Source organism: Stegostoma tigrinum, chromosome 26, assembly GCF_030684315.1.
Source record: "Stegostoma tigrinum isolate sSteTig4 chromosome 26, sSteTig4.hap1, whole genome shotgun sequence".
Classification (NCBI taxonomy): Eukaryota; Metazoa; Chordata; class Chondrichthyes; order Orectolobiformes; family Stegostomatidae; genus Stegostoma; species Stegostoma tigrinum.
The window spans coordinates 7,908,033-8,052,211 of record NC_081379.1 but is presented as its reverse complement, the minus strand read 5'-3'; the positions used below and the strand labels follow the sequence as shown (position 1 = coordinate 8,052,211).

The window sequence follows — 144,179 nt, the reverse complement described above, 5'->3', positions numbered from 1 at the left end:
ACGTTGTGAGCAGCGAATGCAGTAGACTAGATTCTGGGAAGTGCAGGTGAAGTGTTGCTTCACCTGGAAGGTATGCTTGGGCCCTTGGATACTGGGGAGGGAGGAGGTAAATGGGCAGGTGTTGTGTAACACTAACTGTACATTTGATACAGCATTAAACAAGAAATTATTCAAGCTTATAACAAATTTATTGAAATAGTTGCAGGGCAATTTAGTGTTTATATAGATTAAATCGATCAAATTTGCAATAAGGGTCTGGTAAATGGGTTTTTAAAATACTTTTGAATAGTTGCCTGGAGTAATTTGTTGTGGAACCTGCCAGGAATTATCTATTTGATGACTGGTGTTGTGCAATGTGGCAGGTTTAATCAATATTGTCATAGTCAAAGATTCGCGTGAAAATAATGTTAGTGATGCAATTGAATTCTACATCACATTTCAAAACAACATGCTCCAACAAGAGATAATGGGAACTGCAGATGCTGGAGAATCCAAGATAATAAAGTGAGAAGCTGGATGAACACAGCAGGCCAAGCAGCATCTCAGGAGCACAAAAGCTGACATTTCGGGCCTAGACCCTTCATCAGAGAGGGGGATGGGGTGAGGGTTCTGGAACAATTAGGGAGAGAGGGGGAGGGGACCGAACATGGAGAGAAAAGAAGATAGGTGGAGAGGAGAGTATATAGGTGGGGAGGTAGGGAGGGGTTAGGTCAGTGCGGGGAAGACAGACAAGTCAAGGAGGCAGGATGAGGTTAGTAGGTAGGAAATGGAGGTGTGCCTTGGGGTGGGAGGAAGGGATGGGTGAGAGGAAGAACAGGTTAGGGATGCAGAGACAGGTTGGACTGGTTTTGGGATGCAGTGGGTGGAGGGGAAGAGCTGGGCTGGTTGTGTGGTGCAGTGGGGGGAGGGGACAAACTGGGCTGGTTTTGGGATGCGGTGGGGGAAGGGGAGATTTTGAAGCTGGTGAAGTCCACATTGATACCATTGAGCTGCAGGGATCCCAAGCGGAATATGAGTTGCTGTCCCTGCAACCTTTGGGTGGCATCATTGTGGCAGTGCAGGAGGCCCATGATGGACATGTCATCTAAAGAATGGGAGGGGGAGTGGAAATGGTTTGCGACTGGGAGGCGCAGTTGTTTATTGCGAACCGAAAGACGTGTTCTGCAAAGCAGTCCCCAAGCCTCCGCTTGGTTTCCCCAATGTAGAGGAAGCCACACCGGGTACAATGGATACAGTATACCACATTGGCAGATGTGCAGGTGAACCTCTGCTTAATATGGAAAGTCATCTTGGGGCCTGGGATAGGGGTGAGGGAGGAGGTGTGGGGGCAAGTATAGCATTTCCTGCGGTGGCAGGGGAAGGTGCCGGGTGTGGTGGGGTTGGAGGGCAGCGTGGAGCGAACAAGGGAGTCACGGAGAGAGTGGTCTCTCCGGAAAGCAGACAAGGGTGGGGATGGAAAAATGTCTTGGGTGGTGGGATCGGATTGTAGATGGCGGAAGTGTCGGAGGATGATGCGTTGTATCCGGAGGTTGGTGGGGTGGTGTGTGAGAACGAGGGGGATCCTCTTGGGGTGGTTGTGGCGGGGGAGGGGTGTGAGGGATGTGTTGCGGGAAATGCAGGAGAAGCGGTCAAGGGCGTTCTCGATCACTGTGGGGGAAAGTTGCGGTCCTTGAAGAACTTGGACATCTGGGATGTGCTGGAGTGGAATGCCTCATCGTGGGAGCAGATGCAGCGGAGGCGGAGGAATTGGGAATAGGGGATGGAATTTTTGCAGGAGGGTGGGTGGGAGGAGGTGTATTCTAGGTAGCTGTGGGAGTCAGTGCTCCAATCGGAAGCAAGTTTCTTAAACTTCAACAGAGCCAATTACATGAAGCAAAAACTGGTGAAGGTGGAACATGTAATTAGATTAAAGGACTGTGGCAGTACTGTGCCTTTAAGAGATGTGTTCTGTCCTGTCTTCCTTGCATAGGGGTTGTTGCCACAGTGTGTGAAAACGTCTCTTTCAGACAGGGAACTGGTAAACAGCTTTTGAGTATTCCCTGGGTGTTTTTTGTCACGTAACGAACCATGAGTGAGCAGGGTCAGGGCTCACACATATCCAGGAAGCCTTAGTTTTGCTTTCAGTTAGCTGAGAAGGTTTTTGCAGGCTTCTGGAACTGAAGGCTTGAGTTCTCAGCTGCTAGAGTGAAGTCTTAGGCAGCCAGGCTTCCTCTTAAAAATCAATTGGGGCAGATTGTTTCTTCCTTTCTGATTGGACAGAGGCAGTGAGATAATATCTCATTTGCCGATTTGCATTTTTTTTACAAAAGTGCTCATCTGTGGGATGCTACCTATACTGGATCAGTTGATGACTAGTGCTTAAAAAATACATTATCTTGTTAAGTATTTCGGTAGAGTAAAGTTACATCATTTTTGTTACATTTTAACTGTATTATAAAAATAAGTGTGTTTTGATTAAAACTTAGTAATGGATTATCAACTCATACCTGGAACACAATGTCTTTCACATGCCTTGTAAAAATATTAAAAAAATTAAGGTCTAGGCTTTCTCCAGAGGGATATGGTTTGGATCATAACAAGAGTATAGCAGTAAATAAACAGTGGAAAACCTTTAATGAACTCATTCCTCAAAAATACATTCGATTACATTTTTGTTTTTCAAGGAGAAACATCTTTCTCATCATTTACTAAGGAGGTTGAGGATGGTTTTAGGTTAAAAAAAGAGCTGTAGTGATTGTAACGAGGTCAGCCAGGGTGTCCTCATGAAATATGAGTTCCCTGTTTGGGGTTGTTAATCTGTTCCAGTCAGGGAGCCCTGGCTGACAGATAAGAACAGGGGAGTCAGACATCATGTTCACTCTGAGAGCTGGCTCTGAGGGAGCTGAATCAGTGTCAAGTACTCTCCACATGTGATTAAAGGGTGATTTGGTGACAGGATACTGGCCTCTGTAGAGTTATTTCAAAAGCCTTGTAATGTTCCAGAGAGTTGAAGTAAGACTGAGGATTATAACAGAATTAGAAATTGGAAAGGGCTAACAATCAGTAAATGAAAGGGAAAAAAAAGATTGTAAATGAATACATATTTCAAGTGTGTAAAAAAGGTGACTGTGCAGGCTCGAAGGGCCGAATGGCCTACTTCTGCTCCTCCACCTTATTATGGTGTTATTATAGTATTTCTGTTAAGTATTAGTGACAGTAACCTTTCCACTGCAGACTGACACCTGTATGTGTAGCAGCAACTAGAAGTAGAATAGTGCGTATGTTACAGAAGGGATATTGGACAGTGTCTCATTAACAATGGATCACTGATGAGCGGTTATCAAAAAATGAAAAGTATATTGAAGGTTGAGCGAGACAGAGTGTTCATCAGTAAGGGAACCAAGGGTTATGGCGAAAAAGCAGGAAAGACGAGCTAAGGATTATCAAATCAACCATGAATAGCGGAGCAGACTCAGCGGGCTGAATGGCCTACATCTGCTCTTAATTCTTATTGTGGCCTCAGTCAGGCAGTTGTTAAAGTAAACTTTTTTTTTGATGGAATCACTACAGTGTGGAAGCAGGCCATTCAGCCCATTGAATCCACACCAACCTTCCCACCCAACCTATACTCCTACCCTGCATTTCCCAAGGCTGATCCACCAAACCTGGACATCTTTGGACTGTGGGAGGAAATCCATGCTGGCCATGAGTAGAACATGCAAACTCCACACATATAGTTGCTGGAGGGTGGAATCAAACCTGGGTCTCTGTTATTGTGAGGTAGCAGTGCTGCCCACTGAGCTACGGTGCCACCCCTAGCAGCAGACCATCAGAAACTATAATGGGGGATGAAGAAGTGGTAGAGGCAATGAACGAAGATTTTATGTCTGTCTTTGGAGTAGAAGGCACAAGTTACACATCGGGACTAACAAAGTAAGGAATTTAAGGTGATTAATATCAACAAAGAAAATGTTCTAGAGAAACTCAAGGAGCTAAAGGCTGACCAATCTCCAGGACTTGATGGCCATATCCTGGGGCTCAGTGTCCTTTCGGGAAGGAAATCTACCATCCTCACCCAGTCTGACTTACCTGTGACCCCAGGCCCACATCAACGTGGTTGACTCCTAACTGCCCTGTGAAATAGCTATTGCAAGTCACTGAGTATAATTGGGGACAGGCAATAAATGGTGGCCTGGCCAACTATGCTGACATCTCGCAAACAAAACGACATACAAGGAGTTATGTTATGTTCATGGACAGACTGGCTTTGACTTTCCAAAGTTTCCTAGATTTTGGATTGGTCCTGGCAGACTGGAAGTTAGCAAATGAATCACCACTGTGCAAGAAAGGAAGGAGAAGGAGAACAGGAGTTTTTGATTTTGCGATACGAATCTGGATGTCAGTGTCGGTCACTGAGCACAGAGGCAATGGATGAATGGGACTTAACGGTGTTTGGGTTACGGGGAATGCACCCTGGGAGGTTTGGCTGTGGAGAATCTTATGTAGTTTATGCTATCGCTTACTGTCTCTCTGTCACCCTCTCTTTCTCTCTGTGATGTTAAAGGATTGGAATAAACCTTCAGGGATAATCCACATGGATTCATTCTACTGTGTACAAGGTGTAGACTGGCGAAAGCAGCAAGCATTAAATATGAAAGTGCAGATTTAAAGACCAATGCAGGACGGAAGAGTGCGCCACAAAGTGTCCACTCAAAACCAGCCATCGCAATGCTGGTGATTCAGCATCAAGCTGCATGGCGTGATGGAGCCTGGGGAAGAGGGAACAATAAGATTTTGAGAGGTAATCACCAGACATGCACATTCCTGGGATGGGAAGGCACTCCCAGGTGAAATCACAGAACGATACAACACAGAGAGAGGCCTTTCACTCAGCCTGCCTGTGCTGACTGCCTTTTTTTGCATTAATTCCTAGGATATGGGTGTCAATGGCTACACGAGCATTTATTGCCTATCCACAATTTGGCTTTGAGTAAGCATTGGTGAGGAACCTTCTCGAACCACTGCAGCCTCTATGATTGATGTAGGGACTCCCGCAGTGCTGTTAGAAGGGGTTTTGAGAACGTTAACCCAGTGTCTGTGAAGGAACAGTGATTTAGTTGCACAACAGGATGGTGTGTGTCTTGGAGAGATACCTGTGGACGATAGTGCCTCTATATATCTGTTGCCACGCCCTTCAGATGGTCAGGTTCATGTATTTGGATTGTGCTGTCTGCAGTACACAGCTCTGTCAATGTGCATCAATGGTGTAGAGATTGGAGGCTGAAACTGGTAGTTTGTTTTTGGGTGCTGATGATGTACCTTTGGATATACTGAAGATACCAAAAACTGCAGTTGCTGGAGTCAGAGTCAACAGGATGAAGCTGGATGAAGGGTCTGAAGAAGGGTCCCAACCCGAAACATTGACTTTCCTGCTCCTCTGGTGCTGCCTGACCTGCTGTCTTCCTCCAGCTCCACACTGTGTTGACATGTTCTTTTGGATACTGTGTTTACTGACGTTCTTACTTACTTGGAAGAGTGAATGAACTTTTCTAATTTTACTTTATAATACTGCCATGAAATTCCACTCGGCATTTAAATACAAAATGGGGATTGTTTAGATAGAGTTATAGAATTGTACAGCACGGAAACAGACCCTTTGATCCAACTTGTTCATGCTAACTAGATATCCCAAATTAATGCAATTGGCCAGCATTTGGCCCATATCCCTCTGAACCGTTCCTATTCATATACCCATCCAGATGCCTTTTAAATGTTGTAACTGTGCCAGCCTCCACCACTTCCTCCGGCAGCTCATTCCATACACACACCACCCTCTGGATGGAAAAGTTGCCCCTCGGTCCCTTTTAAATCTTTCCCCTCTCACTTTAAACCTATGCCGTCTAGTTTTGTACTCCCCCACCCTAGGAATAGGCTATTCATCCTATTCATGCTACTCATGACTTTATAAATCTCTATTAGTCATCCCTTTATACAAATTGAAAATCAAACATAGAACATAGAACAGTACAGCACAGTACAGGCCCTTCAGCCCCCAATGTTGTGCCAACCTATTATCCTACTAAGGTCAATCTACCCAGCATACCCTACATTTTATTATCCTCCATGTGCCTATCTAAGAGTCATTTAAAAGTCTCTAAAATATCTGACCCCACTACCACTGCTGGCAGCACATTCCACACGCCCACCACTCTCTGTGTGAAGAACCTACCTCTGACATCTCCCCTATACCGTCTTCCAATCACCTTAAAATTATATCCCTCCTAATAGTCATTTCCGCCCTGGGAAGAAGTCTCTGACTATCCACTCTATATATGCCTCTCATCATCTTGTAAACCTCGATCAAGTCACCCCTCATTCTCCTTTGCTCCAATGAAAAAAGCCCTAGCTCACTCAACCTTTCCTCGTAAGACCTGCCCTCCAGTCCAGGCAACATCCTGGTAAATCTCCTCAGCATCCTCTCTAAAGACTCCACATCTTTCCTGTAATGAGGTGACTAGAACTGAACACAATATTCCAAGTGTGGTCAGAGTTTTACAGAGCTGCAGCATAACCTCGTGGCTCTTAAACTCTATTCCCCTGCCAATGAAAGCCAACACCCCACATGACTTTTTTACAACCCTATCAACTTGGGTAGCAACTTTAAGGGATCTATGGGCATGGACCCCAAGATCCCTCTGTTCCTCTACACTGCCAAAAATCCTGCCATATATGTGATTATATTTGTATAACATATATGTGGTTGCATTTGTATTGCATTATATCTTGTTTTTTGAAGTGCTTTCTAGTAATGACACTTGAAATGCAGTCAATGGTACATTAAATCTTTATTTGGCTTCGACTATTGACAAGTATTTCACAAACAAGTCGCAGATACTTTTACAATAACAAGACTCAAAGCCACTAACTGCTTTTGTGTAAAGTCAGATGAGATTGCATCTTTTGCAAAGAACCTATGTGAGAACTGAAAGAAGTGTATCCATGCTTCTAAACATAATTTAATGAAGAATAATAAATTGAAAGTGAGATTTTTTCAGGTGATTTCTTTTCTCACTCCACATCCTATAAATTCTGCTGCCAACATTCCACACTGTTTGCAATTTGATCACCTGGATCTGGATTGATTCTGTTAAAAGATTACAAAAGAGACACAAAATATTAGCTATGGGAACCCGAGTTTCAGGAGATATCATGGCACAATAATCATTAGTATTTGTATTGCATCTTTCTGTTTGCAAAACATTCCAAGGCTCTTTGCAGCTGCACAAATGGATAAAAACCAACACCAAGATGAAGATGAAGATGTTTGTATATCGCAGGAAAGCAAGGCTTGACCGAAATAATAAGCATCTTCAAGAAGGAGAGAGTGACAGAGAGGTAATGATTCATGGACAGGGAAGTCCCAAGCTCAGGGCCATGAGGACTGAGGGCATGGCTGCCAATGGTAGGATGTAGGAAGTGTAGGGATGCACCACAAGTCTGATTTGGAGAGCTGGAGGAGATTGTGGGTACAGGGAGGCATTTGTTGGTGGGTAGGGTGGGGGGGGGGGGGGGCGCTGTGAGAGACGCCATAGAGGGAAGTGAATGAGAATTTTAAAATTGAAGCATTGGTAATCAGGAGGCAGTGCAACTCAGCAAGCAGAGAAGCAATTAGCAAATAAGGATTTTGGGAAAATTACCATAGAGTCCCTACAGTGAGGAAGCAGGCCATCTGGCCTATTGAGTCTACACTAACCTTCCAAAGAGCATCCTAGCCAGACCAACGCCCTTCCCCCCCCCCCCCCCCCCCCCCCACCGCAATCCCCCATCCCTATAACTGTACATTCCCCATGGCTGATCCACATAACCTGCACATCCCTGGACACTACAGGAAATTTACTATGGCCAATCCAACTAGGCTACACATGTTCGGACTGTGGGAGGAAACCGGAGCACCCGGAGGAAAGCCAGCAGACACGGGGACAATGTGCAAACTCCACACAGACAGTTGCCCGAGGCTGGAATCAAATCTTTATCCCTGGCACAGTGAATCTGCAGTGCTAACCACAGAGCCACCATGATACCCTTATGATTAGGGCATCAAAATTTCTTAATAAATCACAATGATACACAGCTCCCTTTTACTTTGAAGTAGATCAGAATTTAAGGTATGGAAATACAGTGGCTCACAAGCTGGAAATATGCCAACTACTGGCATCTAGACAGAGTACGTAGACATAAGCATTCCCATTGCCACATGGGTTCAAGAACCAGAGGGCTAAATTGAAAGTGAACACTCCCATGCAGCCCTGCTGCACTGCTGGAGGTGTCATTTATCAGGTGAGATGATAAGCAGATTTGTTTGCACTTTCAGTTTGATGTCTAAAATTCCACCATTTTAAAGAAAAGCCAGTCCTGGTCAATGTTAGTTCCTCAACTAACATCACAGATGATCTGGTCATTATCACATTGTAGTCTGTGGGAGTTGGCAGTGCATTAACCATTTGCTGTGTTTCCCACATTACAGCAGAGAATCACTTCAATGCTTCACCAGCATATTTCTTTAGCTGTAATGCTCTTTGTTACATCCTTCATTTATAACAAGTCTATTTTAATTGGATGAAGTGGATGGAAATTTATATGTGGCTACAGAATGCAGCAGTAGGGCTTTGGTCAGCTTTCCAAAAAGACACCATCTAAGATTAAGTTTGGTGCTAATAAAGATGAAGTTTTAGGCATTGACAAAAATGTGTCTTCAACTTAGGGACTGAACGAAATAGGGGTCAGGCAGCTAAAAGCATGAAATCAGTAGCAGCCAGATAAAATCAGGCAAGTTCTAGAGGCCAGAATTTGAGCAGCACGCATACCTCAGGGAGTTGACAGAGATTTTAGAGATAGGGAGCAGGAGAGTCCATTGAAGGGATTTGAAACCATGGATGAGAATTTTAAAATCAGGGATTGCTTAATGGGGAGCAGCAGGGTTAAACTTCAAAAGGTCAAAGTGGGTCCTTGAATATTTTAAATGCTCCAAAGGCCCAAATTTCACTTCCAGTGTCATTTTTCCAAAATATAATTTTATTTTAAAAGCAATTGGATAATTTGCTTAATAAGTGGAAGTTTAAAACTTTGCTCAACATCCATGAACCTCCTCTGTGAACTTTCCAATGCAAGCACTAGAGAGAGAAAATGCTCGTTAGCACACAATAGAGGTTATTGTGGTCATACAGCTTTAGGCAACAAACACCCATCTTCCAATCAGTTCTGATCATTGTCATCAACTTGAAACATGAACTTTTTTTGTGCTCTTTACAAACGCTCCCTGACCTGCTCAGTATTTCACACTTTCTATTTCCAATAGTGCCATGAAATTGTTGCCATTAAAATTGTACTCTAAAATATTAACTAACACTCAGTTAAAATTACTCTTTCATCCTCTTGTTGGGTTTTAATTTATTTCATGATAATGCCACTTACTGTGCTAGTGTGATGGGGAATTTCAGATCAACAGATTGTCAGTACATTATCATGGAATCCTAGAATAGGATTGTTGGATCCCCACAGTGTGAAAGCAGGCTATTTGGCCCATTGAATTCACACTGATCCTTCAAAGAGCATTCCACCCAGACCCTATCAGTGTGTCCACCACAGATCCCTGGACATTATGGGCAATCTAGCACAGCCAATCCACCTAACCCGAACATCCTTAGACTGTGGGAGGAAACTGGAGCATCCAGAGGAAACCCATGCAGACAAGGGGAGAGTGTGCAAACTTCACGCAGACAGCTGCCTGAGGCTGGAATTGAACCTGGGCTCCTGGTGCTGTGAGGCTGCAGTGGTAATCACTGGGTGACTGGACCATCCCTATGATATCATTTCAGGGGCACAGACACCGATTTAGGTATCTCCCTGCACACTAACTGCTGATTGCTTTTAGCAGACTTGCTTTGGGTCCCCACATTTTGCAATTTCTTGAGAAATAAAGGCATCAACAGTAAGCAGTGAATTCTGACCAATACCGAATTCTATCCTTTTCGTATTCCATCTTCATTTTTGGGCGAAAAATACCACTGAATGTATTTTTAACCATTGACTCACCGGCTACTGATTCTGTGGCAGCACTTCCACACTCTGGTCATCATAATCTTTCTCAAAGGGGCGCAACCCCTGATGTACAAAGCAGGCGTGACCACCGCATTTAATCGCGGCAAAATTTTCAAAGGGTCTAAGCCATCAGCTCTAAATCTCAAGCAGAAACGTCGCGAAAACGAGCAAGCGATGACGTTCAGAAAGATAGGCAACCAGAAGGCGAGAAAGCAACTTGCCACGACAATAATGAGGTAGAGTGAGCTTCTCTTGTTCTCTCTCTCTGCTGAGTGTGGCTCTCTTTCCAGCTGGTACTTGGCAATCAGATACAGCTTGATGTTCAGCCCTACCATGATGATGTACGTTATTAGGTTGCAGATCAGTGAGCCGATACCACTGATTTTCATGCCAACTGCAGAGGTGACTAAGTTCTGCGTGGCAACCACTGCATAGGCGTAGATCCACAGACAGAAGATGACAATCCCAGTTTTGGCACGGGTCATTCTGAGGGCATATCGAAAGGGCGAAACGACAGCGTGGTATCGGTCAGCTTGCGCTGCCAAGGTGACCAGGTAAGAAAGCCCCATAAAGGTGGGAGCAACGTAGTAAGTCCCATTTCTTGGAGGAAATGCATCCAGTGCATCAAAAAGGCCAGAATAGTACCAGGAAATGCCTGTTCCCAGATCACTCACACAGGTACTCAACATGAACAAGAACCTGTTCTCCTTCAGGAAAAATCTCCTGATCAGCAGAGCAAGCAGGACCGATACATTGATCACCACTATGCTTGTGCCTAAACTAATGTGGAATATGAAGAGAATTGAATAACCCACACCTCCAAACTCTAAGATTAGTGCAACAGGCATTTTCCCAAGAAGGTGCTGAATAATTGCTCTCCTGGATCTTACAGTCATTCCAATCTATTTTAAATCAAACACACTACCTTAGGTCCCAATGGAATTATAATCAGTGAACTTCCCTATGTGTGAAAATCCTAGTGGACTAATTAAAGTTTAATATGTTTTAAGTACAGTCATTGAAGACAGTTGTGACCTCAGGGGCAAATTTGCTCTTTGTTTGCTAAATCTATGAATTTAAAGAAAAAGAATGAAGTTTAGAGAGGCACCCAGTATTACATCCATTCTCTTCCCTCATATTCCACAGCATTCCCAATCTCTGAGGATTATAGTTTGGGTCAATTCATCTCCAGTGGATGTATAGTGTAGCCATTGGATAGAAATAATTGTTCACCCGAACCAGGAGTTAATCGGTTTATACCCTTGTTTGGGACTTAAACACTTTGCACAGCTGGTAGTTCAAGTTGAGTTCCACTCTGTTGATTCTTTCATGAATATTAAAGATTTCATGGAAATGCCAGAGGAGAGTTTGAAGCTTTGAGAGTAGAGAAAGAATGAGGTTGGTGGTGGGAGGTGGGTCACTGAAATTGCATGATCAGACATGATCATATTGAATGCTGGTGCAGGCTTGAAGGGCCGAATGGCCTACTCCTGCTCCTTTTTTCTATCTTTCTACATTTCACCTGCAGCTGATTTCTTGAGAGCGATGCAACACTGTCACCCTGATTCCACAGCAGCTTCTGAAATGTATACATTTTGTGGACATCTTCATCCTGAAGCCCAGAGGCTGCTGTTAGTATTCTCAGCTTCACCAGGGTATGTGCTGTTGAGACATTTAGAAGAATTCATGAGAACTCTAAATCTCTTGACTTGTTGTAGCAAAACATGGAAACGTTACATCTTGTTGAATGAGGTGTATTGGTTTTTAATATTGAATTAACTTCAAATTGTCATCAAAACACCCTCCATGAGTTAATTTTTTTTATTTGTAGAATCTCAAAAGTCTCCACAATGATAAAATAAAATCCACATATCCTTTCTAACAGAATACTTCCCTGAATAAATCAATAACTCCGGGATGAAATCCATGTTATTTTGGCCAAGTGTGAGTTGCGTGAGCTTTTTGGAAATCTTTTCATCATGGGTCTTCTCATCATATCTTAGCATACTTGGATCATTAATGGCTTATAGAGTCTCTCACATCCAATTCTAGCCACACTTTACCATGCTTTGTTCCCAGAACATGATACACTGGAATTAACTTCCTGGGGTTCATCATTGACCAGAAACTCAACTGGAATCGCCCCATAAACGCAGTGGCTACAAGATCAGGTCAAGGCTAGGAATACTGTGTTGAATAACTCACTCCTGACTCCCCAAAGCCTGTCCACACTCCACTAGGAGTGTGATGGCATACTTGCCACTTGCCTGGATGGGTTCAGCTCCAGAAACCCTCAAGAAGCTTGACACTATCCAGGGCAAAGCAGCCCACTTGACTGGCACCACATCCACAAGCATCCACTCCCTCCACCACTGACGCTCAGTAGCGGCAGTGTGTCCTATCTACAAGTTGTACTGCAGAGATTCACCAAAGATCCTCAGTCAGCACCTTCCAAACCCATGACAAATTCCATTGAAGGACAAGGGCAGCAGCTGTATGGGAACACCGTCGCCTTCAAACTCCCATCCAAGCCACTCACCATCCTGATTCGGAAATATATCACCTTTCCTTCAATGTTGTTGGATCAAAATCCTGGAATTCCCTCCCTCGTGACATTGTGGGTCAACCCACAGCAGGGGGGCTGCAACAGTTCAAGAAGGCAGTTCACCACCAACTTCTCAAGGGGCAACTAGGGATGGGCAATAGATGCTTACTCGGCCAGCGATACCCACGTCCCACAAATCAGTTTTGAAAAACTAGCATGGCTTGCACCCTATTGCCTGCTTTAAAAGTTGAATGTGCATCTGGACAAACAACAGCAGTCCGGAGTTACTTATGGTCCCCACACTTTTCACCTACTTAGGTCTCCATTGTCAGCTTTTCGTTCTTCCTGACTTACCATCAATCATCTCTTTGTCTGCCTAACTGTCATTGTCTCTCTCTGGGCTCCATCTGCATCTATCTGCCCATTCCTTTTCTCCACTCATCACCAACACACGCTTCTCCACCCAGCCCTCCACACCACCATCACCACCCTCCCGTCTTCAGCATATATACTACCTTTTCCTAGCGACTATCAGTTCCTTGAAATAGTAGAGCCACTGGACTCGAAACATTAACTCTGCTTTCTGTCCAAGAATGCTGCCAAATCTGCAGAGTTTCTCCAGCACTTCCCATTCATATTCCCGATCTCCAGCATCCACTGAATTTTGCTTTTGTTTCGTGTCTGAAGAAGGATGTTGGCAATCCAGAATTGGAGTAGAACAGCAATTTCTGAGGGTGGTGGGGCTGGAGGAGTTTACAGAGATGCCAAAGGGTGGGGAGAAAGCCATGATTTGATCATAAGAATTTGTTATGTCCTTATAACATCAGGAGTGCACAGAATGAGGGGTGAGGAATGTCCTCTCCGTTCTAGTGCGAGGTTAATGTTTGAGTCTCTCTGAAGGAACAGCTCAGTTTGGCTAATCATGTAATGAGTCACAATAGTGACTGCATTACCCCGCGTACATGTGGGATACAAACAGGATGGTGATGCACTAAGTAGCATATGTTCCTGCAGCTCTGTAACTCAGCAAGGACCAGCAAAGGGAACATTATTACCAGATTTATGCCCAGCACACAGGAATGATAATGTTATTGTGAGCCACTAGACATTATTTACCAAGCACTCTACATGTAAACTAGTATCGAGTCACTTTGATATCGAGCCTCTCAAACTCATGGTAACTTCACAGCTTAATAGATTTCGAAAGAGTGTCTGCATAGCATTGTGACTACTGTGAGCCAGATGTTACCAATATCTGCTTTAAATTACTCCAGAACATTCCACCTTCCCACAACTGACACTAGGTCAAGTGATTCATTGTTGTTGAAGTCCGGTCAGACAAGTATCTTATGCTGCCTCTGGGAGTTTGTCTGCAGAATTGTCGTAATCATGCGCAGCAGAGATGTTTTCCCAGAAGAACTATGAAATGGGTCAGATTTTGCTGTCAGGAGTGAACAAACCTTGAACATGCCAGGAAAGTTCGGAATCTGCAGTGATTAGAAGGCCTTGTTACCCATTACAGAACTTGTGCACACAGATAAGCAACAGTGTTTCTCCCACAGCAATTAGTTTGAAATGCGCAGGCACCCAGTAAACATTCCTATTGCTGTACATAATGTTAATGCAACCCACCTTGGCATCTTTCCATCTCGTACCACATCCATCCCATTCCTTCACATTCTCTGGAGCCAATCTTTGATGCCACCTAGTCTTCCTCTGCCGCCCTCCACACCTCCCAAGCATTCTTCCTGCCAAACTGCTCCCCTGTCCCACCGTCCTGTTGTCTGTGCTGTCCCACCCCCTTCCTTTCCCTGGCCAATCCCCTCCCATCACGACCACCCTTGAGCGTGATAGCTGGGAAGACTGAGGAGTGTTATGTGAGGAAACATTGACCAGCCCCCGACCCAATTCATTAATGGGTCAGAAACAGCTGTGTTTAACATAAATAAAGGCAATTACAATGAAATGAGGACAGAGTTAGCTAAGTTGAACTGAGCAGATAGATTAGCAGGAATGACAGTAAGAAAGCAGTGGCAGTCATTTAAGGAAGTAATTCATGGCTGTCAGCAAAAGTATATCCCAGTACCAAGAAAAGATCCTCAGAGAGGGATAAACTAACAGTGGCTAACCAAGGATATTAAGCAGAATTTAAAGTTGAAAGAGACTGCATATAAAGAGGCAAAAGTCAGTGACAGCCCCAAAGACTGAGATAAATTCAGAATCCAGCAAAGGAGGACTAAAAAGACGGAGAAAATAAACTACAAGGGCAAACTAGCAAGAAAATCAAAACTGACAGTAAGAGCTTCTTTAAATATATAAAAAAAGAAGATAGAAGTCAAAGTGAACCTAACACTTTGGAAAATTAATCTGGAAAATGGCACAGGAGTTAAACAAATATTTTGCATAAATCTTTAAGGTCCAAACATTCCATTAAAACTGAAGAATACTGGGGAGGAGTTAAGTGCCATTACCATAATTAGAAAAGTAATTTTAAACAAACTAATGCAACTATTAAGTCGCCTGGTCCTAATGGTGTGCATCCTAGGATCCTAGAAGAGATAGCTACAGAGTTAGTGGATGCATTAGCTGCAATTTTCCATAAAATTTTTGGATTCTGGAGAATTATCAGAAGATTGGAAAACTGCTAATGTGACACCCCTATTCAAAAAAGGAAGGAGGCATAAAGCAGGTAACTCTAGGCTGATTAACCTAACATCCTTTGTTGGGAGAGTATTGGAATCAAGTATTAAGGAAGTACTGACTGAATATTTGGAAAACCACAATCTAAGCCAGCAGAATCACCATGATTTCATGAAAGGGAAATCATGTTTGACTAATATATTAAAGTTTTTCGAGGAGTATGTGGAATAAACTGTCAGAGGAAGTGGCGAACGCAGGTACAGTTATAAATTTTAAAATATTTTAGGATAAGTGCATGCATAGGAAACATTTAGGGGGATATGGGACAAATGCAGGCAAGTGGGACTAGCTTAGTTTGGGAACATGGTCAGCGTGGACTAGTTGGACCAAATATGACTCTATAACTCTGAGCCTCAGCTGGAATGGATAGAGGTGAACCAACAGACATGTTGTGTTTAGACTTCCAGAAGGCTTTCAACAAAATACCTCACAAAAGGTTATGTCATAAAATTGACGCAAAGGTGTTGGAGGTAGTGCATAGATATGGATAGCCATTCGCTCATGAGCAGGAAACAGCAAGTTGGGATAAAGGGTTCTTTTTTAGAAAGCAGGCTTAACATTTGAAGCCCAGTGATCCTTCTGCTTCTGAAGAGCTGCTGAATTTCTCCACCAATTTCTGTTATCCATCATCATTGATGTGACCAGTTGACACAATGTACTCTATTAAGGGACGGGATTAAGCTTGGTGTTCACACCACTAGATTTTAAGGAGCATCTTAATGTAAGAGAGCATGTTGATGAGAAAGAACATTTTATTGAGGTGATTCCAAAGCTTGGGGTCTGAGCCGCTGAGGGCCTGGTTGTCCATGATGGTGCCGTCTTTCTCTTTGGTCACCAGTCTATACATCTCCATTTTTGGCTCATTGTCAGATGTTGTTTAATAATACCAATGTAAAGCATGTTGGGATGTTTCACTGCACTAGTGTAATTGTAAGTTGGACTTGTTCTCAATGACTGCGTCAATGACGTTCAAAGCCAGAAGAGCGCAGAGGTTTCAGAGAGTTGTGAAGCTGGAGGCAGTTACAGAGATTTGCAAAGGTAAGGTCTCTTATCTAAGATATACTGGCATTGTAGGCTGTTCATTAGGATCATAGAATCCCTACAGTGTCAAAACAGGCCATTCAGCCCAACAAGTCCATACCACCCCTCTGAAGAGCATTCCACCCAGACCCATCCCCCTACCCTGCCCCATAACCCTGCATTTCTCATGGCTAACCTATCTAACTACACATCCCTGGACGCTACAGGCAATTTAGCAAGGCCAATCCATCTGCCTGTAGACTGTGGAAGTAAACCAGAACAAACAGTGGAAACACACGAAGACATGGGGAGAACGTGAAAACTCCACACAGGCATTTGCCTGAGGGTGGAATCAGACCTGTGTCCCTGGCACTGTGAAGCAAACAGTGCTAACTACTGAACCACCATGCCACCCCATTAGGCTGACAGCAGGTGTGGAGGGACTGTATTATGAGTAAAGGTTAAGTGGATTAGGCCTGAATATAACAGAATGATGGGTGACCTTATTGAAACATATAAGATTCTTAGGGGACTTGACAGAGTAGATGCGGAAATGTTTTTTCCCCTTGTGGGTGAGTCTAGGATCAGAGAGCATCATCTCAGAATAAGGATTTGCACATTTCAGATGGAGATGAGAAGGAATCTCTTTTCTCAGAGGTTGGTGAATGTAGAATTCTTTACCACAGAGGGCCGTCAAGGCTGGGTCATTAAATATACGGAAATATTTATAATCAGTAGGAGAATCAAAGATTATGGTGAAAAGGCAGGAATGTGGAGTTGAGGATTATCAGATTGTAATCTCATTAAATTGTGGAGTAGAGTCAATGGGCTGAATGGCCTATTTATGCTTCTACATTTTATGGCCTGATTGGGGCCATCGAAGAATTTAAAAACAAGGATGAGAATTTCAAAACAAGAATTAACATAGGTCAGGGAGGACAGGAGTGATAGAGGTGATGCTGAACAGGCTGTTATGTGAGGCAGGGTATGTTTACAGAGGGTTAAAGATAAGAGGTAAACCAGGAGGGTAATCTTGTTGTAGCTCTACATCTGCACCTTCTCTATGCTGTGCTTGTTTGTTTTGACTGTGAGCAGGATAAAACAGGGAATTTCTGTGATAGGACCAGTATCTCTAAGTCACTTCCAGGTGTATCCACAGGCTGTGAACATGGTTAAGGCTCATAAATGCCTTACAGTGCCCTCAGCCCTCACGTATGCCTCTAAGTAGCTGGTAGTCCGTACCAGTGGAAGTACCCTGGGGCATCACTTCAGCTGACAAACTGAATGAAATGACAGTATCATCACATCCATCTGGTATCAACTGGAGACTGTCACGTCTCTAGGGACACCACACAAAGGAAGAGGCAGATGATGCATACACAAGGATAATGGCTCTAATGGACGATCAACAGTAAGATTGTGACACATCCCGGGAACTCTCCAAATGTAGCTGACCCATGGCCAGCCACTTGAAAAAGACTGGGACCTTACCATGTATCATTCCGGTAGTTACAGGTGATACCTGGTCATTAATGCTGTTGTTTAAAGTGAAAACGTCTGTCACAACATTTCATCAACCAGCACCAACAGGAAGGGACACAAAGAAGACCATGCGTGTGTGAATGCACAGACTTGTCAATGATCGAGGTGAATGTAACATTGAAAAACGCGGAGGAAGTAGCAATACTGTAAACCTCTTAGGCTGAGCTGTTTTTAGTTTGCTTGACTACAGCATCTGATGTGGTGTCAACTGAACTTACTGAATAACATGTTTCCGTTAGATACGTGGCAGCTATATTCAGGAAACATCTGTGTGTTCCAGTGACAAGATGCATTCCACTTTTTCTTGAGAACATTGGGAGCTATTTAGCTTTGACTGTATTTATTGTCCATTGTGTTTCTCTCAGGTTCATTGGAAATAATTGCACAAATTTTAGCATCATGAGAATATAAAAATATTACTGCATTGTAGTCTCAGAGTTTGAATGATACCATCTTTGTCCTCTGTCATGATCACGGTTGATGGAAATGCTGAACAAGTCAGAGTCAGAGTGAGAACTGGCTTGATAGACCGTAAAATTTAATTTTGAAATTTTGTACTATGGTTGTCAGTCACCGAACATAAAGTCACGAGAGGCTGCCAATATGTGTGTACGTGTGTGGGTCCCCTTGCCTCCATCACTCACATTCATACCCTCCAATCCCTGACCACTGAACAAATCAGAAGACTCAATTCTCAGTGGTTTGACTGGTGTAAAGAATCCATGTCACCTTCACCCTCCCCGATGCAATGTAGCATCTATGGTTTAGCTTCCAGCTCACAATCGCTGAGGTCAAGCTGCTTGAACATCAAACACTTTATTGCAGATGTGTATACCCTGGATTATAATGTATCCAGGAACGCCACATGCTGCAGCCTTGACACATCACCTGAACTGCCACCCTTAAAGAGTTTGAGCTATTTAATTATATTATTCACTTATTTGTGTTGCATTTTATATATTTCACTAACTTTACCATCAATTTGTACACTTTGTTAAAATTCAAGAATAGAAAATACCTTAACTGCTTACTGTTATATAACAACAACCGAATCCAAACAGGTCTAGTGTGCTTAGGTCCATGTCTGACTGCCTGCCTCAGACTCTTCACCTTATCCACTCTCCTATTCTAAAGGTGCTGACATGGTGCCAAGCACAGGTACTCCTCTGCCAATTCACTGAAGGAACATCTGCATTCTCAAGTCTTAGCAATGCATCCCAGCAGAATGCGTGACATTGGGATTGGTCAGCTTGGTGAAACCTGATTTTGTGCTCCCAGTGAGCATGCCATAGGCAATGAAGGGAAATACAAATCTTGCCTGACTTTTTTCCCCCCTTATCCTAAGGAGAGTGAAATCCACTGTTTTGTTCACTGTTTGGGAACAGCTAACTCAGCACGGATTAGAGACGGCAAATGAGGACATTGTAGAAATGGGCTCTCCCCAAACCAAGACATCGTCAAAGAATGGTGATTATTGGCGAAACCACTACCATTTACGTCACAGTGCATACAAGAGTCACTGTGCTTCTAAGATGCTGCTTGGCCCTGCTGTGTTCATCCAGCTCCACACTTTGTTATCTCGGATTCTCCAGCATCTGCAGTTCCTACTACCTCTGAAACCAAGAACTTGCACGTTACAAACTATGGGAAGATTTTGATCTGAAAATCCTCTTTATGACTTAAGGCAGGGGAAAAAATATTTTAAAATCTTTAAAGCAACAACTGTATGGGCATTGTATGGCCATGCTAACTCACCACACTGTATAAGCTGCTGTTCATGATGATGGTTGCTATCACCATGTACTTTACATGATCTACTCAATCTAGTGTGGTCAAAGAAAACCACATTCTGATCTAACTCGAAGAGTCTCTTGGAGTTAACAAGGTTTAGTTTATTGCACATTAGAACTAGTTAAAGGTTACATTGATAAGATAACCATCATTACAATACCACATATTAGGTCTCACTCCCTTGAGATTCTAACATACTCTGCTGACAAGTTTGCATATCATCATAATGGACTCTTCTAATTGCATTATTCACTCTTTCACACCCATAAACAGCATGTCTGAGTCTGATCACTGTGATGACCAATAACTATGTTCCTCTGTGCCCATGCCAGTATTAAAAGAAAATGAAGAAAGACTTGCATCCATATAGTGAGACTATATTCTCACTGAAGTCTGAAAGTGCTTTCCAGACTATTAAGTACTTTTGAAATGTCATCACCATTATATTGCAGGAAACTTGGCAGCCAATCCGTGAACATCAAAGCTCCCCAAACAGCAATGAGATAATGAGAAGCTAATCTGTTTTTGTAATGTTGGTGAAGGGATAAACATTAGCTCTGAGACTAGGGATAACACAATTGCTCATTTCCAAAATAGTGCCATGGGATCTTTCACATCCCAAGCAGGCAGATTTGGCCTCAGTCTAAAATCTCATGTGAGAAACAACACCTCTGACACTGCAGTATTCCAGTAACATTGCACTGGAGTGTCAGGATTGATTTTTGTGTGCAAATCCTGGGGTAGAAATTGAAGCCAGAATGTTATGGCTCAGAACAAACAGCGGTACCATCTGAATCATGGCCAACATCGATGATTGTATCATTCTTGCTGACAATATTCCAACTTGCAAAAACAACCCTGTTGTCAACCAGTGTCAATAGGTGTGCACAAGCTCCACCTCAGACAGACCTGAAATGTTTCTATCCCTGCACAATATGTGTGTTGTTGTGTGAGAGTGTGATTAATGTACATATCATGCTGTAGGTCCAGCACATAACAACATCAGTTATGCCATTATATCGTTTCTAAGAACTTAGCATCAGTACTGCTGATTAGGCACTGACTTGAAATTCAACTATTTCTTTACAATTGTTGGAAAATGTTCATAGTACCGACAATGACCATTTTAAAAAAACATGTACCTGCCAAAATAAAGATTGGCAGCGACAGTCCCCGAATGTCTTTGAAATAAAAGTTTTAGTGTAACAGTTTTTATGCTCCAGGAGTATTCTCATTTCCAAAAATTAAAAGGACTACAAGAAAAAAAATCTACACAAAGTCTCTGACATTGCTGGAAGGATGCAGGAATTCAAAGCTTTTCATCTTGCACTCTACAGATCCAAGCCACATGAAATGGACGTGACAAAAGAAATTCTAATTTATGCAGCATGAAAAGAGAGTTTTGACTGGTCAGGCCATCATTTGGCAATAGATCTACAGCAGGAGTAGCTAACTATCTCACTTAGTTCTCAGACAAGGTAGAAAGATTATGGTTGCTCAGGGTGATGCATGGGAACACAACAAAGATTGACAGTCTCTAAGAATCTGTTTCTTTCAATGACAGTGGTACAACATTTCTACGAATTCCCCTTGTCCATATAAAATAGGGTCCTGTGTATTTTTAGAGATGACACAGTGTGGAGCTGGAGGACCACAGCAGGCCAGGCAGCATCAGAAGAGCAGGAAAGCTGACATTTTGGTTCGGGGCCGTTTCTGAAGAAGGGTCCCGAACCGAAACGTCAGCTTTCCTGCTCCTCTGATGCTGCTTGACCTCCTGTGTTCCTCCATCTCCACACTGTGTTATCTCTAACTCCAGCATCTGCAGTTTTTGCTATCTCCAGTGTACTGTTATAACCTTCCAGCAAATAGAAGCACTATGTGACTGAAATTATTTTCCAATATAATTCTTAGCATAGTCAGCACAAATTGGTAAACTCTGAAAGATAAAAAGGAAAGAAAAACCCACATTCTCAGTGTTGGACCCCCTAATGGCCCTCTCGGGCCAGCATTTAAAGTGGCTGTATTTCTAGCAACTCATGATGCCAGTGCATAAGTGTTCAATAGTCCAAGAAACTAGTTGAAGCTCACCAGTCAACTCTTAACCAGTCAATTGATACATGACAGTTCACGTTTTCTCATGTAGGGGTTTAAATAACAGCCAATATGCCTGGCCACACACTTGGTCAGAAAAATGGAAAATCACTAATAACCAGCCAGATTACTTTCTTCTGTTCTGGAATGGCTCCATGAACTTGTTAAATACACAGTTTGTGAGTTTTAAATCAAATCTGTCTCCCCATTCTCACCATCTGCTCCTAAACAGATTGTGATTTAATTTCATTCCCCTTTTTGAATAGTGAAGGGAAGTGGGTGTTGCCCCACTCCCTTTGCTTGTGGACTCTGACTCTGTAAGGTCCATGTCACTATGAAGCAAAAGCTAAAGTGTCACACAAAGGGGGATGAGATAGAATATATCAGAACACAGGTGGATTTACAAACATACAAGGAAGGGTCAGATTAGAAGGGATAAGGAGATAATTCAATTAGCAACAACTTTGATTATGCAATAGCAGCCTACCCACACATTGATCTGTATGAGATACCATTTTGAGGACAATGTCAAGAAAAATTCTGGGAAACACCATCAGACAGTAATTAGGGATACAGAGGGCAGAGGGACATAGTGGGAATGTCACCTGACTAGTCATCCAAAATCCAAGCATTGGTTTGAATCCTACCATAAGGAACACAAGAACATAAGAACTAGGAGCAGGAGTAGGCATCCGGCCCTTTGAGGCTAACTCGCCATTTAGTAAGATTATGGCTGATCTTTTTGAGACTCAGCTCCACTTACCCGCTCACTCACCATAACCCTTAATTCCTTTACTGTTCAAAAATTTATCCATCCTTGCCTTAAACACATTCAGTGAGGTAGCTTCAACCACTTCACCGCGCAGGGAATTCCACAGATTCACAACGCTTTGGGTGAAGAAGTTCCTGCTGATCTCAGTCCTACATCTGCTTCCCTTTGTTTTGAGGCAATGCCCTCTAGTCTTAGTGTCACCTGCTAGCGGAAACAACCTCGCTGCCTCCACCTTATCTATTCCCTTCATAATCTTATATGCTTCTTTAAGATCTCCCCTCATTCTTCTGAATTCCAATGAATATAATTCCAGCCTACTCAGTCACTTCTCATAATCCAACCATCTCAACTATCATGGCAGATGGTGAAACTTGAATCTCTGCATTTGTTGGTCACATGCCATGCCTCCCAACCCTCACCCCACCACTACAACCACTTGAAGAATCTTAAGTTTCAGCAAAGTCTCCCCTCATTCTTCTAAACTCCAAAGAATACAGAGCCCAATCTACTCAACTTCTCCTCAAAAGTTAATCGCTCCGCACCAGTAATCAACCTAGTGAACCCTCTCTGAATTGCCTCCAATGTCACTATATCTTTCCATAGATAAAGGAACAAAAACTATTTTCGATATTACAGCTGTGGTCTGACTAGATAGGTCTGACTTCCCTATTCATTACTTGATTTATTTTGAAATAAAGTTCAACAGCCTATTTTGCCCTCCCTATTGCCCACTGAACTTGTATGCCAGCTACTTGTGATTCATGTACAAGGACCCAAATACTCACAGGGTCATAGTCATAGTCATAGAATCATACAGCAAAGACACAGACCCGTCAGCCCAATGCATCCATGCTGAATATAACCCCAAACAATACTCATCCCACCTGCCTGCCCCTGGCCTTCATCCCTCCAAACCTTTCCTATTCATGTATTTGTCTTTCAAATGTTGTGCCTGTGCTTGCATCCACCACTTCCTCAGTAAGTTTATTCCACACGCAAACCCTCTCTGTGTAAAAAAAAAGTCCCTCAAATCCTTTTTAAATCTCTTTCCTCTTGGTGTTGCAATTTTCTGCAGCCTTTCACCATTTAATAACAATCAGTTTTTCTATTCTTCCTGCCAAATGGCACATTTTCCCATACTGCCAATTTATTGCCCAATCATTTTAACCTACCTATATTCTATTGCAGATTTTATGTATCATCCTCACAACTAGCATTCCCACCTACTTTGGTGTCATCTGCCAGCTTGGCAATAATACATTCTCTTCCCACATCCAAGACATTAATGTGTATTGTAAATAATTGTGGTCCTGCCGTAATCCTTGAGGTACTCTACTAGTTGCAGATTGCCATACTATACATGCTCCATTTATCCAAACTCTCTGCCTTCTTTAAGTGAGCCAATCCTCTACTCGTGCTAACAAACAACCCTGAAAACCATTGGCACTTAACACTGAACACACGTTGTCTTATCAAATGTCTTTTTAAATTCTAAATACATTTACTGGTTCCCCTTTATCTATCCTGTTTGTTACGCTCCAATACACTGTAGTGAATTTGTTAGGCATGATTTCCCCTTCATGAATTCATGCTGATTATTCTTGGTTTTATCGTGTATTTCTAACTGCTCTGCTTTTACATCCTTTACAGTGGATATTTTCCCAATGTCAGATGTTAATCTAACTGCTCTATTTTTGTTTCCTTCCCTTTTTAAAAAGACAGTTTTTCAATCCTTTGGGACTTCTTCCAAATCTTATAAATCTCAGAGGATCGCTACTAGTGGATCCACTATCTCCATTGTTCATTCCTAATTTCCTTCACTCAATCATGGATGTTAATGTATTCAGTTGATTTGTCCCGAAGGTCAGGAAATCCCTCTTCCATCTCTTTTCGTATGGCCTGTGAAGCAGGCCTCTTTGACTGCGATTTGTGTGGTTTCATTTCTTTGTTTTGTTTGATTTCCCTCCTGTGAAATGCCTTAGAATGTTTTACCACATCGAAGGTGATATACTAAGTCAATTTTTTGTTACATTTATAGATCGTGTTTCTAAGATACAACAGGTACTAGGTATATTGAAGGATCTGACGATGGAATTTGAAGGCAAGGTGGAGATGACCCTGTGAATACAGGAGGACAAGTCCTTCCATGAGATGTGCTGCTTAAATGGGAATGCAACCAAGCAACATTGACAACATAGAAACAGGCATGGAGAAAGGCAGCAGGGGAGAGTAGAGTGACTGGTCATACTAAAGTTAACAGAGAGGGCAAGGAAACCTTACATGTCCATGTTTTATGTCCACCGATGGTTTGTGTGTGCACCAAGGAATAATAATGCACCGTGGTCACAGGTAGGGCTTTACTGGTGGGTTCAGCCATAATGTCTCAATACTGTGAGCAGGATAGAAGCCAGACAAAAGGCATTCAAATGATCAGGAGATAAGCTGGGTCTTAGCTGAAAATGTAAATTTAAATATTGCATCAGCTTCATGATGCTATGACTGCAATTGTCATGCGTCAACTTCTGAAACAGACGAAACAGAGTTTTGGGGAATCATTAAACGTAATAATTAGGGGAGGATTCCAAATCGACACATAGGAGGTGATGATGTGTTTCTTTGTTTATGTTGCCTTTATTGAAAAGAAGCTTTCAATGTACTGGAAATGGTCTCCACATTCTAGCATTAATCAATTCAGGTGTTGTGCTACGAACATTGATTGCAAGAGATATTTATTGGATATTTAGCGAAAACCTCATTTCTCACATTTATGAAGAAGGAGTCGAGAATGACCTGATACAAAAACAGAAAGCATTGGAAAAGCACAGCAGGTCTGGCAGCATCTATGGAGAGAAATCTGAGTCTAATATTTCGGGTCCATTGAACTTAATTAGAATTGATGGTAGCTAGGAAAATATTGGTTTTTGTACAGAAGATAGGGTGGTGGGAGGGGGTAAGAAGTAAACAATATGTGGGGATAGAGCCCAAAGAAAGAGAATGACATTTGGACACATAAAGGATTGGATAATGATCTGGGTAGAGGGGTGAATAGCTATTAATGGAGATGGTTAGTAGCTAACAATGGGTTGTGAGTAATAGCAGACCATGTGATAACAAGGCCAGGGGTGTAGGGTTCGGGATAAGGACATGGGAGGGGGTCAAGTCGTAAAGTTGTTGAACTCGAAATTGAGTACAGAAGGCTGTAGACTTCTCAAATGGAAAATGAGACATTGTTCTTCCAACTTATGCTGAGCTTTGCTGGAACATAGCAGCAATCCTAAGACAGAGATGTTGGCCATGGAACCAGGTGGTGTGTTGAAGTGGCAGGCAACTGATACATAGTTCTGAGTGACCACAAACACACACAAGCATTGTCTGTATACTGAAGCTCAGTCAATGAAACCGGAGTGATTTTGCTGTTAGATCGAAGAAGATGCATGTTGAACAGTTTTCCTTCTGTTCTGTAAACTGCACATTCAAAGTGGGAGAAATGGGGCAGGGAATGATCGAACTGAAAAGGTCCATGTGTGTCCAGAGCCAGGGGTTGCAGTATGAGGGCTCGGGGTAGATGACTTAGGAAAGAGATGTGGAGACGTTTCTTCACCGAAAGAGTGGTGAGCCTGTGGAATTCATTATTACAGGAAGTGGTTGTTTCCAAAACATCGAATGTATTCAAACGGTGACTAGATATAGCACTTAGGGTGAATGGGATCAAAGGACATGGTGAGGATGCGGGATAGGGCTATTGAGTTGGATGATCAGCCATGGAGCAGGCTTGAAGGGCTGAATAGCCTCCTCCTGCTCGTCCCTTCTTTGTTTCTATGTCAAGGGCATAATTGATTATTTGACAGAGTGACAAAGTTGTTCAGCAAAGACATGCGAAAACAGGGCAAATAAAAGCACAATGGATCCGGAGGAGTTGAAAGTGGTGACAGCGGAATAGCAGACTGGGTGGGAAGTGTGCAAAACCAGAGAGGGAGGGGAAGAACAACAGATAACCCTGGAACAGGAGCTGCTTTTGATTAGTAAAGCAGGAGGTGTGAGAATAATGTTACAGGGGAGGGATTTTCAACATGAGAGTCAGTAGGGAGAGAGGTTCTTGATTCCAAAATAGCTAAGGTGCAGAGGGGAGTTTAGAATCAATTTGAATTTACAAATTGTTCTGTTTGGAGTCAACACTATTATCAGGGGTCTGATGAAAGGTCACTGGACCCAAAACATTGACTCTGCATTCTGTCTACAGATGCTGCCAGACCTGTTGAGTTTCTCCAGCAATTTCTGGTTTTTGTGTCCAGATTTCCAGCATCTGTAGGTCTTTGTTTTATTTTATTGTCTTTATGATGCCTGATTCTCTCATTACAGCCCCTAACATACTACTCAAACTCACCCTGAAGGCTCGCAGGTTGTTTCTCAGAGGGGAGTAAGTGACTGAAGGAGTTCTTCATGCACACAAGACAGTCAAAGACTGTTGAACTTTTAAATTCTTTATTTTTCTAGTCGATATTAAAAAGGACTTCAATCTTTAGTATTACCTTTTGTCTTCATTTTTCCACTTATTCTATGAAGATCTGTAATGTTTAAGTTTCTAAATTTGGTGCAAAGTAGGAAAAGAAACCTTTGTACCTATGATGTGTCTGCGTGTGGTGACAGACACTTTTCACTGCACTCCTGTACTTGACTAAACGTCACAATAAAATCTAAAGTCTTCAAATATAGGACAATTGTTCATTCACTCTGCCTTTTGGCCATGCGTCTACCCCCCAGGTAACCTCATGCCAAACCGATCAGGCACACCTCCTCTCGCAGTGCCTCTGATGTGAAGCCGTGTATTCATGCCTGCTGCCTGACAGAAACGTGCTGTTTGAAATTGTAAAATTATTGTACTTTTTTCTTGCCCCTCCCACGGGAGGGAGAAATGAATATTGTAACACTGTGCCTAGCTACTAGCATGTTAACCAGATTGCGGCAGTATCTGAACCTTTTGGCGGCTTTTTGGCTTACTTCTTGTTGTACATTCACGGGGCCCAAAGCTAACCTCACGTTATCTCCTTACCTCCCCCCACCACCATTCGACTTCCCAGATGGACGGCTAAGTGTTCCCAACACATTCTGCTTTTTTCGAAAAAGTGCTGTTGCAATGTGGATGAGCTGCAGTTGCTAGGAAAGCCACAAGGTGTCAGGGAATTCGTGCGCTGAGATAAAGTGGCCTTTTTTTTGGGGGGGGGGTTTAGGATGTGTATTAGTTACGTTGCATTTGAGGGCTATTGGTTTAAATAAAACGAGTGAAACATGCCTCCTCGGATCTGCTTCAGAGCATTCAGTCGCTGCACAGTTCTGGGGAATCATTGCTAATACTAAACTGGGGAGAAATGTGTTGAATAGTTTGATCAGCAATATGACTCCACTCTCCCAAGAGCTGACGTTGCAGTTTGACACAGCTTCTTTCTTTCAACTTCGGGGAGCCTTAGTCCTTTGGCATCAGGGCACAAAATGCTTGTCACTTTAATTCATCTATGGGTGCTCCTCAGGACTCAGAGTGCCACCTTGCTCCCCTGAATGAGATGGGGGCATTTTCACCCGGAACACAAGCACGCGTGTTTTACAACAGGGACAGATTAAACTGTCGAAAATCTCTCGTCAATTCCACGAGGCAAGTAACGATTTTTACCACCAAAAAAGTGTTGCACAATATAAAAAGGGGTCAATGACTCATCCCAAATATGGTGTGAGATTGCTGCTGACGACGAGTAACAGATAGTGGCCTTAGCCATACATATTAGCCGGAGATACACATAGAGCCCAGCCAACCAATCGTAGCAATGGATGGGCGGGAGGGGGTGGGTCTTCAATGATTTCATTTCCGATGGGAACATCTGTGAGCTTATCTTTTGTTTGTTACCGTAAGCACTTCAATAGCCTTTCTGCACAATTACTCCCACCTCCCCCTCCCCGACCACCTTCTCAACGTTGTTGCTGTATACAACAACCCTTTAGCAAATTAAGCAGGAGAGCCAAGCTCGCAACGCCTCGACTTATTTGATTTCTTTTTTTAAAATTGTATCAGTGTGTGAGAACGCCAAACACTTTCCTCCCCCAAACAGCCTGTGGCACGGGATTGTCAAACGAAAAAAAATAAAATGCAGGTTATGGCATGAATGGCACATTGCAGCTGCCTTGCCCTTGGGAAGTGAAGTTCTTCTATGAGCAGAACTGAATAAAATTAGTAAGAGGGTGCTGAATGTGGGGGGGAAAGAAGCCTACACGTTTATAATTTACAAAAAAGAACTGTCGTCTCCGTCCTCAATCCCCGGGAATACAAAGTAACGATAACAACCCCAAATTTGATACGAAGTAGCAATATTCCTAGGCGGTAACAATGTTGATCAATTGAGGAAAGTTGCTACATTTGCAGCTCAGGGTGTCAGCGTTCTACGTTGTACAACCGGCACAGGCGTTCCTCTCTCTCTCTCTCTCTCCGTCTCTTTCTGCTTCCCACCTCCCTGTGTGTGTGTGTGTGTTACTCCTTCTCCCTCTTTTTTTCGCTCTTGGCTTCTATTCAAATATTGGGTCAGGGGTGAGATACCAACGTCACTAGCTAGCAAGATGGCGGTGGAAAGACTGTGAGATGAGACCTGGTGTGGTACACTGAAAACCTGGCGGATGTCTCAAGGTATCCTTTCCAACTTTACTCTCTCTCTCTCTGGTGCGGGCTGCTGTTTTCTGCCCTGTTTGCGGCGGGGTCGGGGTGTAGGCTGTTGGGTGGGCGAGGGTTTGCTTCGCTCTTTAAATTGGTGCCAGTATCTCTTCTGTTGTACCTACTCCTGAAGCCCGTAATACCAGCTTGGCAAGCTGTGGTCATCATGTCCTCGGTTTTTTTTTGCTAACCCTGTTGTTGAACGAAAGAGAATTTCCACTCAACCCCCCCCCCCCACCCTTTCATTTTCCCCTTTTCCCCTCCCCACCGACCGAGACACATTCCATTCCCCTTCTTCCCCCTCCTCGTTTTTCTCTGCATGATTGAAAATCGATCAAATGCAGCTGAAAATTTGGAGATTAGTCATTTTCTGACTGAAACAATGTGTCTTTTTAAAATAAAATCTGTGACGGACAATTTGCCTGAGTGGGCTCGAGCTGCCGTGAGCGCCATCGTCCAAAGCAAGTATTGATCAGGAAGAGCTTCAAGTGTAAACTTTACTTGCTTCGTATGTTTTCCATCGCCTGTTTCCATTCTGTCCATACAGATTTTTTAATGTACTTTTTTTTAGCGTGAAGTACACTTTTTAAAAAAAAATCTCCAATAGGCAGCGGTGGTTTTTAGTATAAAACGAAACATTCTCTACACCGAACATTTGCAGTCGAATGCTTACATTGTTCCTTTTTTTTGGGATGTATATAAATTGCTCAATTCAGAGAAATCGTCTTCTTTTCGTCCCGTCCCTACCTCCCTTCTCCCTCCCCCCGCCCGCCGCTTTTGAGTTGTCTTGTGTAGCGCACGCATTACATCGCTAGGGGAGTACAATGCCAATCAGGAGGTAAAATTATTAAATTCAATTATCTCCCAGTCAGTTTAACCCTGGTTTCTTGGCTAAAGGGCAGCTTGTGTATAATACCTTGATGCAGATTACTTGCTTAATCAGATCTTTGGCCAAAGTGTCTCGGTAATATGGGTGCTTCTTTAACCTTGTGGGACGTGAAACTAATATAGTTTCAATAGTAAGATTTAATTTCCCACAGAAGTAACAACAGTAAATCATCCTCCAACTACTCTTTCATATTGTCTAGACTGGTGTTTCTTTGCTTCCTTTTTGCAAATTTTTTTATCCCTTTTTAGAAGTGTCTCGGTGTAGAAGTGTATGACCATAAATATCAATATTCAATACTGCAAAATCAGCTTTATAGCTGTGAGGGGAACTCAGAACTTTGGGTTAATGTATAATGGTGTGAACTTGGAGAGTAGCTGTTGAAAATAAGAAAATCTACTGAGACTGCCTTTCAAAACTAATGTTTCTATGAGACTGGGGAGATGAACATTTGTATGTGTTTGTTAAAACTAAAGCAGACCACTTAACAGTTTGTATTTAATGAAAAATAGTTTTAAATTCCAAACTGAAGTTTTATTACAATCACATCAAATGCATTAAATGTAAACTGTAGTGTGAGATAACTGAAACAAAAACCAATGTAAATGATTTTGATGAAGCACCATTTCAGCCCTATATTCTAATATTATTTCAGTTCTCAAATCACTTCATTGCTTCATTCCCTTTAAGGGTATACAACTAAGCTTTTTGCCCTTCTGTTATCTTAGATCTCGTAACGGAGTGTACATTAGACCACTTTCTCCTGGGAAATAAATGTGGAAACTCTTGTTTAGTTTTGAATTTATAAATTGAGGTTGAGCACACTTGTGTTTTTTTTGTTGGCTGAATAACTTGAATTAAAAGTTAAACTTTGTGTTTTGGAACTATGAATCAAGAGGTGTCTGTGATGACTTTTTATTGAAGGGTCACTAATTGGTTCTACTACATGTTGTCCTGTGTGCAGTGCTACAGACGTGATCAATCAATCAATCAATTCATAAATAAAAACAAGAATTTAATAATAAACCCTGAACACGGGCCATTTCAAAAAAAAACAAATTGGAATTTTCACTTCAGAGGGTTTTTTAAAAATACATACTGCTGGAATAAGATGCACCTTGTATACGACTGTGCACATTCAGAAATTTGTTGGTGTTTTTTTTGATTGAATAATTCAGTGGATTGCTACATGGAGTATTGACTTCTGCTCCGTGCTGAGTTTCATCTACTGTAACGTGTCTTGTGGGAAAACCCATTAAAGTTACATTGTTGTCAGTGTGTCTTTTGCAGGGGAATGACAACAAAATAGTTGAAAGCTTTTCTAAAAGTCAAATCAAGAAAGGTTTTTTTTTAAAAAATGTTTGAAAGTTATCATCTGATTTTGATTGTCGCAATATGAGGCATCACTAAAAGCTGACTGGCTTTAAAACATTTCTGCAAACGTTAAATTGAAGGAGGAGTATACGTATGTGTTTGTGCATATTGGCAAGTTCTTCTACTTGCAAGACTGTTCAGTTTTTCGTTCAGTGCAACAGATTTAAGAGTAGCAGAGGGAACAGCATTTTAAGATGTTTCTTTTGTGCTACCTGTGCTTGTTAATGTGTTTTTCTAAGCAATATAACTTTCCCATTGTTGCTGGCTGGTTGCTGATTATTAATGAGAATTGCAAGGGAGTAACCTAGCTAATTTGCCACTTATGTTTCTTTTCAAATTGTCTGCCATTCCCTCTGAATCTAACATTAAAGCATGTTTCTGAGATTAAACTGACTAGGCACTTTGTGTACTAATATTATTAATGAACATACTTTCAAAAATACTCATGAACAGCAAGCAGATTTGTATTTACAAGCAATAGACTTTTTGTTTAAAAGTGGCTAATGTTTTTTTTGTTGGAGTGATGTGCAAATAACTATTTTTGCTGTGAATGGGCAGTTTTCTCAATTCGAACCAGATAGCTTTCATTTTGTTGGATTGCACTATTCTGAACTAAATATAAAAAGGTGAAATTGGAACTGAAGGAGACTGGACATGCTTGGTACATTTGCAGCAAGTGGAAAGAGTGGTTAATGTTTTGGATGTTTGGAACATTGGCCTAACCCCTTTTCCTGTCAGCCCATTGAACCTGTTCCATCATTCAGTTTGGCCTTGGTCTTTCTGTACACAATTCCATTGACCTGCTTTTATTCCACATCCCTTGTAAAGATCATCTGACAAAAATCCATTGATCTTATTTTTGAAAAGTTCACTTTGACCTCTGCAGATTCTGGATTTCCAGTATTCTGTATGTGGAAAATGCTTCAGAATTTCACTCCCAGACACACAAAATCTTTAACATCCCTCTTCCTTTATCTGCCCCCCCCCCCCCCCACAAGCCATTAAATCCCAATGTCACATCAAACACCTAAATTGGATCAACAATCTACACCACTATACACTTGCACAGTCCAAGCTTCTAACCAAGGACTTGCCAAATTTGGGGTCACGAGATCTGAGCAAATAGTGGCTGCCATAGAGCTGTAATAAGGATGCAACAGGATTGTTCTCCTGCTCCAACTGGCCATAGACCTCCGAGGTCTCACCTCAAAATGGGATCACAGTGGGAAAAAGTTTGGGAAGCATTATTCTAACCTGCAAGAGATCATTTCAAGTGAATGCAACTTGTCCTCATAAAGTAATCTTTTAAGCCCTGGTATGATTGTAGTTAATCTGTGCTGCATCCCCATTCTAAGACTACTGTTCTTGAGGAAAAGTGCTGGGTACTGACCACTAACCTATCTTTTTATCTCTTCAGATGCCAACTCGTGAACCATTTTAAAAAAAAATTGACCAAAATGTCAGAAGAAAATAAGATATTGCTTGATGATTCCACAAAATTCCCCAGTCTGTCTCTCCAGCCAGCTCCTAAATGGAGTTTACAAGCTGACCTCTTTAAGCAGCTGCACATAAACTGAACCGATCATAATGCCCAGTAAACTTCTGTAATCTCATGCAGAATGGGAAATTCCCTCCATATCCATTTCTAAAATTACAGTGGCAGTCATTCATTTTATTACACCCTGCCTGCTAGCTATGCGGACGGATTACTTTTAACTGTATACTTATAAAAGGGTTGTGGAAACAAATTTAGTAATACTGCAAATGAAGTACTGTACCTGGGGAGAGAAGTTAGAAAGCTGTTAGGAAAGAACGGAGGAGTGGATCAACTTGGATACCTCTTTCAAAGAATTAGCTATGGTAGGATAGGCCACATGGTCGTGAAGGCCAACAGAGGGCTGTAGGCTGGTCTCGCATTGGGGTGGGGTTGGGGGGTGGGGTGACTGATGATGAGGTTAACCTGAGGGTCACTAAGCCTCAGGTGAGAGGGTGGAGCCTTCGTGGTGACAGTAGCTGGTACAGAAGTCGAATCTGTGGTGTATGCATCACTGACACCCGTAACGGTCAGAAAATTCTGTAAGCAGCAGTGCTGCTCACTTGGATTCCACATGGAAAGAACTGTAAAACACAGCTGCTTTATTAAATAAAATTGACTTCTGATCCATGTATCCCAGTAAGCAATGAAAGTGCCATTTTATTTTTGATGATAGCACTTTACAGGAATGACCATTGCCTTTCAACGTTTGTGAACTTAATACCGAGTTGGCAGAGCTTTAGGTTTTCATTTGCACAGATGCAAACTGAACTCCGGTGTCTCTATTTTGAATGTGCCACACTTGGCGGCGGGGGGGGAAATGCAGATTCCATTGAGGCCTGGAACTAACCAGTGTATGTGTATCTCTTTCTTATTGCGATCCAAAAGGGGCTGCAGTTTCTCAAAGAGACTGATATCTTAGCAGGGAGATTTGCTCATTCTGGTAAGGGAGACTTTATTCTGATAGAGAAGGCGAGTGGTGGAATTCTAAGCTGGAATGAAGGATTGACAGAGTAGGTTCTGAATTTAAGGAGAGCACACCAATTAGATAAAAAAGACAAGATGGAGTCAGAGCATGTTGTAACTCTGAAGAACTAAACTGCATTTATTTCAATGCAAGGCGTCTTACAGGTAAGGATGATGAACCTGGGTAAGTTTAGGAACGTGAGAATGGGGTGTCATGGGTATTACACAAACTTGGCTGAGAGATGGACAAGACTGGCAGCTCAATGTTCGCAGTTTTAGACGCTTTTTAGGAAGGATAGAAAAAGAGACAAGCGAGGAGGAGGTGTGGCAGTTTTTTTTTCAAGGAATATATTACTGCTGTAGCTAGGAAAGATATTTCTGAAAAATCATCCAGTGAAAATATGAGTGAGAAATTACGCATAAGGAAGGAAAGGTTTGCGATTGAATTATAGGCCCCCTCCAATAGTAAGAGAGAAACTGAGAAACAAATGTTTAGGGAAATCTCAGATATATGTAAGCATAGTAAGGTTGTAATAATGAGGGAATTTTAATTTTCCAAATATTGACGAGGACTACAGGAGTGTTAAAGGTTTGGATGGTGAAGAATTTGTCAAACATGCTCAAGAAAATTTGTTTGCTCAAGAAGTTGATGCTCCTTCTAGGAAAGGAGCAAACCTAGACCACCTTTTGGGCAATAAGACAGGGCAGGTGACTGAAGTAAAAATGGGGGAAAGCTTTGTATCTAGTGATTATAATTCTGTTAGTTTCAAATTGGTCATAGAAGAGGATAAGCCTTTCATAAAAGTTAAAGCTTTTAATTGGAGAAAGGCAAATGTTAATAGTATGAAACAGGAACTTTCAAAAGTTGATTGGAGTGGATTGTTCTCAAGTAAAAAATCATCTGAAAAGTTGGAGGTGTTCAAGAGTGTGATGATGAGGGTTCAGAGGCATTATGTTCCTGTTAGAGTGAAGGGTAAGGCTGGTAAGATTAAGGAACAACGGATAAATAAAAATGTTGAGGTTCTAGTCAACAATAAGAGAATTTTTTTTAGATATAGACAACTTGGCTCAATTAAATCTCTTAAACAATATAAAGAGTGTAGGGACATTCTTCAGAGAGAAATCAAGAAGACAAAGAGGAATACGAGATAGCCTTATCTACCAATGCTAAGGATAATCAAAAAGATTCTATAGATACATGAAGAGCGATAGAGTAACTAGAGAGAGTGTAGAGCCCCTTAAAGATCAAGGAGGTCACTTTTGTGTGAAACCCCAGGAGATGGGAGCAATACTAAACGAATATTTCGAGTCACTTTTTACTGTGGAGAAAGAAATGGAGTCTAAAAAAGTAAAGGAAAAAACTTTGTTTTAAAAACAGTTCACACTCCAGAAGAGGAGGTTCAAGAGGTCTTAGAGTTTATAATGGTAGATAAATCTCTGGGGCCTAATCTAATGTATCCCAGAATGTTGTGGGAAGTAAGGGAGGAAATTACAAGGCTCTTCTAGATAATGCATATATTTCTGCTACTGGGTGAGGTGCCTGACGACTGGAGGGTGGCTAATGTTGTACATTTGTTTAAGAAAGGTTGTAAGAAGAAACCAGGGAGCTATAGACCTATGAGTCTGACTTCGGTTGTGGGTAAATTGTTGGAGGTGATTATAAAAGATAGGATTTATGGATATTTAGAGAGGCAGAAATTGTTTAGGGATAGTCAGTACTGGAGCATAGGAAGTTGAGAGGTGATTCAACTTACAAAACATTGAGGTATAGATAGTTAATGGCAGTTGTCTTTTCCCTAAATTGGGAAATTTCAAGACTAAGGGCCACATTTTTAAGGTGAGAGGAGAGAGATATTAAAAAAGATGCGAGCAGCAAATATTTTACACGCAGGGTGGTTCGCGTGTGGAATGAACTTCCTGAGGAAGTGGTGGATGTGGGTACAATTACAATGTTTAAAAGACATTTGGATGGATATGTGAATGGGAAATGTTTGGAGGGATATGGGCCCGGAGCAGACAGGTGGGACTAGTTTAGTTTGAATATAGAACACAGCACAGTACAGGCCCTTTGGCCTATGATGTTGTGCTGAACTGTTATCCTAAACCTAAGGCCTATCTAACCTCCACCCCTACCTTATAATGTCATCTATATGCCTATCTTATAGCCGCTTAAATGTACCTAATGAGGCAGACTCCATTACCCTCTCCGGCAATGCATTCCATGCCCCTACCACTCTGAATAAAGAACCTACCTCTGACATCTCCCCCATATCTACCTCCACGGATGATGTTCAGCATGGACTAGTTGGATTGAAGAGTCATACAGCACAGAAACTGACCCTGTGACTCTAGATATTGCATCCAAATATTGGACTTAGAACTGAACACAGGGCACACTGCTTCATGATGAGATGGATGATTTCCTTATGTGTACAAATTTACTGTTGTCATCCAGTGATTTATTATTTCATTTAGTTTAATGGGGAAGGAAGTGCAGTTGAATACTGTCAATATGCCCATGATTTCTGAAGCTTGTTTACGGGAGACCTGTGTGTAAATTACATCAGCTAAGTGAAGGGATGGAAGAGGGAAACTGACTTCTGTTCTTAAAAAAAAAAGTTTCACTATTAATATTTATTGTCAATGTGAGCAGTGGTTCAAAGGTAAGTTACTTTATTTTATTTTATCTGAAAAATCCTGAGAGATATGACAAGATGCTACAAAAAAGTATCTCTCTTAGACCCCACCACGATGCATGTCAGGTTTTTCTTGTAGAACAGCACTGATGAATCTGCCTAAATTTTGCCAAATCAGCCATAACAACAGTTGATTTTAGACAACATGCCCAAGGTTTTATCTCTTAGGATGATACACATGGGGAGCTATTCAGCCCATCAGTTCTGTCAAAGATGTATCTAGTTACTTTCATACAAATACACTTCTTTTACTGAAGAGATGGTGGTGCAGTAGTAACCTCATGACCTGTCAATATGCAGCCCAGGTTCTGAGGAAGCTGGTTCAGATCTCACAATGGCAGAATCTAAATATGACTGATGGAGTTGAAAACTATTTTCGTGACCATGAAACTGTCAACTGTCCTAAAAGCTCACCTGGTTCATTAGGGAAGGAAGCCTATTGTCTTTATGTGGTCTGACCTTTTATTTCTTTATTCATTAACGGGATGGGGACATCGCTGACGAGGCAGCATTTATTACCCATTCCTAATTGTTCAGAGGGCAGTGAAGAGTCAGCCTCATTGCTATGGGTCTGGAGTCACTCATAGGTCAGACCAGGTAAGGATGGCTGTTTCCTTCTGTAATGGACAGTAGTGCATCAGGTGAATTTTTCTGACATTTGACAATGGATTCCTGGTCATCATTAGATTCTTAATTCCAGATATTTTATTGAATATAAATCCCAACATCGCCGTGGCGGGATCACCTGCAAACGACTCCAGAGGCACAGCAATGTGAATAACTCTGAACAGCCCTCTGAAATGGTCCAGCAAGCCACTGAGTATAAAGGCAGTTAGTGGTGGACAACAATGCTGGTTTTGCCAGTTTCACCTGATGGAACACAGTTTTTTTTAAAAACTGTCTTCAGGTTATTATCCAACACCCAGTAATGAAATTGGGTTTGACTGATTAGCTCCTTTAGCAAAACGTTTGCCTGTGTTCCCTGTCCTAGCAGAAATCTGCAGTGTGGTGACTCTGGTAAAGTGGCCCCTGTCCCTTTGAGGGTCTGTTCATTCAGAACAGAAGAGCAGATGAGATTTTGAGGGACTTGAAAGAAAAAAAATGATCTGTGTTGCCGTTGAGCCTGTCCGGATTTCAGTATGTCCCAGTATGTTTTATGGACAATAAAGTACTTCTGAATTTTATTTGCTCCTGTCGTGTAGGAAACACAGCATCTGGATTACATGCAGTTGTGTTTCCATGACCAGCGATGAGGTAAAGTATAATGGTGATCTGCTTTTGTGACATGGATTGAATGATGTACGTTAGTTAGTTGCCCTCCAAGAGCACCCTTACTCTTCAGAATAATGTTGGATTTTTAAAACCCATCCGAGAAAGAGCAAATGGAGCATTACTTTAACATTTGATCCAGATACAGGATTGAGATTATTTATCATTTCCTGTAATATTAAAAATATGTCTTCTCCTATTAGTAATAGGATATGATCCACTGATATCCCCTAGTTGTGAATCATCCCAGCTCCGTTGTTTTACTGTTTAAGTGAAGAATCATAGTAAGTGGGAATAATTAAACTTTTAAAAGTGGCTTGCACCCAAACAGCAGCTCTTCGCCATTATATTAACATAAGTTTCTTTGTTTAAATTTTTTTTTCCTGTACTTACACTTAACCAGTGCCTCTCTGCTCTGTGTTTTATGGTTTTATTTTTTGAAAACTGATCCACTAGGTGTCATTTGGGTGGGACCTCCATAGATTCTGTTTGCGAGTATTGCTTGTCTCGAATTGATGCACATCTGAAATTGAATTTGTACACAAATTGGAATCAACTAACTCATATTTCTTTCTCCTCCTGACCCATAACAGGACAATGTCCTGAATGAGATAGCAGGAAGTGATGTGCCTGACCAATTGTCTAATTTGACTGTACCTACGTTGTTACTTCCTGTTACCAAAACTTTTTAGAGTGGACAAATGTGTCTAATTTCTTATGAAAGTTTTAGTGTACTGTACTCTCCAATGGGATAGATTGGCCGGTGATTGGTACATTTGAATGGTGTAGGATTTGATACAGCTGGCAATCTGCTAGTTTATCCTAGCTGAAGGGGGCTGAAAGCTAAGGTGCGTTGAAACGGGTGACCGTGTGTAAGAGACTTGTTTAAATTTTATTTGGTCGAGGGACCATGGGCATTGCTGGTGGGCCAGCATTTATTGCGCATCCCTAGGGTCCTTTTGAGACAGTGGTAATGAGTTGCTGCCTGGCAACATTGCAGAATTAGTCTTGCAAACCTGCAGCGGTGTTTCCATGACAAGAATATACTTTCGTCAGTAAGGTGGACATCTGTGTGGCTGTTTTATGTTGCTATTGCTCCAGAGTTCCTGGGAAGCATCAATCTTTATAAAGCAATCCATGGTGAAAGCATTACTTAATTTCATGTCATTATGGATTTTATTTACATTTAATCTTAATGTATTGTATAGCACTGCTCAATACATCATGAGTTACCTTAATTGGATAGAAATGTAAGAGTACATTTTCTAGTTTACAATGGCATAAATATGGATTTAGATTACAATAACTTATTACATTAAAGGTGCTGTATAAGTCTGGGGTCCCAATGTTGTTTACAGGAAATTATAAAATCAAGTATGATGGCAAGCTGTACAAGGAGATTTTGGGTCAGGTAAGCCAAAGCTTGGTCAAAAAGATAGGTTCTAGGGAATGACTGGAAGGACCACAAAATGGTGTGGTGGAGGGGTTTAAGGTGGAAATTCCAAACCTTAGACTCTTAAGAAAATGAAGACAGCCATCAGCAGTGGAACAGTTAAAATGAGAGACACTCAAAAACTGCAGGAAATGTTTTCTCTAATTTCCAGCAGCCCTATTTTGGGAGTTTATTTTTCTTGGTTTTCCCCCAGTTTGCAAGCTGTGTGCTTTCTTGTGTGGTATTTGAGATAACTAACAAAGTATTTATTTTCTAAGATAAAGGGGGCCTAAAATTCTCACTTGTCTGTCTAGAATTTAATCCTGAGAAGCACAGGTAATAGATTTACAAGTTAGAGGTAGTAGGAACTGCAGATGCTGCAGAACCTGAGATTACAAGGTGTAGAGCTGGATGAACACAGGCCGAGCAGGAAAGCTGAGGTTTCAGGCCTAGGCAAGTTACTCTGTTTTGTCTGCTTCTCTCTAAGATGCTTCTCTTTGGTAAAATGGTGGGAACAGGGTATGAAATTGGCCAAATTGGGCTGCTACATAAATCCAAGATCAGAAATACCATTACTCTGGGTAGATGAGATAGCAGAACATGGCGAAAGCAAGGTAATGCCTTCATTTCTGTATGACCATCACTGTTCGCATTTTGTGGCATGGTTTTAGTCCATCTAAATGCACAGTGCATCTTTTGTGTCAGCATTGAACAATCTTAATATTTCACTAGCCATTGGTGTAAGTTTCTGTGGCGACAACAAAGTTGTCAAATGCAACATAAAGTCCATGGATATGGTTGAAGCTGGACCAGGATTGTGTTAATAATATTTGAAAGGCATACATCATTAGATTCAAGAATATTGAACTACTAATCACTCTCTCTTCTCCAATGTAATGCTTTTTCTGTGGCTGCAAAAATGCCTTGAAGTCATTAAACATGGAGCACGTGCTGCTGAACTTGAGCATTACAGTTCTCACTAACGTTAGATGGCTTTGTTCACGGACATGGACTATGAAGAAACAAATGCATCACTCCTATCCCAATAAATAATTGATGTTGCCACTGGAGAAAGAGGCCTTTGTGGTTCTACCACTGCAGCTTCAGCTTAATATATACAGTGGCTATCATCTGTCTGTTTAAAAACAACTAGCTGTTTTCATGAACTGGATCTGAACGAAGGAAAAAAATTAAAATTGACCCAGAGGCACTTCGGTAATTAAATGTGTTTTTTTGACAGCGGGTTAGAAATAAGGCTGGCGGTTGTGGTCAAACGTTGCCTACACCCCATCCCCTTTAGTTAGAGATCCGATTAGACCTAACTCTTTTATTTATAAAGTAAAGTGTGAAGTCATTGCTTTGCAGTAACCTGTAAATTGGTGAGGGTGTATTCACGGAGATGGCAGGTAATGAACGATTGAAGGAATGCTTTACTTCTTTTGCAACATTGCACTGACTTGCAGCAGTTCTGCACTTCTGAAAAATAGCAGTATTCAGATTAGAATTGTCCCAAAACCACATCAATTGATTGGTTTTTAAGACTGATTCCTTTGTGAATCTGCAAGTAGTTGGAGCCAAGGGCCCTTTCAAAAAGAATGAGAGCAATAGCATCAAATTTCTTAGAATTTGTTTGTGTGATTTACATTACAGTTATTTTCTATATGGCCCCAGGTAAAATGCTTTTAAAATACTGTAATAATTATCAGTTGGTAAATAACAGTTTCCATGCATCAGGCAAAAATAGTTTTCAGGTTATTATAATGAGCTATTTCCTTATCGTTTGAGTTTTCTAGCGAGTTTTGAGAAGATTTGTAGCTCAGGTTGAGGTTCTGGATGTGAGTTTGCTCGCTGAGCTGCAAGGTTAGTTTTCAGACGTTTTGTCACCATTCTAGGTAACATCATCAGTGAGCCTCCGAAGCGCTGGTGTTATGTCCCGCTTTCTATTTATTGAGTTTTCCTTTTGAGAATGTTGGACTTCCAAGTGGGAAAGCCAATTGGGCTCACATGCTGATTCTCAGCAATGTTTCTTGACCACACGATATTTGACAGTTTGATTATGAGCTACTTGAATCCAACCTACTTGGCACATGATGCTTTTTTTTATAATTGCTGCATATGTGAGTTCCGAGCTGTCAAAAATACCTGAGCTACAATATGCCAGCAAGCATATTTTGTGGGAGGGGAAAATCGTGACTTGATGGCAAGACTACACAAGTATGTAGCTGCTTGCGCTGTTCCATCGTACTATCGTTGCTTGAAGGTGGAGGCGGCAGGTTCAGTTCAAAGGCCACATCAAACTTGCGCTACATTCAGAACATGGCAATGCAAGTTAAAGAGCAGCCTCTTTGTAATTGTACTTTCAGTGAAGTGTGAAAACGTTGATGTGGAACAGTTCAGGCATTAGGTTGTTCATAGATATGCTTGAGATGTTAATCCTTTCATAATTTAGAAAGAGGCTTTGTACACTGAAAGATTTTCTTTTTAAAAAAAAGTGAAGTGCATTAGGCTGTAATTAAAGAAACACTGTGCAGATTTGGGCATTTAAACCAGAGGATGATTCATCAGGATCATGTCTGGGATGGAAACCTGTACTTGAGGAAATATTTGAGGTATTGGGCTTTTTTATTCCTGCTTCCAGAAAATTCAAAGAACACATTTACTATATTCTGTTGTTAAATTTAAAGATCTTCTGATAAGAAATAACAGGGAAAGGCTGTATCCCCTGGTTGGGTTTGCCCTTCCCAGCAGCTGATAGCTACTCTTGGCAAGTCACCACAGCGCAAGGCAGCATAAAAGCACCTTTTCAAACTAATACTGACTGCATGAGATTAGGAGAATTGTCTTTTCACAAGAGGGTAGTTGGAACGTGGCCTGCTTTGTCACAGAGATTGGTGGCATTTGCGACAGCAACCTCTTGTCATAGAAAGATTTGAATAACATAATAAAAAGTCAATAAATATCTGAAACACAAGCAAGCTTCAGTAAGTTTTAATCATTGTCATTGTAGAATGTGTTCATACAGCCCCTTCTAACATAATACAGTACCCCAAGAGGCTTTGCAGGTGCCAGTCCACATAAGAAAATATTAAGACAGGTGACTGAAAGCCAGATCAAAGAGCATCTTTTATACAGTATCTTTAAAAAGGAAATTGATTTGGTGAAGAGTAGTGTCTGAACGTTTGAAGGCACAGTCACCCTTGGTTGAAAGAATGATGTGATCAACCAACATCAATGCCTACTGGTTCTTTCTCTTCATGACCGTTGTTCAGAAACACAACATCCGTTTCCGAACGCACAGTGGCAATGTCTGGCTGTGCATCTCCCCACTAGCAATGAAATGTTGAACTAAGGCCCCATCTGCCCTTCGGGTTAAGGGATCTTCCACTTTCACCTATTTCATTGGGGAGAAGGGGATTTTTTGTGCGGTGTTCTGGGCTTATTTTAAGGCCATAAGATACAGGGACAGAATTAGGCATTTCGCCTGTTGAGCCTGTTCTGCCATTTGATCAAGGCTGATATCTATCTCAACCTCGTTCTCCTACCTTCTCCCTGTAACCTTTGGACCCCTTACTAATCAAAAACTTGTCTTAAATATACTTAGTGACTTGGCCTCCACAGCCTTCTGGAACAATAATTTCCACAGATTCACCACCTTCTGGCTGATGAAATTCTTCCTCCTCTGAGTTCTAAAGGCTTGTCCCTTCACTGTGAGGCTGTGCCCTCAGGCCGTAGTCATTTACTTGGAGAAACATCTTCTTCATGTCCACTCTCTCTCTCCAGGCCTCTGAGTATTCTGTCCATTTCAATGAGATTTCCCCTCTTTCCCCCAACCACTCATCCTTCTAAACTCCATTGCGTACAGACCCAGTGTTTTCAACCACTCCTCATGATAAGTCCTTTATTCCCAGGATCGTTCTTGTAAACCTCCTCCAACACCAGCACGTACTTCCTTATGTCAGTCCTCAAAATTGCTCACAATATTCCAAATACAGTCTGACCAGACCCTTCTGCAGCCTTATCCGTGCCTCCTTGCTCTTGTATTCTAGCCCTCTTGAAATGAATGCTGACAATGCATTTGCTGTCCTGACTGTCAACTGAACCTTCATGTTAGCCTTAAGAAAATCCTCATCTAGGGCTCTCAATTCCTTTCAGATTTCCAAACCTTTCTCCATTTATAAAATTGCTTGTGCAATTCCTCCTACCAAAGTGCATAACCTCACACTTTGCCATGTTATATTCCATCTACCACTTTGCTTATTCTCCTACTCGTTTCATTTACCTGTCCCGCCTTCTACCTTCATGTCAACTGCACACTTAACAATAATACCCTCTGTTCCTTCATTCAGATCGTGAATGTATAATGTGAAAAGTTGTGCTCTTAACACTGACCACTGCAGAACTCCACTAGTCACTGGTTGCCATTCTGAAAAATACCGTTTTATCCACACTCTGTCTTGTGCCAGTAAACCAATCCTCTAGCCATGCCCTTAACACCGTGAGTTCTTATTTAGTAGCCTCCTGTGCAGCACCTTGTCAAAGACCTTCTGGAAACCCAAAACAATCACATCGACTGGCTCTCCTTCGTCTAATACGCTCATTATCTCATCAAAGAATTCTAACAGAGTTGTCAGATATGACCTTCCCTTGACAAAGCCCTACTTTACCATCCACTTCCGAATACTTCACAACTTCATCCTTAATAATGGATTCTTAAAATCTTATCAATGTATTTATTCCTCGATCAACATCTTCAGAACAGATTAACCTGCGCCACACAATTTCCAGGCAACGACTTTCTCCAGCATGGTAGAATCTAGCCACTGAATACGAATGATCAACATTCTGAGGTTACCGTTGTTAAGAAAGTGGACTGGACTGTCTCTATAAATACTGTGACTTGAAGAGCAGGTCCTAGGCTAGGAATTTTTCAGTGGGTAACTTGCCTCTAGTCTCCCCAGTTCCTGTCTGTCATCTTGAAAGCAGAAGCCAGGAATACAAGGGAATATTCTCCATTTATCTCCGAATGTAACTTCAGTAACACTCAAGTAGCTCAATACTATTCAGAACAAATCAGCCTACTTGATTGGTGCCATGTCCACTGCCTTCAACATACATCTATTCCTTTCACCACCAATGCAGTATGGCAGCAAGATGCACATGATGACTCTTCCAAACCCAGGACCTCTGCTCCTAGCTTTCAAGATGGCAGTTCATGCATGGGACCACTACTTGATGCGAGTTCCCTTTCAAAGTACGCACCATCCTGTTTTGGAACTCAGCTTGGTAAAAATCCTGGAAATTGCTACCCAGCAGCAATGTGGATGACCTTGTATCTCAAGGACTGGCAGTTCAAGGGGGCAGCTCATCATTATCACCTTGGGGGCAATTTCGGATGGGCTTTAATAGAGATCTTCACTCGAGATACCTACATCCCATGAGCAAATAATATATTTTTAAAAAATCATCAAGTCATCATTGCTTTGTTACATCAGAGCTTGGTGTTTGCAAATTGACTGCACTGTTTCCTCCATTTCTCAAGATTGTCAAAGGTGCTATAAAAATGTAAGATTTTCACAAGAAGCTGGTATAGATAGTGCAGTGAATAATCTCCTCCTGTGCTGTGAACTCCCTGTGATTTTAGATTGTATTATCTTGATACTAACACTTGTTAAAAAGGCTGAATATATCCGGCTGACTTTGGACATTGTTCATCTCTGTCTCATAAAATTTTGTTCTACATCCGTGTCTCATTTGATCCCTTTAAGACTTTCCAGTCTATCTTTGTGCATGTATTTTGCATGCTTTTGAGTCTGTGTATTTTAGGAAATTAACTGCAGCTTTCATTTAGCACAGCATTATGCACCTTTTTATTTTAGCAACAGGCTTTGCTCGCATATTTCAAAACAAACATTATCAAGGGTGAGGTGTCATGGAAAGGATAAATGCAATTACTAGATAGTGTTTCCTTACACCGTACTTATTCTACTGTATCTGAAATGTTGAGCAATTGTCTTACTTTAAAGATTTTAAAATAACTTCAGTCAAAAGAGAAAAATGTTACACATATCGGTTTATTTGGTATTGCGTACCTTTTAGTCAGAACTAGCCTGTGAAATTCATGACCGTGTTGCTGTGGTTGAGGCAAATAACAGATACTTTTAAGGGGAAGTTAGATGAATACATGAGCAGGGGGGAAGGAAGGGCAGGTTTTATGACTGTTTACTTTATCGTGCACAGACAGGCTTATGGAGTGTGAACACCAGAGAGGATCCATTGATTGAAATGGTTGTATTTTGTTTTGTGAATATTGTATATGCTTGTGTTTTGAATACTAATTTCATCCTCAGTGAAAGGAAAAAATCAAGATTCAAAATGATATTAGCAAGTAGAAAGTAAGCAAAAGAGGCTTTACTGGAAAACGGTTGGCAGTAAATAGGAGCTGCCACGTCTTTGAAAAGGTGTGGGGTTGCTTGGTAATTGGGAAAGAGTCGGGGTGGTGGAAGACTATCAAAAGTCTGTGCCCATGAGATCGGTTTGTCAGTGGGGTCTGGAGACATGTAGCTTATTAGAAGGTGATGAGTGGATACATCTGATAGACCAGCTGGCAGGTAAACACAGGGCGTCTGTCCTCCCATCATCAGATGCATTAGTAGCTCTTCTGAAGGGGCTAACTAACTAATGCTGCCTCACACCATTCTCACTACCCTTTCCACCTTCTAAAGTCGGCAATGCCTGGGCAATAAACATAATATTGCCACTTTGCCCACATCCTGAGAAGTAAAAGGTTAAGCTGTTGTGAGAATTTGCAGTGGAATTTCCCTGTCTTGTTGCTACTCCAGTGTGGAGACCCAGCATTCTAGCAGTTTGTTTAAACGCTGCTTTGTAACCCACACAGATTTTGTAGTTTGCTAAAATCTACATGCAGTCTTTTAATTCGGGTCCAGCAGAAGTCGAGGTTTCAGTGTTTGGTCTGTATTGAACTTATTAAATGTATCAGGGCAGTCTCTTCTCAGCTTCACTGCTGTTTTCTTGAGCTCATTTTGAATTTCTCCTGTTAACTTCAGCTCCTGGTGAAAGTGGGTCAATGAACTTGCTACCAGCCTACATATTTAACAGTGGCAGGTACTGGCTGTTGGTTCGTGGATGTCAGCCACCCAGAGTGAGAACTGCAAAATGTGCAAAATCTTTCAGTCAATTTATACTGCAAAACAAGATCCCACTAACCACATAGTGAGTCTGTTGGACCCCTCGTTGTCTGTGCTGGCTGTTCATTTGAGTGTGTTATCCAAGAGTCTGTGCGCGAGCAGGAATCCAGCAGCTCCATGCCGAATCTCTGATGTAGGAGTCCATCATTGCTGCTGTCCAGCTCCATTGCCACCGAGCTTTTGTTGCACTTGATCTGAAGCTGGAGTGCTTTGATCAAAGGCAGAAAGCTGTAATTGGATAGGAATGGTGGAGACCTGCTGATTTCTGTTCTTCCACTTACCCCCTCTCTGCTTCTACTCTAGTACAAAGTGAACAATACTGGGTGTTACTACGGAGGGCAAAAATGCAGGGTGGTGAGAGTAGAGAGATGAGCTCACTTGTTTTTATTCATTTGTACTATGTGGGCATCACTGGCTGGCCAGCATCTATTGCACGTTCCCAGTTGCCCCTGAAGGGGCATTTTGTTGACTGGCACAATTGGTCAGTTTGCACAGCCATTTCCGAGGATCATTGAGAATTGTGTGGATCTGGAGTCGTGTGTAGGCCACACCAGGTGAGGATGGCAGATTTCATTCCCTGGAAGACATTGGTGAACCAGTTTGATTCTCAGAAAACCCAATGGTTTAATGGTCGTCAGTATATTCTTAATTCTGGATATTTTATTGAATTCAAATTCCACCATCTGCCGTGAAGGGATTTGAGTCCTGAACCCCAGAACATAAGCTGCGTTTCTGGAATATTAGTCTTGCGATAATACCACTAGGCCCTCACCTCTAGAGAGGTCCACATTATCCCCTCCCCTCAAGCCACAAAGAATATTTTGTCTTCATTCACTCCCAGGACATGGGTGTCATTGGCAAGACCTGTATTTATTGCATCACATAATACCTGAGAATGTGATGGTGAGCTGTATACTGAAGCTGTCATATTAAGGCCAGTGTCGGGGTTTCTCGTGCAGCCCAGTCTCTGGTTGACCCTTTTTCAAAGGCGGGTTATTAGTGAGCCATGTGGTGTGGATGTATGCACAGAGCAGAGGCCAGAAAGGGCACGGGTGGCAGGTTTCCTACCCTGAAGGATACATGAGTAAGACAGATGGATTTTTACAACAATGTAGTCATTTCATGTCACCATTACTGAGATGTGCTTTTCATTTCAGATTTGTTAATAACATTTTGAAATTCCCCAGTTGCTTGGTAGCTTTATCCAATGAGTAACAAACCATTATATCTGAAGGGTGCAGGATGCAGAAAATTATATTTTTTCCTATTAATTTCTATCAATTTTGAATGATTACACACTAGCACTTGTATTGACAGCTTGATAATAAAATAGGCTGTACTTTGGAGAGAAGGTCTATTTCTGAACTTGAAACATGCTTCAAGTCTGTTCAGAACGTGGAATGCAGCTCCACAAGTGTTTCTTGCCCTTGAGCTTCTAAATTCAGTCAGGCATCAGAAGGAGGGAAGAAAGGCAGGGTTGAAATCCAATCATATACCCCTGGCAAATAGTCAGTGAGTGACACTGACAAAAGGTTTGAACTGAAGGAGAAACAGTGGTGGATATTTGCATAGCACCTTGGAACCACATAGCTGAGAAAGCAGTGAGCCTCTGTAACAAAGAGGTGAGCGCAGATGACACAAAGCCCAGTTGTAAAGCTGTCGAAAGTAGAGGTGACACTGAAGCATTTTGGGAGGTGATCGTACAGATCACAGCCCAGTTGTATGTAAACAATGGGTTTGATGTGTATGGTTATTCCTCGGGCGAGGCAAGTAAGTTTTTAGAATTTTTTATTGTTGGAGGATTGTGAGGCACGGGAGATTAGCGGGAATGGGATTCAAGTGCGAAAGTGGTCCCGAGCAATATGTTTCAAGTAGAAAGCAGAATCCTAAGGATGGAAATGGATGCTGTTAAGTTATTGGGGGAGTGAAGGGGAAATATAATTGCTTTAAGCAATTACTGTTTACACAGTTCTTCTCGATTGAACTTCTGTTGAGACTTTTCACACTTTGCTCTGAGGAATATCCACATTTTGAAGTGAATTTTGGTTACTTGGGAAGGGTGAATTCACGGAAAACCAGAATTAAGTAATGGTGTCTGTTATTAAACCTATGGCGTTGCTCCCTACGGTACACGATTACTACAAATGAAGCTATACTATCGGAACTTATCCTAATGTGGCTTTATAATGTCAGAAGAAGAATAATTTCATAGCAATTATTTGTACTGGTATAGTATTTATAATGATGAATGAATTCATTGCCACAGAAGGCTCTGGAGGCCAGGTCATTGATTATATTTAAAACAGGTTCTTGATTTGTCAAGGGGATTAAAGGTTACCGGGAGAAAGCAGGAGAAAGGGGTTAAATTTCTTAGCCGTGATTGAATAGCAGAGCAGATTTGATGGGCTGAATGGCCTAATTTCTGCTCCTGTGTCTTGTGGTGTTATGACTATGGTTTGATGAGAAGTAGGATACAGGCAGCAGAGTTTTGGTTGAGCTCAAATTTACAAAGTCAAATGCCTCATCATGTCTAAATGGTGTAAGCTTCATGTTCTAGTCTAATAACCTAGGTCTGAAATGTCAGCTTTCCTGCTCCTCTGCTGCTTGGCCTGCTGTGTTCATCCAGCTCCACACCTTGTTATCTCAGATTCTCCAGCATCTGCAGTTCCTACTATCTCCTGAACCTATTTTGAGAACCCACTTTGCAATGACTTCTTTCCTTAAGTTCCATCCTGAAATTCCCCACCCTAATTCCAACAACTCACTTGCAAGTCCAGGTATGTGGAAGCCAAATTTGTTTTCTAAGGAATTAATGTAAGACTAAAGTTCATTTTATATAATGCCTCTTATTACCTCAATTTTTGCAAGTATAGATGCTGAAGCTGCTACAGCATAAACTAAGTTTAACAGTCCTCACTGTTGTAATGTTGGAATTTGGAGCAGCCAGTTTGCTGACAAGAAGTGCTTGCAAATAGTTAATGATCAGATGATCTGTTTTATAAATGATGGTTGAAGGATAAATATCGACTAAGACACTGTGGAGAATCCACCTGCAAAACTCCTATTATTCTGCTAAGAAGTAAGGCTAAAGTGCTGTAAGTTGATTTTAGGAGATCCCAAGATATTAATCAAAGGGAGGAAGTTCTCATGATTAGCAATCTTTTCTTGACCATTAGACAGTTTGCAGATCTACAGTGTGCATTTGTAATTGACATGAATTGCACTGTGTACCAAAGTGTACAAATTACTCAACTTTGCAGAAAGGTGCACTTTGAAGATGATTATTTTGGCAATTGTATACATCATTGTGGCTTCAAATAGTCTAATACCGCTGCATCACCTGGCTATCCAGCTAATGCGTGAATGCGTGGGAGTTGACATCTCACCAGCCCTGTGGTCATTCTTTCCTGTAACACTTCGCAGCATGATGTTTAGCTATTTAGCCCAGCAGTTTTCTGTTGTTCTCAACATTCCTTGTCACGATATCTATCATTGTTTCTTTCATTCCTGACCTTCTGCAGCGTGCTCCAGCAAATGTCTTGCATGCTTCCGCTTGTCACCTCTGCTGTCAACCATCAGCCATGAATATTGCAGGAGCTTTAGTACACATGGCCCACACAATAACAGCTTCCGCTGATGTAGCGCTTCGAGCATACTACAGCCCCATTGAGCTTTGCAGAGGCAATTATCAAATGAGATTTGAAATTGAATCATATAAGGAAATTTTAGGACAAGTGACTAATAATTTGGTCAAAAAGTTACGTCCTAAGGAGCTTCTTAAAGCATGAGAGCAGAGAGATGGTAGGCTTACAGAGAATATCAGGGATTTGGGCCTCATCACTGGCAAGACAGCTACCAAAGATAGAACAGTGATAATCGGGAATGAGTAAGATGCCAGGCTTGAAGTCATGTAGACACTTTGAAGGCCACATTTGTGCAGATTGGCTTAGCCACTGTGACCACAGCACCGTATCTGGTTTTAGATGAACACACTGTAGTCATTTCAAAAACAATGCACAGACTGGCACGAAGATGGATACATGCTGAGATACTGGTATAACTAAAGTTAATTTCCCAACCACACTTAACTGGAGGCATTTGCTCTGGCTAGTTGAACTATAATCTGTTGCTAAGATTCCAAATGTTACTTACCTATATGTGTATATTTAATATCACCTCAGCAAGTACATAATGTAATCTGGCAGTTACTGTACTTTTTTTTTGCAAAAGCGAAAGTCTGTCTTCAAAACATTTAAATAGCTCAGTCAGCTGGACAACTGGCATGTGATGCAGAGTGATGCCAACAGCTTGGGTACAATTCTTGCACTTGTTGGATTACCATTTTCTCAACCTCAGGTTTAAACCTACCATCGGCTGTATCTCTCTCGCTGTACTCCCTTGCTCCCCACCTTGCTCTCTACTAAGAGAGTAGACTTTTTTTTAAAAAGGCTTTCACAGGATGTGGGTGTTATTGGCTGGGCCAGCATTTATTGCCCTGAAGACAGTTCAGAGTCAACCACATTGCTGGGGGTATGGAGTCCCATGTAGGCCAGACCAGGAAAGGATGGCAGTTCCTTGAAAGAATATTAATGAACGAGATGGGTTTTTCCTGACAATAGACATCGTGAGATTCTTAATTTTGGAATTTTCTTGAATTCAAGTTCTACCATCAACCATGGTGCGATTCGGACCCATGTGCCTATTATATTACCTGGAGCATTAATAGTCTAGTGATAACAGGATGAGGCCATTGCTTACTCATAGTCCTCTGGAATTGTGGCGATTTACCTTAGTGATTTGGAACTGCCAAAACCCAACCTGCATTTGAAACTTCACAAAACAATTTTCGACATGCAAAATTCCTGAATGTAAATAATCGTCCAGTTGAAGTCTTGTTTCAGTGCAGTCTCTATTCATGCACTTGCTTAAGCCTAATGGCATTAGAAATGACCACAGCGTTGCATCTAATAAAAGCTGCATATTCTTGCAAACCAACAACAGTCAACTGGATTGCAGTTTACAGGTTATCAAATTTTGACTGATAATGCTTCAGTGAAGTATTTTTGCTAAAAATGTTCAAAAAATACAAGTTGTTGTGTATATTGAGTGCCTCACAAAGTTGAATATACTTTGACTTTCCTGTGTTTCTCACTAAAGAAGCATAAACCTTTTCTTGTGCCTTGAGTTAAAGATGAGTAACAAAACCACTTCTCGGTGAACCAAAAAACCACAGAGATATGAAATCTAACCTATTAGAGCTCTGACTTGCAGACAGGTAGAATGTGGCATCAAACAGTGACTTGCTGATGAACCCTTGATGAAACGAGAACTGCTAAACCTTTCCATCAGAATATGCAGGCTATTTTTCAGCACTCCTGCACCTTGGAATCATTGCATTATACTTTTTGATATTTCCATTGGGGCTTTGTTGTCATGCTAGAATTAGCTTATTTTCATTGTTCACATTGTCATCAGATGTTCTTTCTCAGAGCTCCTGCAGAGTTGTGCCCCTATTTCCTCACAGACTTGAACGAGACAGATTCTTGGGGTAGAATGAATGACATATGAAGAGAGACTAGACCGGATAGAATTGGGTTCACTGGAGTTAGAAGAATGAGGAGAAGTGGATCTCCTAGAAATAAATAAAATTCTAACAGGACTAGACGAAGTAAACACAGGAAGAATGTACCTGATGGTCAGACACTGCAGATCCAGGGGTTGCAGTTTAAGGATATGGGATAGGCCATTTAGGACTGAGATGAGAAGAAATTTCTTCATTCAGAGATTGGTAAACCTGTGTAATTTTCAGCAGCAAAAAGTGATTGAGGCCAAACCATTGAATATTTCCAACAGGAAATTGAATCTAATTCTTAGGGCTGAAGGGAATGGGGAGAAAGTGGGAACAGAATACTGAGTGGGATGATCAGCCATGAACATATTGAATGGTAGAGCAATTTTGAAGGGCCGAATGGCCTACTCCAGCTCCTATTTTCTATGGAACCTCGGTACCACAAGAGGTGGCTCTTTGTCCTTCTGCCAGTGTTTGAATTAGTATTGGTTAGTTCCAGTCCTCTGCTATTTCTCTATAGCCCTGTGGACCTTCCCTTTGTCAATATATCATCCTTGGTTTTGAAACAAAAATTTCCACTTTTTTGTCTCTACTAACAATTAACTGCTGCAGTGCTAAAGATTTTTCTTTTAGGTTATGTTTTGCCTCAACAGTAAAGCATGTCTCTGATTATCCTGTGCCTTCCTGTTTTCACTGAAGGAAACCTTGCTAACTTTTCCTTGTATTGTGTGCAACTTCTGTCAACATTTAGTCCCTTGTTCTCCTGTGCTGTGGCTGCCCTGTAGATTGGAGACTGTGAAGATTGTTCGCTAATTCGAAGGTTATCCAGGAACCCTTGTATCATAATGCTGGTGAAAGCTCTCCAAAGGAGTCCTGGTTGTTTAATTGCCACTTGTGCTGTATACATTTCACAGGTAGCAAGAAATGGATGGGTATTGTATCAAATATGAGAGTCAGCAGTGACTTCTGTGGCGGTAGATACTTGTGTTGTGACATTCAACAGTTAAATTTATCACAGAGTCCAGAATTAACAACCAGTGACCTTGTAATTCAAATACAACTTGCATTTTTTTTTGGTCACCTTCAATAAAGCACCCCAGAGAACTTCATGGGAGTGGTACCAAATAATATTGAATGCTGAGCAGCACAAACAGCTGTTACAGAGATTGAGCAGAAAGCTACTTTTCAAGGAGCATCTGAAAGGTGGAAAGAAATCTTTAGGAAAGGAGTTCAAGCTCTCGTAAGGTAGACACGCCGCAACCATTGGTGGAGCAATGATTACTGGAGATATGCAAGGGCCCAGAGTTGGAAGTGTGCAGATATCTTGGAGGGTTGTAGGGTGGCAAGAAGATCAAGCTTTAAAGAGAATTTGAAAATATCAGTTCTTACTATCTCTGAGAATTTAAAGATCCCACATCAAACGTGTCTACATGTGCTGGCTGGGGTCAATACACGAAGTCGGACTTTACAAAAGCGATGCAAACACATTTGTAGTTACTTAGAGCAGTCTGGTGTTCATTTTGTTCAAACCTTGCTGTGAAATTAACCTTCTGAATGACAGCAAGCTTTCCAGTTTCTTCTCTCAATTGAGATCGTAGGCGGCATTTGAGGCAGATATATCAATAAGTCGGATAAATGTAATACAGGGAGGGCAAGTCTGGTTGGTTTTGTGTGTTGCAATAACGCGTTACAGTTCACTCCGAATCCAATATGCTGTGGCAGTGTGCACGTGTTGCCTACATGTTGTAGTCTGGAGCTCTGAATAGCGATGGTGGAGGCTCCCACTTTCCTGATCAGACAGATAATGGAACAAAGATAATAAAATGTGAGGCTGGATGAACACAGCAGGCCAAGCAGCATCTCAGGAGCACAAAAGCTGACGTTTCGGGCCTAGACCCTTCATCAGAGAGGGGGATGGGGTGAGGGTTCTGGAATAAATAGGGAGAGAGGGGGAGGTGGACCGAAGATGGAGAGAAAAGAAGATAGGTGGAGAGGAGAGTATAGGTGGGGAGGTAGGGAGAGGATAGGTCAGTCCATGGAAGACGGACAGGTCGAGGAGGTGGGATGAGGTTAGTAGGTAGATGGGGGTGCGGCTTGGGGTGGGAGGAAGGGATGGGTGAGAGGAAGAACAGGTTAGGGAGGCAGAGACAGGTTGGACTGGTTTTGGGATGCAGTGGGTGGAGGGGAAGAGCTGGGCTGGTTTAGGGATGCGGTGGGGGAAGGGGAGATTTTGAAACTGGTGAAGTCCACATTGATACCATATGGCTGCAGGGTTCCCAGGCGGAATATGAGTTGCTGTTCCTGCAACCTTCGGGTGGCATCATTGTGGCACTGCAGGAGGCCCATGATGGACATGTCTTCTAAAGAATGGGAGGGGGAGTGGAAATGGTTTGCGACTGGGAGGTGCAGTTGTTTGTTGCGAACTGAGCGGAGGTGTTCTGCAAAGCGGTCCCCAAGCCTCCGCTTGGTTTCCCCAATGTAGAGGAAGCCACACCGGGTACAGTGGATGCAGTATACCACATTGGCAGATGTGCAGGTGAACCTCTGCTTAATGTGGAATGTCATCTTGGGGCCTGGGATAGGGGTGAGGGAGGAGGTGTGGGGGCCAGTGTAGCATTTCCTGTGGTTGCAGGGGAAGGTGCTGGGTGTGGTGGGGTTGGAGGGCAGTGTGGAGCGAACAAGGGAGTCACGGAGAGAGCGGTCTCTCTGGAAAGCAGACAGGGGTGGGGATGAAAAAATGTCTTGGGTGGTGGGGTCGGATTGTAAATGGCGGAAGTGTCGGAGGACATCTACAATCCGACCATACAACGCATCATCCTCCGACACATCCGCCATTTACAATCCGACCCCACCACCCAAGACATTTTTTCATCCCCACCCCTGTCTGCTTTCCAGAGAGACCGCTCTCTCCGTGACTCCCTTGTTCGCTCCACACTGCCCTCCAACCCCACCACACCCAGCACCTTCCCCTGCAACCACAGGAAATGCTACACTGGCCCCCACACCTCCTCCCTCACCCCTATCCCAGGCCCCAAGATGACATTCCACATTAAGCAGAGGTTCACCTGCACATCTGCAAATGTGGTATACTGCATCCACTGTACCCGGTGTGGCTTCCTCTACATTGGGAAAACCAAGCGGAGGCTTGGGGACCGCTTTGCAGAACACCTCCGCTCAGTTCGCAACAAACAACTGCACCTCCCAGTCGCAAACCATTTCCACTCCCCCTCCCATTCTTTAGAAGACATGTCCATCATGGGCCTCCTGCAGTGCCACAATGATGCCACCCGAAGGTTGCAGGAACAGCAACTCATATTCCGCTTGGGAACCCTGCAGCCTAATGGTATCAATGTGGACTTCACCAGTTTCAAAATCTCCCCTTCCCCCACCGCATCCCTAAACCAGCCCAGCTCTTCCCCTCCACCCACTGCATCCCAAAACCAGTCCAACCTGTCTCTGCCTCCCTAACCTGTTCTTCCTCTCACCCATCCCTTCCTCCCACCCCAAGCCGCACCCCCATCTACCTACTAACCTCATCCCACCTCCTCGACCTGTCCGTCTTCCCTGGACTGACCTATCCTCTCCCTACCTCCCCACCTATACTCTCCTCTCCACCTATCTTCTTTTCTCTCCATCTTCGGTCCACCTCCCCCTCTCTCCCTATTTATTCCAGAACCCTCACCCCATCCCCCTCTCTGATGAAGGGTCTAGGCCCGAAACGTCAGCTTTTGTGCTCCTGAGATGCTGCTTGGCCTGCTGTGTTCATCCAGCCTCACATTTTATTATCTTGGATTCTCCAGCATCTGCAGTTCCCATTATCTCAGATAATGGAACAAATCTTGTTTTGTCCTTGCCACTAGCCATTGAAAAGTATTGAAAAGATTTGCAGATTGATGCTCAACCAGATTAAGAACACACCTTCCCTTGGCCCTTTAAGTCTTATTTGGTGACTTAAAATGTAGAATAATCTACGTGCATGACAGGGGAGTCAGAGAGGAATTAAAACCAACTCTGACAAATAATTCACAACATGATGAGTTATTTTAAAAATCTAATTAAATCAGGGAACGGCACATACTATAGAAAAGCTAGTCAGCTCTCAACCTTTGAAATCTCCTGGAATATAAACTTTTAAAGTTATGAGTGAAAAGAGGGGCACATTGCCTGGCTTCTCTCTTCCCCAATATTTAATGTGTCTGTGAGATCAGAACTATAAACAGCATTTATTATTTTGTTTATTTATCAGTACAGTTACTATGAATAGTAAAGCTACATCAATGTGAGTATAAAATCAGTCAATTCGTAATTAAAGATTTTGACTTAGTTTTCTGTTTGTACACGTTACTTTGAATAAGTTTCAGAATTTTTTTTACATTTCTTATTTTACTTGGCTAGCCTAGGGGCAAGTTTTAGATACCTACTGCAAAAATAATTTGCATTTATATATTGCCTTCAATGCAGCAAAACAATCCAATTCCCTACGTGAAAGTATGACCCATCAAAGTTTGACATAAAACTGCAAAGGAGGTTTTAGGACAGTTGACCTAATGCTCAGCCAAGGAAGAGTTCTTAGGAAAACTTTAGAGAAGTGGAGAGGGCAAGGGAGTAATTCCAGAGCTTATGGTCTAGACACCCATTGGTGAGATGATTAAGATAGGCGAAGTTGGAATTGCCATGACCACAGGCCCAGAGGCCTGGGAGACTGTAAGGATGAGGGTTATCACAATCAATAGGTTGTTGTAATGCCACTGACAGGAATTATGTGCCTGTCAAATCTAAATGCAGGGAACATGAACTACATGTCCACAGGTGTTTAAAATGGAAGTTCTTTTGAAGGCTCAGTCATCAGATCACAGTCTCATGGTCCATTCTGGTCAGCAAGACCCAGGCTTAGCTCCTCATTCTAGCACTGTTATTCATCTCATTCAGCTGCTGAAGGTGGTCATGCTTCATTGTCCTCTCTGTTCCTGCATTTATTTTCAGATGGAAAAGGTACTGGAAAACATTCAGCTAGTCTGGCAATATTTGTGGACCGATTGAGAGCAACTAAGGTGGTGACATACAGCAGAATTCCAGCATCTGCTGTCATTATTGATACATAAAGCTCAATTCCCTGACCAGGAATTGAAGCTGGGCCGTGGCAGTGAAAGTGCCAAATCCTAACACTAGATCATCACAACAGGCAGGTATTCGGGCTGCTGTGTTCATACAACTTCTCTGCAAATACAATTCAACTAATCTAACTTCTTTTAGCCTTTTTCCTCCCAATTCTGATTTCTTTTTCTATTCAGTTAGTTGTACATGTTCATTTTTGTTGCAAGCCACAATTGCATCTGCCTTCAGCATAGGTGGTGCATTTCAGATCCTAACCACTGTTTTTTGTACACAGTTTTCCTTCCTGTTGAATTTTTTTTGGATTCATTTTTGCTTTTCACTTTTTAAATTGGTGTCCTTGGCTTTCAATCCTTTCTCCAGTATGAACAGTTTGTCTTGCTATGGTGCTCCCTCGCCCTCTTCCCCCCTCCCTCGCCCTCTTCCCCCTCCCTCGCCCTCTTCCCCCCTCCCTCGCCCTCTTCCCCCTCCCTCGCCCTCTTCCCCCTCCCTCGCCCTCTTCCCCCTCCCTCGCCCTCTTCCCCCTCCCTCGCCCTCTTCCCCCTCCCTCGCCCTCTTCCCCCTCCCTCGCCCTCTTCCCCCTCCCTCGCCCTCTTCCCCCTCCCTCGCCCTCTTCCCCCTCCCTCGCCCTCTTCCCCCTCCCTCGCCCTCTTCCCCCTCCCTCGCCCTCTTCCCCCTCCCTCGCCCTCTTCCCCCTCCCTCGCCCTCTTCCCCCATCTAGTGCGCGTGCTCACTACATCATGCTGTCTCCCGTCTTCCTATCTAGTCTCGAGTGTTTTCTGCATTCTAATGCTTTCATATCCTTCACAAATGTTGTTCTCTAATAACTCCTTGTTGGTATCATGCTCTGATTAATAATACCCCTGAGAAATGCCTTAGAATGTTTTGTTACATGAAAATTTCTACATAAATACAAATTGTTATTATTAAGTGTTTTTGCAGTCTATCACCGCAAGTTCCCATACATAGCAAATTGATAATGACCAAATGTCTTCAGTGATATTTGTTGAGATCTCAATGTTGACTGGAATACCAAGTGGAATGTCTGGCCTTGACTTTGAATGTTGGTAGTGAGTCCTTTTACACCCATTCATGAAGATGAACAGAGTCTTGGTGCAATACCTCGTCCAAACGATGACCACCTCTTGCAGTGCAGAACTGTGCAAGGGAATTGACTTCAGTTCTTGTGCTAAGATACTGACAACGGAACCATGTCTGCCACGTGGACTGAATGGACTATTTCTGTGTAACACGGTCCAGCATTGCAGTTATTTCTAAATGGCCAGATGAGTGCGGTGCAGAGAGCTCTTGAGTGACCTGCAGGTTCGAGTGAGTCAAGAAGAGTAAGACTGAGTAATCAGGATGAAGAGGCTAAAGGTAAATTTGACCTAGCCTCAGAGGACTATAGGGCGGATCTCTCACTGGGAACAGAGAGCGAGGAGAACTGAGGGTCGTCATATCTCGGGTGAGGGACAAATGTAGTAACCTCACTCAGTGTGAGAATTGAACCCCCACTGATGGCATCACAAACCAGCCATCCAGCCAAGTGAGCTAGCCAACTGCTATGAAGCAGAAATCTCAGTCACAGATATTTTCTAATCAGAGATAGTAAGCACCCGAAACATCAGCTTTCCTGCTCCTCCGCCGCTTGGCCTGCCGTGTTCATCCAGCTCCACACCTTGTTGTCTCGTATTTTCTAATCAGCCTGATGCAGAGATGTAATTATCTTTTCCTCTGTAGCAGATGAGAATTGAGCCTGGGTCTCCCAACTGAGGAGTAGGGACCCTATTGCGATATCTGGTCATTGTAGATGGCTTTGGATCAAAAGGTCTGTTTCTGTGCTGTATGACTCCGACTGCCGCTGCATCACAAGAAAATCTGTGGTGTAATCATAATTTATGTGTTCAACAATTGGCTTCTTCAGTCAGTCAACAGAGCAGATTTGACATGTAGTTCCCAAAATGGCATTGCTTAGATCGTGAAGCTATGGTGACCACTAGCCCGAGATCGCAGCACATTGCAGTTATTAAAGATTGGGAGTCTACTACCTGGTACTATGCAGATTCTTTCGTGTATGCCCTTGTGCAGTTGTCCATATTTGGATAAAGTGGCAGTGTGAAACATCAGTTCCTGAATACTGCATTTTATTTCCACGGCCGGTCGACTTCAGTGGACTTGACAGATAGTTAGTTAATTAGTGAAGGATAGTTTTGCTGCGGGCCTCATCAATTATGCTTTTTTTTGTATGTACTTAACTGTTGCGCTGAAACTGGTAAAATTAAATTCCAAAGCTTGTATTTAACACACATTGTCGAAGTGTATTACAGTGTTGGCCGTTGCAGTGTCTCAATCCGTAGGCCCATGCCGGGAAAAGAGTTCTACTTGCTCCTCCCTCGGATGTCACAAGCAGTTAGATGTATCGATTTACTGAGGCTCAGTCACTGTTTGTGTGTTGGAAGAGGCAGGAGCCATTTTGTCTACAGCCTCAGAGTTCCTCTGGATCTTTGCTTTGCTTTCTATTTGCTGTTGGTTGAGTGAAAATTGTAGATTTGGGGCCATGGCAGAATTTCCAATCCTATCTATTGAGTCATGCCAGGGGTTCTTTTCGATATTCGCTTGCCCCTCCCCATACGCAATTTGGTGTGTTATCCCCAGAAATTCACCAAGATTGCATCTGAATTTGCGTTTCAAGTCCTGAAGTGGATTGACTCATGACCACCCGGCGTTTCACACGCAAGAGACTTCAGCTGACATTTTCCAATATTTGACCAACTTTTCACCACCACCCTGCACTTCAAAATACTCATTTCCTGTTTCTGCCTGGAACTTGCTGACCCTGTCTGGTCCAGTTGGTCGCGTATTTGCTGCTCAGTCAGAAGTTTCGAGATTGAGTTCTGTTCCAGAGTTTGGAGTATGGCATGTAGAGTACCACTCCCAGAGTCACACTGGGACAGTGCTGCTAAACTGGCACGTGCAGTGTTGCCTTTAAAACCTAGCTGTCCCATAGAAATTTTTTGTTGGTATTTGTTCCCTATTTGTTTTTTATAAAAAAAAGCAATGTCGCACAAAGTGTAGAACAAGTCATGTGATCTTCTTTTCAGTTTGCTGAGTGAATATGGGAACTTTGGTCAGAGAATTGGCCTCTTTTGAGTAAGGTTATGCTGAGTCCCAATCTGCTCCCTCCAATGGACCTGAATGTTGTTCTGAAATTATTTTTGAAAATGAATATCTATGCTGTTATCTACAGTGTCTTAGTCAATGTCTTTGTCAACGTTTTTATTTAGAAAAAAACCTGATTATCATCACATGATAACAAAGTGTGAAGCTGGATGAACACAGCAGGGCAAGCAGCATCTCAGGAGCCCAAAACCTGACGTTTCTGGCCTAGACCCTTCACGTCAACTTTTGTGCTCCTGAGATGCTGCTTGGCCTGCTGTGTTCATCCAGCTTCACACTTTGTTATCTTGTATTCTCCAGCATCTGCAGTTCCCGTTATCACTGATTATCATCACTGTTTGTTTGTGGGAAATTCATAAAGGGTTTTTTTCTGAAGGGTCACTGGACCTGAAACATTAACTCTGCTTTCACTCCACAGATGCCACCAAACCTGCTGAGTTTTCCCAGTAGTTTCTGATTTTTGTGTACGTTGCTGCTGTGTGTCCTGCAGATAAAAGCACCATAGTTCCAGAGGGCACCTCATAGAGAGAGATGACCAACGAGTTTAACCCGAGGGTCACTATGCCTCCTCAGGGGAGTGGCGAGATAGAGAAAAGCAGAACCTCCATGGTAACTTCACCTAGCGCGGGAGTTGAACCTGCGCTGTTTAGTGTCACTCTGCATCACAAACCAGCTGTCCAGCCAACTGACCCCCATATGTCACCTACATTACAACAATGACCACATTTCAGAAGTGTTTCATTGGTTGTAGAAAATACAAAGGGCAGAGGTAGGCTGTATGCCATTCCCCCCACAACCCCTATCCCATCCCTACCAGCCTAATCCATCTTTTGATAAGATTGTGACTGTAGCTTCAAATTAATATTCCCATGTACCCTGATAATATTTCACCCTCTTTCTTACTTACTTACCAAGATTTTATTCACTTCTACCTTAGAAGTATTCAAAAATTCTGCTTCACTCACCTTTTCAGGAAGAGTTTCAAAGACAGAGAGCAAACAATTTCACCTCACTTCTGCCTTAACTGAGTGACCCCTAAAGTTTAAACAGTAAAGCTTAATTCTAGATTCTCCCATTCTTCCTCTTCCATATCTACCTTGTTAGGACCCCTTAGCATTTTACATTTCATGCTTGTCTTCTTTGCTTACTCTGACAAACTCCAACAAATACAAGCTTAAGCTGTCTGCCTCTTCCTCGTAAAGCATCCCACCCATTTTCAGGTATTAAACTGGTAAATCTTCTCTAAATTACTTCCAATGCCTTTACATCTTGCCTTAAATAAAGTGACCAGTGCTCTACAAGTGCAGTCTCACGAACGCCCTGTATAACTGAAGCATATCCTCTCCTCTCTTGTATTCCGTTCCTCTTGTGATAAATGATAGCATTCCATTGGCTTCCTTAATTACTTGTATTTACATAATCAACCTTTTCAAATAACGCACTAGGACACCCAGATCCCTTTGCATCTCAGAACTCTGCAGTCTTTCACCATTTGGATAATAAGCTTTTTTTTTAAAAAACAGATTGCCAAGTTATGTTCCATGTTACAGATAGCAAGAACGGCAGAAGCTGGAGTCAGAAATAAGGGTGGAGCTGGGGGAACACAGCAGGCCAGGCAGCTTCAGAGGAGCTGGAAAGTTGACATTTCAGGTTGGGACCCTTCTTCAGAAATGTCTCTGAAGAATGGTCCTGACCCAAAATGTCAACTATTCTGTTCCTCCAGTGTTGCTAGCCCGCTGTGTTCCTCCCGTTCCACCCTGTGTTGTTTCAAGTTCCGTGTTACATCCTTGCCCACTCACTTAAACTATCTGCTTCTTTTAGTAGACCTCATTTTGTCCTCTTCACAACTTACTTTCCCACCTAGTTTTGTGTCATCAGTAAATTTGGCAACCATATCTTTTGGCCAAGTCGTTTGATATAAACAATAAACGCTTGAGGTGAAAGCACATGTTAAATCTTGCCAACCTGGAAAACACCCACTTGTGCCTACTGTCTGCTTCCTGTTAGCAAGCCAGTATTCTATCCCTGGCAATAAACCAATTCTGTGCCATTAACTTTGATTTTCTGTAATAGATTTCGTGGCATTTTATCAAATGCCTTCTGGAAAACTCTTGGGGATGTACTGAAATCAGGAAAAGCATGACACACTTTGAAGTATTAGTGAAAACCCAGGAGCTATTTGTAATGTAATTTTATCATTTTTTTAAAGAATTATATAATTTATTGTTGTACATTACTGCAGTCTTTTGCAAGTTTGGGACACTTGGCATGGATTCCAGCACTTTGCTCCAGCCTTCTCTCTAATAAGGATATGTCATTCTCAGTGCGATTATTAAGTACAGGAAAAGTATTGAACCTTGCAAAGGAGATCAAGTAAGTCCACGGTCATCACCTACGCTCCCAAGTCACACTGAAGGATGTAACAAAAGTCCAGTCCCCTGTGTGTGCTTTTGAGGAGCCTTTGACTTGTCACAGCTGAAAAAGATCACGAAGACTAGAAGTGTAAATGTGATGCAGTGCAATTGCATTATACATCAACTTTTGCAATGCTCTGGAGTTCACCTGTTTGACAATTAACCTGATTGGCAGATAATCCCTGGTAACTGCACATACTTTTTGTTCTTCTCAGTTCTGGCTTCTTTATTTCTCCCTAGTTTAACCACGATTGATATATTTCATGCTTATAATGAGTTGTGGCGATTATGACTTTTGAGTCTGACTAATCTTTTGTCATCTAGAGTCCGAAGCACTGGATTCTGTTTGTAAACCACACTGTTTCAGGATGTCTATCTCTTTATTCTCAAGGCACTTTGTAAAGCCTATCTCTTATCAAGCCTATTGTCATCAAATATCTCTCTTTTGGGGGTGGCTTCAGTATGAAGTGTTGCTGATAAAATCCCCTGACATGCTTGAAAGTATGTTAGCACATTGAAGACACCATACGAATGCAGTTGGATCTTTATTTCCCCACAGGACTTGGGCACAAGCTTCTGCAATCACCAGTTTTACAAAATAATGAGGGTTACGGATAGAGTTAATGATGGTTGTCTTTTCCCCAGGAATAGGGGATTTCAAGACCGGGCGCACATTTTTAAGGTGAGCGTAGAGAGATTTGAAAAAGACACGAAGGGCAAATTTTTGAGAGTGGTTCTTGTGTGGAATGAGCCTCCTAAGGAAGCAGTGGATCTGGGTATAATTACAATGTTTAAAAGACACTTTGGATAAGTACATGAATTGGAAAGGTTTGGAGAGATATGGGCCAGGAGCAGGCAGGTGGGACTAGTTTACTTTGGGATTATGTTCGGCATGGACTAGTTGGACCGAAGGGTCTATTTCCATGCTGAATGACTCTATGCCTCTGACTCTGTTCTCTGTCCCCCGTCTCCACAACCCCCCCCCCCCCACCACAATTTGTTCAGTTCCCCAAATTTGGTTTTCAAATTTGGGTTCTATGAATGCTGGAGTAATGAGGAACTTGCTAAATAAACCTAACCAAATTATTTTTCCTTGAGTTGAGCAAAGTAGCTGCCAGTACCTCCACCCATCTCTGAATCTGACCTGTCACATTGAGCATCTTCTTGTCATTCTGGTTGGCAGGAAAAGTACGTTTGTGAAACGTGTGCCAGAAAATTATACTGACTTTTTTTTTAAATAAAAGTTAATCATTCTACTTGGCAGGCTTAGCTGGAACCAGGAGTTGACATAACTTGCTGAAAACCTATCATTCCCTTCCTCCTCTTTTCGACAACCTTGCAACCTGGTTTCATTTCAGCTGCCTTTGACCTTGACCTCTGAAATTCTCTCCATTAATGTTTCTGACTCTCTACTTCTCTAGTTGTTGTGAGTAGGAGGTGTGCTAAGTTTTTTTTTTGAGAAGGAGTATGTTATTATCCCAGAAATAGTAAGAACTGTCGATGCTGGAGTCTGAGATAAGTGTGGAGCTGGAGGAACATAACAGGCCACGCAGCATCAGAGGGGCAGGAAAGCTGATGTTTTGGGTCTGGACTCTTGTTCAGAAATAGGCTCATTCTGAAGAAGGGTCCAGACCCAAAACATCAACCTTCCTGCCCCTCTGCTGCCTGGCCTGTTAAGTTCCTCCAGCTCCACACTCTGCTATCTCATGTTATTATCCCAAGCTTGTGCTGACCCGGCCTAATCACTGTTTACCTATCTGGTGCCAAAATCTTGATTTAGGAAACTACTCCTGGGGATTTTTTTTTCATATTCCAAAGGTGCCATGGAAATATGAGCTGTTGATCAATCATTGTGAGTTGACAAGTACCTCATGGCACAGAAAAGTCATCTTGGTTTCAATGTGGTTATCTTTTACTGGAGCACATGGGGAATGTTGTTCAGCTGTGTTATGTCCTGTAGAGATTTCCTACATGACAAGTGCTTCATTGGCAGAGGTTATGAATGAACGAAAAGCAATGATGGAATATGTTGCACAAAACATTGTGCCGGCTGCAAATAACTTGTATCTTAGCAGCACCTTTACAGCTTCAATATTTCCCAATGCACTTTACAACTAATAAGCTCGTACTAGTTGTATAGTGGGAAGAATGCCTCTGTAACATTGACCATCCTGAATGAAGGTGGATAATCCAGTCTAGTAACTGGACAACAAAATAGGAGAGGGAGGGATAAGCTTCCTGACTTTGCACAACGTGGTTGGAACTTGCTAGCTGTCAGGTTCAGCTGACTTTGGTTATAAATTAAGGGACAGGCCCTCTGTTGCTATATGCCTTGTGATGAGTCAATTCTAGAGAGAAAACTTTCCAACAAAGCAACTTGCCCTTGGCTAAACTTTGTTAAGCTGATAGTCAATATTGTTCTCTATTGGAAAAACAGCTTGTGCGTGTATCAAGATAAATATTTAATTTGTGTATGTGTTGTATCTTTATAGGTGCTATTGTATTTTTTCTGTTACTGCTTTGTTGCTGGTGTGCTGATTGAGCAAGGCAAACCAAATTTTACCCAATATGTGAAGGCTGATAGTGAGAGTGCCATAAAAAGACATCTTCTATCCAAGTATCTGCATTCCCTCCTCCTTTTTTCTTCCCAAAGCTGCTGTGATCTGAACCAAATGGATATACTGATAAAGTAACTTATTGACAAATTATCACATCTTCAGGTTGGCCCTAAATATAATGCACTTCGATTGATGATTTGCACAGAACAAGATAGAACAAGTTACATGTGAATGCATAGCCAGTTGGTCTGATTTTGTTGCTGTATTTGGGAGGAAGATTTGCAGGGACACCTGGTATGATGATGGAGGTTTGCAGTAAGGAATAAAACCTGCAGCATTTTGAATGGTACAACTCATTCCATACTTCTCCTTTTTAAAACATATTTAAGCCAATAGAAGAGATGGAAGGGTGTGGAGGGATATTTGTGTTATCCTGCTCAAGAATATTTAACTTTGCAAACTTTAAATGTGATAAAGCTCCGGTTGCACTGAAAGTGCAAGTACCTGATGACCTGAGTCTGTTTTGATCAAGAAGTGGAATCGAGGAGTTTCTCAAAAGTCATTTCTCGCTCCATGGGTAGCTCACCAGTTGTGTGTCACTGTTTTATTCTTCATGTATTTAACTGTTTGTCCAGCTGTTATGAATGTTATTATCTGGCATTACACAGTTTACTTAAATTTGAAGAGACAGCTTAACTTTTATCTGTTTAAGAAAAGGCTAAATTCCAGTGAAGGTGGTATTAATTTAAAATATTGAAAGCTTATTGTAGTTCATAAAAAATGAGAAGTCTAAGGGCAAATTGTACTAACTTTGCATGTTATAAACTCAAGATATTTAATGCACAAAAGGAATTCTGACCTTTGTGTCCATACTAGCTCGTTACCCAGAGTAATGGTTCTGACTGTGTCCTTTTTTTGTTAGTCTTGCTCTACTTCAAACATTTTTCCTGCTTTAGGTTGCAATAACTTCTCCCCCAACTGTTCTCTGTGGCCAAGAGCATGAGGCTGTTCCACATGAAATAATTTTCTGGAATGTGTCTCCTTTCTCTCTGCAACAATTTTAAAATATCTTCTATTGCTGGGTTACTGCCATCAGTTGCTGATTTGTAGCATGAATGCAGCGCTACATACAGTTGTATAATGTTTATTTCCCTGTATTACACTGGTAATCATATTTCAAATGAAGCTTATTAGTTGTAAAGTGCATTGGGAAATGTTGAAGCTGTAAAAGGTGCTGCTAAGATACAAGTTCTTTGCAGCCTGCCCAATGTTTTGTGCAACACATTCCATCATATTGTTTTTTGTTCATTCGTAACCTCTGCCAATGAAGCACTTGTGAAGCAGAGAGCGTTGTCATGTAGGAAATATGGGCTGCTACTTTGTGCCAGGTCAACAGGAATGGCCCCCATGCCCTGTGGTTGAAATAGTGTCCATGGACCTTTTCCCTCCACCTAAAGCGGTTAGGTAGGACTCCTTTCAGCTCATCAGAAGGGGCACACCCTGTATACCTGCAGTGAAACATTCTGCCAGGGGAGAGGCAATGGCCTAGTAGTTTTATTGTTGGACTGTTAATCCAGAGATCAGGATAACGTTCTGGATTTGAATCCCGCCACGGCAGATGGTGAAATTTGAACTCAATTTAAAAAAATCTGGAATTAAGAATCTAGAGATGACCATGAATCTGTTGCTAATTGTTGGAGAAAAGAAACCTATGATGAAGTTCCTTTAGGGAAGGAAACTTCCATCCTTATCCGTCTGGGCTACATGTGATTTCAGATTCTCAGCAATGTGGTTGACTGTCAAAAGCTAATTCTGGGAAATTAGGGAAGGACAATAAATGCTACCTAGAAGTGACACCCTCAGCCCATTAATGAATTTTTAAAGAAAAGTACCACTACAAATATCAGACAAGATTTCGGTGCTCAAATCCTAGGTGTGAAATTTGAACCTAGCACTTAATTCTCGAGCGTGCTGCCCAGTGATCCACGTAGGGGATTTAGATTAAAAGATGCCAATGAATGAAAACTGGAGTTGCTGGAAATACCCAGCAGAGCTGGCAGCATCTTCAGAAAGTGAAAAGATTTAACATTTCAGATCAATGACCTATCATCAAAACAAAATTCTGGCTTTGTTAGCGTTCTTTAATAATACCAGCGTTTTACCAGGGCATTGCAATTTATAACACAGACTGTCTTTGTTTGCCCATGCCCTGTGCTCCCTTTCCATTGAATGTGTTTTTTATTCATTTGTTTCTCACGCTTACTGTTCAGTATCTCAGCTGCTTGTTTTCTGCATTTTCAGAAGGCAGCGTAGCGCCTCCTAGATTTGCTATAATGATTAAGAAGTCCTGTACAAGAGGGAATGTGGTAGCATGGATGGAATTGTAAATTACATCTGACTGCCTGTAATCCTTCTCTCTGACACAGGTAGTAAAGCAAAGATCCCTTCTATGTCCGCCGTCTGCCATCTCTTCCCTCCTCTCTTGGATCACTCGTGATGCATCTCATCAGAGCCCAGTGACTTCTTCACTCATCCGTTCTGCTAATTATTATGGGAACCAATTTTTTGTCTTGTTATTGCTGATGTTTGTTCCATACCCTCCTCCCAGTACACCTACATTCTCTCACTTGCACTATTATTCGTAATAACTGACAAAATACTTACTTCAGAGCTCTGCCATACCATCATCCTTTTCGGTTCTTTTCATTTTGAAACCAAAAAGCCTCTATTATTCTTTTGTATGAAATGTAATAGTTTTTTTTAGAAGTTAAGTGTCACCATGTCAAGTCAAATAAAATGAAGGAAGTAATTTTCACAATGACATGGACTGCATAGTGGCTCACTGGTGAGTACCTCTGCCTCTCAGTGCCAGGGACTTGGTTTTAATACCACCCTCGGGCAACTGTCTGGGTGGGACGCTCATCGGAGGGTCAGTGCAGTCAATGAGCTGAATGGCCTCTTCCCACATTGTAGGGAATCTGTGCATGCAGAAGCATGTGAAAAAGTATAGTAGACCACCACTATTTGTATAATGACCTCCCCATCAACCATCAATATAGCTTCATAAATTGAATATCTTGACCGACCAACCTCTCCAAATTCTTTTGAGGATGTGACACATTTGAAACTTAGGAAGTTGCTACAGCTTGGTGTAATTGGGCTTCAAAACCCCATTGTCCAATTAAGCAAGTAGGTATTTAAGGCAGACATTGAGAATTGATGAGACACTGGATAAAGGGCAGTAAACTTTCTGGTTTGGTCAGCTAGGCAGTACAGATTTCAATCTAGAAAAATGTGAGATTATGCACCTGGAGAGGGCTTACAAGGGAAGTTTTTACACTGAATATTATAGCCCTGGATAGTTGTGGGAATCAGACAGACCTTGGTGTGCATATCCACAGATATGCCTGGACAGCGACACCCTCATCCCATGTCTGAAATAAAAATAGAACCGCCCTCTGTGTAAAAAATAATTAAATATTGCCTCATTTCTTTTTCTAAATCTCTCTCATCTCAACTTAAAAATGTGCCACCTAGCCTTGAAATTCCTTGTCTTATAGAAAAGACAACTCCCATTAACTCTGTCTGTACCTCATTATTTTATAAACTTCTGTCAGGTCACCTCTTAACCTCCTATGCTCCAGTGGAAAAAGTCCCAGCCCATCCAGCCTTTCTTTATAACTCAAATCTTCCATACCTGGCAACATCCTGGTAAATCTCTTCTGAACCCTCTCCAGCTGCATAATATCCTTCTTTTTCACTGGGTGACCAGAACTGAGCACAGTATTCCAGAAGAGGCTTCATGGATGTCCTCAACATAATGTCCCAACTCCTTTATTCCAAAGGACTGGGCAATGAAGGCAAGCATGCTAAATGCCTTTTTAACCACCCTGTCTATATGTGATGCAAACTTTAAAGAATAGTGTACCTGGACCCTTACAATACTACCCAAGGCCATACCATTAATTATATAAGCCGCACCCTTGTATTGCATTTTGGTACAACAAATGTCACATTGACCTCTATCTGCCACTTTTCAGCCCATTGACCCTTTTGATCAAGATCCCGTTGAAAACTTAGAAAACCACCTTTGTTGTCTACTATACCACCAATTTTCGTGTCATCCGCCAAGTTGCTGACCATGCCTTCCATTTCTCATCCAAATCATTTATATAAATCAGACAGAGGACCCAGAACCAATCCCCATGGAGCACCGCTGGTCACAGGCCTCCAGTCCAAAAAGCAACCTCCCCCCCACCATCACTCTTCTATCTCATTAAGCCAATTATGTATCCAATTGGCAAGTTCACCCTGAATCCCATGTGATCTGACTTTATTAATTAATCTACTATGTGGAACCTTGCCAACGGCTTTACTAAAATCCAGTAAACAATGTCTGCTACTCTGCCCTCATTGCTCTTTTTGGTAGCTTCTTCAAAAAACTCAATAAAATTTGAGAGACACAGTTTTCCTCACACCAAACTACGCTGGCTATCCCTAATCAATTTTTGCCCCTCTACAAATCCTGTCTTTTATAATCACCTCCAACAATTTATCCACAATCAAAGTCAGACTTACAGTTCTATAGTTCCCCGGTTTCTCCTTGCAACCTTTCTTAAACAAATGTACAACTTTAGCCACCCTCCAGGCATCAGGCACTTCACCTGTAGTTACAGGTGTTGCAAATATTTCTGCAAGGGTTCTTGTAATTTCCTCCCTTACTTCCCACAACTTTCTGGGATACATTAGATCAGGCCCCAGAGATTTATCCACCATTATAATTCTTTAAGACCTCCCAAACTTGCTGTTCTGTAATATGAACCATTTTTGAAACATCAAAGTTTATTTCTCTACGTTCTCTAGACTCTCTTTGCAACAGTAAAAACAGACACAAAATATTCATTTAATATTACTCCCATCTCCAAAAATGACGTCCTGGATCTTTGAGGCCCTACCCTCTCTCTAGTTGCCCTGTTGCGCTTAATGTCTTTGTAGAATCTCTTTTGATTGTCCTTAACTTTATCTGCCAGTGCTATCTCTTATTCCCTCTTTCCCTTCTTGACTTTGCTGTTAAGAATCCCCTTACACTCTTTATATTGATTAAGAGGGTGATGATCGAATGGTGGAGCAGTCTAATTCTGCTCCTATATGTGATGAACTTATGAAGAGATTCAATTGAAACGAGTTGTCTATATCTTAAAAAAAAATTCTCTATTCGTGATACCTTTATCCATCCATTGTTCCTTAATCTTTCCAGCCTTACCCTCCACTCTCACAGAAATCAGAATGCCCCTGAAGTCCCTTCATCACACCCTTCAATGTTATTGGTGCAATGGGTAGCTGCTCCATCTCTGAGCCAGGAGGCCCAGGTTCAAGCCTCACTTGCCCCAGAGGTTTGTTATGACGTCTCTGAACATGCTGATTTAGAAGAAAGTACCTACACCAATAACGTGAATTTGGAACTTCCATTGCAATGATGATTGAATTATTTGCTGATGTTATCAACCTTTTGGGGTACAGTGGAATTGAAGGAGGAAGATCCAAAATTGCAAAATGAGTTGGAAAAAAACAAAAAATGTGCGTAGAATAATTACATCTAAAACTTAATGCTGACAAGAAGGAATAAAATGGAAGGCATTTTTTTGTGTTGAGGTTTACAAATAGATATTCACCTGAACAAGCCGAATTGGATTTTTGAAAAAATTGTTTATTCTTGGGGCGTGAGCATGATTACCCTGAGAGAAAATTGTAGTGAGCCACCTCCTCAAATGTAACTGAATGATTTGCTCAGCTATTCCAAAGGACAGCTAAACGTCAAGCATAGACAGAGTCATGTATTGGCCACGTTGAAAGACTGCAGACTTCCTTTCCTGAAGGACATTTAATGAGCCAGGTTGGTATTTATGGCAGTCCGGCAGTTCAGTGGTGGTCACTAATGAGACTGTGGTGTTTTATTTCAGATTAATTAATTGATTAAGTTTTAATTCCTCCTGCTGTATGGTGTCTGAACAGAAGAGCTTGGAGCAAGAGTGAGCTATTCAGCCCCTCAAGTCCACTCCACCATTTGATACAATCATGACTGGTTTCATCTCGGCCTCAACCCCATTTTCCTGCCCCTTCCTATAACCCTTCAACCCATCAAGAACTAAACTCTGTCTATCTCCTCCATAAAGTTACTCCAATCCCAGCATCCACCGCATTCTAGGGTAGTGAATTCCACAGATTTGCAGCCCTTTTGAGAGAAGTAATTTCTCCTCTCCTCAGTTTTAAGATATGGCAAGCAGATTTAAAACAATGACCTCCCATTCTAGATTCACACGAGGTAGCATGCATATGATGTCTATTTGTCAGTCCCCTTGAGCATCTTGCATAATGCAATTAGATCTCCTGTCATTCTTTTAAACCCCAAAGAGTCAAGCCTAAACTCCTGTTACTGGAGCATTGTTCTGGTCATCTGGATTACTGAAATAGCAGTATTAACACCAAGCAGTTGTCCCTCTATCATCAAAGAGGTGTCAGCAGTTTCCTTTGGTCTACACCAATAAAATGAACACATTAGCTGATCATTTGGAAAGTTGATATTGGTGGGACCTTGCTGGGTGCAGGTTGGCATGTTACAACAAGACCACACTTTTTAAAAAAAACTCATTAACTCCTAAGGACTTTGGGACATCATGAGGATGTGAAAGGTGTGATTTAAGTGATGAGTTTGTTTTTGTTCTTCCTTCGCTAAAAGAAGTAATTTCAGAAACAAACATTGTTGGAAAAACTCAGGAGGTCTGGCACCATATGTGGAGGCAAAGCAGAATTAATGTTTCAGGTCCAGTGACACTTCTTGAGAATGGCTTTAGAATGGAGTTCTGAAGAAGGGTCACTGGAGCTGAAATGTTAATTCTGTTGATGTTGTTGAGTTTTTACAGCAGTTTCTGATTTCCAGCATCCGCAAATTTTTTTGTTTTATTTACAGGTAATTTTGGAGCCCTGTTTGGACTTGATGAGGTCCATCAAGGAATACGACATTTGGTTTTAATCGCTGCATTACTTTAAGCAAGTAGAACTTTCGACGAGGGTACTTAGGCTAATGGCTGACTGCTGAGTTGTGAGAAAGGAGGGTGAAGCACAAGTTAGTAGAGGCCTTTAGAAATGTCTGAGCTGTGCTGAAATTAAATACAAATGTTATTTTGCATCAGGCACCGTGAATTGAGGAAGAGGTTAAAATTAATAGCATAAAAGAGAAACAGTAAACTTTAGCATTTAGCAAGGAGGTGTTGGGATTGTGAAACAGCTTATTAGTAAAATGAATTGGAGGTATAGAGAGCTCTGACAGGACTTCATTCATTTTAGACACTGAAAAAGGAGAGTGTTTCAGGAGCAGATGAAAGCATGGCTGACAAGGTAGCTTGTGAGCTTAGGACATGAAGAGAATGGACAAGATTGTACAGCCAATCACCTTGTGTCTATGCTTTGGATCCAATATGCTATATCATCACACGAGCTTATTTATAACTTTGAGGGGAAGCAGATGGGTTCTAATGAGTTCCACCCAAATGCTTCACGTTATCTTGCTCTTTCAGGCATTCATTGACCTGCCGTGTGCTCTATGGCCAGCAACTTTTTTTAAACCAAGAGTCTGATGTTTAAACTTTTCTTAAACACCTGATCAATATCAACATACTGTAGTTGTAAGCCCTTTCCTCTCTTGAGTCAGAAGGTTATAGATGCAAGGCCCATTTCAGAAACTTGAGCATTTTATCCATTCTAACACTTTAGTATACTGTTAAGAGCGTTCTGTGCTATTGCAGATGTTTGAGCTTCAAGGGGCTTAGCTTGAAATAGAGCAGGGAGTTGTCCTGCTGTCTTGGTCAAGGTTCCTCCCTCAATGAAAAAGATTAACTGTTCCCAATTTTGCTGGTCTTTGCCGGACGTTCCCACCCAAACATTGTCTACAGCATTTGACTGTACAGGTGCGATTGCACTTCAAAAATAATTCATTGGTTCACAACAATTTAAGATAATCTAGAAGAACTCTATACTGTCTTGGGAGTTTCTTACTCCTCCACTGAGTCATAGAATCATAGAGCTGTACGGCTTTGAAACAGACCCTTCAGGTGTAACTCTTCCGTGCAGACCAGATATCCTAAATTAATCTAATCAAATTTGCCAACATTTGACCTATATCCCTCTAAACCCTTCCTATTCATATTCCTATCCAGATGCCCTTTAAATATTGTAATCATACGAGCCTCCTCCACTTCCTCTGGCAACTCATTCCATACACACACCACCTTCTGTATGAAAAAGGTACCCCTTCAGTCCCTTTTAAACCTTACCCCTCTCACTTTATACCTATGCCCTCTAGTTTCAGACTATACTGCCTTGGGGCAAAGTATGTCTGTAGGTGTAGCTGTAAGATTGGTATTCCCTCCCTAAACCTGTGAGCACCTCTGCCTTTCCTTCGATGTATTCCTGAAAGCCACCTCTTTGACTAAGCGTATGGCTTTTTGCCCTGATATCTCCTTGTGTAATTCTTTGCTTCTGTCAAGTGCCTTGTGTCATTTTATTGTTTAAATAGAAGTAGTTGTATATATTTTGCAAAAATTTTCTGATATACGCAGTACAGAAGCAAGTAGCAATTAAGGGATGCAATAAGCGAGCAGATAAGATGGTCTCTTTCTGCTCCTGTTTCTTTGTTCTTGCTCATTGTTATAAGAACATTTTTCCCCTGGGAAAATAGAATGATTACCACTCTTTGACTTGAGTGGCAAAGCTTTGGACTAGTAATGGGTTATTATGACAAAGGTAAACACTCATGTAACATTGACAGTTTCTTTTTAAAAAAGATACGTATTTTATAGTTTGACAGAGCTTGCTCACACACACTCATTCATGTTCCAAGTGTTGCAGGCTGGAATGAAAATGTGATTTCTGCATTCTTTTTCCTTTATCATTTCACAAGGTGTGGGTATCACTGGAAAGGCTAGCATTTAATACACACCTCTAGTTGCTCTGGAACTGGGTGTCTTGCTTGGTCATTTCAGAGGGCAATTCTGAGTCACGTATAGGCCCAGAACAAGTAAGGACAGCAGATTTTCCTCCCAAAAGAACGTCGATGAACCGCATAGGAGTCTGTGCAGATCAGCGATAGTGTTTCATGGTTGCCATTACTGAAATGAGATTTCAGTTCCAGATTTATTAATTGGATTTTAATTTCAAATACACCATACTTTAAAATGAAAGTTTTGTCATGGGCACGTGTTCAAATTCAGGAGCGGAACTAGCTGTTCTTCTTACAGGTGAAACCATTTGGTTTCCGTAGATGATGTTTTTTCATGTTGTGCTGGACGCTTGGTCCTAATTGTAAAGTCCATTTTTATACATTCCGTGGCGGGAGCTGGTCACCTAGAAATGCCCTGGTGTCCCTGTGTCCAATACCGGCTGTAGCTCCATGGTAGTTCACTTGCTTCCGAATTGCAACTCTCAAGGCTCCAGGTTCAAGTCCCACTTTTTAAGGCTTGTACACACAACTCCAGGTTGGGACTCCAGTGCAATATTTGAGGGGGTTGCAGCAGTCACTTTCAGGGGAGTTCTATCTGCCGACTCAGGTAGATATAAAACAGGGCTTTGTAAAGTGGGGGTCGACATGAAAAGAGGGGTCACAAGCCAAAATTTTAGGGTCTCAAACGCTGCAATATCAGCGGCAGCTGTAGAGCTGACTTATAACCAATTTACCCAGATGTTGCCGGGACTGGAGGATTTGAGATATGAGAGGCTGGATAGGCTAGGATTCTTTTACCTGGAGCATAGGAGGTTGAGGGGGTGACTTTCTTGTAGAGATTTGCAAAAGAAGAGTAGTATAGATATGGTGAATGGCAGGTGCCTTTTCGCTAGGGTGGTAGATTTCAAGACTAGGGAGCATACTTTTGTGGTGAGAGAAGAAATGCTTTAGGAAAAGACTTGGGGGTCAATTTCTTTTACAAAGAGGGTGGTTCACACGTGGAATGAATTTCCAGAGGAAGTGGTGGACGTGGGTGCAGTCACTACATTTAAAAAATGTTTGATTAAATAAATGAATAAGAAAGGTTTGGAGGGATGTGGGCCAAGCGCAGGCAGGTGGGACTAGTTTAGTTTGGGATTATGTTTGACATAGACTGTTTGGACTGAAGGGTGTGTTTCTGTGCTGTGTGGCTGTGTGACTCTGACTCTCAAACAGCTACACTGCTAATTTTATCAGGCCCCTGAGCTCACAGTGCCCTGACTCTGCATTCCCAGTCCCCATCGGGGAAATGACAATAATTTTTAAGCCATAAAAATGGGACCTCGGTATGACAAGACTTGAGAAGCATTGCTACGAATGGTACTACTTTGCAAAACAGCAGGGAATTATCACTGATCTCCTAGTGGATGCGTAACCCTCGATCAGTATTATGGAATTGGATTTCCTGTTTGTTATCACATTACTGCCTACAGGAACTCGCTGTGATTAAATCACATGGCAACTACATTACAACTACAGCTTCCCTTCACTTTGGGTGAGACAGTGGGCCTCACAGCGCCAGGGACTTGGGTTCAAGTCAGCCTCGGGCATGTCTGTGTGGAGTTTGCACATTCTCCCCTGTATCTGTATGGGTTTCCTCCGGGTGCTCCAATTTCCTCCCAAAATGTGTGGGCTAGCTGATTTGGCCATGCTAAATTGCCGGCAGTGTCCAGGGATGTGCAGGCTAGGTGGATTAGCCGTAGGAAATATGGGGTCACAGGAGTAGAGTTGGGGGTTGAGTGGGATGTTCTTCATAGGGTGACTCGATGGGCCAAATAGCCTGCTTCCACACTGTAGGGATGCTACAAAAAGCATGTCATTGGCTGTAAACTGCTTTGGGAAAACCATTGATTGTGCCAAGTACTTTAATAAAAGAGCACTTGCTTCCATTTTAGGTTTAGAACACAGATTGAATCCCTTCTATCTATCCAAAAGTTCATTAGACCAATTGGGATAGAGCTTCTGTTTCAGATTATGTTTGGGGTTGCACTGGTTAGGTTCCATTTAGATTTCTGTAATGCTTCTGCCTGATTATGAACTTCAGGTCTTTCAAGAACCAGTGCAATTGAGCAATATAATGAAATGTAATAGTTGCATTTCTCTCACAGTAATTCCTTGCCGAATTTAAAATGATAACTTAGCTGAATTAACAAAATACAAATGGATTAATTGTGAAAAGTAAACAATTAATAAATATGCAGTCCTCCAACTGTGATAAACCTGGCATAACGTAGCTGACGAAGACTTTGATAGTTTTCAAACATAATAACTGTTTAATAATTTTATCAGTGTACACAAGTCAATTTTTAAAATTAGTTTATAAAGATTTTATTTGTTCTTAAACATTTTCAAAATGTGCCCTGTGTCCCTCCAAAGGAAATTTTACTCAGTTTAAAAGCTACCTTGAGCCAGTGTGTGGGCAACTTGGTCTTGACGACTTGATCATCGCCAAACAAATCTTGGACCAGTATTCAAAAATATATACATAGAAAACACACATTTGCAAGTCATTTTGGACATAACTCACTAGTGTTTAAAGTTTTGCTGACATTTTTGCACCGGTCCAACTGATTCTGCCTGGATTGTGTTGCTATTAACAGGGGAACCTTTGCAAACAAACGTGCTCCTAAGTGCCCAGGCCAGCATGAGGAAAACAGGCTGATTCGCCATTTGTCTCTTTCTGTGAGACTTGCTGCGGACAAATTGTCTACTGCGCATGCATCCACAAGAGTGAACACTGAGAAACCTACCAAGTATTTTATGAAATTCCTTGGGGCGTTTTGGGGATGCAAAATGAAGATTTGCATGTTCTTTATTGAAACCCGCAGGCCTAATTTGGCAAGAAGATGCTTTGACAGGCCTTTATACCCAGGTGCAACAGAGAGAATGGGGAGCCACACATCTAGCTGTCAGCTGCGCACTTGATGTATAAAATAGTTTTTGATTTAATTCCTGGGTGAGAGGAAAATAATTATGTTCACAGATAAACATTGTTTTATCTGCAGTCTGTTCTTTTTAATTACCTAAAGGAGTGGTATGCATGTAAACAGCACTCTTGTTAGGTATTTTCCACTGTTAATGATTTTCATTTTCAAGTAGATTTCTTGATTGGGATAGCACACCCCTCGAAGAAATTTGTCAACAAGGCAATAGGGTTAGGGTCTACCTTCCATAATAGGTTTGGAGAGAATAGTGTGGTGTAGTGACGCTGTCCATCTCTTTATTATTTTGCCATGACAACAAAACCCAGCAACAAACCGGTGACAATGTGAAATTGTACTTTTTTTTTAAAAAAATCTCCCATGCCAAAGCTAGTAACTCAGTTGAGTGAGTAGCTTCCGTTGTTTTTGATGTTCTACAGAATAACATAATGGCACCATTTTAAATGCGGTTGAATAAGAGCAGTAGGTGTGCACGAGCACCATCTGGAGAGTTTCTCTCCGAGCCACACAACATCCTGTCTTGGAAGTCTGTTGCCTTCCTTCAGGATTTTGGCATGGCAACTCTGGAAGTCCTGCCCTACCAGCACTGTGGGTCAACCATGCCATGTGGCCTGCAGCAAAAGAAGGCATCTCACTACCACCTTCCTCAGAGCCACCAGGGATGGGCAACAAACCTCTTGTACTCGAATTGGCAGCCAGTTTAAGCTCTGTAGGACATTCACTATTCTGCCTGCCTCTTGGGAGTCTCTTCAAATCTTCACTGTATGAAAGATCAGAAAGACCTCCACGCAGTCAACTTTAATATAGTTTGCTAGATATGACCCGTCTTTTAATTTTTTACCAGTGATCCACTACAACGCAACTTGAGATTGCGAAATCCCAATTTGCCATGTGTTCGAGGTGTGCGTCTGTGATGTAGTGTTGTCTAGTTTTTGTCCTCGTTATGTAATAATTTGCTGACAGATACTTTTAATCAACCTGTTTGGTCATGTTGTGATACACCTCCTGGGGCAGATGGGATTTGAAACCAGGCCATCTGACCCAGAGGCAGGGACACTACCATTGTGTCACAGTAACCATTATAAGCGTTGAGGCATCAGGTTCTGGGAACATGAAGACCCACAATCATTACCACAGCTCATTAATTCCAGGAAGTCAAGGTCTTTACCCAGAAAATGATTGGAATGTGGAACTTGTTGCCAAAAGAAGTAAATAATTATATTGTTTTAAGATGTGGGTGTTTCTGGGCCTGTATTTATTGCCCATCCCTAACTGGAGAAGGGGTTAGTGAGCCGCTTTCTTGAACTGCCGCAATCCATGTGATGTAGGTATGCCCACACAGTGATTAGGGAGGGAGCTCCACAGTTTTGACCCTGCAGCAATGCAGGAACATTTGCCTATCGCAATGGTGTGTGGTTTGTGTTGGGAACTTGCAGTAATTGTTTAAAATAGTATCGTACATTCAAGGTGGAGCCAAATAAGTACATCTGGGGTGGGAGAAGGAACAGAAAGATGTATTGAGAAAAATGAACAAAGTTTGAGAGAAGACCCTGTAAGTATAAATATGACCGTATATAGAACATTGCAGCACAGTACAGGCCCTTTGGCCCTCGATGTTGTGCCGACCTGTCATACCGATCTGAAGCCCATCTAACCTACGCTATTCCATGTACGTCCATATGCTTATCCAGTGACGACTTAAATGTACCTAAAGTTGGCGAATCTACAACCATTGCAGGCAAAGCGTTCCATTCCCTTACTACACTCTGAGTAAAGAAACTACTTCTGACATCTGTCCTATATCTTTCACCCCTCAATTTAAAGCTATGCCCCCTCGTGCTTGCCGTCACCATCCTAGGAAAAAGGCTCTCCCTATCCACCCTATCTAACCCTCTGATTATTTTATATGTTTCAATTAAGTCACCTCTCAACCACCTTCTCTCTAATGAAAACAGCCTCAAGTCCCTCAGCCTTTCCTTGTAAGACCTTCCCTCCACACCAGGCAACATCCTAGTAAATCTCCTCTGCACCCTTTCCAAAGCTTCCACATCCTTGGACCAGAGACCAGTTTCTGTGGTGTAAATTCTAAGTTTTCCTCAGATCAGTGAGTTTTACATGTAATGAATATCAAGAACATTTTAAAAGGTACAAGTTTTTTTTTCAGTTTTTCTCTTTGAGAAAGTATCTTGCCTTTTTTATGTCCCTTTCATTGCATTTCTTTTAAATGATTTCGCGGGATGTGGGCATCACTGATAAGGCAAGAAGTTATTGCCCATTCATGATTGCCCAGAGTTCTGTAGATTTCTGTAGGCCAGATCTACATGGGTAAAGATGACAGATTCATGTCCCCAAAGGATATTCACGAAGCATTTTTTTTTAAAAATGGCATTTTATGGTTGCAAGATCACCAGAAGGTTGGCTTTTTAGTGTTGAATTCAAGTTACACCCAGAGATAGTAGGATCTGAACACACCCCCAGAACGTTAACTTAACTCTGGTTACCAGCTTAGATGATACCACTATGCTGTCATCTTCCCATTCGGGACTCCATATTCACCTCGCCTGCATTGGCATAGAACCTGTGACTCAAAGCTACCCACAACAGCTTGTGCTCAGAGAAAAGCGTAAACGGGTCGCGGAGTTTTTTTTTCGACTGTCACTAAACCTCACCCTGCTCACCTCCAAAGCAAAATGGTCATAACAGCACCATTTCACCATTCGAGACGAGGTACTGATCACTGGAGTGTCCCACTATACCTCTTTAGGTAGGCGAAGGGGAAAGTTTGCCTTTAACTCTGTTCCTGATTGTCCTCCCTAACATCTGCAGCTGGACGTTTCTGTGATTGTATGTTAAGTGAGGGCAAAATCTGCTTCGGTTTGCTATCTTGGTAGATTGACTCCTGGTGGCAACCAAGATGGTATCTCGCGCCTTTGAGACTGAAGGTTGAGGGGGCACAGTTTGAATACTTGAGTACAGAAATAAAAGCATGGTAAGGGCTCAGAGGGTGTTGCTGTGCCATTCACCAAATCAGCCCTTCATCTGCTCAGTCTCATTTCTAATGAAGAGTAGAGATATTAATCATGTTGTTCTGAGCCAATCCAGATATGACCTCCGCAAAGCCATCAGAGAGGCCAAGAGGCAGTACCGGGCCAAGTTAGAGCCTCAGCCCTACCAAACAGACTCCTCCCATCAATGATAAGGCCTAAACAACATTGCAGGATACAAAAATGAAACTGTGTAAGACAGTGGACTATGATAATGCTCCGTTTGAGTGGAATACCACCAGCGTGGCAATGCCTGCCCTGACAGCCCCAAATGCACCTGCGCCCTCTGTCATCACTTAAGAAATTGGATCAGTTTTCCTGGGATTCAATCCAAGGAAAGTGACCGGCCGACCTTGAGCAGTCAGATTGTTTTGCGGACCAACTGGTGGAGGTATTCACCGACATCTTCAGCCCCTCCTTCCTACAAGCCGAAGTGCCCACCTGCTTCAAGAAGACCACCATCATCCCTGTACCCTAGAAAACACATGCAATGTGACTTAGTAACTCACACCCAATACATCGGACTTCAATACCCATGAAGTGCATTGAGAGTCCGGTCATGGCCTACATCAACTCCAGTCTTCCAGCCCAACTTGATCCCCTATAATTTGCCTACTGACGTAACTGATCCACAGAGAATGCCATATCCCTAGCCCTGCACACATCTCTCGAACATCTGGATATCAGAGACACCTATGTCAGACTCTTGCTCATTGACCACAACACCATTAAGCCTTCCAGACTGATCTCAAAACTTTGCGACTGGATCCTCAGCTTTCTGACCAACAGACCACAATCGGTGACGATAGGTCACTGCACCTCCTCCACAATAACACTGAACACTGAGCTTCCCCCCCCTGCCCCCACCAAGGATCTGTCCTCAGCCCCCTGCTGTACTCCCTGTACACCTACCACTGTGTTGCCAAATTCCAAACATACACCACCTACAAGTTCACTGATGACACCGCCATAGTGGGACAGATATCTAACAATGACGAATTTATAATACCCAAAGAAGATACAGGGCTTGGTGGTGTGGTGCAATGAAAACAACCTCCCTCTCTCAACCTCAGCAAAACTAAAGAATTGATCATTGATTTCAGAAAAAAGGAGACCCCCCCCCCCCCAACAAGCTCCCTACCACCCCATCTACTCCAACAGCAGAATGGAGGTTGAGAGGATGAACAGCATCAAGTTCCTCAGTGAAGATGACTGAAGACCAGTCCTGGACTTCCCATATAGATGTGACAGTCAAGAAGGGACAACAGTGTTTCTTTCCTCAGGCAGCTCAGGAAATTTTGTCATGACCAATAAGACCCCTCACCAACTTCTACAGATGCACCATTGAAAGCAAACTGTGCGGGTGCAAAACAGCCTGGTATGGCAACTGCTCAGCCCAGGACTAACAGAAGGTGGCATACACAGCCCAGACCATCACAGAAGCCAAGCTCCCATCCACGGACTCTACTTGCACGGCTTGCTGCAGAAAGGTGGTCAAAATCATCAAAGACCCATCACACTCTGGTAATGATCTCCTACAGCCCCTTCCATCAGGCAGAAGATACGGAAGCCTGAACACACACACAAGCAGGTTCAGCTACAGCTGCTTTCCAGCTGTTATCTGACTGTTGAATGGACTTTAGCCTCAAATAATATCACCTGTATTCCTCTAAGTCTTTCTGATATGTACATCCTTTACGTGCGGTACAGGCAGATTGCAACAAGCAAACAAAGCTATCCACTGTATTTCCATACAAGTGACAATGAAATCAGAGTCAAAGTATTTATTCTCGAATTAGCACGGCATGTACCATTTAAAAGTTACCCTGCAACAACTCACCAACGCTGTCCAAACTCATGAACTGTACCATCCAGTTGGACCATTGCATTGGATAGTTAGGACGCCGAAGCCTGCAAGTTCACGTCTAGGTTCCCTTCCTAGACGCATACTGAGTTGGAATCAAAGCACCATTCCTTCGCTGTCGCTGAGTCAAAATCCTGGCACATCCCTGCAAACAGCGTTGTTGGTGTCCCTATATCATGTGTTCAGGAGTGGTTCAAGAAGGCAGCTCAGTACTACCACCTCGTCTAAGGCAATTGCACAGGGCCTTGGTGAGACCACACCTGAAGTATTGTCTGCAGTTTTGGTCTGCTTATCTGAGGAAGGATGTTCTGGCAATGTAAGATCAACAGTAAAGATTTTCCAGCCTGATGCCTGGGAGAGCAGGGTCAGCTTACGAAGAGAAACCGGATTGGTTAGCGTTACATTCACTGGAGTTCAGAAGAATGAAAGGAGTCTTGTAGAAACCTGTAAAAATTCTAACAGGACTAGACAGGATAAATGCAGGAAAGATATTCCCAATGGATCAGGGAGACCAGAAGTAGGACCATCACCCAAAATTATGGGGTTGGCCATTTAGGACTGAGATGAGAATTTTTTTTTACTCTTGTAGTGGTAAGCCTGTGGAATTCTCTGCCACAAAAAGCAGTTTTGGCCAGAACTTTGAATGCTTTCAGGAAGGAGTTGGATTTACTGCTTAGAGCTAAAGAATATGGAGAGGGAGTAGGAACAGGGTACTGGCTGGATGATCAGTCATGATCAAATTAAATGACTGAACAGGCTCAAAAGACCAAATAGACTCTGTCACTATGTTTCCAAAACAGATTATTTGGTTATTCTCCAACTACCAGAAGAATGTGGATTCTTTGGAGAGGGTACAGAAAACATTTACCAGGATGTTGCCCGGTATGGGGGATTTTAGCAACGAAGAAAGATTGTATAGACTGAGCTTGTTTTCACTGGAATGCAGGAGGTTTTGGAGAGGAGTGGCGGGGGTGGGGGGGGGGGGGGGGTGCGACCTGATGGAAATCGACAAGATTGTGAATGGCATGGATAGAGTGCAAGGCATGATGCTTTTTCCCAGGGTGGAGAGGTGAATTGCGAGGGGACACAAGTTCAAAGTGCGGGGGAGCGATGTTTAAAAGAGATATGTGAGGCATGCTTTTCCTGTAAAGGGTGGCAAGAGCCTGGAACATGCTGCTAGAGGTATTTGAGGAAGCAAACACAATAGCAGCATTGAAGAAGCACCTGGATAGATACATGAATAGGAAGGGAAAAAGAGGGGTACAGATCCTGTAAGTGAAGACAGTTTTAGTATGGAAGGGCAAACTGTCGGTGTAGGCTTGAAGGGCCGAAGGGCCTGTTCCTGTGCTGCACTGTTTTTTGTAGCAACTTGGCTGCCATATTTCCTACAGTAAACTGAACACCTACTTCATAGATAACACTGTGTAGAGCTGGATGACCACAGCCAGCCAAGCAGTGTCAGAGGAGCAGGAAAGCTGACGTTTCGAGTCGAGACCCTTCTTCAGAAATTGATTTCTGACAAATTGTTGATTTCTGAAGAAGGGTCTCGACCCGAAACATCAGCTTTCCTGCTGCTTGGCCAGCTGTGTTCATCCAGGTCTACACCTTGTTATCTCAGATTCTCCAGCATCGGCAGTTCTTACTATCTCTCTCACCTACTTCATACTTTGTTTGACCTTTAACATGGTATAGGATATCCAGGTATTGTCAAAGGTGCAATCTAATTGCTAGTCTTTCTTTGTTTTGATGGGACAATGCACAAGTTGGATTCAGTATGTTGAAACAGGTGGATGAGGATGAAGGAAAGGCTGTGGTGACACTTGATGAAGTCAGCTTGTGCCCTCATTCCTCAGCTGAGTCCATGGTGAACTGGAAACAGTAACTTCACTGGAACTGCCTTTGGAAGCAGCGAAGGAAGAAAATTTCCCGTAACAAAAAAAAGTTGGTTTGGCTCCTGAAAATGCAGAAAATAAAAGGTTGTAGGAAGGGGAAAGGGCAGGTGAAACAGAAAGAAAATGGTGGGGAAGCATGGTGGCTCAGTGGTTAGCACTGCTGCTTTATAGCACGAGGGATCTGTGTTCAATTTCATCCTCAAGCGACTGTCTGTGTTGAGTTTGCACATTCTTTCTTTGCGTGGTTTCCTCCCACAGTCCAAAGATGTGCTGATCAGGCAGATCGGCAATATTAAATTGCCAACGGCGTCCAGGGACGTCCAGGCTAGGTGGGAAATGCAGGGATACCGGGATAGGGTAGTGGGGCTGGTTCTAGGTGGGATGTTCATCAGGGGCATTGGTGTGAACTCAGTGGGCTGAATGGCCTGCTTCCACACTGTAGGGATTCTGAGATTCTCTCAGCACGAGATGCCAAGTGGCCTTCTATGCTGTAGTTTTAACGATCAGCTGAAATTATGCTTGTTTTGAGGAGAAGACTGAAAAAGAGACAACATTATCTGACTGCTGCAATTCTTAAGAGGGTTGCAGCCACTGTGAGCCACGTTATTTTGCACACACTCATCTCAGAAGGTGGCATAACAAGTTGATAAAGTTGTTATATTTGATAACAACATTTAAAAAAAAAAGTGAAGTACGTGAATAAGGAAGTGGGGCTCAACCTTTTACAAATTACTTGGTCAGCCCTCCGCTCACTTTTGTCCAATCCTAAATGCCACACTTTTTAGGGAGGTGAGATGTTGGCTGAGTGGTATCGTCACCTAGATTTTTAGTAAAAGTGAAGTATCTTTGGTCTCAGCAGGCCGTAGGGCTGCTCTCATTTGGGGTGGGGTGGGGGGGAAAGAGAGAGCGAGAGAGAGAGAGAGAGATGAGCGGTGGTGAATTTAACTTGAGGGTCACCATACCTCAGATGAGGGGAGAGATTGAGAAGGAGAATTCTTTGTGACCTCAGCCAGTGCAGCACTTGTATCCAATCTGTTGACGTTGTTTTGCATCGCGAGCCAGTTGCACAGCCAGCTATGCCAACCAAACCCACTATTAATCCAGAGATGCAGGTAATGTTCTGGACACCCAGGTTTGAATAATCCCATGGCAGATGGTGGGTTTTGAATTTGATTAACTAAGATGCCATCGTCAATGTCAGAAAAGCTCACTTAATGCCCTTTAGGGAAGGACCTCCATCCTCGCCGGGCCTGGCCTACATGTGACTCCAGACTCTCAGCAATGTAGTTGACTCTCAGCTGCCCTCTGGGCAATTAGGGATGGGCAATAAATGCTGCCCTGGCCTCATCCCACACTTGAATTTTTTTAGAAAAGCCATTATAGAATGAGGGCATCACTGGCTCAATCAGAGCTCAGTTGCAGATTTTTATTGAATTCAAATTCCACCATTTGCCATGGTGAGATTTGAACCTAGGTTCCCAGAACATTACCTGGGTCTGTGGATTAACTGTGTAGACACTAGGCCATTACTGCCCCTTGCATTTATATAGCATCTTCCAGGATGTGTCATCAGATTTACACTTGGGTTCAAGGACTTTGTTAATTTGAATAAATTAGAAAAACTGGGATTGGAGTAGGGAAGGTGACAGAGGAATTTCCTGGAAATGTTTATAGAATTATGAGGCTTTTGCGGAGAAAAGAAGAGAAAGTGTTTCCACTTGGGAGGGACAGGAAATATGGGTCACAGATTCAAGATGATCAGCAAAAGAAAAACCAAGGAAGGTGAGCAGTTAATTCCATATGCAGCTAATTTCTCTCCAGTACTACCTGACAGATTCAGTAACTTCCAAAAGGTTATTGGAAAAGTTCTTGGAGAAGAGAGAAATTCACAGCACTGTAGTAAGAGCAGGTGAATATGATCAACTGGCTCACTCTTTGAAAGAGCTAGCACAAATGAGATGGGATGAATGGCCTCTGTGCCATCAGCTTCAGAGAGTATATCCTTTTTGCTTAAATGACTGCACTTTGGAGCTAACTGAAGAATTAGCTGAAATAATGTAACTAAGTAAACAGCAGGTGTGGTTTGCTTTTCAGATCTAATTTAATTTTAATCTGAATATATTGGAGTAAGTGTTTAATTAAAGTTTGCTTTCAGTTGTCCAAATTCATCTCTTATGGGTAGCAACGTCAAACAATTTAAGTAGCCCGATTCACTTGCTCCCAGAAGGGCAAAATTGTCCGATTTCTAGTCTGTGGTGGAAGGACTGGTCATCATTAATTAGAATCACAGAGGTATACAGAGCCAAAAAAGGCCCTTTGGCCCATTAAGTCTGTGCCAGGCATGAACAACCGCCTATTCTAATCCTACTTTCCAGCACTTGGCCCTTAGCCTTGTAGGCCTTAGCAGCGTCAAGTTTGCGACTAAATACTACGTAAATGTTATGAGGGTTTCTGCCTCTACCACCCTTACAGGCAGTGAGTTCTAGATTCTAACCACTATCTGGGTGAAAACATTTTCCTCACATCTCCTCTAAACCTCCTGTCCCTGACCTTAAATTTATTGCCCACCCCATCCAAAGGGAAGGTTTCTTCCTGTCTACCCTGCCTATGACCCTGACAATTGTTTACATCTCAATCATGTCCCCCTCTGTCTCCTTTGCTCCAAGGAAAACAGCACCAATCTATCTGATCTTTCTTTGTAACTAAAACTGTCTAGCCCAGGCAACATCTGGTAAGTCTCCTCTGCATCCTCTCCATTGCGAACATATCCCTTCTAGAATGTGGATTTCAGAACTCCTTGCAATTCTCTTGTGGCTTAACAAACCTTCCTGCTCTTGTTTTCTATGCCTCAGCTAATAAAGACAGATATCCCATAAGCCATTTTAACAACGTTATTGACATGCACACCAAGGTTCCTCTGATCCTTGCTGTATCCCACCATTCATCACAGCTGCCATTTGAACATTTACACTGTCTGCATGGCACTTCCAATGTAACTGCCACTGAGACTTCAAAGTTCAGAATCTGATTTGACCTCATTTTGTTACATATTTTTTCAATTGCACATCATAAGTTACTTTTGTGATAATTACAATTTACTAGTTCCACTTGTTTTCCTTAATATTTATCTGCATTTCCCCTCCCCCCAACTTCCTTACATTTGCGCTCTTGGAATATTACTCTTGAAATGTATTTACCTCCTCATAATACCTGCAAGTTAATGCTTGTTGCTTCATCCCTTGTATTGCCCAATATACCAGGCTTACTACCACCTAAATGTCTGTAGTTCTAACGTAAACTTGAGAGAATTTTATGCAGTGTGTTTACATCCTCCGAATTGACCAAAGTGTTTTACACCCTTTTGAGGTACTTCTGAAGTGTGCTCGTGGTTCTAATGTAGGAATCATGGAGGTAGTGGTAATGTCCCTGGACTAGTGATCTAGAGGATCAGACTAATGCCCCAGGAAGCATTATAGCCACTGGTGGAATTGGATTCCCATGGATAAATCCAGAATATGAAGTTGGTCTCTTATCGTGAGACTGTCATCTGTCATAAAGCCCTATTTCATTAATGATCTGGTGGGAAGGAAATCTGTTATCTTTAGCTGTTTGACTCCTGACTGTTAACTTAGCAGTTCACTCACTTCTAGGTCTATTAAAGAGGGGCAAAAATTGCTGGCCGTGCCAGAAATGTCCTCATCCCAAAAATTAACATTTTAAAATTACACATGATAAGCTACAAACACCATTGCAATATTTACTATGTTTCTGTGGTGTTTCTTTGAGAGATAAGTATCAACCTGAGTTCTCCTGTTCAAAATAACTTCATAGCATGTTTGATTTATTGTCATGCATACCGATGTACAGTGAAAAGTTTTGTTAATAGGCAGCTTAGAGTAAGCAAGGATGTACAGATCAAAAAGACTCAGACAGAGGCATACCACTTGTATTGCACGTGGTGTGTGCTGGGTGGTATCAACGTTAGCAGAATCAGCATTATTTGAGGCTAGAAAGTCCATTCATTAGTCTGATAACGGCCGGGAAGAAGCTGTTCCTGAACCTGCTCCTGTGTGTGTTCATGCTTCTGTATCTTCCGCCTGATGGAAGAGGCTGGAGGAGATCATTACCGGGGTGAGATGGGTCTTTGTTGATGTTGGCCGCCTTTCTGCAGCGGCGAGCCGTGTAAGTAGATTCCATGGATGGAAGGTTGGCTTTCCGCGATGGTCTGGGCTGTGCACTCCACCTTCTGTAGTTGCCTACATTCCTGGGCAGAGCAGTTGACATACCAGGCCGTTATGCACCCGGGCAGTATGCTTTCAGTGGTGCTTCTGTAGAAGTTGGTGAGGGATCTTATGGACATGCCAAATTTCCTGAGCCACCTGATGAAGAGACATTGTGCCTTCTTGAATGTTGCATCTACTTGGGAAATCCAGGACAAGTTGTTGGTTATCGTCACTCTGAGGAACTTGATGCTGTTCACCCTCACGACCTCAGTTCTGTTGATGTAGATGGGGGTGTGTTCTCCTCCTCTCTTCCTGAAGTCAGTGATCAGTTCTTTAGTTTTAGTGATAATGGGAACTGCAGATGCTGGAGAATCCAAGATAATAAAGTGTGAAGCTGGATGAACACAGCAGGCCAAGCAGCATCTCAGGAGCACAAAAGCTGACGTTTCGGGCCTAGACCCTTCTTTAGTTTTGCCAACGTTGAGAGAAAGGTTATTTTCATTGCAACATATCACCAAGCCCTCTATCTCCCTTCTGTATTTTGACTTGTCATTGTTAGATGTCTGCCCCACTACGGTGCTGTTGTCAGCTAACTTGTAGGTAGCGTTTGTTTGGAATTTGGCAACACCGCGGTAGGTGTACAGGGAGTACAGTAGGGGGCTGAGGCTGCATCCTTGCGGGGGCTCCAGTGTTGAGTTATATTGTGGAGGAGGTGCAGTTACCCATCCTCACTGATTGCAGCCTGTGGATCGGAATGCTGAGGATCTAGGTGCAGAAGGTGGAGCCAGGACCAAAGCCACGCAGTTTTGAGATCAGCCTGGAAGGGATAATGTTGTTGAAGGTGGAGCTATAGTCAATGAGCAGGAGTGTGGTGTGGGTGTATTTGTTCTCCAGCTGTTCCATGGATGAGCGCAGAGCTAGGGATATGGCAACCTCTGTGGACCTGTTACGTTAATAGGCAAATTGCATGTCTATTTGATACAGCAGACTATTTCCTCCAGTTAACACCTCACCTAGAAGACACTGCCCTAAAACAATGGCATGTTCCCTCATCTTACTGCAGCCTGACCGTCAGCTTCAGTTTTGTATTCATTTTTCTGGAAGGGGGCTTGAAGTCTTGTCCTTGTGGTTCCGTAACTTGACTCTGGTCAGCTACAATGCAATTGACATCTGCATATGTAACACACGGATGGCAATGCAAACAAGGTAACTCGATCACAAGAACTGATGGAAAAGCAGGATACTGCAACTACTGGAAATCTGAAATAAAACCAGATGCTCAGCAGCTCTGGTAACCATTGTGGACAGAGAAGCAAAAGTCAAATGTTTCACTCTTTAAAAACATTGATTTCTGATTTGTGGTGGAAGGACAGCAACCTGAAACATTAACTCTGTCTCCCTGTATGTCTCGCGCTCTCGCGCGCGCGCTCTCTCTCTCTCTCTCTCTCTCTCTGTGTCTGTCTCTCCCAGAGACCTGCTGAAGATTTTCTCTGATGCTTTCCAGCTGTAAGCCCAGGAACGAATCTGCCTTACCTTCATTTCACTAGTCAAATGCAGTCCTGGAGGTTTTGCATGCTCTGTTTTAGAATGAGTTGATTTGGAAATTTGTACCATTTTTGCATTTTGAGCAGCTGTGCACAAGTGGATCAGAATCAATAAATTCCAAAGAAAAATTTAACAATTGCCCTGAAGTGAAATTTACAATGTTATGGGTAAACCGTGAGAATGGGATTAAGTGAATTACTAGCACTCACAGACAGAACGGGCTAAATGGTCAGCCGTGATCTTATCAGTGTGCAGAGTCAGCTCAACGGGCCGAATGGCCTATTCTTTCTCGTGTGCATTTGTGTGTAATTTGTTAAGTAATTATATTCTAATTTGTTGGATGTTAATGATGTGTGTGAATCAGTGTTGGTGCCCATCCAGCTTTTCCCAAGGGCATAGCGTCAGTCACAAAGTCAAGTCAAGTGAACACAGAATAGCAGTGCAAGACTGTGCATTGCATCAGCTAGCCCAATTTGTTTCCTGGCCACTTTTTTCCTTTTTCATTTTGGTTCCATGCAAATTTGTTTCTGTTCTGGTGCCAACCAGCACAACTTGGCATGGTAGGAATTGAACTGATTCCTAGATTCTGATCAGATAGTCATAATTACAAGGCTGTAGTGTTACACTACAGTGCAAAGGCAGGTTCTCCCTTCTGCTTCACCTTGAGAGCGTGACAGGATCTCGGACCCATAGCCAGAGAGTGTCTCCTGATAGGGTAATGCTTGTATTGGAATTCCGTGCTGGTCTGTTATTCCGCATGATAGGAGTTTTGGAAAAGGAAAAGTGTAACAGTTTGCATTCACCTTGAAAAGAGAATGTTTATGAAGTTTTATGAAATGGACCCGGAAGGAGCATGTTAGTTTAAGTTTATTACATGGTTTGAGAGGCCATCTGGCACCCACACGGTTCATTAGTATCATTCTTGTATCCCTTTTCTGATGTGTAACGTTAGCCTGAGAATCACTTGTTCAAGGTTGTAAAAAAATTTATTATTTGTTGTTTGTGGATTTTAGTGAACACGGTCAGTTTATTTTGCATTGCAGATGTAAATCATCCCAATGAGGGGACTGCTTTAACAGATTACTAATTAATTGTTGATCAAAAATACCAGAAGACAATAATTGCCAACAAAGGAAAACCTAATATTTTCTAACCAACCCGTCCAGTGATGTTAACTCACAACTCTGGAGCATGTGAAACTTGAACCCATGTCTGCTGGCTCAGAGATAGGAACACTACTGTAATGCCACAAGAATCCTGTTCAAATCATGCCCTCTGACAATTCTTGTGGCACTACCATTGCTGAAGTGGAACTGAGTCCACGAAAAGATCAGCCACGATCTTACTGAGTGGTGGAGCTCATGGGCCAGACAGCCTACTCCTGCCATTTCACATGTTCTTATGAATCCCTCAATCCAGTATTGAACGCTCCTCTGCCCCAGCCCCATGTCACCCTGTGTCAGGAGAAAATGGACAAATCGGCTCTAATTTGTAGAATGTGAGCTTAGTAGGCAAGGCACCATTTACTGCTCATTTGACTTTTTGTTTAATTGATGCATCGGGTGTGGGATCATTAATAAGTCCAGCATTTGTCGCCATCCCTAATCTTGAACTGAGTGGCTTGCTGGGCAGTTTTCAGGAGGCATTTAAGAATTAATCGCATTGCTGTTGATCTGGAATCACATGCTGGCCAGACCATGGAAGGATGGCAGAGTTCTCTCCTTTTAAAGGATGTGAAATGAGCCAGATGGTATAATTCATGGTAACTTTGCGGTGTCATCGCACAACCTAGCTCTCTGTTCCAGTTTGATTAATTCAGTGTATTCCTCAGTTGAAGTTTCACCAGCTGCTATAATAGGATTGAATCCATGTCCGCAGAGCACTGGCCTGAGTCTTTGCATTTTTGGTCCAGTGACGTTACTACTGTCGCTGCTTTCCCTCAACTGCCCTTGAGAAAGTGATGATGAGCCACAGCCTTGAACCTCAGCTCAGAAAGAATTAAAAAAAAATTTGACCCCACGACAGTGAAGGAACAGCAATTATTGGATATGTGACTAAGAAGAGCAGTGATGGTATTTCTGTATACCATTGAGTTTTGTGTTCTCCATGTTGGAGTTTGAGAGTTTGGAAGGTCCTGTCAAAGGAGGCATGGGGAGTTGATGCACTGGATCTTCTTGCTGATGCTGTGCACCAGTGATGGGCTGTTTTAAAAATTCATCGTGGGATACGTTCATTCCTGGCTGGGTCAGCATTATTTTGCCCATCCTTAATTATCCATGAGAAGGCCCTCCTGAGCTGCTGCCTGGAACTGCTGTAGTCATTTGGGTGTAGAGACATCCTTGATGCTGTTGGAAAGGGAGTTCTGTGTGTTTCATCCAGTGACAGTGAAATAACGGCAGTACAGATCCAAGCCAGGGTAGTGTGAGACTTGGAAAGGAACCTTCAGGTAGTGGTGTTGCCCTGCATCTGCTGCTCCTGCCCTTCTGACCGTTAGGGGCCATGGGTTTCGGTGCTAGCCAAGAAAACCTGTTGAGTTATTACAGTGCATCTTGCAGAAGGTACATATTACTGTCCCTCTGGTGGTGAAAGAAGTGAACATTGAAGGTAGTGGATAGGGTGATAATGAAGTGGGCTGCTTTCTCCTGAATAGTGTCATGTTTCTCAAACAAATAGCGCATGTTCCATCTCACTCCTGACTTGTGCCTCGTCGATGGTGGAAGTGCTCTGGGGAGTCAGGAGGTGAGTTACTCACAGCAGGATTCTTCATCTCTGACCTGCTTTTGTAGTCACACTATTTATATGGCTAGTCCACTTCCACTTATGGTCAGTGGTAACCCCCAGGATGTGATTGTGGTGGACTCGGTGATGATAATAGCATTGGATATGAGGAGCAATGGATAGAAGTTTCTCTTATTGGAGATGGTTGCTGCCTGACACGTGTTTGGCACAAATATTACTTGCCACTTGTTGGCCCAAGCTTGGATGCTCCCATTCTTGCTGCGAATGAATGTGAATTGTTTCAGTGTCAGATGAGTCACAAATAGTCCTGAACATTGTGCAAACATCCCCTGAGACTTATTCTGACCTTACGATGACGGAATGGTCATTGGTGAAGTAGCTGAAGATGGTAAGGCCTAGCACACTATGCTGGGGAACTCCTGCAGAGATGTCCTGGCGCTGAGGTGGTTGACCTCCAACAATCTCAATCATTTTCCTTAGTGGCAGATATCATTCCAACAAGTGGAGAGTTTCCCCTTCATTCCCATTGACTCCAGTTTGGCTGGAACTCATTGATGCCCTACTTGGTCAAATGCTCCCTTGGTATCAAGGGCAATCACTCTCCCCTCACCTCCAGAGTTCACTGCTTTGTCTGTGTTTAACCAAAGGCTGGAATGAGGTCAGGAACTGAGTGGCAGCCGTGCCCTTTAGGACTTGGCTGGTTTGCTCTGGAGTGGGGCCACCATCTCATTAGGTGATGGACATTGACGGACATCCTCCAGGGTATATTCTGTGCCCTTTCCACTTTCAGTGCTTCCTCCACCTGAATGGTGCTCAACATAGACTGGTTCATCAGTTGAGACTTGGGGCTGGGTGGCTGTGGTTGGTTTGCTTGGGGCGTTGGGTGTGGTGCAGGGTGTGGAATTGACCTGCACCACACACAAATGGTAATCAGAGATCTTTGCCAGTGTTTAATCTAATGCCATGAGACTCCATTGCATCCAGAATCTATAAAATAGACGGCCAGAGCAGCAACTTTGAAACTGGTGTACTGGATCACCACCTAGGTTTTCCCTGCCAGTGGGACAGGACCTACCCAGGGATGATGACAATTAGCGTTACCTGAACATAGCCATGCATGCTTAAACATACTTTTTGTAGACAACACAAGGCTATTGCTTTACTAATCTGTGGGACGACACTCCCAATTTTCGCATCAGCCCACAACTGTTGGTGAAAAGACATTTTCCTAGGATGGAGGTAGTTATTATGAGGAGGCATAAATTTAAAGTGAGTGGTGGTAGATGTAGGGGAGATGTTAGAGGTAGGTTCTTTACCCTCTCCGGCAATGCATTCCATGCCCCAACCACTCTGAGTAATGGAGTCAGCCTCATTTAGATGCATTTAGCGGCTATTAGATAGGCATATGGACGATAGTATAAAAGGTAGGGGTGGAGGTTAGATAGACATTGGGTTTAGGGTAAAAGTACGACACAACATCGTGGGCCGAAGGGCCTGTACAGTGCTGTACTGTTCTGTGTTCTAGGACTTTGCAGGATCGACGGTATTGTGGTTGTTCTTGTCATTTTCAGTGCCTCAGTTGATGTCAAGTTGTCCAACTGGTTTCCTTTCCTTATGTTTTGTTATAGTTTGATACAACCATGCCTTGCTGGGGCACTGCAGAGGGTGGTGGACAGGGTGCCAGTGCATTTGGCTGCTTTGCCCTGGAAGGTGTTAAGCTGTTTGTGTTGTTGGAACTGCATGTCTGCTATCAAACTCCCGATTCGTGCCTTGCAGATGGTGAACAGGCTTTGGGAAGTCTGGAAGAGAGTTACAAATTTGAGAATCCCTTCTGTCTGGCTGATGTAGCTGCAGTATTACTTTTTCTATAAACCCTGTCAGAAAAATAAATGTTTGTGGATGTTTGGGTTAGGAGGAGGGCATGGTACAGTAGTTTGCTGTTGTGATTTGAATGAGTTATGACCTTCTTCAGTAGTCATCTTGTGACCATCTTGTGAGAAGTAAATTGGTGTCAGAGGACTGGGTGGTACACATAGGCCTGTATAGCTGGGTGATAGATCTGTGGTGCTACTTTAGCTCTGGTAAGTTGACTTTTCATCCGCTTTTAACTTGTGTGTCTTTCCCACAGTTGCACTGAAGGGCTACAGCTGTCTTGTGCAGAATGATCTTGACAGGAAATGCCACCAGGCAATTTGTTCACTTCAGTCTGAGGGACTTCCAGCACTGCAGTGAGAAACTATTTCCTTCTAAGGGAAAATCTTGCTTGTTCCAGGACAGATTGTGTTCCTCACCTTTTTACTCTTTACAAAGAAACTCTGCGTGGTTTCTCATCAAGCTTTTATTTCGGCGTTAAGCACCTGGTGTCCTTCAAATTGAAGAAAAACTAGGTTCTTTCCTCCCGCCCAACCTATCGTCATTGTCAGTGAGATAGGTAAATGACTTCTTTATATTCATTCACAAGAATGTGGACATCAGCTGAGCCAGCATTTATTGCCCATCCCTAATTGCCCAGAGGGCAGTTAAGAGTCGACCACATTGCTGTGGGTCTGAAGTCACATGTAGGCCAAACAAGGGCAGCAAACTTTCTTCCTTTAAAAGGCATTAGTGAACCAGATGGGTGCTTTCTGACAGTTGTTTCATTAGACTCTAGATTTATCTTTTAATTCACGTAAGCTGTGGCAGGATTTGAACCGAGGTCCCTAGAACATTATCTGAGATTCAGGATTAAATCGGTCTTTCCAACAGGCCAACCTTTTGAAGCCAATACTTTACCATTTTTTATTTTTATTGTTGATTTACTTTGTTATTGATAGCACCCTAGTCAATATTTCCTCCGCTTACAGATGCCCGCAATAGGCCTCAGTCAAACAGCTCCAATATGGACTGACAAAGTATGCAGAGAGTGAAATTCTCAAACTTGACACCAAGGGAGCTGTTGGCATGGCTGAGAATTTTGCATTTCCAAATTGCTTTGTTTTGTGGTAATTTAGGACTGGGACAACTGGAGAGGGGATCCCCAAGTATGACAGAGAGCCTGTTCTAACAGCACAGTGCACACTGGAAATGTGAAAACAGCACTTGGGATGAACACAGCGGTGGTCAGGCTGCCTCAGTGGAGAAGGTTGGGAGAGCTGATTCTCGCAGTAGACAGTTGTACAGATATCCTCCCTGTCCCCGGGTGCTCGCACGTTCCTGCCACAGCAATTCCACATTCATCACTGAACCTCATTTCTGATCGTAGCTGCTAGCCCCTGTGGTGCCCCAGGCAGAGTAGGGAATGGCCTCACCACAAGCATATTTTCATACAAGCCGTGCCGTCAGTTACCAGTTCGGCTGGTTCGACCAGAAAACCCCAAGCTGAGCAAAACAAGACAACAAACGAATGAACGAACGAAGGAGGCCCATTTCCAGCATTCTCCCTACAGGACAAGAAGTCAACACCTCTCCCTCAAAGCTGCGATCTGCTGCTGCCGTCGCTGGGGGTGAAATTATCCGCTTCAAGTTTGTGCTTAGTTTAAAACTTCTGTTTTAACTTTTTGTTGGAGAGGCAGTTGCTTTACTTAACTTTTTTTTTGGGGGGGGGATTCTGGTCACCGGTAAATCAACCCCCCCCCCCCCCCCCCCCCCCCCCGCCCCCCCACCTCGTCTGAATGTACGAAAAAGTTTTCTGGAATTTAATATGTTCTGGTGTGTTATGTGGGGTCTGAGTTGAGGTGGTTCAGGATGGTCTGCAGCGAGCCTCACTAGTATTTATAGTTCTGTCTGAGCGTATCACCCTCTGACCACCAAAAAAAAACCGATGAAGCTGATTATTTACCTGTCTGCTTGGCTCTGATGGTTGCCAGTCTTCAAAATAAAAAAATGACACGAAACAGAACGTTCTGGAGCAAATCGTCAGGTCACGCAGCTTCTGTGGAGAGAGGAAACAGAATTAACGTTTCCATTCCAGTACGACCTTTTTTTTCTTCTCGAAAATGACCTCGTTGATTTTTTTTTACAGATTAGTTGTGGTATCTGTCTGTTCCCTCCCCCCACCCTACCTCGTTGCAGTAATTGGGAGAGAGGTGCTAAAGAGGCGCAGCAAACTGTTCTGGGGGTCGCCAGAAGCCTCAGCTGTGAACGTAGGCTGCAGGACTCGGGGCTATGCAGTGGCCGTGAGAGCCTCCACCCCTGAAGCAGGAGGCCTGAGTTCAAGTCCCGCCTGCCCCAGAGTTGTGTGATAGCAACTCTGAACAGGTTGCTAAGAATACTTTGTTTTAACCTCCCGAAGGCTGAGCGGAGCTTTGACAGGACATGTCAAAATCTGGACAGAGTAGGTAGGGAGAGACAAAAACAGAATATGAATATGCAAGAAATGGAGGGAAATGGACCCCAAGGGCCAGCAGAAGGGATTAGTTTAATTTGACGTAGCGCTGAACACAATATTGTGGTTCAAAGGGGCCATTCCTGTACTGTACAGTTCTGTGTTCAGAATTTGCTGGAAAACTCAGCAGGTCTCATGACATCTGTGAAGGGAAATCACATTTTAGGTCGAGTGACTGTACCTCAGAATTGTTTCTGATTTACAGCATTCACACTTCTTTTTCTTTTGGCTTTTATTTAGGTAGGGAGAAAGGTGCTTGTTTTTGCATAATCGATGGGCCAAATGACCTATTTCTATGTTGTACACTTCCAAAACTCAGAAAAGGATGCAGAATGAGAGAACAGGGTGATTTGATGTGAGAAGAAACACTAGGGTGTGGGGTGCGCTGTTTGGAAATATAGTGGAGACAGCTTCGACTGAGGCATTCACCAGAATATTGGATGACTATTTAAATGGAAACAAATAAAAAAAAATTGCCTAAGTGGTGACAAAGTCAAGACTTTTAATCTTGCCCGTGACAGAAATTAGGATGCAGGAAACAGATTAGGAAAAAAGCTCACCAAATCTGTTTCTTGTAGTCATCCGAAACTAAGACACAACAGAAAGCTTTGACGACTTGTCTCATTTTATTTCCACAACGCTGTAGTTCTGTACTACCAAGAACAGTATTCAGGGCTTAAAGGGAAAAGGTAGGAGAATGATGCTAAGCCATAATGCTCATTCAGAGAGCCAGTCCAGATGTGATGGGCTGAATGGCCTCCTTCTGCACTCCAGCAGCTCTGTGATGGACTTGCTTGTGTAAATTAGGCTGCATGTGAATGATTATCCTTTTCATTTGTATTTGAGACCTTTTTCTGGCCCACTTCATTGTGTTTCCCCCACTTACCTGGATTACTTTCTGAAAGGTTATCAGTCCTCTGCTGATCTGTAGGACAGTAGCAGAGAGAAGGTGCAAATTCTGTGAGCTGTTTTTTTTGTTTTAATAAGAGACTGACTGACTATGGATCATGAAGAAAACTACTCCAAAGTTAGCTGAAGTTCCTTGATGCTCATCAGGTGGCAACAGAATGGCGAACACGAAGAGTTGGTTCTGATCTGATCCCCCTGAATCCAACATTGCCTGACAACTCAATCTCATGGGAGGCTTTTGGAAAATACGCTGTAGCTCTTGGCTTTGGAGATCTCCCAGGAGAAGGGTTTTACATCAGTGCTTCGACGGTGTAGCAAAAAATCCTAAGGCATTTCACAGGAGCATTAGTGAGCAAAGTACATCATCAAGCCCTTTTTAAAGGGATATTTGGACAGGATTTTAAGGAGCAGAAGGGGGAATGATGGAGAAGTTTATACAGGGAATTAAGGAGCCTGGAGTTGAGGCAGCTGGCAGCATAGCTACCCCAGTAGTGAAGTTTCAAAAGTTGGAGATGCAGACAAGATTTGGAAGCGCAGATCCATTATTCGGGCTGGAAGAGATTACAAGAACAGGGGACTGTGGTGTATCGTTAGAAGGGAGCAGTCTTCCTTCAGATCACATTGTTGTTGATCCTGTTATCTTATGAATTTTAAGACTTATACTTCATCTCACACAGATAAATGCCTTTCTTCAAAGTATTAATGTACCAAACTTGCTGTTGGGTATGCTTTGGTTCACGTTCAAATGCATTATTACTGTCAGTTATTAATAATAATCACTGAAAACCACTGATAAATCACTTTACTTTGCTGTCAGTGTTAAATAATTGAAGGAGGGGTTAAAATGCCCTAGGCAAACTTGTTGAAAATAATTTTGCAGAATTGCCAACTTAAAGTTCATTACGTTTAATTATCTGGGAAACCAGCCTGCCAGACACTAAGGATCAGAGCAAGTTTCTGGCATATTCAGCTCGGTTTTAGAATAAGTATTTAACTTGTTTCATTTTCATGTCATTATTTTTTAGAAAAAAGACATGTTACTTGTACCCACATGTCAACTTTTCTGTGAATATTCTTTGTGTTCTTCCTCTGCCCCATTGAGTACATTATAAATCATGGGATGCTTGTTGAGCTATAGTATCAGTGCACCCAGGTGCCAAGATATCGCACAAAGATGCGATACAACTGCACTACAATGTCGAAGAGTTGAGATTTGCATTGAAATGTGGAGTAAAAGATACCACATGGGTGTATGTGTATGTAGGCTTTTACTGTGTACACACCTCTGTCCCCGAGATAGTTATCCTTTTTTTTATATAGATTCATGGTATCATATGTATGTGTGGGTGGTGCACTGGAATGTCACTGGACTAGTAATCCCAGAGGCCCAGGCTAATTCTCTGGAGGCACTGGTTCACTTCCTATAAATGAAATTAATTGAATGTGGAATTGACAGCTATTCTGCGTAATGGTGACCTCAACATTACAGTATTAAAAACCCTGAGGAAGGGTCACTGGACCCGAAATGTTAATTCTGATTTCTGTCCACGGATGCTGCCAGACCTACTGAGCTATCCTGGCAATTTATGATATTGTTGAAAAAAACCCATCCAGTTCAGGGGAGGAATTTTGCCATTCTTGCCTGGTCTGTTTATGACTCCAGACCCACAGCAATATGGTTGGCTGCCCTCTGAAGTGGCCCAACAAGCTGAGCAATCAGGGATGGCTTTGTCAATGACTCACAGACCCCACATCTCTGAATGTGCAGTGATGTGAAACTATGGAAGCCCTGACTCAGTGGATAACTGCCTCTTTCTTAGTCAGAAGTTTGTGCTTTCACATTCCACTCTGGAGACTTGAGAAAGGCAACCAGGGCTGGCATTCAGGTGTACACTGAGGCAGTGCAGCATTGTCAGTGGTACTGTCTTTCAGACAAGGCACTGAATTGAGATCCTTCTGCTCCCTGCTGTCAATATAAAAGTATTTCTGTGACCAGCTGGGTTGTTCCCCAGGGTGATCGAGCCAGTGTTTCATCCTCTAGCAACACCATAAGCAGGTGACCTCCTCTTTTTCATCACATTGCTTTTTGTTGAATTTTGTCATGCTTGCTATAAGTAAACAGTAGCACTTCAAAAGTGTTCACTGGTAGTAAAGCACTTGGGAACATCATATGATCATGAAAGGCACTATATAAATGCAACTGTGTGTGTGTGAGGTATATATTTTTATGCATATATATGCACACTATTAGCACAGATTTTGTTTTGTTGTGTGTGAGAGATGATTCTATTTGCAATTAAATGAATTGTCAGGAGAAACTTTTCTAACATTTGTATTGAGGAATCTTTTGGGTTGCTCTTGTCAAAACGCACTCAGTTGCCCTACAAGAGGGCTCCCTTGTCTATTAACCATGTGATCAAGTCATTCGGCTTGAGAAGAGAAGGCCTTTTGATTAATCAGCTACTGCTAAGAGGTGGTTCAGTGGCAGGTTTGTGCTTCATTCAAAGCGCGAGGAGCATTTTTTTGAGCATTTTACTTTTTCAGTTAGTGTGTGTGTGTTTGTCCCGAATGTAAAAATATTTATAAAGTCCTGTGCTTTTTTAAAAATTATTTCCTACAGCACCAATTTCATACCAGGGCTCTATCATTACTGCTTAAAAAAGGTTTCTTTTGTAATGATTGCTTTCATCCTCTGCCGATGCTTGTCATAGTTTAAGGCTGCTAAAATGTCTAATATGCTTGAATGGTTAAACAATCTTTAATTCTTCATGTGCAATGATGATGGTAAGAATAAACTGCATTCCTGTGTCTGTCTGCCCTTCTTTGTTTTCATCTTGACTCGGGATCCTATAGCACCTTGATTGAACTAGAGAAGAAACATGATGATGCTGGCCATTGGACATAATCTTTTTTTTCCTTGTGGTGTTAGAATAGCCAGTGAAAGTACTGATTCTTAATGATTTTCTTAACTTCAGGTAGGATACTCTGCACTAGCATGTCTGTGACAGAGCAAACCTGACTCAGCAAGAAGTTTTAGCTACCACCGTAAAAGGCTAAAGCGAAGCTGAATTTGTTTTCAAAGCAGCAGTTCTTCATTAACTACTGTCCTAAGAGGCTTGTACCCTTCTCCTTCCCCACCTCGTCTCTCTGCAGTCGCCATGTTTTTGGGAAGGTGAGGCCTGTTACTCACTCTCTCTCCTGTGCAAACCTTTTAGAAATTGAACTACAGATGTTGGCGCTGAAGGATTGGGAGAGTATATCATCAGTGTTTGCTTTGATATGGTGATAGAGTTGGACGAAGGAAAGCAGCAGGAGGTTTGTGTGAAGCATAACTCAAACACAGCCGTATTGGGCTGAATGGCCTGATAGTGTTGCAAAGATCAATATGATACATTCACCTCAGAGGCTGTGGATTCAAACCTAACTGGAGCTTGTTAACCCATGTGGGACAGAGTCTGGAAACTGTAGCATCATTTTGAGCGGCTGTTTTCATGTGGGATTAGATTTCTGACTGTTCCAGTTGCTTTGCTTGGGGAAGATGGCAGACGCTGAAAGAGCCAACATTTCTGGTAAGAATGTGGTGCTGGGAAACCATTCTTAAAAATGCTACAAGCTCCTATCAGTCAGACAGCATCTCTTGGAGATTACTGAATTACTAGAGTGTTTCCACCGATTTGTTTTTTTTTCCATTAGTTCTGTATCCTGACCAATATTCTTCCCTTTTGTTGTGGGAGCTTGCTGTGCATGTTTTCTGACACTGCTTTCAGTCACTGTCTGTGAAACACTTTGTTCTATGTCCTAGAACCATTTTGGTTCTTTGCAAAGTACCTGTTCATTTGCTGAGTGGAGGTTCATAGTAAATCTGATTTCACTAAAAAAAAATTTCTGGTTGGTTATGGAAAGCATTTCCACTGTGAGTAAAACTGATACTCTCGTTTGGTTAACCATTGCAAATCTACGTGTTCTGAAGCAACAGAAGTTTGTAAGCTGAACTTTTTTTTCCTATAAAAAGAGTCACAAACACACCTTAATAACATCCTCTGATTCCATCCCTCCCTGTCTCTGCTAATAAAACCCCATCCATGTTTTTGTGATCTCTAGGCTTGGCTATTCCAGCACATTCCTGTCTGGCCTGCTGCATTGCCCACACCAAAGCTCATCCTTGCATAATAGACCTATTGGTAATTAGCCATTTACTTCACCACAGTTTAAGGAAAGTTGCTGTGTCCAAATTAGCCACTCACTGCCTTTCCTGCAAAACATTAATTATGCTTCAGAATTAATTAAGGGGCAGAGAAACGGTTTCGTGAGCCTTGTCTTTGTAGATGGGAGAAAAGTACTGTTTCAATATGTGCTATTTCCTTTGCGTAAAGGAGTTACGTTTTAGTTACCTAAAACTGTGCTACCCATGTTCTAATTTGCACCAAGCTCCCTTCTACCATATTTGGATTTGTTGACTACATTGAGTCCTGGTTAAGCAATTCCTCAACTTTAAAGATTCACATCCTCATTTTTGAATTCCTTCAATGTCTTGACCACCTTTTCTTCATGATCTGTCCATCTGCAGTACTCCGATATCTTGTGTGTCTCCATTTCTGGCCTCTTGACCATCTGCATTGTTAATCACACCACTGTATTGGTGGCTGTCCTTCAACAGCCAAGACCCTAAACTTTGGAATTTGCTTATTACACCTTTTCTGTTTCACTGTCTGCTTTCCTCCTATGTAGTTCCTTAGCATCTCCCTCTCCTTTGCCCGAGTATCTCCCTTGTGTCAAAATCTATATGCTACTGTTTTTACAAAGTGCCTTGGGACATTTTGCTATCTTAAAGGCACTTTATTAATGCAATTTGGTGATGTTGAAATTGGAGCTTGTGATATGTAAGCAGTTTTTTAAAACATGAAGCAACTATCCATCTTTCAACTATTTCCCTTTAATCTCTCACTGGAGTTTTATCGTGGGTGCAGCTTATGGTTTTCGGTGTTCAAGAGACAGTTGTATTCCCTTAGTAAGCACTTCAAAGATCTGCAAGCACATCACATGAAGGAAATACTGTGTATTGAATGTTACTTTTCTCCTTTACACAAAACTGCTTCCGTGCCCGAAATAAATTTGGAAGCATATTCCTTGTTTTGTAGGAAACATGATGACCATTTTGAACAGAGTAAGATCGCATAAACAGCAGTGAAGTAAATAGCCAGGCGATTTTGGTGCAGTCGTGAAGAGAGATGCCGACGTGGACACAGCAAAAGCGTTTTCGTCTTACTAAAAAGTGCCATAGGACTTTGTTTTTCAATTGCAGGTCTCTTCGTGATTTCATTAGAAACAAAGCACACCAACGATGCAGCACTCCCTCAACAATAACTGACAAAACGTCTAGTGCATTTAATGTTAAAACAGTAGTTTGCTCCTTCTCCACAATGTAGTGATCATCAAGAAATGCGTAAAGGTACAGAGCAGGAAAAGTAGGTAACCTGGAGATGCTCTAACTTGGTCAGATCAGTAAGATTGCAACAGACTAGGTCATTGAGCATGACAATGACATGGATGCACGGTTGACTGGTGTGCTTGGCCGTCCATAGGCTTTGGTGACATTAGCATGCTCCACTGAACTATCTGATACTGTTATGTGCTTAGGTCCTGCAGGAGGCCTGGAGCATTTCGGCCGACATGTTTTGAGCAACAACTTAACACGAGCTATCTGATTTTAAAGTAACCAATCCCAAACATTGAGGAAAAGCTAAGAACCTTTCCAATGGAATTTTACAAAAACAAAACAAGTGGAGCTAGTTAAAGAAAGCTTATTGGCTAAGTTGAGCAAATGAGCATTTAATTCTTCATTTGTTGGAACAGAGATATGTAGGGTGTGTTTTTGTTTTTTTTGTAAGATCATTTTTCTTCAAAGTGCTTCCTAAAAAGCTGCATATCTAAATACTTCCTAATCTGCAGACAATATCAATATTCATCAATGTATTTACATCCTATTTAACTCCATATTTCCAAACCTTCTGGTCACATTTATTTCAATATAATAGTGTAGGTTAGATGGGCTTGAGATCAGTATGACAGGTCGGCACAACATCGAGGGCCGAAGGGCCTGTACTGTCCTGTAATGTTCTATGTTCTAATATTTGAAAGTGTCCATGCCCAGCTTTTGAATGGGCAGCACTGAGGTAATCAATGGTCTGGAATGCTGTAGTTACAGAGTAATGGTGACAATGGGGAGTGAGTTTTCCTGTGCACCTCCCACACTGACCCTTCCTGCCACCCTCTAATCCATCACCAACTTAGTGACCATAAAATCGCCTCACTCTATCCTCCCCAGTCAATTTTGGGCACTTTTAAGAGCAGTGGTTGACCATTCAGCCCATCGAGAACCCATTCAGAGATGTTACACACCACTGGAGCAGATGGGACAGAACCCAGGTTTCCAAACCTGGAGGTAGGCACACCACCGCTGTGCCACAGAGCCCTAGTGAGTGCTATCGATTATTTATAATCAACCTGTTTAAATGTGTTATCCCCTATTCCCAATTCCTCCGCCTCCGCCCCGACTCCCACAGCTACCTAGAATACACCTCCTCCCACCCACCCTCCTGCAAAAATTCCATCCCCTATTCCCAATTCCTCCGCCTCCGCCGCATCTGCTCCCACGACAAGACATTCCACTCCCGCACATCCCAGATGTCCAAGTTCTTTAAGGACCGCAACTTTCCCCCCACAGTGATCGAGAACGCCCTTGACCGCGTCTCCCGCATTTCCCGCGACACATCCCTCACACCCCGCCCCCGCCACAACCGCCCCAAGAGGATCCCCCTCGTTCTCACACACCACCCTACCAACCTCCGGATACAACGCATTATCCTCCGACACTTCCGCCATTTACAATCCGACCCCACCACCCAAGACATTTTTCCATCCCCTCCCCTGTCAGCTTTCCGGAGAGACCACTCTCTCCGTGACTCCCTTGTTCGCTCCACACTGCCCTCCAACCCCACCACACCCGGCACCTTCCCCTGCAACCGCATGAAATGCTACACTTGTCCCCACACCTCCTCCCTCACCCCCATCCCAGGCCCCAAGATGACATTCCACATTAAGCAGAGGTTCACCTGCACATCTGCCAATGTGGTATACTGCATCCACTGTACCCGGTGTGGCTTCCTCTACATTGGGGAAACCAAGCGGAGGCTTGGGGACCGCTTTGCAGAACACCTCCGCTCAGTTCGCAAAAAAACAACTGCACCTCCCAGTCGCAAACCATTTCCACTCCCCCTCCCATTCTCTTGATGACATGTCCATCATGGGCCTCCTGCACTGCCACAATGATGCCACCCGAAGGTTGCAGGAACAGCAACTCATATTCCGCCTGGGAACCCTGCAGCCATATGGTATCAATGTGGACTTCACCAGTTTCAAAATCTCCCCTTCCCCTACTGCATCCCTCAACCAGCCCAGTTCGTCCCCTCCCCCCACTGCACCACACAACCAGCCCAGCTCTTCCCCCCCACCCACTGCATCCCAAAACCAGTCCAACCTGTCTTTGCCTCCCTAACCGGTTCTTCCTCCCACCCCAAGCCGCACCCCCCGCTACCTACTAACCTCATCCCACCTCCTTGACCTGTCCGTCTTCCCTGGACTGACCTATCCCCTCCCTACCTCCCCACCTACACTCTCTCCACCTATCTTCTTTACTCTCCATCTTCGGTCCGCCTCCCCCTCTCTCCCTATTTATTCCAGTTCCCTCCCCCCATCCCCCTCTCTGATGAAGGGTCTAGGCCCGAAACGTCAGCTTTTGTGCTCCTGAGATGCTGCTTGGCCTGCTGTGTTCATCCAGCCTCACATTTTATTATCTTGGAATCTCCAGCATCTGCAGTTCCCATTATCTCTAAATGTGTTATGAGTCAGGACTTGAATCCTGACCTCCTGGCTAAGAAGCAGGGTTACTACAACTGCTGCAGAAGAGTCCTTCAGGCCAGAGGATATTTTCCTTTTCTGCCTACACCACGCCAATATCACTTATCAGTTTTTATTTTCGATACACCTCTGGAGTGGGTGGGACCTGAACCCAGGTCTTCAGGCCCAGAGTCAGGGATACTACCACAGTGCCATAAGATTCCCTTCAGCCCATCAAGCTTTGTCATTTGTTTAATTCAGTGTGCTTAGGCTACAGGTGCAGGGAGCATCGTTTATCAAACATTTTGTGAGCTTTAGCCAAACAAATTGGTGCCTTTTTGAGGAGGTATCACTGACCTAATGTAGTAATTGTGCAACGTAGAGGAAACCAAATGTGGTTGACATTGATGATCTATTCTAATGAAACATGTATTGTATATCTGCAGGTAAATGGTTGACATGTCTGCCACTCTTCACAACAGCAGGTATCTGGGAATTCCGAGTTGAAGATGGGGCACGCGCATAAAGACGTTTCAACGTTTTTTCTAACCAGTTTTAAGCATGTTTGTTTCTGGCTTTTATTTTCCAGGTGGTTAAAGTTTGAGGAATTAGAGGTGGAAATGGAACTCCCAAATCACGCCAAACAACTGCTGCTGCAGCTGAACCAACAAAGGAGCAAGGGATTCTTCTGTGATGTTATCATTGTGGTCGAGAACGCCCTGTTCCGTGCCCACAAGAACATCCTGGCAGCAAGCAGCATGTACTTTAAGTCCCTCGTGCTTCATGACAACTTGATCAACTTGGACACTGATATGGTCAACGCCACCATCTTCCGACAGATCCTCGATTTTATCTACACCGGGAAGCTCCTGGGCACGGACCAGGCCAGTGAGCAGAACTTTAACGCCCTCCTGACAGCAGCCAGCTACCTCCAGCTCCACGACTTGGCTGCTGTTTGTCGGAAGAAGATGAAACGCATCGGTAAGGCTTTGCACGGCAAGCTGATGGGCCCCGGCCCTGGGAAACCAGGGAGAGGGCACAGGTTGCCCTCGGCCCCGGTCATCCAGCCACGCTACTCGGGTTCGCCCGAGGCGCTCCAGAGGCTTCAAGCCGGGGAGCTGCACCGGGTGGAAGTTGCTGGGGACGAATTGTACCTCGCTAGCTCGAACAAAGGAAACCCCCACTCTCACGGCCAGAATGGCGGCACCAGCAAAAGTAGCAATACTAACAATGGCACCAACAGCAACAAAGGGGAGCAGGAGCAGATGCTCGGCCTGGACCTGTCTAAGAAAAGCCCTTCAGTCCCTCCCCACATGTCTCAGGAGGACATGCAGCTCGGAGAGTGCAGCCAAGGTGGCTCTCCCCGTTCTGCCTCTGTTTCTACCACCAACAGTGCCCCCTTTGAAGACAGCGCCACGAACCCTCACAAAGTGGAGAACAGCGAGTGCTCGGAGAGGAATGACCTCGGGTCTGACACCCAGAGCCTGGCAGACACTGGGCAGCCCAAAGGCTTCCGGCTGGCGGTTCGTGGTGCCAGCTGGCTGAAACAGGAGAAGATGTACGGCAGGCCTGAGGGCACCAACTGCCGGGACGAGGGCGGCTCGCTCCTCAACGGGGTCATCATGGGGCCCCTGGTGAAGTCGCTGGAGCGGGATTCCGGTCGCCACTTTGATCACGCCATGCGCTGCAAAGAGGAGGAGGACGACGAAGAGGAGGAGGAAGGGGAGGAGGAGAATGGTAAAGAGTGCAGCGAGGACAGCGCCCAGAGCGGTGAGGAGGAGGCAGCGGTGGCCGTGACTGGTGGAGGAGGAGGAGGGGGTCACGGTTACAGGCCAGGCCAGGACGGCTTCGAGCCAGCAGGGTACGGAGACAACCTGTACGTGTGCATCCCCTGCGGCAAGGGCTTCCCCAGTTCAGAACAGCTCAACGCCCACGTCGAGAGCCACACCGAGGAGGAACTGTACCTGAAGGAGGAGGCGGACAGCGGCCTGGCTGCCCCAAACCCACCGTACCCCAGCGACTCACGGCCCTACAAGTGCTCCGTCTGTGAGAAGAGCTACAGGGACCCATCCACGCTGCGGCAACACGAGAAGACCCATTGGCTGTCCCGGCCCTTCCCATGCAACATCTGTGGGAAGATGTTCACCCAGCGGGGCACCATGACCCGGCATATGCGCAGCCACTTGGGCCTGAAGCCTTTTGCGTGTGAAGAGTGTGGCATGCGGTTCACGCGGCAGTACCGACTGACCGAGCACATGCGGGTCCACTCGGGCGAGAAGCCCTACGAATGTCAAATCTGTGGTGGCAAGTTCACGCAGCAACGCAATCTGATAAGCCACATGAGAATGCATACCTCACCAACATAAGCCAAAGACTCCAACCTCAATTTATATATTTTTGTGTGCGTGTGCGTGTGCGCGTGTGTATGTTTCTTTTTCTCTCCCACTTCTCCAGCCTCCTTTACAACATGTTTTCGATGGGAGAACGAGCAATGGGGTTGGGTGGGTGATTGATCGGGAACGGGGTCTTTAGTTTCGAATAGATGTTTAGGGAAAGAAAAAGAATCCTCGAAGCTTCGAGGCGCTTGTTTTATTAAGGAGTAAGGACCTTTTGTAATTTTTATGTGAATGTTTAAACTGGAAAGTTGAGGATCTAGCTGGGGTAGCTTGGTGTAGGCTGGACTTGCTGTTATTTCCTTAGGTACATTTTTCCTTTTGTATTTTCTCCCGTGTTTAGCTCCTCTCCCCGTGCTGAATAAGTCTGACAGAAGGGACTTGTCAGCTTGCTACCTCTTCACGATAATAATTTATAAGGAAAGAAAACTAAACGAAAGAATTAGTCAAAGAATATTGCAAGGGAAAGGGGTGGGGGGGATAGATTTCTCTTTTTTAAAAAAACATAATAACAATGAATTTAAGATTTAGTATTTCCATTTTGACATTGTCCATCCCAGCTCTTTTTGATTCTATCCAAATATTGGCTGATTTCTATTTTCCCCAAGCCAGACCAGATAAAACTTATGTTTTATCTGCCTTGACCAAATTATCGGACAGTGTACAGTGTTTTGAATTTTGAGCCATATACATGTGAAGTCATGACTGCTTCAAAGTCACTGCAGTCATGCTGGTTAATGGTCAGTTCCATGGTGAGGGTAGGGAAGAGTGTGGGTTGGGGGAAAACAGGCTTGTATTTTCAATAGCTTTTTATTGGTGAGCTGCTGAAGCCAAGAGAAGATGAACAGCATGATGTGGAAAAAGTTAAACTGGTGTTTACATAGGTCTGCTAGCCAGTAAAGGCCTACCCATTATTGTTAGCATGGTACGGAAGTTATAGTGAGGACAGCAAGGTGTGAGAATAATGAGCTTTTTTGTCTCTTAGCTGTACATTCCTGATGAAACCAAATTCACAATTGCTGCATAGAAACAAAGATTATTATTGAATCAGGGCACAGAGAGGCAGATTTTGATGGCTTTGATTGGAACAGATTTCCAAAGTAACTTCTTCGGAATAAGTTTACAAAGTATCTGTCAGAACAGCGCCTAAAACGCCCTAATACAAAGATACAGAAAGCTTTTTTAAACAAATATATATATATATATATATAATATATATATAGGGCTGGTTTAGGGTTTTTGTGTTTCTTTTTTAAGTGATAATTTCACATTTTGACAACCGATTGAGTTCTAACATTGTATGAGTCCTGATGGAAAAATATCTTTTTTGTTAAACCTCTCAAACCAAGTGTAGGTACGGAGGAAGGAGGGGATTCACAGGAAAGGGACCCCCTTCTTAAATGAACCAAGTTGAGTCTTTTTCTTGGCATTTGGGGTGATGGAAAGACTTGGACAGCACATGATCATATTCCAGTTTGTTTTACTGAAGGGGCACTGGGGCAAGTCTAAGTATGGTCTTTCCTTATTTCCCAAGATAATTTTTTTTTTGTTTTTAAATATATATATTTAATATATATATATGTTGGGATAAAACGAAGATCTAAACTAAACTAAACTAGTGATTACAGCTTAAACAATTGAAAAGAGTGCAGTATCGTTCTCAGCACTTAAAACAAGTACGACATTATGTCTGTGTACAGCGAAGGTATTGTACAGGAGCTTTCCTTTCAAGTAGTTATGTAGAATTGCAGTTGATAGATTTTTATTCAAAGGAAAATTTAAAAAAAAGTTTAAAAAAAATAAACTTTCCAAACTGTGACAATAAAAGGTTCATAATTCAGGGATTGTTCAGCACCTGCACAGTGCAGTAATCTCAACTACATTTATATGATGTCGTAATGTATCGAGACATTTTCTGTATTTTAATGAGAAGCAGAACACTAGTTTCATATTTAAGATTTTGATGGGGTGGGGCGGGAGGGGGTACTTTTTTCAGATACACACAAAGGGCCTCGGATGAGGTTTAGGCAGCTCATGCAAAAAAAGTAAAAATATAGGCTGTAGTCATTCGTTCTTGTTGATTTTTTTTTTGGGTTTTTTGTGTTCCTTTTTTATTTTGAAAGTTATCAGAGTTGTATAAAAAATAAAGCTCATACCCAAATTCACAAAAAAGAAACTATTTTTAAACCAAAGCACATTTTAATGAGTATAAAAAAGAACCTCATGTGACTCAAATTATGTATTTATCTCATTGTTTACATGTAAACTTTCGACAGTCTCAGACCTCAGCAAAATGCTTCTTTCTGACAAAAAAATGGTGCAAACTTAACACTTTTTTGACAGTGTTCTTTTTATCAATATATGTATGTATTTGCAGTAATGAATGTATTTATTTCTCTTTTTGAATCCTGTACACACTGTTTGCATTTAAGTTTTTCAGTCCATATGCAAGAAGCTGTATAAGTTGGACCTTTTACAGAAAAAAATCTCAGAGACTTACCACATAGCCATAAGCCGCATAACCTGTGAAGATGTTATTTGCAAAAGACTGGACATTTTTTTCTCTCTACTGGCTTTGCATTGAAGATGTAATATGTTTTGTTGTATTTAATACAATGTGTTTTTCTCGTCACAATGCACATTCATCCTCAGTTACTGCACGGCAAGCATTCCACATTCTGCCATTGCGTAGCTTGGGGTAACAGTATTTATCTTTTTTTTTGTGTTCTGAAATCGTCACTTTCTCGCGCAAAAAAAAAAGCTTGAATTCAGGTCAGGGCTGCATTATTTGCAGCTCAAAATAGTCATGTGTCATTTAAAAAAAAAGACAAATGTATGCTGATCTCAGCATTCAGAAAAGTTACAGTCTTAATGTACAGCAATCAAACTCTTATTTTACAATCTTTTCATTAAAAGCTTGACTGAAAACCATCTATGTGTTGTTCTTAACTTTAGCAGCATCACAGGTGGAAATGCTGTTAATATGTTTTTGTTGGTGGGTGGAGGTAGTGCTGAAGTGTTGATCTGTGGGCCTTAAGCACCAATGTTGGATGTGTGCAGACACTTTGGCAGGCATTTACAGTGCCTGTAATGGATGCTTTTGTCTCCTATTTTGCACCATATTCCAGGATCTGTGAATATTTAGGTTTGGAGGGGGGGATGCCACTCAGTTTGTGCTTGTGACTCTACTAATATCAGAAGCATTCAATCTGTTGCCCATCATCAACCTTATCAATGGAAAAGCCTCAAGGTACCTCAATTATTGTGAAGGAATTTGTAGTTCTGAAGGAGATTTGTATGCTTTTGCCAGACCCTTTCAAATTCATAGTCACTGGGTGACTTCAGCCCAAATTTTCATCCATCTTTCCCCAAAACATAGAAAGATCTCTGTTTCAGCCCTCTCCTGTTGCAACATAGAAACAAATATTGCTTAAGAAACTCAGCAGGTCTGACAGCATATGTGGAGGGAGAAACATCTCCATTCAATATGACTTCTTCATTGAACTCAAAGGGTTGACTCCTGTTTCTGTCTTCACAGTTGCTGCCAGATCTGCTGAGTTTCTCCAGGATTTTCTGTTTTGATTTCAGATTTCCAGCAGTTGCAGTATTTGATTGTACAGTAGAGTTACAAAAAAGTTCAACAAGCAGCAACTTTAAAATGCAATTCACCCAAGTCAAATACTACTGGAGACCTTCTGCCATTGACGTCCTAAGAAGGAGAAATGACCTTTCTCAATTCATGCGATTATGACCCTTCCATCATTTAAAGTTCAACTAAAATCTGTGCCTTATCCTCTCTATCGACACTCTGCATGGCATTGCTTCGCTGAAACTATATACCAGAAGAAACTGATACCTTGGCAATCAATTACACCACTGAAGGAGCCACTTGGTCATCATGTCTGATAGCTGCCTGCAGAGCAACTTGGCTAGTTCTACTCCCCTGCAATTTCTTTCTATTCATGGAATTCTCCAAAACCTTTTTGAAAACCAAGATTAAATCTGCTTCCACCGTGCCATTGGCCTTCAATCCATCTGCCATCTTGTTTAATTTTCTTTTTGCTTCTACTACCATTGATTCTTTTACATAAGTCGATTTCTACTAGTTCTCAATCCTTCTGCTCCCAGAATGGTTTCTGCATCCAGACCACTCATGATTTTAAATACCTCAATCAAATCTCAAAACAGAACAGCCCCAGCTGCTCAAAGCTACTCACTAAACAGACATACCCCTCATCCTTGGAACAATTGGAGAATATAACCTTCTGTTATAGCTGTGTAGTCTGTGTTTATAAAACAGTAAGAAACAGGTACAGTAGTAGGCCACGTGGTCTGTCAAGCGTGCTCTGCCATCCAGTAGCTTCATTGCTGATCTGGCGTATCTCACATCCACTTTTCCACATTTTTCCTCATAAGCTTGATTTTTTTTCCCTCACTGATCAAGAATCTACCTTTCTCAGATTTAAATATACTCCAGTACTGCGCTCTCTAGTAAAGAGGTCTCATGCCAATCAGCCCTCCTGAGAGAAGAAATTCCTCCTCATCTCAGACTTAAATTCGCACCTCTTCATTCCTATTCTTATACCCGTGTATTGGATTCTGTTGTTGGATGTGGGCAAGAAAATGCTATAAATAAATTACCTCAGACTTCAGATAGTTTGTGTCAGACAATTGTGTGTTGTTTAGCTTAGATGGCTCTGTTCCCAATGCACATTCTCAGCACTTTCCTCTGTCCTGATCCCGTCACTAGATGGTATTCAATTACCTCCAAGATGAACAGTGTAATTTTTTTTTGCTTTTACTTGGAAGCTCGTCTGGACTGCTTGTATCAGCAGATTTGCACCAGTCCAATTTGAGCCCTATTGATTGGCTGTCTAGTTTCAGACCTTGTGAAAGGAGCTAAGCCTTTAAATTATAAATGAAGATTGAAACAAATGATTCTGTGCCATTTCTACATGCAACTATATTGCAAACCACCTACAGCTTGGCTGCCAACTATTTTTTCACTCATAATGATGTTCTGTCATTGAAAATCTCACATCTGCAGTTGAATTGAGTGGTTTTGTCACCCCCAAATTTAACTTCTGAAATAAATAAATGAAGTTACATTTACATTACCCCTTCTGTGTTCCTCCATGTCTTGATTTTACGATAGATACAGACCTGTTTCCTTTGGCAAAACATGCTCATGTTGTGATCCCATAAAGAGCCAATAGGGCTTGGCCTGTGCTTTGGTATTTTTACGAGATAATTGTTCGTCAAGATCCCTTGAGAAAATTTACAAATGTTACCTTGAGATAGATGAAATCCACTTAAGTAGGCAGTGTTGTCTTCGCTTTGATGGTTCTTATAGTGTTAGCACAGAAGGTAACATCCTGCCATGGAATTTAACGTTTCTGAGATGGGCAAGAGTGCTTCCATGAAAGCAAGCCAATGTTTTTTGGCCTTTCCTTTAAGATCATAGGTAGGAGTAGGTCTGTTCCACTATTCAAAAGCAGCACATAACCTGTACCTTAACTTCACCTTCCTACGGTAACTTCATATTTCATTAACCCCTTCGCATCCAGCAATCTGTTAATCTATCTTGAATATACAGAACACTGAGCATCTCTTAACTAGAGCATTCCAGAGATTCACAATGCTTTGAGTGAAGAAATTTCTCCTTATCTCTGTTCAAAATGTTCCACCCCCAGGTCCTTGATTCCCTGGGAGGTCCATCTTGCCAAGAACGCCCTGTTTCAATGCAATCACTTTCCATTCAACTATATTCCAGGGAACAATATCCTCTCGATCTTTCCTCGTAGAACAATCTTGACATCAAAACTTCCCTGCATCTGGATTGAGTTTTTTGTTTTTCACTGCTTACGAGTGTGTATGTCCTGACTGACCAATTTTTGTTCACAAATTTTAAAACTGCATGGCTCAAGTTTCGGGTGCTACAGCCGTTGCAGTGGTTGTTTTGCCAGTTTACCGAAGTTTTTCCATAATAATTGTCCAGACAGTTGGGTAGGACTCATATCTAGTGACTTACCATTTCACCCTCTAGAAATGTCTACCCAGCTCCCCATTATCACACAAATTTATGTAAATGCTGAGTATTTTTGGACCCTGTAATGGAATTGCATGCATTGGTTTGTAATAATATAGACACATACTGGAACTGTGGTCTGATGGGCTGGATATTGACAATTTGCCATTGGGTCCAGGGTTCAAATCTAACCCATGCTGAACATGCAAAGAAAAGGTGTCATATCTACTAACTGTAAAAGATATTTTGTGAAGGCAACTTGGGCACTCAACCAGTTCCAGATGGGGCTAATTTATACTGATTTATTGCCATGCCGTTCTAAGATTGAGGACAATGCACCGCTGGATCCAAGCTATGCCTATTCTGAGAGACCATGGTGCTTATACTGAGAACTCGAATTGGGGTGAGTTCCATTTCACAGGATAGTTGCAGGAAAGAAGATAGTTATTCAGCCTATGATGCAGGTGCAAGATCTCGACAAGAGCAATTCACCTAATGCCACTCCCTCGTTTTTTCCCTGCAACCCTGAATGTGGCCCCTTCTCAGATGATGATCCAATTACCTTTCAAAAGGGCCAATTGAACCTGTCGCCATCGCTTCTTTTACCAGTCGCCTTAACTTGGTATCCAGTCTGATGCTCCAGCATTGTGGGACATGCTACCTTTTGGACAACACATTAAACCCTAGTTCTCCATTTGTCACCTTTGCCAATGGTAGAAACAAATAAATCCCATAGCGCTATTTATTTTAGTGGGTTGTGAGCATCACTTGCCTGGCCAGTATTTGTGTGTCTCTCCCTTGAGGAGGTGTTTGCAAACTATACCCTTGAATAAAACTGGTTTGTGAGGCCATTTCATACAGCATCGGAGTCAAGTAAAGGCTAGACAAAAGGAAAGCAGTGGATGTAACGTATCTAGATTTTTCCAAAGGCATTTGGTAAGGTACCACACATTAGGCTACTTAACAAGATAAGAGTCCCTGGTGTTCGAGGTCACATAGTAGCATGGGTAGAGGATTGACTAATTAATAGCTGCTAGAGAGTTGAAATGAGAGGGGCATTTTCACAATCACTGTTACTAGTGGAGAACTACAGGCATCAATGCTCGGGCCATACTTAATACAATATATTATTAATAACTTGGATGAGGAAGGTAAATTTGCAATCACAAAGTTATCAGATGACAAAATATGTGGGAAGACAAGTGATGAGGCTGATAGAGTCTCCAGAGGGGCATAGACAAGTGAATGGGCAAAAACATGGCAATATGATGAGGGAAAATGTGAAATTATGCACTTTGGCTGGAGGAATAGAGGAGCTGAATATTATTAAAATTAGATTGTTAGCTTTTATTTCATAGGGAATACATTATAAAAGAGGTGGGGTGGTTTGTTAAAACTAGACAAAAGAGTAGTCAGACCAAAGCTGGAATACTGTGACTAGTTTTGGGCTCCTTCTCTAAGTAAAGTCCAAAGAGATTGTCCAAAGGCTAGGTGTGTCGTCTGAGGACAGGTTGAGTAGATTAGGCTTGTACTCATTGGAATTTAGAAGAATGGGATGCAACCTTACCTAACATACAATATATTTAGGGGACTTGACTGAGTGATGTGGAGATTGTGGGAGTTTCTAGGACCACAGGACGCAATCAGTGTCAGTAATTATACATTTAAGACCGAAACGAGGAGGAATTTCTTCTTTCAGAGAGTTGTGAATCCGTGAAATCTTTGTCACAGAGGGCTGTTGAGGCTCGATGATTAACCATATTCAAGGCTGAAGTAGACATGTTTTTAATCACTAATGCAATCAAGGTTATGGGGAAAAGGCAAAAATGTGGAATTAAGGATTATCAGATCAGGCACGATCTCATTGAGTAGCTGAGCAGCCTGGATGGGCTGAATGGCCTCATTCTGCTCCTACTTTAAATGGCCTTATGATGCTGTCATGGGCTGGAACGGTTGAAAATGGCCTACAAAAGCATAATCAAACTCAATACATTTTTTACTACAATCCAGTTTTATGTGGTCACATTGCTGATGCTAGCATTTTTTAAAAAATCCAGGTTTATTTAATTAAATTTCCACCGCTCCCACACAGGTATGATTTAAACCCATATCTCTAGATGACAAGTGCAATAACATAACCACTACACTATCGTAGCTTGCAAATTGAAACTCGGGGGTTAATTCATCTAGTCCTTGACAATATTTATACCCCTAACTAATGCTTAGAAATAGACCACCTGGCCATTTATTTCAATTGTTTCAATAATTTTATTTATTAATTATTTCAAATAGACTATTTAAATCTATTATTGAACTAGCTGCCTACAGGTTGGTCTCTCTTTTTCTACAAGACTGAATGAGGCTTGAAAAGTATTTTGCCAGCTGTGAAGTGCTGTGGAACTTGCAGAGGTTGTGAATGGTACTATATGAATGAAAGCATTTCCTGCTTGAGATCACAGTCTGCAAATTGAATGGAACCTTTACCCTGTTTGAAATGGTAGGGTTGGAAGGAAGGTTCTTGTTGAACTCACAAACTGGTGTTCCAACTTCTCTCTCAAACACACACATACTCAAGTAAGCTACACTGTCTGGAGCTAGTGTTCAATTTAATGCAGTTTATAATGCTAATCGTTGCAGGTATAAATGACCTTATTTATTATTTAGAAAAAGCAGAAAACAGCAATTTCATCTCTGTTCCTTGCTTTTTTTTGTTATTTTTCAGAGCAAACACAGCAGGTGATGAAAGGGATTGAGTAATTGAACTAAGTTTCAAATTACACACAACAAAAACAGAAAGTCCTGGAGAAACTCAGCAGGTCGGATAGCATCTGATGAGACAAGTTATTGAGCTCTGTTCCAAACGTATTAACTGTTCAGATCCTTGTGACGAGAGATACAAAACTGTTTTTTTTCATTCATGGCATTTAGGCATCCCTGGCAAAGCCAGCAGTTATTACTTCTCACCAAATTATACTGGAACTTAGTGGCTTTCAGGCCGTTTCAGAGAATGCTTAAAAGTAAACCACTCTGCTTTTGGTGTGGACTCGCATTTAGAACAAAGCAGGATGTTAGTGAATGAGTTATGTTGTTTCAACACTCGATGGTAGATTCATGGTTACCACTACTGAGTCAAGCTTACAAATTCCAGTTATATTAATTAGAGTTAAATTGCACCAGCTACCGTGAACATGTCCTCAGCTCATCTGAAGAAACAAGACGTGCTGGAGAAACTTAGCATGGTTAGGAAAAAAAGTCACGTTGGATGTGAAACAGTAGCTCTGTTACTTTCTCCACAGGCGCAGCCAGACCTGCTGAATTTCTCCAGTGTTTTCCATTTTTAATTCAAACTTCCTGTATACTCAGTCATTTGTTTTTTGACCCCAGCGCTTTAGCCTGGGTCTCTGGATTACTACTCCAGTGACATTACCATTATGCCCTCACCTCTCCCTAAATAGAATCATAGAAGATAGGAGCAGGAGGAGGCCATTTGGCCCTTCAAGCCTGCTCCATCATTCATCACAATCATGGCTTATTGTCCAACTCAATAGCCTAATCCTGTTTTCTCCCCATAACCTTTAATCCCATTCACGCCAAGTGCTATATCTAGCCTCAACTTGAATACATTCAGTGTTTTGGCATCAACTACCTCCTGTGGTAATGAATTCCACAGGCTCACCACTCTTTGGATGAAGAAATGTCTCCTCATCTCCGTCCTATATGGTCTATCCCGAATTGTCCGATTGTGACCCCTGGTTCTGGGCACATCCACTATGGGGAACATCCTCCCTGCATCTACCCTGTCCATTCCTGTTAGAATTTTATAAGTCTCTGTGAGATTCCCCCTCATTTGTCTGGACTCTAGCAGAAACAATCCCAACCTAGTCAATCTCTCCTCATACGTCATTCTCACCATCCCTGGAATCAGCCTAGTAAGCCTTCACTCTCTTGAGAGCAAGAGGATCCTTCCTCAGAAAAGGAGACCAAAACTGCACACAATATTCCAGGTGTGGTCTCACCAAGGCCCTGTACAACTGCAACAACACACCCCTGCTCCTGTACTCTACCTCTTGCCGTGAAGGCTAACATACCATTTGCTTTCTTTACCACCTGCTGCACCTGCAAGCTTACCTTCAGCAATTGGTGCACAAGGACATCAAAGTCCCACTGCCCACTCCCCCACCCCTATTTACAGCTGTTCAGGCAGTAATCTGCCTTCTTGTTTTTGCTTCCAACATGAATAACCTCACATTTATCTAAATTATACTATATCTGCCACTGATTTGCCTACTCACCCAGCCTGTCGAGATCATGCTGAAGGATAACAATGTTCTCATCACTCCCCTACCCAAACATTGAGATGTTACATTTTGTTCTCTCATCCAAGTCATTAATATATGTTATTAACATATATATATTATATACAATACATATACATGCTGAAGTCCCAGCACCAATCCCTGTAGCACCCACTAGTTACTGCCTGCCAATTTGAAAAGGACCCATTAATTCCTACTCTTTGTTTCGTCTCTGCCAACCAGTTTTCTGTCCATCTCAATACATTTGTCCTAACCCCATGTCAAATGCTTTCTGAAAGTCCAAATATGCCACATTGACTGACTCCCCCTTGTAAACTCTACTCATTATATCTTCATGGAATTCCAACAGATTTGTCAGGCTTGATTTCCCCTCCATAAACCCATGCTGACCCTGTCTTATCCCACCACTGCTTTCTAAATACTCTGCTAGAAAGTACTTGATAATGGATTTGAGAACTTCCTCACTACTGATGTTGGGCTCTTTGGTCTATAATTCCCTGTTAACTCTCTACTTCCCTTTTTGAATATTGGAGAGACATTAGCTATCCCACAATCTGCAGGGGCTGTTCCAGACTTTACAGAATTCTCAAAGATGACTAGCAATGCATCCACTATTCCTACAGCCACTTCCTTAAGTACTCCAGGATTTAGATTATCAGGCTCTGGGGATTTATCCACTTTCAATCCCATCAATTTTCCCAGCATTATTTCCCTACTAAAAGTGATGTCAAGTCACTGCCAGGTTGACGTGAGGTTTTTTGCATGAGATCAAAATACAAGAATAGTTTGATGAGATACTTCACAAAAGGTTAAGTGATGAGAGCCCACGGTGTTGGAGATGGTGTATTGGCATGGATAGAGAACAGACTCATGGGCAGGAAACAGTGAGTGGGAATAAGATATTCTTTTTTGGGTTGGTGACCCATGACCTGTGGGGTTTCCACAGGGATCAGGGCAATGATGCAACTGTCTACAATAAATAATAGGGAAGGAAGTGAATGTACAGTAGCCAAATTTGCAGGAGACACTCAAAACAGATGGAAAGATTGGTTGTGAAGATGCAACCAGTTTACAGAGAGATATTGATAGATTAAATAAAGTTGGTAAATGGAGTATAATGTAGGCAAATGCCCAGTTGTTCATTTTGAAGAGAGAACAAAAGAACAGAGTATTATCTAAATCAAGAAAAACTGCAGAAAGCTATAACACTAAAGGACTTTCAGGTCCTTTTGCACTTAACACAGAAAGCTATCACACGGGTGCAGCAGCTAATCAGAAAGATTAAGGAATACTGGCCCTTATTTCAAGGGAGTTGGTGTATAAGAGTCCAGAAGCCTTACTGCAGCTGAAGTTCTGTGAGCAGTTTTGGTCTTCATTTTTAAGGGAGAATATCAATTCGTTGGAGACAATTCAAAGAAAATTCACGAGAATGATCTCCAGAATGGAGGGATTTTTTTTATGGGCAAAGGCTAAACAGGATAAATGCTGAGAGGATGTTTCCCTAATGAGAGAGTCTAGGAAGAGAGGGTAAAGCCTCATAATAAAGAGATAACAATTTAATACTGAGGTGAGAGGAGTTTCTTCTCTCAGTGAGTTGTGAGTCTTTGGAGATCCTTGCCACAACAGCTGGAGGACAGAGTCTTTCTGTATATTTAAATCTGAAATAGATAGATTCTTGATCAGAAGGGGAGTCAAGGTTATGGGAAAGGTCATGAAGATGGCTGTGAGGAATTTTGGATTTTCAATGATCCTACTGAATGGCAGATCAAGCTTAAGGGACCTAACAGCCACCTCCTATTCCTATTTCTGATCCCTATGGGTTTATGGTCTTCAATGCTTGCTTCTGCTTTAACCTGGGATTATTCCATCATGGTACTTCCATGATAATAAAGTGTGGAGCTGGATGAACACAGCAGGCCAAGCAGCATCTCAGGAGCACAAAAGCTGATGTTTTGGGCCTAAACCCTTCATCCCATTATCTATGGTACTTCCATTTGCTTGTTTGTAAACTCTTCACTGATTTTTAATTAAAATGAACTTATTCCAGATATTTTTGTGCAAATTGTGTGTTTCACAGGTTCTGAATTTTCTAAACTATATGACAAGAGAACGTCTTGCAAAGGTTTTTTTTTAACTCATTCATAGTCGACAGTAGAAATTCTTGCCTGCGGATATCTAAATTTATGACACTATATCTGTTGCAAGAACTTACTTGGCTTGAATTGCAAATGAATTGCACGTGTGGTAAGCATTAACACGTCCTTGGCACAAACTGGGACAGACGTAATAGGCACGTATTACCAGGTAGGGTTATACAGCATGCCTCTGCATGACAATGTTATCCCTTAGAACACTTTTAATCATTCTCGTCTCACCTTGAACTCCCCTACTGAAGGGAAAAGTCCTTTGCTATTAAACTTATCTATCCAGTGTCAATTTATGCTGGGAGATCTCCCAGAAAGAACTTCCTTTTGAAGACCTAGTTTCTTGTAACTACTCAGGTCTGTGTGCACAACAGCTATGCTTTGAGTGAAAAGTTAAAAGCCAAAATCCATTAACCATCTCAGATAGGCATTAAAGATCCTGTGGCACTATTTTGAAAAAAGGAATTCAAATATTGCCAGTTGTCCTGGGCTAATATTTATCCCTAAACTAATCTCACCTCAAGAATGGATGGTCTTTTCACAAACGCAACACTATTTATGTGACTTTACTGGATACAAATTGGTTACCATGCTCCTTATATAATAGCAGTGATGATACTTCAAACGTATTCAGAAGATGATGATGATGTGCTTTTGTATTTCCCAAGGTTGCAAAAGATTCTACAATAGGATGCTAGGAACCTAACTGAGCGCAGGAAATGCTGGCAACACTCAGGTCTGGCAATATTTCTGATGAGACAAACAAGTTAACCTTTCAGATCTGTAACATTTCATCAGAACCATTATAAGTGCAAGTGTTTAACAGATAAAGAGCTGTGATTTAGAAGGTGTTTGGAGTAAAGCAAGATTGAATATAGAATCAAGGAAAAGAAGAAGGACACATTTCTAATAAGCTACAGAAGAATTGAATTGTGCACTTAGAGGGAGTCAGTGGCCTAGTGGTATTAATCCAGAGATGTGGACAACGGTCTGAGGACCCAGGTTCAAATCCTGCCACAGCAGATGGTGGAATTTGAATTCAATAAATATCTGGAATTAAGAGTCTAATGATGACTGTGAATCCATTGCCAATTGTCAGGAAAAAACCATCTGGTTCACCAAAGTCCTTTAGGGAAGGAAACTGCTGTCTTACCTGGTCTTGTCTACATGTGACTCCAGACCCACAAAGATGTGACTGACTCTTAACTGCTGTCTGGGCAATTATTGATGGGCCATAAACGCTGCCCGGCCAGCGACATCCTCATGAATGAAGAAAAGAAAAAAACCATAAATTGTACATTGCGCAATACTGCCGGCAGAATTTCCTCTTGGCAATTGAAATTTGTTGCTATTCTTCATTGTTGTTCTAAGTATGTCACCTGTTGTCTTTAATTAAGCACATCTTTTAAAATAAAATGAAATATATTTAACTGGAATTGTGTCTTAAAACTCCACACTCAGCCAATAAGGGTAGGATTAACCTCTACTGGAATGTGGCTATTGAGGATATCTAATGAAAATGGAAAAATATCAGTAATATATTTCTGACTGTATTCTCATACCACAGTTAAAGTACAAAGACAAAAAGAGGACTTTAAAGCTGATTCAGAGATAATAAGAACTGCCGATGCTGGAGAATCTGAGATATCAAGGCATAGAGCTGGATGAACACGGCAGGCCAAGCAGCATCAGAGGAGCAGGAAAGCTGATTTTTCACATCTGGACCCTTCTTCATTTTCTGAAGAAGGGTCCAGACCCAAAACGTCAGCCTTCCTGCTCCTCTGATGCTGCTTTGCCTGCAGTGTTCATCCAGCTCTATGCCTTGATATCCCTATAACATAAAAAGATGAATTATAACTATCAAAATACTAACAAACTAATATTATTGAACTACAATTCATCATCTGTTTCAATATAGCAGCATCCAATAAGCACACCCCCGGCAAAGGCAAATTCAGCAAAACAGATTTCCTTCACTTTCTATCACCTTTAGTCAAGAAGGAACACTGAAAGTATGAATCAAACAGCAAAGAGAGAACTCAAGTTTTTTTGCAGCAGAGAGATAGCTGTCTCTAGCAGCTTCAATTCCCAAACCCCCATTTCAAAAACTGTAAGCAAAACTAAAACCCCCTTGTGTGAGCCTGACTCCACCCACTCATGCTCGTTTTGTCAAATTTTAAAAAAGCCCAAAGCTATTTGCACTGCTTAGCACTGCTTCAAGAAAAACAGGACAGACAGACCCCTCTCAGAGGCAAATATCATTACACAAACCTTAGAGAGAAAAATAAATTGCCTCTTCCCTGAGTTAGAAGGCTCCTAATTCTTTTCCCTGTGTCCCCCAGTTCTGGATTCTCCCACAAGGGGAAATATCCCCCAATATTGTCTCTGTCAAGTCCACTCAGGATCTTATATCCCTCGGTCTTCGTGTTCCAATGGGTATGGGCCCAACCTGCTTAACCTTTCCTCAAATCTTTCTAGTTCAGTTCAACACTCTCCATCTCAGCTAGTGGGTGTAACCTCCCTAGAAAAGCTATTCCAAGAGACTGTCAAAGTAGAGTGGCCTTTCATAATTGGGGCAAGTAGAAGACTCATAGGCTTCTTGAGTGGGGAGAATGTGTATCAGATTCTGGAGATGGCAGATGTAAAATGCATCAAGGGAACAGTTAGAATTTTATATTGTACATTGAGCAAACAATTTTTTAAAAATGAGAGCACATCAACCACTGAAATATCCACGGAGGCAGTGACTTTTGAAAGGAAATGCCCCACTACCAGGAACTAAATATTTGGTAAACTAAGATACAGAGTTTATCATTTATTTTGCATGACCAAATTAGGTTGCAGTGAGTTTTGAAGTCTTGTTTAATTATTTACTGCAGTTTTGTTGTATTTGCAGAACCATTGGAGATTTTACAGCACATTTCTAAAGTACTTTCTCAGCTGTAAAATGCTTTGGGACAGACTGAGGTTGTATATTGCTCTTTACAAATGCAGTTCATTCTTTCTGCTGCCACACATAGACACTTTCATGAAGTTTACACTCATCTGCTTTTAAGTAAAACCCAATGTTGGCCCAATTTGAAAGAAGTGTTTTTATGACACCATATTGTTGTAGGCTTGAGGTCAATCCAAGCTTTATGTACTTATGATGTATCCTTTCTGTCCCTGCAGAACTCCAGATGTTCAGTTGAGGAATGTGCAAAACACTGTTGGTATCAGGGAGAGCTAACATGAAGGAGTAGGGAGGAAGAGGAACAGAATGGTAATGGTGATATGAAGGATGCAGCAGCAGGAGTCACAGAAAATGTATTTGTGGTCAGGTAATCTGAAGCACAAGGAGACTGGGAGTCCTAATTCAGATTTGCTTAAGGTTAACATGTCGGTTCAGTTGGCAGTCAGCATGCTAAATGCAATATTAGCATTCGTTTCGAGAGGGCTAGACTATAAGAACAGAGATGTATTGTTGAAGCTACAAAAGCTCTGGTCAGACTTCATTTGGAATATTGTGAGCAGTCACTAAGGAAGGATGTGCTGATACTGGAGAGGGTCACAGAGGAGGTCTGTAAGAATGATCTTGGGGATGAAGGGCTTGTCAAATGAGGAGTTGTTGAGGACTCTGGGTCATGATGGAATTTAGAAGGATGCGAGGGAATCTGATTGAAACTTACGGAATATTGAGAGGCCTGGAGAGAATACACGCAGAACATATTTCCACTAGTCAGAGAGTCCAGGACCTGATAGTATAGCCTCCGAAAGAAGGGGCGACCTTTTAGAACTGAGATGTGGAGGAATTTCTTCAGCCAGAGGGCGGTTAATCTGTGAAACTCACTGCTACAGAGGGCTGTGGGGGCCAAATCATTGAGTGCAGTTAAGACAGAGAAAAATTTGTTCTTGATTAGTAATGGGATCAAAGGTTACAGGGGAGAAGGCAGGAGAATGGATTGAGAAACATATCAGCCATGGTCAAATGGTGGAGCAGGCTTGATTGACCATATGGTCTAATTCTACTCCTGAGTCTTATGGTTTTATTGTAATGAAATAGAGTGAACAGTACAATGTAATAGGGTAAACTGCAGTTGAACACTGACTTTTTTTTAAATACTGGAATAAACAAAACTGACTGTTTCCATGGCTTCAAGTGAAATTTCATCGGTTACATGCTGATTCACCAGTAGACCCCAGTGTAGGGAACGGACGCCAACCATTCAGCCCCTCTAACGTTTCCTGTCATTTAGTGATTCAATGGCTAATTAATGATCTAATTCTGTGCATACTTCCTTTTCCCCATTCCTTCTTACCTCTGGTTCTCAAAAATCTCACCAGCCCCAGATTTAAAATCAGCAGCTGATTTACCATAAATAATCACTTGTGGAATTAAGTGAATTCCAAATCTGTTCAAATACTTTTGTGTGTTTTCTAATTTCAGTCCTGAGAGGTCTAAAATTTAGAATGCTTCCCCTCAGCCTACACTGTGCAACCAGCAGAAGCAGTTTCTCTTTACCCATGTTCTCTGGTCCTCTTCTTATCTTGAATATCTTTAATGTTCTAATTTCCAGGAAATACGGCCCTACTTTGTTGTCATCTCACTTCGTAGCTTTTTCCTTGGAAACAGGTATTGTTTTGGTAAACTTGCACCACACTCCAAGGCACATTCCAAAGGTGTGTTGCCAAGAACTAGAGAAGGTTTTCGATACGGGGTTTGCCGTGTTCTGAGAGCGTTTGCTGCTACCCCAGCTATTTCCTGCCCTCTTGCAACTGGCTTGCTGCATCTTGCAATTATTTGCACACTGCCGAAGCCAGGTTCCTACCAGTGTGCAGCTCAAATTAAAACACATTTCATTTTCAAATGCTAGGCAGGCTCAAACATGAACACATCTAGTATTCCATTACCCCATTATTCTTAAACTCTTTACTCTTAAATCAATGCCGTACCGAAGACCACTGATAAAGCTGAGGATTATGCAAACTAAAAGCCAACATTTTATTTATTTGTTTGTGGGATGTGGGTGCTGCTGACTGGGCCCAGCATTTATTGTCCGTCCCTAGTTGCCCGTTGAGAAGGTGATGGTGAGCTGCCTTCTTGAACAGCTGCAACCCACCTGCTGTACGTTGACCCACAATGCCATTAAGGAAGGAATTTTGATACAATGACAGTGAAGGAGCGGTGATATATTTCCAAGTCAGGATGGTGAGTGGCTTGGAGGGGAACTTGGATGGTGCGGTGTTCCCATATATTTGCTGCCCTTGTCCTTCTAGATGGAAGTGGTCGTGGGTTTCGAAGGTATAGCTGTCATAGGACTTTTTGGATCATATTGGAGTTTCAAGGACGACTCCGGTGCAAGAGCAGGAGTTTGAGTCTGAAACCTCAGGGATTTATCAAGCAAGTGGTGTTGTGGTGACTTGTTCACTGAAATTCTTATCTAGTGGAAGCCAAAGATCCCAAAGCAGACCTGTAAGGAAAGCTGGTGCCAAGTGAATTCTGCTGGTGCCCTGCTTGACAATCAACCTTCAAATAGTACAGCTGGAAAGAAAAAGCAATCAGATTGAGCTAGAAATTAGTCTGGGTGCTGGACCTGGCAGAAAGCTCAGAGGCTGTCCAAAATTGGGTCAGTGGTGTTATTTAAATAGTAGAGGCAATGGCTAAGTGGTATTATCACTGGACTATTGATCTGGGCACCTGGGTTCAAATCTTGCCATGGCAGATGGTGAAATTTGAATTCAGTTAAACATTTGGAATTAAGAGTCAATTGACGACCATAAAATCAGTGTCACTTGTCATGAAAATCCCACCTGGCTCACTAATCTCCTTTCGGGAAAGAAATCTCCCATCCTTACCTGGTCTGACCTATATGTGAATCGCCAGACCCACAGCAAAGTGGCTGACCCTTAACTGCCCTCTGGGCAATAAATGCTGACCTAGCCAGCGATGCTTACATCCTGTGAATGAATTTTTTAAAAATGTAGATTTGGTGGCAATCAATGTCTTTCAGGGGGAACAGAGATAATGGGAACTGCAGATGCTGGAGAATCCAAGATAACAAAGTGTGAAGCTGGATGAACACAGCAGGCCAAGCAGCATCTCAGGAGCACAATAAGGGGTCTCAATTATGTGGATGTCTGTGATATGGGTTGAGGTACTTGCACAAAGGATGTTGCCTAAGTGCAAGTTCTTTCTTTCCAGTTCATTTAGTCATTTATTTAGTCACTACTAAGACAGATAGATGGGAATTCCTGGGGTATGTGGCACTGGCATTATGCAAAATGACAACAGATATTTGCGCCTCCAGAGCAACTTATTGCAGCTGAAGTACTCCGGGACACCTCTTGAGAGCCCGCTATGTGAATACATTTCTATGATATGTTAAAAAAAAGGTAAAGCCTTGCATTTTAATAGCACCTTTCAATACTGCAGTATGTCCCAAAAATGCCTTAAAAAGAGCCAATTCAGTGCTTTTTAAAATGCAGTTACTGTAAGGGGTCAGTTAGCTGGATGGCTGGTTTACAACACAGGGTGATGTTAACAGTGTGGGTTCAATTCCTGCACTAGCTGATCTTACCAGAAAAGATCTTCTTTCTTAACCTTGCCCCTCCTTGCCTAAAGTGTGGTGACCCTCAGTTTAAACCACAACCAGTTGTCTCCCTCTCTCTCTCTCTCTCTCTCTGTCTGTCATGGGAGACCAAACCTGTGTGTCTTTGCCTTACCCAATGCCGTGGCATTGGAAAAAGCGACAAGTTAATTCCAGTGCAAGAACATCATTATGATCAGATGATTCACTGACTGAGGGGTAAATACTGGCCAAGATACCGGGAGAAGTGCGTGCCAGCCATGCCCTATTCACCTTGTGTCTTATTTCTTCAGCTCTCACCACTGCCAGCATCTTACATTGTTGGGACCAACTACCCGAACCATCTGCGATGTCTTGAGTAGCTTTGTTACCACCAATCCTTCATGCTGTTGGTAGTCTAGACTACTCATCGTATATGGTGATGGATGCCTGCATGAGACAGAAGAAAACACATGGTTTTGATTACTCAGAATATGTTTATTATGTATTGCTTAATAGCTAGTTACATCATATCTAAGGTACATTATAGTGAACAGTTTAGGTCTCCTTCTCCAAGGAGCGAAGTTCTCTGACGGGCTTACCAAACTGTTTCCTGGGGTGGCAGGACTGACGTTTAAAGAGAGACAGGATCAGTTAGGGCTTTATTCCCTGGAGTTAGAAGAATAAGGTGGGGGGGTGTGTCTCAGAGAAATCTACAATGTTTTAACAGAACTAGACAAGGTAAGCTCAGGAAGGATGTTCTTAATATCTGGGGAGTCTAGAGCCAGAGGTCACAGTTTGAGGATATGGAGTAAGCCATTTAGGACTGAGATGAGGAGAATTTAGAGAGTGGGGAGCCTATGGAATTCTCTGTCACAGCAGTTGAGGCCAAAACATTGAATGTTTTCAAGAAGGAGTTAGATATAGTTCTTAGGGATAAAGGGATCAAAGGGGTTGTGGGGTGTGGTGTGGGGGGGTAATGGGAATAAGATAGTGATTTGCTTGATCACCCATAATCATATCGGATTGCGCAGCAGGCTCAAAGGCCGAATGGGCTATTCCTGATCCTGTTTTCAATGTTTCTGTTATAGTCTCCTGTGAAACATCAGACTCAACTTAAGAGTTTGAAGTAAATCTAAAGATGGACTGAGCACAATTTAGTGCCTCCCAGGAACAGTTCCTTACGTCCTGATGCCTACAGCTAATTTTGTGAAGTTAATTAATCCTTTTAGGTCCTAACAGCCTTATACAACATTGTCATCTTTTACATTCTGCTGAGAGGTGTCATGATTTAACTGGGTAGAGTGCAAATAATAATTGTGCCCCACCTTTCACAACACGTGTAAAATCCCAATCAGACCAGCAAGGTCGTCACTTTGCCTGCTCGACTGCTATCTAACTGAAAAGAAATTTTCACCCTGTTTCATCATTAATAGGAAATGGCTATTTATAGTGAATCACAACTTTAACAAATAGTGCAGAAAAGAAAAGAAAATACTACTAATCTACTATTTTGCAGCTAAAACTGCACCATTTTGATACCCCAGATATACACACAGCCATTCATGATTAAGACAGAAAAAAGCCAGATGGTGTAACACATAAAAACGAAACGAATTGCAGATGCTGTAAATCAGGGACAAAAACAAAGTTGCTGAGGAACTGAGGAAGGGTCACTGGACCCGAAATGTAAACTCTGTTTTTTTCCTTCACAGATGCTGTCAGACCTGCTGAGCTTTTCCAGCAATTTTGTTTTTGTAACATATTATAGGTGGAATACTATAGACAAAGTTAAATAAAATTCAGAAGATCAAAAGTTCAGAACTCAGTGTAGGTTAAATTATCTCTCCTGATTTTTAGCATTGATGACATATTGTCTATTAATGAATGGGTGTTCTTCACTTTTAATAGTTGTTCCAGGGGACATTACAATTTTTTTTCGCAGAAGCTTTGTCAGTTTTTCTGTCTTTTCACTAAATCCAGAAGAAGGAAAGAGAGAGAGTAGATGTTTTCAGTTTCCTGGCTCTGGAGGTCTTTGTCTTCTCTGCACTTACAGATTTGTGAAAAAGGCTATCACCAGTCTTTCCTTAACTCAAAGCTTCTTGGTGCCACTTTGTCTCAAAGTAACCTCCTCGCTGCTTCAAAAAGCAACATTTTCCTGCACAGATGAGAAAGTAAGCTCCTTGATTTTTCCAAATTCTCCTGGCATTTTGGGTATATTGCAATGTCCAATTTCCATTCCATGATAGCTTAAAAAGAGAAAAAAGTGCTGTCCTTTACGGAGAACAGACAGAGCCGTAGTTTAACTTTACATCCAAAACTAGGAATCTCTGACTGTGCATTAGATCTCAGTATTACCCCGAGTTTCTGGTTAAATTTTGGTCTCAAGTGAGGTTGGAACACACCAACTTCTGACTCAAAGGGAAGAGCATCACCACTAGGATGTCAAAGGAGAGGACTGGAGACAGGAAATTTCAATTTCTTTTATACTCCCAGGTGACCCAAAAATGACTTTTGTTGCCACAGAATACCTTCACAAAGGAAAAACGTTTGGTCAACAATACCACGGGGACATTGAAACAGGTCATGGCAAACACATAAAATCAACTGGGCAGGAAAAGATCAGCTGGTCAACACACCATGATTACTAGAGCACAGTAGCTGAGTATTTATTCCCCTTTATCACTAACTTCCCACAGCCAAGTGTAAGAATACATAGGTCTAGCATTAATTTGGGATATTTTTACACCTTCCTTAAAGAGGATTAGCCAGTCGGTAAATGTGAGGCTATCTGTTTTGGTGGCAAAAATAGGAATGCAGATTATTATCTGAATAAAGATAGATTGAGAAAGGGGAGGTGCAATGAGACTTGGGTGTCCTCTTAGACCTGGAGGAAGCATACAGGCACAGCAGGTGATGGAGGCCTTCATAGTGAGAGGATTCAAGAACAGGAGCAGGGATGTCTTGCTGCAACTGTAAAGGGCCTTGATGAGACCACACCTAAAGAAATGTGTGCAGTTTAATTGAGGAACGATGTTTCAGCTATGGGGGGAGTGCAACAAACATTTTTCAGACTGGTTACTGGGAAACCAGGATTGATGTATGAAGAGGGACTGGATTATTTAGAACTATATTCACTGCAGGCTAGAAGAATGAAGGGGGGATGTTAAATGAGCCTAAACAATTTTATCAGGACTAGACAGGGTAAACTCAAGAAGGATGCTCCCAATCACTGGCGAGTCTAAAATCAGTTTAAGGATCAGGGATGGACCATTTAGGACTGAGATGAGGAGAAATTTCTTCACCCAGAGTATGGTGAGCCTGTGGAATTCTTCATCACAGAAAGCAGTTGAGGCCAAACCATACTGTATCCTGTATACTGTATCCATTGTACCCGGTGTGGCTTCCTCTACATCAGGGAAACCAAGTGGAGGCTTGGGGACCGCTTTGTAGAACACCTCCACTCGGTTCGCAATAAACAACTGCAGCTCCCAGTTGTGAACCATTTTAACTCCCCCTCCCATTCTTTCGACGACATATCCATTATGGGCCTCCTGCAGTGCCACAAGGATGCCACCCGAAGGTTGCAGGAACAGCAACTCATATTCCGCTTGGGAACCCTGCAGCCTAATGGTATCAATGGGGACTTCACCAGCTTCAAAATCTCCCCTTCCCCTACTGCATCCCAAAACCAGCCCAGCTCATCACCTTCCCCCACTGCATCCCAAAACCAGCCCAGCCTGTCTCTGCCTCCCTAACCTGTTCTTCCTCTCACTCATCCCTTCCTCCCACCTCAAGCCGCACCTCCATTTCCTACCTACTAACCTCATCCCACCTCCTTGACCTGTCCGTCTTCCCTGGACTGACATATCCCCTCCCTACCTCCCCACCCATACTCTCCTCTCCACCTATCTTCTTTTCTCTCCATCTTTGGTCCGCCCCATTCCCCTCTCTGATGAAGGGTTTAGGCCCAAAACGTCAGCTTTTGTGCTCCTGAGATGCTGCTTGGCCTGCTGTGTTCATCCAGCTTCACCACTTTGTTACCGAGGCCAAACCATTGAATTTTTTTCAAGAAGGAGTTAGATATGGTTCTCAGAGCTAAAGGGTACAGGGAGAAAATGGGAACAGGATAGTGAGCTGGATGATCAACCATAATCATACTGCATTGTGCAGCCAGCTCAAAGGGCTGAATGTTTGATTCCTGCACCTGCTTTCTACGTTTCTACAAGATCGTAATCACAACAGGGGAATAAACTTCCACACTAATTGACATTTAGCCTGTTACAAATTTAAGTATAAAGAAAGATCTAGCTAATGCTTCAATACCTCTGGAGCACTATTTAGTGTCGCAGGTTTATAGGAGGTGAAATTTGACTCTTAATTTAATTTTAATTAGTATAAACTGGCACTTTTATTGTTAATGAAGAAGGGATCATTATGGGGTGTAATTGAAGCAAGAGAGAGCCTGGGGACATCTTTGTGCCAAGACTTGGCACCATGCCCGCTATCATCAACTGTTGATGGAATCAGTTCCTGTAATTAATTAATGTGTGGAGTAGGAATGATACGCCAATTGAAATCCCTAGAAACAAGCGGATACAACTGGTGCAGTTTATTTCTGCTCCACTAACGCTAAGGCTGTACATATGTTTTTATTATTACTGTAATAATAATGCCATTTACACCACATCAAGAACAGAGTTCCAGTCAATGACAATGGACGCATCTGAGATCAATTATAACCTGGACTGTGCTGTCGGCTCAGGTTGAATGTAATCGTAAAGGCTTAATCATATGACCTCCTGCTCCCCCGACCACTCTGACCCCTACGAACTCTCTCAAACCCCCACCTAGCCATTGGTTGCCTGTCTCATTCTATCCTTGCAGTGCCTCATTTTCCAACTGAAAGCAAAATGTCTCTGGATAATTAGAGTCAGAGTCATACAGCATGGAAACAGACCCTTTCGTCCAACCAATCCATGCCAACCATAATCCCAAACTAAACTAGTCCCAACTGCCTGAGTTTGGCCCATATCCCTCCAAATATTTCCTATTCATGTACTTATCCAAATGTCTTTTAAATATTGTATCTGTGCCTGCATCCAACACTTCCTCTGGAAGTTCATTCCACACATGAACCATTCTCTGAGCAAAAAGAATTGCCTCTCATGATTTTTAAAATCTTTCTCCTCTCACCTTAAAAAATATGCCCCCTAGTCTTGAACTCACCCATCCCAGGGGAAAGATACCTGTCATTCACCTTATCAATACCCCGCAACTTTCTACACGCCAGTGAAAGCAGTTCCAGCCTATCTGACCTCTCCTTATAACTTAAACCCGTCACTCCCAGCAACATCCTGGTGAATTTTTTCTGAACCCTTTATGCTTCCTAAAACAAAGAATTAGGCACAATACTCCAGAAAAGACCTCACCAACAACCTGTACAACCTCAACCTAATTTGCGACTGGATCAGGGAATTTTGTTGGTGCAAAAGGCCATTCAGCCCATTTTGGCGGCAGCAGCAGCATCTTGCCTTTGTGCCATCTTCCTGTCTTTTTCCCCAGATCCCAACACACTATTAAAATAATCACCCAAAGCTGCCTTGAATGCTCCAATTGAACCTGCTACCATCAGATTCCAGGCAGCGTATTCCAAACCCTAATTACTCGCATGTTTCCCACATTGTATTTGTTTGTTTTGCAAATTACTTTAAATCTGTGCCCTCTTGTTCTTGAGCCTTTTATAAAGAGAAACAGTTTCTCCCTGTTTATTCTGTCCAAATCCCCTATGGTTTTGAAAAATTAATCTTTGCGTTCCTTTCTCTAACGAAAACAGCCGTAACTTCTCTGATCTTACTTTGTAAACCTCTTCCGCATTCTCTCCAATGTGTTGGCACCCTCCTGAGTGTGTAGTGCTGAAAACCGGGCACAGTACCAGCTCACAATAGTAGAAGTCTAACAAGCGTCTTTTATGAGTTCAGCATAGATTAGCTACTGCCAAGTGATCCTTATTGCCATCTGCAATATTTTGTAACTCACAAACCAAGGTGTTCAGAGAAAGATTTATCTTCAATGCCCCCAGAATTTCTCCCCAAAAGTTGCCCAACGCTGGGTCTCGGAGACTGAAGTTCAATTTCTGGTGATGCCAGAGAAATCTCGGAGGGTTGGCACCTGAGCCATCTCGAGCAACTCATCACTCTAATCACCGAACTCGGTCCACATGCCCTCTTTACAGTAGAGAGCGGAGGACTCTGACCTTCTTCCAGAGGAGGGAGGGAGTCACCTGGGCTGTGTTGAACCTTAAAATATGATTTCCAGAAGGCCAATGACTCAAAGCCAATTGGATTCAATCTATTGAAGATCAGTGTGCCCTTAAGACTATGTTTTTAGTTTTAATTCATTCACAGGATGTAAGCATCACCGGCTAGGCCAATGTTTATCATCCTGAGGGCAGTTAAGAGTCAACCACGTTGGCTGTGGGCCTGGAGTCACAGTTAGACAGGAACAGAATCCTTCCAGCAGATTGCTTTCCTTAAAGGGTATTAGTGAACCAGGTGGGAATTTTGACAATCAATAGTGCTTCATGATAATCATCAGACTCTTAATTCCACATTTTAATTGAATTCAAATTCCACCATTTGCTGTGGCAGGATTTGAACCTGGGTCTCCAGAATATTAACCAGAGACACTGGATCAATTGTGATTGATAATACCACTAGGTCACCTGAAACCTTTTCCAATATGACCTCATTGTAAGCTGATGAGACACCCAGGGTGAGAAGGTTTGGTGGTCAGAGACCAGTGGTTGGGAGTGGGGAGGGTAAAATTGTGCAGACTAGAGGCAGTCTGGGACAGAGTGGGCAAGGAGCTGTGAGTGTGGGGGATGCTGGGCAACTGTGATGGTGCGGCAGTGAATTGGGAGAGTAAGGGAAGTGGATGCGAGGATCAGCAAAGGACTTTTAAAAGTTGAGGGTAATTGACAGTGGGGAGTAGTTGTGGGTCTGCTGTTGTTGGTGAGGCTGACAGTATGGTCCTGAGGCCCTGAAACGTTCTGACACCAATTCACAGTAATAGATAGTGAATTGCTGGCCCCTCTCGCTCATTAGTCCCTTCCTTGTTTCTGGCTCTCACAGTTACTGCCCCTCTACTACTCACCGGTCCCTGATCCTACCACTCACTTCATCCCTACTGGACAGTGATTTTCCCTCGCAACCCACTGCCTCTTTCTCCCGAACCCGCTGTCAGAACAGCACCAGCGTAACGAAAGGAAGCGAACGAGGAAGTGGGAGGGATGACAGATGGGCCAGTGAATCAAAGAAACAGTGCAGTGTGGAGGTGTCATGGCACAGTACCTCTGAGCCAGGAGATCCAGGTTCAAGTCCCACCTGCTGCAGAGGTGTGTAATAGCATGCCGAAGCAGGTTAATTAGAAAAGTCTAAAAGGGATGCCAACTGGTCCGTTGGATCAAGGTGGTAAGTAGGTGTGGTGGCAGTAATGGGACAGCATGTGAAGTCGCCCCCAGGGCAGCACAGTGAATATCAGCAGATGAAACTCAATGCCACAAAACAGCAACCAGCCAGACTCTTGTTGCAGAGCATACTGCAGAGTTGTAATTCTTTCAAAGTGATCAGTTCCAAGCCTACGTTTGTCTCTGCAGTGATCATCACTGTCTTACGGGGGGGGAAGACATTGCTCTATCCATGCCTCACAGTGGGGAGTTACAACTCATGGTTCGGAGTCTTCAGGTCTGAGGTCTATTTTCCCACATTAATTTCTGTTTTTCTCTCCAACTTTCTCCCCTCTCACTGTGGCATGGCCCACTACTTCCCCCATGAGAAGGATCAGCTGGTCAACACACCACGATAATGGTGCCAACACTGGGACAGACACATTCCTGGAGATTTGACCAAATGACTTCACAAGTCCCTATTCCTGCTTTCACCATTGGTCAACCTGATGCCTGGGACCAATTGTGGAGCAGGTAGATTGATCGGATGTTTCCCAACTTCATTTTAACAACCCTGTTTCACATCATCGTGGTTTCGCCTTAAAACAAAGAACTAAAATTGTACAAAGACAATTTGAAAATAAATGCGTTTTATTTTCAGTGCCTTGATTTTTTTTCCCACGTTGCTTAAGGCCATGTCCTGGAAGCCAATCTTCAATTCCTTGACAGTCCAGAACAATCTTGTAAGGTTTGCAGCCCGCCAGGTCAGTCATCAGAGGAATTAAACCCAGAGCTGAAGCAAAGGTTTACCCCAATTGTTGTAGTTCCAGACAGGATCGCCCAAATAATCAAGCTTGCCTTTGTTGAGGAACAAACTGGTCTTCCTCTCATACTCACTCACCCCCTGAGTTGGACAAAGCTAGTTTAATTCCATATACTTTTCTCCTAAGCTAAGTTACTTTATGTTTTAAAAGTGTCAACTTAACCAGGCTTTCTTAAATTAACGAAGGAGTGAGCTTATTAGCTACTAAGTGCATGAAGAAAAAGTAATGCAACACAAATATGCACAGATTAAAAATAAGAAATGTGTCCTAAAACCAAAAAAACAGATATCTGAGCTCAAATCTGTTTTACTAATTAAGAGAAGATAGTAGAACAGGGGAAGGGTTGCTGCATTGGATGTTACCAGTAATGTCAAATATGTTGATTAAGCAGCTAATTTTGAGAATTTTAGCTTTGCAGTTTGACTGAAATTCTTTTGAACATAAACAGAAATTGCTGGAAAAGCTTAGCAGGTCGGGCAGCATCTGTGAAGAAAAATCAATGTTAACGCTTCAGGTCCATGACGCTTCCTCAGAACTCTGAATTCTTTTGCTCAGCTTCCCCTCAACAGTGGCTGGCACTAAGAGGGAGAGGGAGCCTGGTTATTCCTCTTTTCTCCTGCAGTGCAGAGGTGTTTTATGACTGTTCCCAAACTGTGATGTTCACAGAACACCAGTATATTGGACCACTACTGCATCTAGACCAGCGATTGCAAACAGTTAACCTTTTATTTGTAAAACACAGCCATGTCTGCAGCATAACAAAGTGTGAAGCTGGATGAACACAGCAGGCCAAGCAGCATCTGTGCTCCTGAGATGCTGTTGTGTTCATCCAGCTTCACACTTTGTCATCTTGGATTCTCCAGCATCTGCACTTCCCATTATCTCATGTCTGCAGCAGTTAGTTTCCCGTGGAGGTGGTGGGAGCAGGTAGTTAGCCTCTCGTTATCTCTTCCTTGTTGGTCTTTCTGTTTGAAGTTTCCTTGGCTCTGTACAGTTGTGATATTCCATGGGTCTACAGAGGGTTCTGCCAGACAGCGACCGAATTTACATCCACAAGTATTTTTTGGCTGCTGTCAATCATCAGTAAAGTGATGGAAGGTGTCAATAACAGTGCTATCAAGCAGCGCCCATTCAGCAATAACCTGCTCAGTGACACCCAGTTTGGGTTCCGCCAGGGACACTCAGCTCTTGACCTCATTACAGCCTTGGTTCAAACATGGACAAAAGAGCTAAATTCCAAAAGGGGAGGTGAGAGTGATAGCTCTTGACATCACGGCTGCATTTGACGAGTGTGGCATCAAGGAGCCTGAGCAAAAAGAGATCAGAGAATATCAGAGTGCTAAATAAAAACTGAAAGAACTGCGGATGCTGTAAATCGGGAACAAGAACAAAGTTGCTGGAAAAGCTCAGCAGGTCTGGTAGCATCTGTGAAGAAAAAAAATCAGAGTTAATGTTTTGGAACTTACGAAGGGTCACCGGACCCAAAAAGTTAACTCTGATGCTTTCTTCAAAGGTGCTGCCGGACCTGCTGAGCTTTTCCAGCAACTTATGGTTTTGTTCAATATCAGGGTGCTGGTTGGAGTCATGCAGGTAGGTGGTGGGGGTTGTTGGAGGTCAGTCATCTCAGCTCCAGGACATCTCTGCAGGAGCTCCTCAGAGTAATGCCCTAGGCCCAACCATCTTCAGCTGCTTCAGCAACGACCTTCCCTCCATCATAAAGTCAGAATTGTGGATGTTCGCTTGTGATGACACAATTTGTGACTCCTCCGATACTGTGCAGTCCATGTTTAACTGCAGGAAGCCTGGTCAATATCTAGGCTTGTGCTAACAGGTGGCAAATAACATGCCACACAAATGCCAACCAATGACCATATCCAATAAGAGACAGTCTAATCACTTTGATATTCAATGGTGCTACCATCTGTGAAACCCCACTGTCAACATCCTTGGGATTACCAATGACCAGAAACTCAACTGGACTCATCACGTGAACACAGTGGCTACAAAAGCAGGTCAGAAGCAAAAGGATACTGTAGCAAGTAACTCACCTCCTGACTCCCAAAATCTTGTGCACAGTAATGAGAATGATGGAATGCCCCCCATTTGCATGGATGGGTGCAGCTCCAACAATACTCAAGAAACTCAAGATCATCATATCCACAAGTAGTTTGGGTTTCAGATCCACCTTCACGACACAGGTAACCCAAGGCCTTGTGTTTTGTAACAATACCTTGACTATCAAAGTCAGGGTATAATCTTGTTTATACATGGATATATGCATTCAAAGATCATTCAGTGGGGATCAAGAATTAATTGAACTTTCACTTTGTCCAGGCCTATGATTATTCAAAGGTTAGCAGATGGAATATGATATGCAACAATGTGAGGTTACATACTTTACCAGGAAGAATAGAGTAAGTGAATTTTATTTAAATGCAGAAAGACTACAGAATGTTATAGCACAGAGGGATTTGGGGTGCTGGACTTTATTAGAAATGGAATGGAGTATAATATAGGGAGATCTCACTAAAACTATGATAGGTATGATTGAGACCACAGCTGTAATATTGAAAACAATTTTGGTCTTCTTATCAAAGGAAAGATATGTTGGCATTGGAAGCAGTCCATAGATGATTCACTAGATTGATCCTTGTTATTGAAGGATTTTCTCACGAGGAGAAGTTGAGGGAATTAGATTTTACTCATTGGAATTTAAAAAAATGAAAGACAACTTTGTTGAAATAAAAAAGGCTCTTATGGGGTTTGACAGGGTTCATGCAGGGAGGTTATTTCCCTGATTCTATGACCGGGGGTGCAATCTCAGAGTAAGAAGTCGCTCAGTTAGGACAGAGATGAGGAGAATTTTTTTCTCTCAGAAGGAATCTGTGGAATTCTTTATTGCAAAGGACTGTTGACGTTGGGTTTTTAAGTATATTCAAGGCTGAGATAGACAGATTTTAATCAGAAAGGGCTGTGGGAAAAGGCAGGAAACTGGTTTTGAGGATTTTCAGATCAATCATTATCTCGGCAAATAGTGGGCAGACTTCATGGAGCTGAATGGCCTACTTCTGCAGCCAGGTTTCATAATATCCATGCTGTGTTGTGTCTTACAGAGGGTATTGTGGATCAGATCTGTTTGTATAGACGAGGAGAGGGACCGGTCCATCATATTGTCCCAAACAGCTATCACACAATTCCTGGAGAAACTCTCCATGTGGTAAGATGACATCCAAGCATCCTCCCACTGTTCATCTTCCTGGGAATGTTGGAAGCACACACTTACAACTCCGAAACCAATTCAACAACAATAACTTGTATTTAAATAACACCTATAACCCAGTAAAACCATCCCATGGCACTTCACAGGAAAGTTATCAGATGAAATTTGACACAAAGCCACTTAAAAAAAATTAAGAAATAATTAAATAAAAATTAAATTAATTTAAAGAAATAACTAAACAAAGGTTTAGTCAAGGAGCAAGGTTTGTAGTACTGCTGTATCAGTGAAAAGAGAAGTGGAGAGATTTAGGGAAGGAATTCTAGAGTTTAGGGCCCAGTCTGTTGAAGGCTACAGCTGTCAATGATGGTGGGCTGAAAATTGGAGATATATAAGCGGTTAAAATGGGAGGAGTTCAAAGATGGCAAAGGAAGAGATTACAGATAGAAGGAGCTTGCAAGGTCCGGAGGGGGCTTTGAACACAAGGGTGATCATTATAAGCCTAAGCCACTGATTTGATTTGATTTATTTATTGTCACGTGTATTTTCTGACAAAGTACAACAAAATCTGTTGTATAGTTTTGCCACTCTCCAGTGCCACATAAAAGCAGAAAAATAAAGAAATACAGATGAGGAGGAAAGTTAGTTAGATGCCATACTGAGTCCCGATGGTGAGTACAAGGCTGATGGATGAATGGGAAGTCAGCCAAAGATAAGATCCCCAGAAAATCCTTTCTTAAACCCGGAAGCTGATGTGAAATAAGTTCAGGGAGATGACAATCACTGTCCGATGTCACTTACTTTAACACCCAGTCTTAACAGCCAGAAACGCATCTTTTGAAATAATTGCAGCTTGCCCATGACTGGCTCTATGTGTCAACAATATTCTGTGTACGGAAAATCCTCCCAACATTTAGCCGAGCTCTATGTTTGCACAGCCTGTACACTTGACCCCATTGTTTGCCCCAGCTGATCTTGCTCAAATGCTTGGTCTGCAGAGTCACAGTCCAGTCCCATTTCAACCTTACCAAAGCCAATGTGAAGTGAAAAGGCCCAGCTTTTAAAGCCAAGGGTGTTATATGTGGGTTTTTTAATGAAAGATCATATTCTACTGGACCTTTGAAGCCTTGCAAGGCCACCCACTATCACACAGAGTTTTCAGATGAGGCTTAGCTAAAGCCTTGCACAAGAACTTTGTCATTTTGTCACTTGCACAGAATTGGCCTCATTGTCCATCCAAGCGTGATATTCTCCTTTGCAACAGCCTTGTGCATTACCAGGGGCTTGTGTTCTCTTTCACCCTCTTTCATCTCCAGCTCAACCTCTTTCAGCTCATCAGTTAAAAAATGCTTGTGTTCCACCTTGGAGTTTCTCAATAATTTCATTTCATGGACCCAGGTTAACAGTTTGGTAGACAAATGGGCTGCCTGTTAAGGAAGTACACACTGGGAAAATCCTATGTGTCATCTCTGTAGTCTCAGTAGTTGCCTGATGGTGGGTATCAGTGACAAATAGACCCAGAGTGGGTGCATAATCAGTCAGGGCACACAGTCTTTTTTGCACGAACGAAAACAGAAGTTGCTGGAAAAGATCAGCAGACCTGCCAGCATCTATAAAGAAAAATCAAGAGTTAATGTTTAGATGTGTTCTGAGGAAGGGTCACCATACCCAAAATGTTAACTGTTGACTTTTCTTCACGGATGCTGCCAGACCTGCTGAGCTTTTCCAGCAAGAACTGCAGATGCTGGAGTCAGAGATAACACAGTGTGGAGCTGGAGGAACACAGCAGGCCAGGCAGCATCAGAGGAGCAGGAAAGCTGACGTTTCAGGTCTGGACCCTTCTTCAGAAATGGGGAGCGGCAAGGGAGCTCAGAAATAGAGAGAGGAGGGGTGGGGTTGGGGAAGGTATGTGGGATGGTGATAGGTCCATCTTCTCTCCCACCTGTCTGCCCCCCCACCTCACTGACCAATCCCCACCACTACCTACCTGCACTCACCGATCACCATCCCACCTACCTTCCCCAGCCCCACCCACCCCTCTCTATTTATTTCTGAGCTCCCTTCCCCCTCCCCCATTTCTGAGCTTTTCCAGCAACCTCTGTTTCTGTTCCTGATTTACAGCATCCACAGTTCTTTCAGTTCTTATTTGCAGGAATGTAGACATGGTCCAATTGGGCGAAGGCAGCCTCAAATTTAGGCCAAAATTTCTCCTCTCTTGAGGCTCAAAGAACCAAACAACATACTGATCAATACCTGCAGGAGGAAGCAAAAGTAATGATATATTTGTAACTGAAACTCTGATGAAGAACTGATAATGATGAACTCTGGTGAACTTCAGCACTGATGAAGGGTCATCTAGACTCGAAACATTAGCTTTGCTTTCTCTTCATGGATGGTGCTATGATTTCCAGCATTTTAACGTTTTCATTACAGATTCCAGCATCCGCAGTAATTTGCTCCTAAATGGACCATTCATCTTGGAGGATGAAATTAAGCTTTTTTAATAATGAGGTATGATGGGAGACAAGTTGACCATGAGATTTCATCCCTTAAAAGAAAGAACTTGCATTTATATGGAGTTAGCAGGAACTGCTGATGCTGGAGTCAGAGATAACACGGTGTGGAGCTGGATGAACACAGCAGGTCAAGCAGCATCAGAGGAGCAGGAAAGCTGATGTTTCACATCTGGACCCTTCTTCAGAAATGGGGGAGAGGGATGGGACTCTGAAATAAATAGAGAGAAGAGGAGGCGATGATGGCAGGTGGATAGAGGAGCACATAGGTGGGAGAGAAGGCAGACAGGTCAAGGAGACTGGGGTGAAGGTAGTAGAGGTGAGTGTAGGTAGGAAGTTGAGGTGTGGGTTGGTCAGTGAGGTGGGAGGAGCGAGTAGGTGGGAGAAAAGATGGACAGGTCAAGGACGCAGGGACGTGCTGGGCTGGTATTGGGATGAGTTCGGGGGAGAGGAGATTTTGAAGCTTGTAATGTCCACTTTGAGACCATTGGGCTGCAGGGTTCCCAGGTGAAATATGAGGTGCTGTTCCTGCAGCCTTTGGGTGGCATCGATGTGGCAATGCAGGAGGCCCAGGATGGTCATGTCGTCCAAAGAGTGGGAGGGGGAGTTGAAGTGGTTCGTGACGGGGAGGTGCAGCCCTTTGTAGCGAATCGAGCGGAGGTGTTCCACAAAGCGGCCTCCAAGATTCTGCTTGGTTTCCCTGATGTAGAGGAGGCCACATCGTGAACAGCAGCTGCAGTATACCACATTAGCAGATGTGCAGGTGAACATCTGTTTAATGTGGAAGGTCTTCTCGGGGCCTGGGTTGGGGTTGAGGGGGGAGGTGTAAGGGCAGGTGTAGCACTTCCTGCGGATGCAGGGAAAAGTGCCGGGGGTGGCGGGGCTTGTGGGGAGTGTGGAGGGGACGAGAGAGTCACGGAGAGAGCAGTCCCTCATGATGCCTTTTACTGCTGATGGAGTAGTTTTCGAATTGTCGTGAGTCTAGCACCGCAAAACATTCAACAGCCAATGTAGAGATATTGGGTGAGGGAGGAGCGATACACTGGGCACCAAGGTTAACTCACCTCCTTTTGTGTTGAGCTGAAATGACAGAGACATCATGAGGTTATTATCTCTACAAAAGACACCACTGCACTCCCCAAGGAGTACACTGAAAATATCAGTTTAGATTTTGTGCAGATGTCTCTGAGGTGGGACTTGAACTCACAACCTTCCAATTTAAAGACATCTCACCAAGTCACACCTGACCGCAGCTGACTTAACGGATAACAATATTAAACAGAAGTAAATGCGGTTTTGGAGTGTAAGGAGAAATAAAGAGGCTTGTGATGAAAATTAAAGGACATACGATGGAGCTTTGGCTAAATTTTTGAATGATTCAGCATAAAACAATAGAATGACATTAAATGTTGCCAAAGTAGGAGGGCAGCATGGTGGCTCGGTGGTTAGCACTGTTGCTTCACAGTGCCAGGGACCCAGTCTCAGATCCACCCTCGGGAGATGTGTGGAGTTTGCACATTCTCCCCGTGTCTGCACGGGTTTCCTCCCACAGTCCAAAGATGCGCAGCCTAGGTGGATTTGCCATGGTAAATTGCCCATAGTGCTCAGGGATATGTAGATTAGGTGGGTTATAGGGAGATGGGTCTAGGTGGGATGTTCTGAAGGTCAGTGTGGACTTGATGGGCTGAAGCATCTGTTTCCACGCTGTAGGGATTCTATTCTATGCAGTCATCTTACAAGGGTAACAGAGCTGGGATCCATTCCAGGGGATGGTGTGGAACTGGATAGGCAATAGAGAAATTCCAGCAATTATGGGGAACATAAATGATATGATAGAATCCCTACAGCATGGAAGCAGGCTATTCAGTCCATCTATTCCACATTAACTTTCTGAAGATCATCCCACCCCTTTACCCTATAACCCTGAATTACCTGTGGCCAACCCACCAAGCCTGCACATCTCTGGGTCATTTAGCATGGCCAACCCACCATCCAAAGATGCGGGAAGAAACCAAAGCACCAAGAGGAAATCCCGATAGACACAGGGAGAATGTGCACACAGACAGTTGCCTGAGGGTGGAATTGAACCCAGGACCCTGCATTGAGGGGCAGCAGTGCAAGCCTCTGAGCCACTGTGATCTTCCAGTCAGAAAAGGTCCTCCATTTTCAATGGAGAGCCAAAGTTGAGAACCTACTGCAATGCTATGATTGGAGGGTAGTGGGACTTCATTTCCTGAAAGGGTGGGTAGAGGCAGAAGCTCTTGTAACATCTAAAAGGTTCTCTTCTATGTACTTGAAGTGCTGAGCCTCACTGGGCTATGGGCCAAGAGCTAGAATATGGGATTAGGATGGATGGATTCCTGAGTTGATGTGGGCATCTTGGGCTGAATAGCCTCATTCTGACCTGTAAATGGCTACGTTGCTACGATTTCTGTGTCACCATGAAAACCTAGCCAGGAAAGTACAGTTAACAGGTCTATTTTCCAAGACAAGGCTCGCAGCACGCTCAACTGAACTGCGGATCACAGGATCAGGCTTGAAGCTCAGCCATGTTTGTTCCTGGTGCCATGACTTATTCATGTGGCTGGAAAATTGGTGATTCCCAACACTCTGAGCTCCACACCAATCCTCAGATGGCTGGTCCTCTCAAGCAAGGCTCTCACTGGGAGTCCCACTTTGTAAAATGCACAGGGTTACAATGAAGCTTTACAATGCATTGTTCCTCCCACATCTTGTGTGTGAAGTCGCAGGAGACACTCATTCTTACTTTCCTGCACTGAATTAAAGCTTTTTAAAGCAGTCACATCACCCTTCATTCTCTCCCGACCCTTTCATGTATCTTCTTTGTAAGATAATTAACTTTCAAAGACTGTAATTTAA

General features: G+C 42.6%; 2 protein-coding genes across 4 annotated transcripts; one reads left to right on the top strand and one right to left on the bottom strand.

Annotated features, from left to right (window-relative positions):
• Nucleotides 1-6,871: 6,871 nt before the first annotated feature.
• Nucleotides 6,872-10,925, bottom strand: LOC125464293 (melanocortin receptor 5-like). Its single transcript, XM_048556595.2, has 2 exons — nt 10,072-10,925; nt 6,872-7,123 (listed from the first exon to the last, which is right to left on the bottom strand). Exons 1-2 carry the CDS (start codon nt 10,923-10,925, stop codon nt 7,060-7,062), a joined length of 918 nt encoding a protein of 305 aa, XP_048412552.1. The 3' UTR covers nt 6,872-7,059.
• An 18,146-nt stretch (nt 10,926-29,071) lies between these two features.
• Nucleotides 29,072-110,209, top strand: hic2 (hypermethylated in cancer 2). 3 transcript variants are annotated; one of them, XM_048556182.2, is made up of 3 exons: nt 29,072-29,205; nt 57,144-57,342; nt 106,462-110,209. In XM_048556182.2, exon 3 carries the CDS (start codon nt 106,493-106,495, stop codon nt 108,236-108,238), a length of 1,746 nt encoding a protein of 581 aa, XP_048412139.1. In that variant the 5' UTR covers nt 29,072-29,205; nt 57,144-57,342; nt 106,462-106,492; the 3' UTR covers nt 108,239-110,209. The 3 variants fall into 3 exon arrangements, with proteins under 3 accessions (XP_048412139.1, XP_048412138.1, XP_059510921.1); XM_048556181.2 differs by lacking the exon at nt 57,144-57,342; XM_059654938.1 differs by lacking the exons at nt 29,072-29,205; nt 57,144-57,342 and adding an exon at nt 96,135-96,205.
• Nucleotides 110,210-144,179: the final 33,970 nt, after the last annotated feature.

What these genes read in the sequence shown, in the direction of transcription:
- LOC125464293 (XM_048556595.2), bottom strand. Translation starts at nt 10,925, where the DNA reads ATGCCTGTTGCACTAATCTTAGAGTTTGGAGGTGTGGGTTATTCAATT. An exon ending in TGCCACAGAATCAGTAGCCG is followed by an intron (nt 7,124 to 10,071) that starts GTGAGTCAATGG and finishes ATCTTTTAACAG; the next exon opens with AATCAATCCAGATCCAGGTG.
- hic2 (XM_048556181.2), top strand. Translation starts at nt 106,493, where the DNA reads ATGGAACTCCCAAATCACGCCAAACAACTGCTGCTGCAGCTGAACCAA.